Source organism: Cimex lectularius, unplaced genomic scaffold, assembly GCF_000648675.2.
Source record: "Cimex lectularius strain Harlan isolate CLEC.00 unplaced genomic scaffold, Clec_2.1 scaffold155, whole genome shotgun sequence".
NCBI lineage: Eukaryota > Metazoa > Arthropoda > Insecta > Hemiptera > Cimicidae > Cimex > Cimex lectularius.
This window is the reverse complement of record NW_019392710.1, coordinates 262282-406460: the sequence shown is the minus strand read 5'-3', so window position 1 is coordinate 406460 and position 144179 is coordinate 262282. Positions and strand designations below refer to the sequence as shown.

Genomic DNA, 144179 nt, shown 5'->3' with positions numbered 1-144179 from the left:
AATAAACCCATATGTAAGTATATACCAGTATCCAAAAATAACCAAAGTAGAACCAGACCAATTTGTTCTTTGTGCATCGCCTGGCGTCGGAGTGCCCTAGATTTTTTCAAATTTTAATCAGGTATTTTTGGAGGATGAGGATAAAACCATTTTAAGAAAATAAATTTTGATCAAATTGGGAAATTTTGTAAAGAAACAAAAGACATTAGCAGGCTCTAGTTATAGAAATAACAGATAAAAACCAAATGTTGCCCTTTTTATTATAACACTTTTTATTAAATGTTCATATAGATTAATATTGGATTGTGTGCAGAATTCCATGTTTTCTATGTCATATTTCACCGATTAACATATCTTAGATCTGTCCTTCCTATTTTTCCTCTGTTGGGGGGGGAGGGAGTGGCCCCGGGGCCAGGATTTACATGGCAAAGGGTTCGTTCTTGCCGGGATCTCCCTAAATTATGCCCTACTAAATCAATACCGCTGTGTTTTTCTATTAAAATAAGCTTTTCTCGAATAAACAAATGGTCGGGGCCTTTTTTTCATCCAGCTCAAGCCGAGATGAAAAGAGCTCTTTGAACACCTGCAAGCTTGTTAGCGAGGAATCACTCGTTAAACTTGTAAAACCTTCGACAAGAATTTAAAACTATCAATAAAAAAGAATCAGTCGAACAATAAATATTTTTCAATGATGATAGACGAAATCCATTTAGAGAACTCCAACCATTATCGAACATTTTAACTAGGGGGCGAATTTGTATTACAGCCCTGTTCGCACTAGGAAACATACAGATTAGCCCAATAACTTCAATCAGTGATATACTTGCATGTACATTGACAAATTAGCTTGGAGTTCCGAAAAAGCAAGAGAAGAGTCGTTTCGGATTAACTTTACCTATCCTGGCCGTTTTGGCTTGTGGGATCAGTTTTGACCTAAACCCATCACTGAAGATGAGGAGAAACTGAAACCCGACTGACAGACCAAAACAACGATGATAAGCAGATCAAAATACAGGTCCATCATCATGTAGACCTCACAATTTTATGACGCGAAAAATCGGTAGTAGAGTTGGGACCAGACAAAGTCAAAACAAGTAACTCTTATTACCATATATATTTACTCTCAAAAAACCACGTTGTTATTAGTCTTACCGATGCGTTTCGGCTTCTAGCCATCTTCAGTTAATACCCACCGCTGAAGATAGTGAGAAGCCTAAATGCGGTTTACAGATCAAAATGGCACACGAAAAATGATTGAAAACGACCAAACCACCATGACCCTATGAGAAAATCTCATAATACTGTACTACGATTTGCTGGATAATAATTAAGTCATGTTTGTGTTATATATTTTGTGTCGCACAGTACTACTAAATTTTTATCACAAATACCGTAAGATTTCAAAGTAAATCATTCATCAGCATTACTTAAAATCAGGCGAGATTTTGTCGTATCCGCTCTGATCATCATTTAATACTTAGCCAAACAATTAGACAATTCTTCAACGGTTATGGCCATTAGAATGAAAATCGATTATTCATTAAAATTGACGAAATAGAAGTTAAAATCATTTGGCTATCATCACGGAGGCGAAATTTAAACGGACAGAAGCCCAATTCAAAACAATTAAGGGGATGAGAGCCGTTGATGGCCACAGTTCAATCCAAGTAAATCTAATGTTGTCCACAGGAGGCCAAGAGGGGATTTGAAATAATTACAAGCATAAGAAGAGACCCCCTTTGAATTGTTATTACTCCAGCCATCTGTTCGACTCCTCATTTCTTCCCCACTTTAATATCGCTGTGGCCGTTTTGATAGTATATTGTAATGTTCTGAATATTTTTTTTTTTAATTCTAGGATATTGATGGTTATTGCGTTAATTTTTGTTGGCGTGTTGAAATCCACAATCATCATTGACAGATTTAGTTAACTGGTGTGTACTGAAATGCTGAAATCAAATTTATTAACTATTTTTTAAAACCTTGGAAGTCAGAAGCTGAGAATTTACATTAAATTAAGGTTAAGTATGATATGATTTATGTAGATGATATCGCTGTAGAAATTTGACTAAGATATAAACTTTAATATTATTAGATCAGGGGACCTTGGTCGCCTAGGAGTTAAAACGTGGGTACTAGTAACTTGTTGTAGATTAGTAAACAGCAAAGTTAGCAGTCCTGGATTCGAGTTTAAACTGAGGGCGTTTCGAATTTATAATAATTATAATAATAAAGATAATGTAATAATGTAACAGACAGGTCCTCCTTCAACCCTCTCGTTTTTTCTTGTTGGATAAATATCACGAACTGGAGCCTCTCGCCAAAACGGAGGCTGCTGTCTGGATACCCGGACACAAAGGTCTGGAGGGTAACACCCAACCTCCCGACTTAACAACCACAATGCCCTCGTAAAAGATGGATCATCCTCACCCGATTAAGAATAGGCGAGGTTAACACATGGACACTTACTTTTTGGCCAAAGCCTGCGTACTTGAGTGTGAGAGAGTCGATGGCGGAATATTGACTACCCTAACTATCCTCAATGAAGTTATTGTATAATACGTGTAGCGGGCGGAGTAATATCGTGTACTGCACCACCCTAACTGATTGAAGTGTATAATAAGAAAGAATATATTTAAGAGTAAGTGAAAGTATAAATGGGTTTGGATTTAGAAACTGATTAAAAACATCAGGTAGCACATAAATTTATGAAATTTTTCCACGTGGTCCATGATTTTGTTTGATTTGGTCATTACCGATTTTTTATGCGCCTATTTTTTGTTTGCCTATGTTTGGTCTTTAATGGTCGCCAGTGGTGTTTCTTGACTTGGTTCAAGCTTATATTTCAGGGCAAGCACTGAAAAAAGCCAAATTGCGAAACGTGTCTGACAAACCAAACCAGCAACCAATAGGCAGACCAAACGATCCGTCTGACCCAATCACTAGATTTTATCTTATACAGTGTCTCGTCCACCTGGTGTGCCCGAGAGCTGGAAAAGTTTCAGCCGTTTTGTAGCTTAAGTATGATGGCGAGCAACCTGCGGCACATCTAGTAAAAGGTTGTTCTCTTTATCCATAACAAATCTTGAAACCATCTATCTTCGTACATCCTGGCAACATGACCTACCAATTTTATGCCATTCAGTGCTATGTTTGGCATGTCTGATAATTCAATTTTGTTTATAAGAACCGTAGCGATTAATCTTTTCAACCTTATTATGTGAAACATACTATATGGCGGGTATATTTATTCGAAGTTTATTTCTAGTCATTTTAAACAAGCTCTTCACCTCTGTCCGCACAGCGCCTTTGGAGATAAATTTTGAAGCTGTAGTATTTATCTGAAGCTTCAGCTGAAAGACAAATATTGTCCAAGGTACACAGGTCTCAAACCACTTTAGTCATTCCCTTTCAATAGCATAACCCTCTCGTTTTCTCTATTAGGCATCAACCCAGTTTGTTCGTATTTATCTGGAAGTTTGCAGGCATTGTCGAAATTAAACTGATCCATTCTGATGATATTTCTAAGTAGTCCATTGTCACTGTTTTACGTTGAACTCATACGAGTGCACTCATACTAATTATACGGACGCAGAAAAGGATTTAAAATAGCAGGTTGATACTGCATAAATGTAAATAGAAAAAATAATAGTGAAGAAATGAGGTGGGGCGATGACTTATATGTTGGATTTTTACAGCCACGTTTTTGAAAACAGACTAGACAATTCATTGTCGTTTAATCCCCTTGGCGTTGGTAATGATGAATACCATCAATTGAAGCTAATTAGTCTTCCCGATGGTTTTTTCCTCCCTTCCAGGTTGCCAGTTTCCCAGAGGCATAAATCATACGGAACACCCCGCGCCCTTATTTGAGCTGAGCGCGGTGACCCCGCTCCGCACTTGAATTTATGACGGATCACCGACGCGAGACCCTATGGATGGACGGAAAATAGGTCGGAGGCCTTTGTTACGGTGCCAAGTTTCAATTTTCCTTTTGTGTCGGCTTGTGAAAAATGGTGGAAGGCTGTTGCACGCCCTCCACGTTTTCCATTGTTCTGAGAGATTTTTAATCTTTGCATTTTTTTAATGATAAAGAAGACCCTCCGTTTAATATAACAGGATTAGGAAGAGGGATGTAGACTTTTAATCCGGGCAAATTTTGCATAACAGATTAAAGTGATTAAAATTTTGTTCGTTTTTGATTGTATATGCTGTAGTGCAATTTAATCACTTACTTTAGAAGCCCCACTAATTACAAAACAAATTCACGTATGTAAGTAGAAAATTTAGAATGAAGCTTATTTTAGAATGAGGCTCGAACAACTTTATCAACATGGGCAAACCATCGCGATTGCTGATCGAATATCTCAGGGCTGTACACATTTTTAATTGAATATAGATCTTGGTACCTTCAAGCGTGTTATTTGTTGGAACGAATGTATTAATTTCCATTAAACGAGGAATCCACCAATTATCCGGAGAAATGTCGAGGACAGTGCGGTAATGAGAATGAAGGTATGGATGCCATTTATTAGTGTGAAAGAAGGAGCTTATTCCCAATTTTCCTGAGGAATATCGTGTACTCTGTGGCAGTGCAAAGGAGATCTGTGAATGTAATTTATTAGCGTGAATGGAGAGCTTATTTCTATTTATCCCGGGGAATATCGAATAATTCGGGCTAGTGAGAATACTAACCGGGCAACCATGTTTTTATATTGAGTTTCTGTATATTTGTATTATTTTATCCACAATTTACAACGCCCTGAGGTGTAGAGAGGCTAACAGTAGCATAAAGAAAAGAGATAGTTGATTACCGTTATATCATAAAAATCATAACTTGGCTTGAGAACAATTAAAAGAAATTAGTTGGTTTAGAACGCTAGAAAGATAAGAAAAAAGCAAAGAAGCTAAGAAAGGAAGGGCTGTCGATGATCATTGTTTGCCGCCCCCAAAATTTAATAAAAAAATTATCTATTTTCCCAATTTAGCTCAAAATTACACATAGTTTGGACATTTACTATCAATCGGATCTACTATTTGAGCTGCTTCGGTCAATTATGTTCTCCTCCTGGGGTATATTAGTTTGTTAACGGAATTTTTACTTCACTCAAAACTAGAAATGCCGTCATGCGTTTGATAGATACACCGAAATAGCGAGAATATGCGGATCAGGTTGACAGAAAACGACCAAACCTCGGGTTCATCACAACGGCAGATTTGAAGAAGAAATTTCATAACGTCCAAACAATTCTTGTTTAAAGGATTGAAGCGATGAACCTAACAAAAATGAAATAGAACGTGGACATTATTAATGTATTTTTCAATATTTGTTATGTATTGAAAGCTCAACGACCTCCCTATTTGTACGATGAGCCCATGGAATATACAGCATAGTTCTCTAGAAGAGAAGAGTAAGTAAAGTCAGATTATAAACTAACGTTAAAAACCATAAATAATTTGTTTTTTTAAAAGGCGGAGCGTGCAACAGAGGGTTTGGCGGTGATCATATAATGAATATTAGCCGCGATTAGACCCTTCGTGTCGCTCATCTTTTTTAATCAAAGGTTAAAACCACACGTCACCCTAATAACAACATTGATTGTATAATGGGATCACGCGATGATGAATAATATATTTGTGAAGCTTTAGGGCAGGGCTGCCGCCTTTTGTCGGCCTCGCGACAATTCTAGTTGTCGTGGCCGAAGCTGTGAGAAATTCATGTTTTCCCCCTTTTTAACGGTTTTTTTAATTTTATCTTTTCTGTGTACCACCGGCGGTTTTATATGAGAAACCCTAATATTTTATTTATTGGATTTCACTTAGGGGGGGAGAGGAGACATTTGCATGGCAATTCCAATAAAGTGGTCGTATTTAAATCTATATTACAGATGGGAAGCCAAATGACGTTTAGGGTTGGTTTATAGGAAGTTAATTCCTGAGGGAGGAGGAATCTTCAAACTTAATGGTCTTCCTCTTCCCTTATTTGGTTATAAAAAGTCTCAGTTAAAGACGGTGGGGTATGCAAATTTAAAAATGCCATCTCTGTTGAATCGTTTTTTTATTTGAATTTCCGTATAAACTCTTCTCCCCGTTCACACTTTAATTGTAACCGATCAGGTGAAATTATTATCTATAGTTGCAATACGGATAAAAAATGAAAAAAAAAATTATTTCAAAAGGTGAAGTTCAAATTTAAGTCGGAAAATTAAAATAATACTATAATCCCTATACAACGCAAGAGAGTCATCGATGGCTTCAACGGTCTAGGCGAGATCCGAATGATACTCAGCTCATCACTGTAAGGTAAAGGTCCTGGGTTCGAATTCAGCGGCCCTGCACTCGACCCCAGCATACTTTTTCTCTTCTTTTTTTTAAACACCGACATCCAGGGGGTATATGACCTCTGCTGATGGGAAAAAAACTGCTGATGTAAAATAATTAATTAATTTAAAAAACAAAACAAAATAAACAAGAAAATATAATTGTCTCTGCTATTGTGCTATCACTACTGATGAAGGAGGCAATGGGGTTGCTAACCGGATGGTGTGGTGACAAAGGTCTTTCGATAAATCCTGCTAAACTGGAACTGATAATGTTCAGCAGGAGAAGATCAGTAGGCAATTTTAAAAACCCAAAATGTCAGGGTATTGCATTAAAATTAAAGGATTCAATCAAATTCCTTGGGATAACGCTAGATAGGAAACTTGATTGGAAAGGCCACATTAAAAATATACATAGGAAAGGCACTATATCCATGGTGCAGTGTAGGAGAATCGTTGGTAGAACAAGTATTAAACCATGGGTGGCCAAATGGATATACACCGCGATCATACTACCAAGATTTCTATTTGCAGCCCTCGTTTGGTGGAAAGGGCTAGAAAACAAAGGGGCTATTAACAAGGTAAGGTCATTGCAAAGACTAGGTTGTATGATGATGACGGGAGCATTTCCCACTACACCAACCCTAGCTTTGGAAGTGATAACTAACACTACACCTCTACACATTGAGGTCAAGGTTAAAGCACTAACCTGCTGCTATAGATTAATTAGTGAAGGCAGCTGGAACCATAAGGGAAATAATATAGGACACTCGAAAATTCTACATTTATTGAGTAAGGTCAACAACCAACTACTGGGTGTGAGCGATAAAAAGGTGAAAACATCTTTAGGGAAAAAGTACTTTCAGGTAGTTACTCCCTGTGACTATAACTATAGGTCTGATGATGACCATCGTAGCCTAGACTGCTTCACCGATGGCTCACTCATTAAGGATAAGGGAAGCGGTGCTGGAATACACATACCTAAATTAGGGATCAGCATCTCCTCCCCTCTTGGTAATAACACCTCGGTCTTTTAGGCAGAGGTCTGGGCCATCAATGTGTGCTGCAGTACACTTATGGATAACAAGATTAAGGGAAAAGATATTAAAAATTTTTCCGACAGTCAGGCCAGTCTGAAATCATTACAAAAAGAACTATCAACATCTAGACTGGTAGAGGAAACTGTTGACTCATTAATAGGATTATTACCAGGTATGAGAATAGGGTAACCCTCATATGGATACCTGCTCATAAGGGGCACTATGGCAATGAGGAGGCGGACAGCCTGGCCAAGAAAGGATCACATACTGCGTTTGTCGGGCCACAACCGGTATTACCCCACTCTTTAAGCACAGCGAAAGATAGTATAAGTTGCTGGGGCATGAAACAATTCCTTAAGGAATGGAATATGTCCCCCGGATGCAGGCAATCGAAGGAGTTTCTGAAGGAAATCAAACCTAAAGAAACGAAATGGTTACTCTCTAACTCTAGGAGGGGAATAAGGAGGCTGATAGGTATCCTAACGGGCCATTGCCCCTTGAGAAGACACCTCTTCATAATGGGTACTCTACCAGACCCCTTCTGCCGCTTCTGCGAAACAAAAGAAGAAACGGCTCGACACTACCTCGCAGAATGCGATAGGTATGCTAGGGAAAGATTTAATACTTTCGAAGGAGAGGACATAACCAAAACACTCCCCAGGATAAAATGGTCCACAATCCTGGGGTTTGTGAATAGGTCCAAAAGGTTTATGCAGGACTCGTGAGACGACCAGGTCCCGGACCTTTTAGGGATGGGGTACGGGCCTACCCAGGCTTTTAACCCCTGGGTCCTGGTCGCCCGCCCTGCGTAATATATATTGTGAGCAACTGTTAAAAAAGAAAAATCAAGGCAGTTGATTTCCACTTCAGGTCTCTTCGTTGAAGAACCTTTTGTCTCGTTGTTTATGAACATTTTGGTCTGCTTGTACTAGTTGTTTTGGTATTTTTGATACTGGTATCTACCCACATAAAAATAGGATTTTTTTCCAAAACAGCCTCAACTCGGGGGTTGATTTAACTTCTGCTGTTGCGAACATCCGTCAAAAAATTAATTTATTTATTTAAAACAATCTAATCTTTCTCGAGTGTTTATGGTCAAGGAAGTTAGCCCAGTTTAATAATAATAATAATAATAATTAATTATAGGTAAACACTTTCCTCGACCGTTAATGTAAATTAGAAATTACTTTCAAAAAAAGAGTACTCTTATCAAAGAATCTTATCTTGAATTTCATAAGACAGTGGTACACTGATATAAAATGAAATATATTTGCAATCTCTAATATATGCAAAGGAACGTTAATTACATTACGTTGTTAACATACTGCAACTTAGGTACAGCAGCTCGCACCTCGCTTTGAATATTCAACTCGTACAATTAATATTGGCATTTATGTAATTTGTAGGTCATCTCATCCCCTAGGGACAGCGTTTTTTTGTTTTTTAAAAGACCATTTGGATGTATGTACCAGTACCAAAACAACCAAAATCGAAAGTAGAAGTAGACCATTATCACCCAGGATACCTGAATTTTGAGGTTTATTAACCCCCAGGGTGTCGATGGAAAAAGAAACATTTGAAAGTATGTGCCAGCATCAAAAAAAGGAGAGGCACACTAAAATATCCAAAACGACGACAAAGAGACAGATAGAAATGATAGAAAACGATGAAACTACAAGTTCATCACCCAGAAGGGCTGAACGGGCGGTTGAGAATGGCAAAAGCCATATCAACCGCCCAGTGTCCCGTGTTGTTGAAAAAATGTACATTTGTAAAAGTTGTTACTATTCAGCAGGACTGAATTCGAACCCGGGACTTTACGGTAATAAATCACCGTGTCAACGCCTTATAGCAGCTTCTCCCACGGCAGCCCCCAAAATTTTTATTATTAATAAACTTATCCTATAGTGATTCGACATTTTTTCCCGGAAATAGTTCGTTGATGTAAGGTTCTTTAACACTACTACACCTATTCCCTGTTTCAATCCTTTGGCCAATTTTATGTTTTACTAGCTCAGCTTCTTCTTCTTTTTTTTTTTTTAAGAGTTATTAAGATTTATGTTTAAATTGTAAGAGTCGTAATATTCAAAATCTCATTTTGCGAGCAGAACCAAACCATCTGAGATTGCAAAAAAATAAATCAATAAAATAGAACGTCCTGAGTAAAGAAGAATAAATTGAGTTTTCCAAACATTCGTTTAAGCTTTTTCCGTTTGATTCGAAATTCTTCAGGGCGGGTAATGGCCAAGGTAGTAGGCAAAGGGTCCTTGCACGGACGGGATTAATTCATTAAGTGGAGGGTCCTATCGTTTCCTGTTCCGGCCGACGGGCCGGTCCCTTTGCTCCATCGCAGCCCTTTTCTCGCTCCCAACGCTCGGGTGCCCTCTCTCGACCTCACAGAAAGATTAATTATAGGCGAGTGGTCAGTGGCCGCCGCGGTACCAGTTGTACTAATTGTTAGCAACTCTCTCAACACCAAAGTGGCCCATCAAACGGAAAGAGGAATTGTAAGAGCGATAGAGGGAATTGTGTCTCCGCCAATTGCCAATTACACGCCCCTTTCGACCCCAATCATAATCTTTGAATTAGATCTAATACAAACAGCAAATCGTAAACTTTTTTCATTTTATTTTTTAATATATGCGGTGATGAGGAAGTAAAGAGAGAGTGAGAGTGAGAGTGAGAGAGAGAGAGAGAGTGTGTGTGTGTGTGTCTGTCTCCCCCGCTCTCAAACACTTTCTTTCTTTCTCCCTCTCTTTCTTCGAAGGGATTTATTGTGACATTGCAACATACATTTACTATTCCTGCACGTCCCAACAAATCCCTCCCTTACACACACACACACACACACACACACACACACACACACAAGCGCGCGCGCGCACAACTTGGTCTCTCTCTCTTTAGAGTGATATAAAGATATGTGTGTGTGTATGGGAAGGTGGGATTTGTTAGGGCATTGCAACATAAATTTACTATTTTTATTTTATAGATTTTTATAAATTTACTTTTTTTTAATTTTTTTTTTTTAACGAGGGTTCCCAACAGCAAAGGTTATATAAACCCTCAGGATGCCGGTGTTTTTGAAAAAAAGCTCATTTGAAAGTATGACGGGTTCGAATGCAGGGCCGCTGGATTCGAACCCGGGACCTTTACCTTACAGTTAACGCCTAAACCGTTGCGGCCACCGACGCCCCCATAAATTTACTAATATATATANTATATATACCTTTTCTCAAGTCGGATCAACAAATATTTATTTTGACCATTATGCTGATAAATAGGAAATGATTCATTTTTATTTTTAATTTAATTTTTTTGCTTCTTGAAGCAAACATAGAAACATCAGCCACATTATATTTAATTTAATTATTTTAAAATAAAATAGAAATAATATGTTTTCCATACAAATTAATCCCTTAAATTTCCAAATAAGACATATTAATGACATATTTAAAAAAAAATATATGAAACATATATACATAAAAGTAAGCATAACATTTTAGAGACCGAAGTGCTACCGTATTTATATAAGTTGGTGTCGGGAATAATAGCAATAATCTGGTATAATTAATACTTTTCGTTATTGCACATAATATTTACAATTAATTATTAACAAATTATTAAATTATTTTTTATTATTTTAATTATTATTAGGTGTTATTACAATGTTAAGCGTAAAAGAAAAGAGTCCCTAGTTTTACCTTCTTTTTTAATTGTAAACCTGTAATTATGTTATTTTTATTATGTTTAATTCATGTAATGTCGAATATAATGGGGCATAATGTAAAAGAAGAAATTAAACAAGAAAAAAATACACAAGTAAGGAATGATACACTGTTTAATTTTTCCGCTTGTTCAAATGTTATGTATTTTATTTCTTATAGAATCCGAATCGATTTTTGCAGAATCTTATCAATATTTCTAACATTTTCCCTCTTGTGTGAAAATATTATTAAATTTTGTTGTTTTTTGCTTCAATGAAATAAACATTTTTTTTAAATGTCTTCCAATCAAACTTATGAAGTAAACGATTTGTATTCTCTTGTATTTTAATAGTATTAATTAGCTTAATCGTTAAGTTAATTCTAAGCTGGAAAATCTGATGGGCGAGCCCAAATGTCAAGCGAGTTAAAAAGAAAAGCTCCGTTTTCGAGTTGTACATGTTGTAGGATATTGGGTTGTTTACGAGACGGTTTCGGAGACAAGGGGAAAAAATTAGGGCAACCCGCCTGGCGCCTGGAAGTGTTAAATTGACATTAAAAGAAGGGGCGGCGGGTGTGTCAAATCTAGACCGGAAGAAGGCCCATAGTTAAATCTTGTCGGGCGAAAGGTCAAGACTCTGGAGTGCTAAACGAAAATACATTCCGGCCGTCATGTCCGACACCAAAAGGTCAATAATCACTCAGTACGTGCAAACAGACCGAACCGACTCGACGGAGCCCCGATTTCCGCCTGGAGAGCCAACGGGGTTCACCGGAAACGACTCAAAAACATAATTTTATTTGCATTTAAATTAGAAGGGTAACCCAATAAAGTAGGGGTAAAAATTAAATTGATAACTTATAGCAAACGCTTGAAAATCTATTAAAAAACCACCTTTTCCATTCTCATCTTTTTCTTCTTATTTTATGGAATAATAAGATTTAATTTAATAACACTAACAAATGAAATTTGGATTTTAAAAAACACAATGCACCACTTTCATTACTTAAATAAGGCGGAACTTAATTGGGTGACAAAAGGTTACAAATGTAACGTTCGAACGCGGTTGACACATGGGCACCTGTTCTTAGGCGACAGCCCGCGCAGGTTCCCCTTATGAAGAGGGTAGGTAGCTCGATGTGTCCCACATATTAGAAGCTTGTCATGCGTTGGCTCTATATAGAAAGCGTGTAGCATGCCGCCCGCCGGAAAGGGGGTTCTATATTAAAGGGTTTTTGGTTCCCCTGTTTTTGTTTTTAGAGAAAAAGGTTTTTATTATGAATATATTCATTAGATTTCGTGGTCCGATTGAGTAAATAACATCTTTCAATTAATTAATCTTAATTGCTTCTCTCCCTAGTCCCAATAATATGTTCTGTTTACAAAAATCCGATACTACCAATCTTCTCGCTGGAAGATCGACCAATAATAAGCGAAATAAATTGTCAAGAACTGAAATATACAGGACTCCCAGACAATTTCGCAGAAATGCATTTCAGGGCAGACAGCTGCGAAAAGTTCCCAGATCACCTCCTTTTCTTCACAGACGGATCAAAACTTAATGGCTCCTCGGGTTGTGCATTTTATGACAGCCTGAACAGGTATCACGAGGATCACCTACTTCCGAATCTGGTGAGCTCTTACACAGCAGAAGGTATAGCCATACTGAAAGCGCTGGAATACTCCGCGAACATACCAAATAAAAAAATTGGAATTATGACGGACAGTCTCAGACTCTCTGATTGCCAGCTACGCATTTTCAATTTTGATAATGAGTATGAATATAATTAATTAAGGTTTTTAGTTGAGATGAAAAAATGTAATGTTTAATTGGTCAAGCGGACCACGAAATTAGTAAATTTAAGGAAGTAGTATGAATATATTTTAATCGAAATTGTCAGGTACAAAATTAAGGAATCAAGGCAAAAACATTGTAATATGCTGGATAAAAGAGCATGCGGGTATAAAACATAATGAAAGAGTCCAGTCAAAATGAAAAATAATTGGTACGATACCCCTGGGCACAGCAGGGAAGTTCTACCGTTCATTATTCCCGACATTACAAAAGAAGACGTGATTTCAAGAAATAGAGAGAGGAAAAGCTTTCTTCTCAACAATTACACGACTTCGAACTGGTCATGGCATCTGCGGTTCATGTTTATACAGGATGAACTGTAGAACATCGCCAAACTGCGCAACGTGCGATGTAGAAGAGAGCCTTGACCATATACTACTAAAATGCACCGAATATGAGGTCCAGCGAGAACAATTTCTGAAAGAATTGGACGCTCTGGGGCAAGTGAAAAGGCCACTGAACTTAAGCTCGCTGCTGGCAGAGGGTGACACGGAAGTCTATGACGCCTTGTCCAAATACTTTAAGAATTCCATTCTGACTATACGATTCTCAAATTTTATGATGAAAACTCGATCCTGTGATGCCTCACCGAAACCTACAGACCCTGTTTACAAAATACAGCATTAAACTAAACACGTTTCGATATAATAAAGGAAATATAGTAAACTTCTTGACTGCAATATATCTTACCTGCCAGTCTATTTTAGCGTTAACTTTCTGTTAAAAAAGGCATACAAATTATGTGAAAATGTAATGCAATGCTAAATACACCTTCGAAATCGGTTTCAAAAGTTCACCTTTAGTCAGTATAGTTAGCCACCCAAAAAGAGTTATATCAGCTAGAATAAAATGTTCATCTAATCTTGTAATGTTACAAAAATGACAGATTCCTAAAGATTATAAATTATATAATGATTGTTTCATTAATCACTTTTTCAGTACATCACTAAATAAATGAAGGCCCTAACTGCTTTTGCTTGATTTTCCTTGATTAGAACCTGATGTTACATTAAGTAAATTTCTTTGATGCTATTATCTCTCATCTAAATATTATCGTTATTCACTTCTTGAATCATGACATGAGGGTTGTATTACGAAGAATACTTCAGCAAAAACTGACTTCGGCCAAAATACTTAGAGTCTTTTGGGATGTGCTATATCTATTATCAAATGAAAAATAATTAACGGTGGAAGCAATGAATAATAACTAATGAGAATTATTGTTGACCACAATTGGAAATTTCGATAAGTTCTTCGTCGCAGTTATTTTGTAGAAAATAAATAATTCAAATACAAGTTTATTTTATAGAAAAAACAAAACATTCAGAATGGAATTGTTTTTCTGTTATTTTTACCAGGTTGTTTGAATTAAGGTAATTTTCCGCCCTAACTCATCTCAATATATTCTTTCGTGTCGACAGTTTTAACATATGCTTTTTTTACGTTTATTTTTTATTCCGTCTGTTTATTTTTTCGTGTTTGTGTGGATGTGAGACAGAATATGTATATCCAGGTGGACCGGTCCATGATAGGAGGAGCTCACCCGACCAAATCAGCACCTAATTGAATTTAAAAGCATTGAACTGACTAAGTGATGACGACGTATTTAGTCAGTCTATTTAAAATACGGCAAGATTTAGGACTATTTGAACTACACGAGAAAATACGAGTGTCTTCAATTGAAGAAAAACGATAAGAGGGCAAAAATCTGGTGTTAACAAAAACATTTATTCATAATATTAAAAAAAAAGATAAATCTTGGGAAGATGAAATTTACAGAGCCAGGTTACTAAACACTTATTAATATACTACTACGTACGGCTGAAGGAGTGTACAATGACAGCATGAACGACTTGTTATTGATATTTTTTGCTGCATACTCGTGGCATGATTCTCAATTTAAATTAAAACTGCTTATGAAGTAGTGAAAATCGAGGAACCTCGAGGTAAATACACTGAAAACGACATTTGTCCCATTTCCCAGTTCCACTCCCTGTGACCAACTCAATGATTTTTTCAGGCGAGTTGTTGTTTCTCATTGTTCCTTTTCTGGGAAATTTTTTGAGGTTGGTTGTTATTTTGTTGCGAAAGGCTGGTCAAATTAGGGAGCCCGGCTTGCCAATATGGTGATTCACCAAAGAATTTCATTTATATATTCCAATGTTGCAGATGGCTCAAGAAGAAATACGAGGTGTCCTGAAAATGAAAAAAAGCTCGCGTTGAGGAGAAACAGCGGAACCCATCAGGGGACGACCAGCTGGGTCGGCCACGGATTTTTATTATATTTGTTTGCTGATTCTACACTTCAAACTATCATGAATAGGCCCTGGTTTCCCCCCCAAAAATCGAAAGTTTAAATTTTCCGTTTTTTTTAATTTTTATTTCACCTATTGATTTGAATCAATGATATGAATAAAACATTTTACATCAATTTTTATGTACATTGCAATTAAAATATAGTCAACGCTTTAAAATTTATCAATAACCAAAAAATTTTTAAAAACCGAATATTTTTCCAGTAAACTAGGACACAATTTTTTTCTTCTTGAAACCAATATGAATTTCTAACTCTATTAATTATTTTTATCACTTTATGCTTAACTATATAATTACTCAATTAATTATACACAATTTTTTTTGAAATTAAAAATTTGTGTTATAGGCGGGATTCGAACCCACGACTTTCGGCTAAATACACCGCTGCTCTGCCACTTGATCTACCGTGATTTCGATCGCCCATGTCACAAACTTTTCATTTCGACTCCCCGTTTTATTCCAATTGTAAGGAAATCACACTTTTATTAACAATTGTAGTACATAGCGGGACTGTGTACGATTCACAAGTGTGATTCTAGATTAATGCAAACTTTTTTAATTATTTTTATTAGCTTATGCTTAATCATATAATTACTCAATTAATTATACACAAGTTTTTCGAAATGAAAAATTTGTGTCACAGGCGGGAAGTCACGGTAGCACAAGTGGTAGAGCAGCGGCGTATTTAGCCGAAAGTCGTGGGTTCGAATCCCGCCTGGGACACAAATTTTTAATTCGAAAAAATTGTGCGTAATTAATTGAGTAATAATATGAATTTCATTTTAGCACCTCTAGACACCCTTAAATATAAATTGTTATTTGAATTTAAATTGATCGATTTTTGACACTTAAAATTTTTCGATGTTCAAGTAGTCGTTGTCGGAGTATCTGATTGAAACAGCTATATCTCAAAAACAGCAGCAAGATTGTAACATCAAACAGACCATGTAAAAGAAGAGAAACGTAGCTTTTTAACGACGTACATATCATTAATATATTAATAATATATGTAAAATATTTTTATGAGAAAATATACAAAGTACATAATTCTTTGTCAGAAATTAACCACGTTTTTTAATCTGATATGAAATATAGCCCGATTTTAATGTATCATACAATTACAAAATGCACTTGCCAATTTTTCTAAAACGAATTAATTATTAACCGTGAAAATCAGTCCACTGGCTTTTGAAAAAAATTATGTTGGAGCGTGCACGCTGAAGGTCGTCGAAATTATCAGTCCAAATATTAATTTACACTGATTTCCACGAAAGTCGGTATTTAAGGGTTTTATAACGGTAGAATCACGAATCTGACAATGACGTCATGTTTTTAACCATTTTCTGATCTACTTTGCTTATAGAATGTTTGTTAAAATATGCAGGAAAGGAATATTTGATTGATTTATCTTTTTAAATCATACACAATTTGAATATTCTGAGTCGTTTTTTGTTTTTCTGTTAACCAACAATGTCATTAATCCACCAAAAGTATTATTTTTTAAATTTCTAACAACGATTTTAGCTCATTTAATCGCGACTAAAATTAGATTTTGAAGAAAGCTTCATTAATCTAATGTATTAAAAATGCCCGTAAAATCGTTTCCTATATTTTGGAGTATAGAACCACCAAAAAAAGTTTGTCTCAAATCTGTAACCCACCAACCTTGTCGTACCCTCGTAAGTAGAGGCGATTAGTACGCAATGACGTTAGCGGATCCAGGATGGTTTCCCATTTGATAAATGAAGTTTTTTTTAAATTTAGGTAATTATTTTATATAATAATAAATTTTCTTATAGTATAAAAACTGGATTACTTTGAATCTGTCTAATGTCTGCTACTGAAAATCGAGAATTTGTAACTATTTTGGCTAAGATATTTGTTGAAATTTTTACTCACATAAATTTTATCTTCTTAAGCAACGGTGTAATTGGACAACAATATATTACGTTTACAATAATTCACATGTCAGCGGGAGTTGAACAAAGACTAATCAACATTTAACTTTCTTACAATCGGGCTATCTGCGTTGTCGCCGTGTCTAGCAGCACTGTCCTCCGTTTTTATGAATAAATGACTCACAATGTCATCTGCAAAGTTTCGTAACATCACCGGGTGAAATCCAATGGCAGGAGCCAACAGACTTGAGACTGAGATTGCAGTACAACTAACTGATGGGCATAGTTAGCTATGATTAATATATTGAAATAATTTCATTATACAATTAATATTTTCAGTATGTTGTGACACATTTATTGATGTCAGCAGGGTGATAAACCTGTAGCTGGCCGGCCTAGTGGACCTCCTGAGATGCTGATCTTAGGGACGATAACTCACGGGAATTCACCTACACCTTTATGAGGATAAGGCACTAAGACTCCCCTTGAGTCAAGTTGCTAGGGGGTCTTCGCTACCCGACCAACGGAGACAGGCTCGAAAGGCTTTCGACAGCTAGGCCATTTTAGCCCCGAACGCATGAAAAATATAATCTACAATCGCACAAATAAATACATTCACTCCAAAGTATAATGTACTCATTTTGGTTTTCGGTCTGGACGCGATATTCTTCAACCGAACTACAAACACTAGTTATAAGGTAACCTAAATAACGTTAATGGAGTGCTTTCAAAAAATATTCCTACATCGACCTTAAGAATACGTACTACTGGAGGGCAATGCTGACTACATTTCACCATCTGACCCCCACCATTCACATTAATAAATACACGCACTCAAACAAAATAAAAATCCACAAAGCAGGAAGAACAACCTCTTTCTCTAAAAACAAGAACAGGGGAACCAAAAACCCTCTAGTATAGAGCCTCTGGCGGCATGCTAAACGCTTTCTATATAGAGCCAAGGCATAACAAGCTTATGTTATGTGGGACACATCGAGCTACCTTTCTCTGCCTAAAGGACACGTGCGCGGATTTTGGCCCAAAAGCCGTGTGCGGTCTGCCTATTGTTGGTTCGGCTTTTCGTTGTCTTTAGTGCTGGTTAATGTGTCAAAGACATAAGTAGGGTGAAGCAAGACAACAAACTAACAACTGTGACGTTCGGACTGCTATAAAAGGGTGATACGTCACGAACATTTTTTGTTTTTGGTATCAAGAGTGATGGGGGCAACGCAGCTGGTCAATTTTTGTAAGAGAGCTCGATAAGAAGCACAGGTTCTTTGTTTTTCACTTCAGTAGTCCGCCCGGTTGGCTTTAAGTCACGACCGAGAAATTCCCGGCTTAAATACGCAAGTTGGAAGTCTTCAGAACGGGCCGTAACTTTTCGTTTTTACTTTCCAATTTCCTCTTTTTTACAGAGAAATATAATATTTTTTCAATTAAAAAATAACATTAAGTATTGGATTTTTTTTCTTTATTTTCCCTTATTTTCTCCTTTTATATTTACTTTAAATCTCGACCAAAAAAGTAAAAGGTATTTTTTATATTTACCTTTCCCTTTTTTTATGCGAGGTCGTTAAAAAAATTAATGATAAATAAAAAGGAAAAATTAGTTCTTGCACAACTATAAAAAAAATATATATACTCTTTATTTTTGGATACGTAATTTTTATTCTTTGGTTATGTTGTTATATTAAGCAGTCGATAGAAACTTAAATTATGTAAGAAAGTGACAATTGAGTCATAATATACCGATTATTGTATTAAACACTGTTTTAACTTGCTAAAAAATATATAAACTGTAGTTTTTTCAATTTAGCGTTCATACACTTTCCTGAAATAATACATTTCTCCAAATCTCTTCGATTCTATTGACAGAGGTCTTCTACATTTGCAATTTAATTTTTACTATCAAAACTCGTGTTAACGGAAACCTAATCTTTGTATCGCCATCGGGCTTGACCGAATTGTCGGAAAGTACCACAGGGCGACCCGAGGAAAGACAATAAAGCCCAATGAGCCCCCATCAGCGGGGAGAAGCATTAGCAGCTATAATCTCCAATCGTCCCTCCGACTCAATTGCTCCAATCAACCCTTGTAAGTTGGAAAAAAACACGGTTGTCACATAAATATCGTGTGCCCGTGGGGCGGCGTCGACGGCGGCCGCTTCGGTGCAGACGGCAAATTGGCGGAGAATTGGAAGGTTATTGGTTGTGGAGAACATCAGAACAGTGGGGAGCAATTCCGAGCAATTGAGGGATGGCAGATGTCCTCTGCCATCGACGATTTCTGGCTCCATGACAACTGCTTTCGTGTTTACTCTTAATTAGGAACCCTTTTATCTTCATTTACCAATAATTGAAACATATCGTGGACTGTAAACTTGTTTAATCTTTGAATTAACTCCACAATCTTTCGGTCCGGTGTTCCCTTACAACCAAAAACGTCTGCCCTCCATAGCTTAGACTATCTGCCATAATTAAATTAGCAACAATTATCAGTCTTACAATATAAGACAAAACATTGTTTTTTGTCTAATTCACATAATTTAGTAGCTTGATGGTAGCATAAAGCAGTTGTTTAAACTTTGAAAGTTTGTAACCCATTTGTATGTCGGGTTCGAATGCAGGGCCGCTGGATTCGAACCCGGGACCTTTACCTTACAGTGATGAGCGCCGGGTCAACGCCTAAACCGTTACGGCCACCGACGCCCCCGTTTAAACTTGAAACCATAATAGAAAAGATAATCATTCACTCAACATCGTATTAATGATTCTTTTAAACTATTTTACATAGCAGCAAATTCTATATTTAATTTAATTAAATTTACGATACCTATGCATTTTATCAAAAGCTTAGAAAGTTCGAAAAAATTGGCGCAACCTTGAAAGAGTTCAAAGGAGAATTAATTTAATTATAAATTCCTACAAAAAGGAGTCCTATCAGGATTGTTGTGTTCTGTCTGGAATAATAGCAATTGCTTTACATGTAAAGGAACCTTGCCAGAAGTATCATTTGGCCAAAAGAAATTGACAGTCGCGTTTGAAATATACTGAACACCTCTTTCTTCTTGGTGTTGAAAGACGTATGATGTTATAGACAAAAAGAGCCTGACTATTCCTTCAAAATAACACTGACGAAAGTACGCTTCATGGTGATGAAAGTTCGGTTTACGGTTTAATTAAGCGTACTGCTGAATTTTGTACGTATGACAAATTTAAACTAGGTCTGTATTGCTCAGTTTAACAAGATGACTGTACTGAACAGCAGTACTGACAGGTACTGGAACCTTACCTTATGTATAAAGACAAAGGCTAAACAACACTTACTGCTAACCGGACGACTCACTGGTATATGCAATATGCAAAAAAGTACAGAAAAAATATTAGAAGGATCGACAGTCAATTATATTATGTTAAAATTTGCATACGTTTAGCGAGGAATGAAATACCTGATCTGAAAGCTTAGAAAACTGCTCTTGACCACATTAACTGATATTCGACAAATACACAAAGTTTTTCGATCCAAAAATATAGTTTTTCGAATTTTTTTCAATTAAATTTAAAAGTATTAATAATCAGTATTTGAGCCTCTGTCCGCTCGAAACTACTGCAGGTTTCGCTTCACGTTAACATCTTCCTGTCTTGCGACACTTACATTCAGCTGGTTAAGTTACTATCAAATTATAATATAACACATTATTTGTCTTTTGGGGAAAGACATTCCTATGTATATTGGCCAAATTATAAGAAGGCGTTTTTTAATACGAAACACAAATGTACAGAAACATTATAGTGTGCTTAGCATATACACTATTCCAGAGTACTCGATATTCTTCGGTAATTGGGGCTATACCGCTCCAATCACGCTAATAAATTATTTTCAGTTAATTAATCTTTAAGTAAGATATTGGTTGAGATAAAAAATATACCTAAATTGGTTGAGATAATACCTAGCTTAAAGATTAATTAATTGAAAGTAATTTATTTGGTCAATCGTACCACGAAACCTAATGGATTTAATAAACAAAATGAAGTATACTTCACTAAGGCCATTTTATTTGTCGCCGAGAATCAAATAGATTACACGACGTTTGAAAAATGGCAAAAAGGAAGGAAAATTCAAAAGGTGGGGTTGAGATGGGAAGTTAGTGCCGTAGTGGATCGAGGTCACGATAGCTCAAGTGGTCGAGCAGCGGCGTATTGAACCGAAGGTCGTGGGTTCGAATCCAGCTCGTGACACTGACTTTTTTATCTCAACCGTTACCTTACTTAAAGATTAATTAATTGAAAATAATTTATTTGGTCAATCGGACCACGAAACCTAACAGATCTAATAAATTATGTTCACACACCAGACATTTTTTCACTGCCAGAAGGTACTCAAAATTACTCAGTGTAATTGGGGATAACCCCCTTCAATTACAACAAATTACATTCACATTTCTACAGAGTACTTGAGTACTACAGTAATTCTCGGGTAATTAAGGATAAGCTGACCATTCATGCTAATAAATTACATTCACACATTGATTCACACTATCTCTGAGTATTCGCTATTCTTCAAGATATTTACGGATTAACCTGGCCTTCATGCTAATACGTACATTCTCACACCTCACATCATTCATACCTACGCAGAGTATTCGATAATCTTCGGAGTAATTAAGAAAAAGCCATCTATTCACGCTAATAAATTATATTCACACATTGATTCACACTATTTTGAGTATTCGATATTCTTCGGGGTAATTGGGAGCCTCTCCGTTTTCGCAATAACAACCTTTTTTCAAATACATGACACATATCATATATACAAAGGTATAAATATCTGTATACAATTTAAAATATTTATGGCCCTGAGATATTAGATCAGTGGTCTGTGCCAGCTACCTCAATGCCGCGGTCTTTTTTTCTCTGCAAATTTATGTTAATTGTTAGAGATCTATTACGTGCTCTACTGTGTGTTCTATGTTTGAAATGTTTTCCACACAACGGACACCTACGTGGTCTCTCTCTCTCTCTCTCTCTCTCTCTCTCTCTCTCTCTCTCTCTCTCTCTCTCTCTCTCTCCCTCGTGTGTGACCCTGGTATGACCTATGCTTGTCAAATGCTTTGTTTGTGTTAAAATGTTAAAAACTTGACCAGTTTTACTGCTTGCTTCTGAAGAAAAGATTAGACATCCGAACAGGATTCGTTCACAATCAGTTTAGACTAGCGGGATTGCATTATGTTTATTAAAAACATATGAGTTACTAATTAGCTAAATGTCATTTAATTACATACATATTTTTTACTTTACTTTAAATTAAATGAACTTAAGCTATGTTAATTAACTTAAACGAAGCTCGTCAGATGGCTTAAGCCATTGAATATGTCGTAGTAATGAATTCTTCTTAAGTTTTAGTAGAAATTGTTATAGAGAAGAAAATCTGAAGCCTTTCTAAATTTGGAGGTTTAACTCCTCGTTAAATTGATTGTATCGCTATCAAATGTTTGAAATTTTGAAATGGAATCATATCACTGATTTATTGTGGACGATGACAAGTAAGGCAACAATGAAACACCAATAGAAATACTGATAAGAAAATGTCCACCTTCAATTATATCATTCTATACGTCTATCAAAAGATCAAAACATATTTTGAAGTAATCATTAAAGATCGCAGAATGTTCTCAGATATGAATTATACACGCAACGAGCTATGTAAATTTGGTGGAAAGGGAAAATAATTATAAAAAGTTATAAGAAAAAAAAAATTGACTTGAAGTATATTTTCGTCCTATAGCCGGCCGTAAAGTGACATCATTTTAAGACAGTCGCTAAAAGTAGAACGCTGATGTTTGAAAAAGAAGGTCTTATTGTTTCTCCAAGTTTTAAAGTTGATTAGTCGACCAGTTTGAACGCTAAAGGCTACAATGTACTTTGGCGAGTAATAAAAGTCTGATATACCCAGTGTTTGCACATAAACCTGTGTACCCAGCAGTAAATGCACATAGAAGAGGTGGCACTAAAACCCTCGGTCGAGCTCGCCGCCGAGGGAAGTTTATTGAGTCATAATAACGACCTTTTTTATTCCCGAGGTTTCTGAATAAACTCGACTTTTTATCTTGGACTTTGAATAATTGATTTCGACCCAGTTCTGAACACAATTTCAGAACCGAGTTTTTATTATGCCCTTGCTTTCGAGATCCATAACAGTCGCAATATCCCGTCATCCGTCTTGGAGCAGACCTAGTTTAAAAAACCGGTTAAAAACGAATCCTAGGTCAGGGATTACGTCAAGATTTCTATGTGCCATATGTGCCCGATAAAAAATTACGGATGTCGAATATCTCGTTTTCTTATGCACCAAGACGTCATGTTGAGAGATTTTTCTGCTTTTTTCACAAGTGTTTACAAATTAAATACAACCACATATGCCACAATCGTAAAAGTTGGAATATTTTGCAAAATAATGTTATAAACTCCAGCTTTTTTTTACAATAAGGGACTATTTCCGACTATTTTAGTCTGCATATCCTTGTTGTTTTTACCTGCCAAAGGCGTTTAGACTTCTCTCTATCGTGAAGTGGTTTTTCAATTAATCCACTAACGCTAATCGGGTGAGCAAAAGAGACAACATATTACGTTATAATATTTTCTGTTAAGGTTATAATATTCTTTAAATCTTACTTTAATTCCTGCGGCATGGTAACAATAAATATATGAAATTTTCTTCCTTTTTTCCATATTTGGATAGTTTGTACCATTTTCGTTACTGATACAACTACTGGGTGGCCATCCACTTACGCTTGTGCATATGACCATCGTTGTCATCCCCGGCCACGCGGAAACGAAGGATCGGACCACCGAAGCGTATAGCGTCGAGAACGCTGAGACTACGCCTACGGAGTCCCCCGAATGCGTACAGAAGGTGGATGAGGAACGGTGAAATGTAGCTTATAACCTATCCCGTTCCAGCGGCCTTTTGCCTACTCGTGGCGCCACTGTTAGGGGCTCTTAGGAGGCAGAGCAAAAAGAGGACAGCAACCTGCTCGTTTCGATGAAGGTGGTATGGCAAATACTGTTGGGGCGGTCGTGTCTGGGTGTCGCGGTGACTTCGGGAGATGGTTGCCTCTTGGAGGATTTCTTTGGAGATGCCGCAGAAGAGGGGTTGATCTTTCTCTCGTGGTTGTTGGACTGGAGGAAAGAGTGGTAGCAATACAATCGGGTCGGTCGTTCCTGGGTGAATCAGGTGAATCCTGAAAAGGTGCATTTGTGCGGTTCGCCCACAGCTATGAGGGGTGGTTGCCTCTTGGAGGGTCTCGCCCGGAGAAACCGCAGAAGAGGGGTGGATTGTTCTCTTGGAGTTGACTCAGAATATATGATAGGGACGATAGGTTTCTGAGGGGGAGCGAGTGTGACCCGAAAGGGGAGCTCGTGAAGCCTCGGGAATGGCCGGGCCAGAAGGCGGCACAATTTGGGGGCTCACTGGAGGACTGATGCTACTAGGTACGTCCGCCCGCAGAAGGTGAGCTTGCCTAGTGTTTGTCTGAGAACTACGAGGTGCCCTTAGTAGGATTCTTGTTCGAAGAAACAGCAAGAGGCTTAGAGGGCGGAGAGTGAACCGAGTCAGAGCAGTTGGTCTCTGGTGCTGAGCGGGCGTATCCTGAAAAGGTGAGCTTGCGATGCTTTGGGGACTGACTCGAATCTAGCTCGGCGGGGGGTTGCTTTTTGGAGGATTTCAATGAGATACCGCAGAAGAAGGGTAATCTTTTCCGTCGAGCTTCTAATGTATCCGAGCGAGCAGGTGGGATGCGTTTGAGGGCAAAATCTTACCTTTTTCTCAATCCAAATCCTGGGACTAGGTAGTGCGTGCTCCTAGGAGACTCCAGTAGACCCTTCCCAACTCTTGGTTGCAAAGGGGGTTTCCAGGCACAACATAAAGGTGTAGCCTTGAGAGCGTGACGATCCGGATATACTTTGGTATAGAAAAATATTCGAAGTGGTGCGCTCCAACAGACCCCTGCCGCTTGGGAAAATTGGGCCGAGACTGAACCTCGGGCAGCAGAGGAAATGTACTAGTACGTGGGTCTGTCTGGCGCAAGCAGTTAGATTAAACACTCCTAACAAAATTTGTCAGCGGGTTGAAGTTGATTGCAGCACTGGAATGGAGGTAGGGAATTGGATACGTGCCGTTAACTGCTTCTTCTGCTCATTAGGTGTATTGATATTGTCAGCTACCGTCGTTGATTCTTTGCAGCTTGTCTTGAAAACTCTTATGATACACAGGAAGCGTCATCTATGAACGGCAGAGCAGTACTTCCGCGAGATAGAAGAAATAGAGGAATGCTTGATATGAGAGGTTTGCACAATTCTCTTTAACAGTATGGTGAACTATTTCTATGGTGCAGTCGTCTATTGTAATAGCAATAGTCATCGCAGGTGTACAAGACATAGAATGAAGTCTGCCTGCTGAGTTATGTAGTGTAAACTTTCTTTACATTAAACAAAAATCGCCAAATAAAAATTCGACAATGTGCAAACAAAATGAAACGGAAACAAACAATTTTATGACAAGATACTTCATAATAATTATGGGAAATTATGAAAAATATAGAATCTCTAACTTTTTATCAAATAAAATAAACAGGAAAATAAAGACAAAAGTAACTGAATTTAGTCGCTATAGTACAGTAACAAATACAAAATGAAACTATTTAACACTAAAAGTTTGTATTATACTGTTTAAATCATAAAAGGAAGCAATATAAAAGGCATTATTGTAGGTTTTACACTTAATTAAACAATAATTTTTAGTCCAAGTAAGGTTTTTGATTGAGATGAATAACCTTAGATAAAAAGAATAATTGAATGGGATAATTAATATGGTCAATTATGATCACTAAGCAAATATGAATTAATTTAATACCTTTTAGAACGGACTATTTTCTTTTTGGGCGCTGGCCCAATTTATTTGTAAAAAAAAAAAAGCCGCATTTTATTTTTTTTATACAAAAAATCTTTTAATAAACTAAAAAATACCTAGTTTATATGTTTTATACACACAATATTATTTCTAGTGACAAATTTATTTACAAACTCTTATTCTTCTTCGTTTTCTTTCCCTCCTCATTCTCCTTTTTCTTTAACTTTTCTTCTTTCATGAAACGTTTTTCTGATGGTCCTGTTGTCCAAAGATAAAAGACATTTTCCTTTATGGACGAGATGCCTCTTTCTTAATTTTATTGGTTTTCTTTTCCTTAAAGATGAAGAAGCCAACTCTCACACTACAATTTTTTGCACCTTCATTATTTTTCCCCAGCAATTTGTTTCTTTTCTGCCTGTCGAAATAGGTAAACTTCTACCATTAATCCACATTCGTGAGCCTTTTAACGCCTTTTTTTAAAAATATTACATAACATCTAAGCTTAACAAACTCTGCTATTAGAGAGTGGTTCAGCCCAATTTTTAAGCTCTATCGATTATCGGATTGTTAGCACAGATATTTCATCACTTCAGGGTATCCTCCCTACATATCTTGGATGATTTTGGACCCAATTCTTCATTAGTTAGTCTACACTGTCCCTCACTTTTTGTCTTCACCTGCTTACCACTAGCTTTCTCATTTCTTAACCTCTAATTTTCTGCCATGAGATTATCCAGTTTTCCCTCAAAAATTTCACATATGTCCTGCAGGACAAAATGATACTAAGCTTAACTTCCTTCTGTAATCTCGTACTCTCTAATTTCTTCCGGCGAAATCCGTCTTTCTTTAATGAAAACAAACTTGTTTAATTTCTAGGTTGCCATTTTTTGTACCAATTACACTGTAATTAAATCATTAAATATTTGAAAAATAATTTCGTATTCCATATTTGGGCAGTTTTATTGTATTAATATTTTATTGGTGGGAAGGTTTTTACAAAACTGTGTTTACTTAAGAAGGCTGAATTTCGGTACTTATGCGATAAGTTCATTTATTACACCTTAATAAAACAGATGAAATAGAAATTTTTATATTTTAATAGTTAAGCTTAGTCTAAAAAATGCATATCACATCTTCTCTTATAAGGGAAAAGTTTATTCCGAAGGAAAGCAAGCGGCCGAGGAAGGTTGTAGGGAGTTAAATCCTTATAAGAGCCCAGCCCCTTTCTTCTCCTCCTTTCATCAAGTCCGTAATAACTCAAAATAACGACAATTTAACCGATGGATCTTCCCGTAGCAAGAAAGTTACAGTAACTTAACACTCAATCAAAAGTTGCATGAGGCAATTCTCAGGCAATCAGTATTTACCATAATTGGTTGGAAGTTAAGGCCGGCGGCGTAATGGAGGCGGAATTGCTCGCAGAGCCGATTTCTCTTCTGGGGATGAAGTTGGGAATCATTTGCATGATTTAAATATCCGCGTAGATCAAAGGGATCCCGGAGAGACAACACGCTTCAAATGCTAATAGACCCGGCCTCATCGTTGACATCTCTACGACGGGGCGGCGAAAGAAAGCCCTTTACGTAAACAATCAACCCAACCGAGGTGCCTTTTGGGATTTCAAACCCCATCAAATAGGTATAGTCAATACACATCCTGACTGTCGAATGTGACAAAAACAATTTTTTTTCATCTTACAACTATAGCAACTACTTTAGAAGAGGAAAGCGTTTTGCCGAAATGTCGAATCTTACCACTGGGACCCCGGATGGTTGACATGACCCCTGCTCTATTGGAAAAAAATTGATTCCATGTTTACTTTTTTTATTACATTTATTTGATTTTGACAACTACTGTGTTAAGTATACATGTTCATATATGCTGAATTTGCCTTTTGAGTCTCTTATACGATCTTTACTCAATGAGAAAGTCTCGGGGCCACTTTTTCTTCTTGTAGGATTTTCGGGTCGGGATGGAAGTGATAACTGTTATAATAGTAGATTATCATGGATGTTCAGTGATTGATGAAATTTTTTATACGGGGTTTGGATGACAATGTAACAACTACGTTTAATTGCTAAAAAAGAATTTTTTCGGTTACAAACGGTTCAAAAGAATTATTCATAACAATTTTGAAACATCTATTTAAAAATAATAAAAGTAATAAAAATTAGACAAAAAAGACTGTTGTGCAAGATTGAACATAAGAAAAAAAATAGTGAGATGCGGTCTGGTGTGATGTAGGTTTCAGAAAAAGATTTTCTTTATCGTGCCAACGTTTCGATCTTTATTGAGATCATCTTCAGGCTTCTTTGATTGAATATATATAGAACATAAAAATAAATAAATAAATAAAAAAATATTTATTTGCATTGTATAAATTCACTTTTTAACACATCCTACAGGTCCCTGAAGATGATCTCAATAAAGATCGAAACGTTGGCACGATAAAGAAAATCTTTTTCTGAATAATCATCCACAAACGGTCACTAATCACCACACATAAGAAAAAAAGTTTCTAAAATGCCCAATATGTTCAAAATGTCCACCCTCCTGAATCGTCAAGTTTGACATTGTTTCTTTCCATACTTTACTGAAGTATTTTATATTTTGTTTGATTAATTTGCAATGGTATGAATTGATTGGTTGGACTGTCTTATATATACAAGTTTGGTTTTTAATTATTGTTACTCTAAGTTGGCTATACTTTAAAGGTAAAATTGCCTTCTTAAAAATTTATATATTTCAAAAGTCAAAATAATACAATGGCATGTGTGGTACGAACCATTAAAATTAATTGATTGCCTACGGACGATGTTACGGTATCATCAGGAGAACATATGGTACATGTTATATGTTATCTGAAATTCCATACCAGCAGGTTTGAAGAAGAATACATCAAAAAAACACTAAACTAATTAAAAAGTAAAAGGGCCAATAATCACAATGACCGATTGGAACCAACCGTAAAATGCCAGGTTTTATCCATTAAATACGACGACTAAGACAACGAAACACTTATTTCACGTTTCAAGGCGGAAGAATAAAAGGGACCTGGTTAAATAAAATAATTCACAGAGTAGATAATAGTGGTATTTAAGATCTTTGGGTTAACCCTGTTAACTTTGTTAAGTCTTGTTAGATCAAGAAAAATGATCAGGTAACTTGTAAGAATCGGCTAGTTAACATTACTCGATCTAACAGGCCAGGGCCAATGTTAGATGTGAGGTCGAAAATGTAGTCACATTGCTATCCTTTAGGGCGTAGGTAACCAACATGGCAGCTATGAATTTAACAGCTCTTTTTTGTTTATACATATTTTTATTCTTAAATACACATTAATTACATCAAACCAATATATTTCTTTTGTTAATTTCTGGCTGTCCTTATACTCTCATTCATAAAAGATGCATCCCCTAGTCTATAAAGTTGTAAGCTGTTAGACGTTAGCATACAAGTTCGGTATGTCGGCATGGATTGAAGCGTGTCATTTGTTAGTACTTTTGGAGTGCCTAGATTCATTTTGAATGAAAGAGTTCATTAATTTTCGTTTTTTATTAATTTCTGGCATCTTACAAGTTAACACAAAAGAAAATCAAAACAAACAAGCCTTCAAGGACTGTTACAGCTTTATTTTTGGTTCTGCTAATTGCCACGCGTAGCATTGTGGAAAAATTAACGTTTAACATGTTAAGAAAAGAAGAGGGCGTTCACGATCTTACTGGACATTTCTCTATTCGAGTTAACATCTTACAAACATCGTGAATACCCCTAATAAATATGTCGAGAAGAGGTCTGATAGACCAAAACTGCTGACGTAGGCAGACTAAATGCTATCGGAAAGGCCCAAAATACACATAACACAGAAATGATGAGGAAATCTCTTCATTTTTAAATTGTTTATACAATCAAATGAGATGAAGGGTAAATGGAAGTGACGTTTTTGTTCACATTTACGTTGTATTTTGTACGAGCTTATATTGCGATTCATTGGCGAAAAACGAGGCTGTATCAAGTTGAGAAAGTCAATTCAATTACCCGCCAAGAGGAGGGCGAATGAGTCAGAATTGCGAGTATCTCGCTCACGCGATGTCGCAGTTATTCCGAGTACAGTTTGATTAGGGCAGGCGGTCGGAATGATTGGAGTACGGCAAGCCCGCAATTACACGTCCGCCTTGGTTCCTACTCAAATAAATGGACACGGAACGATATTTTCCGTTTTGGAACGGGCTTGCCACAGGATCTGTTTGTCATTCAATGAAGAGGGACCCCGCCGAATTATCCAATCACTGGCAGTCCTGGCGCCAGGAAAGCGTGCGAGCAACTCGCCCACGCCAGTCATCTATCTACGTTTGTTATGGAACCAACGAGGGCTACGCGTAGGACAACAGGTTCAAGGACGATTTACTCTCAAATCCCTTGTCAACAAACAGAAAGGCATTTGAACTGACAAAGACAACGCAGTCTAGCGTAGATAATCGGCAAGAATGTGGAAATCGACAAGCAAACTCTAAAAATCTCGATGTTGTTCAGAGATGTAGCAAGAATGCTCTTTATCGTCCGGTATTACTATTAAACCATTTATAAACGAATATTAGGAAACCATCTTCTATCTATCCTAGAAGGAAAGGGATATTTCTCAATCTCACTAATAATTAGCAACAAAGTGAATGCAGTTAAATTGTTTAGCTGTTGGAAATTGTAAATTGTAGTTAATCTTATTATTGTATATATAAGAAATTTGGTGATTATATATGGTATTCAATTTATATATTCTGTGTTAACTATTTTGTGAAAATGTATTTATAAGCGTAAATGTTTACCAGTTGCCCATCGAACCTTAATTATACTAGTTACAGTATGTGCAATTGTATATATGTAAAGGGTGAAGTAAGGATATCGAGTACTCTACTTAAGTTCACCACCGTACTTAAGCGAAAGGTATGTAAATAGGAAGGAATTTAAGAATGGGTGAGAAGTTGGAAAAATAGCAGACGTAGGAGGTTGGAATGACCTAGGACCTAGCTGTTGACAGCCCCCTCGAGCCTCTAACTTCAGCAGAGGACGTATAAGACCGAGGTCTGAGCCCAAAACCCAAAGTGGATGATAGATAGAAGTAGTAAGTTCAATTCTGTACGTATGTGTATATATGTGCGAAATTGAGGTCATATAAATCAATACATTCATGGTGTTAAAAAAAAGTACTAGCAGTGTTAAATACGGGACGTTTTGTGACGGAAATGTACTGGTGATTGAACTTGGGGCACACCAGATAAGTGTATTCAAGTATACACTTTTAAATACATATTTACAAGAGTAGTATAAGTGTACACAATCACGGTCTGAGTCTGCTGAACGTTGCAATTTTTAAACTGTGTTAATTTTAAATATTAGTACTCCACAGCTGTAATTGTGAGTGAGTGAGAATGTAAGTGGGTTTATATTTAGAAACTTATGCGCTGGGGCTGAAACGTCCTAGCTAGGTCCCCAGTCTCCCCCTAGAGCCTAACATCGAAGTGGTCTGACCCCGCACCCCTAAAACACCGGAGTGGACGCACATATGTGCATGCAAGTGAAGATCTGTACTGAGCTTATTTAAATCATTCAATCAATTTGGTCTAATTTACTAGGAATATTTAATCACATTTAATACGATACCGCACATTTTTTTTGTTATACTACGTACAAAAATCGAACGATATGTAATAATCTTGAAATAATGCACAACAAAGACAAAAAACCATATTAAAAAAATACTTAAATTATATTTTAATTTGTTGAAGTCGTGACGAGCGGTCAGGAATAAAGTATTTTAGAAAAACGCCTTTTACATTTTTTTCCCGATGTTTCGAACTTTATTCGGGTCATCTTGAGGGCATATAATGTGTTGCTATTCTTGTGATGTCATTATGTTTTATGCAAAATTGCACAATTTTATCGCAAATCACAACAATTTTACACAAAACCGTTATGACACCACAAGAATAGCATCACACTTTATGGCCTGATGATGACCCGAATAAAGGTCGAAACGTGCCAAAAAATGAAAAAGGGTTTTTTGTAAGATCCATTATTGCTAACCGCTTCTCTTAGGATGTTCAACAAATTATAACAACCAGTCACTAAAAACAGACATATTTAAAAAAAATTATTTTCTTCTTGGACCCACAGGCAAGACACAAGTTTAAGATTTTTCGATCTAAAAATGGGTGAATTTACGTCCGTAGATTCCCTTTGTTAGTAAAATTATTTCCTTGCTCCCAATATTTAAAAGAAGAAAAACCAGTTTGGGGAAGAAGGGAGTGATAGGCGTGCAATAAAACGGTGAATTGCACAAATCTTCAAAGGTTTGGCTTTGAATTGCGCACATTCGTCAACTCTGGCTGGTTTAATCTTTATTGCTAGAAGATATACAGTGCTAAGCGTTTTGTCGGTTTATTGGGGCAATGGTAAATCCGCCATTTTGGACGATTTGTCAACAGACCGATAACAGTCTGATACTTTTATTGCCATCGGAGTTAATTTCAACCTTTGAAGTGTCAGAGCGTCGGCCCTTTTGATCCCAGGACGAGATACTGCCTTCTTTAATTCGGTGATTTTCCAGTGAGACTGGGTTTATCTCGACTTCATTCTGATATTTTCTCAGTTCAAATTTAAACTCTGACGTTGATAAATCAATTACTGGGCAATTTTCGAAAGTAAATGTATTTGGGCAAACAGCAATGCCGTGATAAGGCAGATAACAATTCATAGACCTGAAAAAGATTAACACTTTTATCACAGAATCCGTGTTTTTAAAAGTTCTTATGTAACGTCGTTGCAATGATTATGGACACGTTTATTCTTTTATAAAATAAAAAGAATCATAAAAGGAAAACGAAAATACCAATAACTCAATGCCTATGGTTATCTAATTATTAGATAGATGATGACGTCACGCTTTATTTAGATCAGTTACATTTTTAAAGTTTATACGGCAAGGATTGTTATCCGACTGTCTGCAGTTGGCTATAAATATAAGTATTTTAAATAATTTAACTACATTTGGCGCTAAATTATATAAAAACAGAATGCAAATAAAACAATTAATTAAACATTACTGAACTCGAACCTATATCGCCAGGCATGACGTGCAAGGCCTTGAGATTTTTCAACATATTTGACGCTTAGGAGATCAAGTAGGTGAGACCTTGAAAGATATAACTTACGTCCTAGATACAGGATTCGAAACTACTTAAGAAATAATAAAAATAATAAGAATAAAAGAACTAGCTTCTTGAATATTTAAGTTAAAAGCTGCTTAGAATCATCTATGTGCTAAAAAGGAAATACTTGTTTGAGGACTGCGTAAAATGTTCATAACTCTCACGATATTGATCAAGTAATTTACTCAAAGGTTTCGCGGTACATTTGAACCAACGCGAGAGCTTTTCTAAAGAAAAGGAACAATTACATCCAGAATTATAAGCCAGTAAATTCCAACGGCAAAGCCAAGAGCAATTAGATTTGACAATCTCGAAAGCAGTAATTTTAGTAATTCGAGAAGCTTTTAAGTAATCCTATCTACTGCTAACTGCTCGCTACTCAAACATATAGTTTGGTGTGGAATCAGGCTTAATATTAGAAAAGCTTTCTAATAAAAAAAAATCCCTTTCGATCTCATTCAATCACGATTTCAAAATTCGTTGAAGATCGATTCGATCTTAATATTGTCAAGGACTGTAACAGTCTTTCAATATTCAATACAGCCCATGGCAATTTTGGGTCTGAATCGATCTTCAAAGAATTTTGAAATTGCATACTAAAAACTTAATTATGTCAACTTGTAGACATATTTAAGAATTTTGTAAGATTTGTATAGTTATAGTGATTGCTTAATTAAATTTAATATGTATTCATAATTCATAATTAATAGGCCCTGATGAAGGCCTTAAAATAGGTCGAAAGCGGGCAGGAACAATCAAATTTGCTTGAATAGATAAGTTCGCACCTAAGTTTGAAGAATCGACTAAATTGATAGAGGACAACTTTAGCTTAATATTGGTTAATAAATGCATTTGAATGATCCTTTATACAGGAGAATTCTGTTGGATCTAACAGTATGAGCCAAATCGGTCCACTGTTCAAAATGCCTAGAACAAATGAATGATTCAGAAGCCGATAATTTAGAGAACCATAGCGTTAAGTAATTTTGGGTCTGAAGTCAGGCATTCCGTTCCCGAGAACTCATCGTCAACAAGACAACAGGATCTTTAGCGTCCGCACCTAGCCTATTCGGTTTTATCGGACGTTTTGATTCTCAAGATGAGAGCTGACTCACCTCCGCATACGACGGAATGGTGTTACCGTCGCAGCATTGGTGAAGAGGCGCTCCAGCCCCTAAGGGCCAAGACAACCTCGCTCCCCGCTTGTTCACTCCGAATGGTCGGGCCCGCATTGTGCAGCGGGTCGTATGCCGCACGCAAAGGGCTAACAGGCCGAAATACATCAGCCTGTTCTCCCGCGTACTCCCTAGATAGAGAAGGTCACTCTATCTCCCTGAGTATAGGGTCTCCCCTAGCGTATAAACTTCCGGGAACGCCCCGGCAGCGGTTTAGTTTAAAGTGGAAATGCTAACCACACCCTAGGTGAGCACCGCCTATGGTAAAGTCTCTTATCGAGCTCAGCCTACACCTGCCATGCGCATTCGAGAGACGGCATAAGCTCAGTCTAGGTGGTCCGATCCTTCGCTTCCCCAAGGGTACCACGCCGGTCATACCCACAACAATGCAAAGCATACTCGAGTCAAAGACATCGATTCACTACCCGTTTCCGTTCGCTTACCCACACATTCGAGGGACTATTCAGCATTATCATCACGTCCTCAACGCTTACACGTTGTCGTCCGGTCGCAACGTCTCCCGTGAGGGCGGAGGTAATTACGCTGGCCATACGCAAGCTTCACGAAGGTCACAGATAGAAGACAGCCTGGGTCTAAGTTCCCGCCAGGGGCGTCACCACGAATCCATTCCCAGAGTAACTAGGGCTGAATTTGGACTGGTTAGATACCCCATGGTACGGACGGCCATACACCCTCCCCCGTCTATGCAGATAGGATACTGTTTGTGACTCTGCTAAGGCACACGCCGCCCATGCCGACCCTAGGCCGACACGAGTACAGCTTGTGCTTTAGAGAGGTTACCACGCCATCTGGGCTGCACCTTTATTTTATGCCCGGATATCCCCATTGCAACCAAGGGTTGGGAGGGGTCACAGGATAGAATGAAGGAACTCGGATTGAGAAAAAGGGCCGTGGATGAGAACACGAGGTGAGCCGTTTCGGGGTCTCGAGTCTCAAACCACACTATACCACCCGTCGTCGTTGTAGTTCCACAGTTCTGAAGTAAGGCAATGTGCTTAAAATTAAAAAGTGCAGTGTAATAGCGTAAAAAAATCTAATCTTGAAATGTTTCGACTAGATGGACCCGCCGATACCCCAAAACTGGGAAGAATACTATTGAGCTCTACATATGGTTCCTAGCCATCAGAAGGACAATGAGATTCTTTAACGTGCGCACCTGGCACATGGACACGTTTAGATTCTCAAGACAGGAGCGACACACCTCTGCGCACAAGTGGTTAGTGTTAATCCCGTGAGGTTTGGTGAGAAGCTTCTCATCCACAGACTAACACGAATTCTCCCGCTTGCCCCTTCCGAGGCGATAGGTCGACACTTATGCACTCGACAAAAGCACTCACTTGGCACTGAAGTGCATCAGTTGACTTCCTGCTACCATAAGTTGATTTATAATTTCTAATCAAATGTGTTATCAGGACCTCTACTTAATCTGATATTTCTTTCTGAACCCTTGGATGCAAGGGAGCTTTCCAGGCTATAATAATCGTGTAGCCTAGATTGCGCGGCAAACACTCTGAAGCAATCGAGCGCTAACATTTATGGGATAACCTCAAAAGATAATAAGAGCACGTCAACCACTTCCTGATACGCTCCACGATCTTGAAAGGACTCTTCGTGAAGAATGGGCTAACCTCCACAGAGACATTTCCAGGTTGGTAGAAAGTATGCCGAGGGGTCTTCGACATGTAATTAAAGCAAGAGAAGGAAATACGCGATATTGAAATGTTAATTAAAAATCTACAACAAAATTAAAACAAATTTTATCTGTACACCTTTTTTTTATTTTTTTTTCCATTTTCCTTAGCAATTTTTGTTTTGTTTAGCTTTGTTAGACAAATATTCAATAATTAAACTTTAAAAAACTTGAAACTTTGATTAATACATAAAAATATATACAAATCAAGTTATATTACAAATGGGTGTTATTTTTGCCTGTCAGTGTACATCGTATGTATTTGTTTAGTATACCCACCAGTGTATAGTATTTTTCTGTTTACAGGGTATTCGGCTACTCTAGCCTACGTTAGCCAGTAGATTCTGCATTTAAAATATAACCAAAAAGATATCCTAATTAACTGTGGTTCGAAGCTCAACAGATTCTGAGTTAGTCACCTATTTCTGATTTTTTAAGATTTCCTTACCTTACATCAAATAGAAGATTATAACTCCAAAACAGAAAGGTTTTGGACAATCCGTTGATATCATTGAAAACTAAGATTATTCGGAGATCGTGAGATGCGGTCTGGTGTGATGTAGGGTTAAGAAAAACATTTTCTTTATCGTGCTTTACGTTTCGATCTTTATTGAGATCATCTTCAGGGTCTTGTGTTGGTTGTCTGCATTTCAACAAAAAGGTTCTCTGATTGATAGCCGATGCGAGTTTCTTCTCATTGTTAGCGATGTCCTTCAGAATACTTTTTGCTTCGTGTCCATATGTAGTTGAAATTTGTTCATAGAATCCCATGTTCTTCGTTTTTCTCATGTAGTAAATGTTTTTCTGAAACCTACATCACACCCGACAGCATCTCACGATTTCCGAATAATCATCGACTAACCGTCACTGATTACCACACATTGAAAACTATGTTAAATTTCCAATAAGATGTGATTAATACTATAAACTTGTAAACGTTGGTGAAATGTGCGTTTTGGTAGTCAGAACTTTGAAAAATAATTTTTTTTTTCAATGTTGAAAAACTTACTATGGTGATTCTAAACTACTATTTACAAACCTAGAAACTAGCAAATTTGAGAATACGTACTCCATGTAATATCTTTTTTAAGGGTGTAATTGCTTTTTTATTGACTTTTTTCAAAGATGAAGAAATTGATGAAAGAAAGGTAACAACTGTGGTTGACAGATTGGTATGGTGGAAAAAAAATGAAAAACATAAGGTAATTTTGATTGAATTTATTAAACTTTTTTAATTTGAGTTCAAAACCGAAATAGTGCAATTGTTTACTTATTTACCAACAAGACTGTATCTTTGATTAAAGGATTTTGTATTATTATTCCCCGGGAAAGAAAGAGTTTTAAGATTCAAAACATTTTTAGTTCATTTATTCAAAATTTCCTTGTTTTTTATTTTTTAATTTTCCACCTTACCAATTTGTCAACCACGGTTTTTTCCTTTCCTTCATCAATTTCCTCATCTCTGAAAAAAGTAATTAAAAAGCAATTACAACACTAAAAAGGATATTAAATGGAGTAGGTTTTCTCAAATTTTCACGTGTGTAGGTTGGGAAATAGTAGTTTAGAATCACCATAGAAAGTTTTTCAACATTGAAAAAAAAAATTTTTTTTTCAAAGGTCTGGCTACCAAAACGCATATTTCACCAACGTTTACAAGTTTAGTATTGATCATTTCTTATTGGAAATTTAACGTAGTTTTCAATGCTATCAACGGATTTGTCCAAAACCTTTTAGCTTTGGAGTTATAATTGTTAATTTCATGCGAGGTCGTGAAATCTTAAAAATCAGAAAAAGGGGATTAACTCCGAAAAGGTTGAGATAACCATAGTTAATTACGACTTTTAGTTCCATTTTGATCGAATCTACTGACAAAGTTTGTAAGACGAGTAGCCGAACACTCTGTATATACTACAATTGTTGTGGGTATCTGCCTATTGATAAATAAATAATTTTGATAACAGGAATTCCAGGAGTCGTGAGGTTAGTATCTGATGCGTTCCTAACTGAAATCCAGTTTAAAATCGCTGTTAAAAGTAGATGAAAGTTGAGTGAAAGTGTCTGAATTGGGTTCGGAGTTGATTGACAGGTGAGCGGGCGAAATCCAGGAGAGGCGGCGCGGCGCGTCGGGCGGCTCGTCGGATAATTCATAAAAGCCAGGGAGTATAATGAATTGCAAGGTGGGGGAGAAATGAAAATAGGTCGCGCAAGCGCAGCCGGATGGAGGCGTGGACAAATCCTCCAATCACTGCAGTTCACTCGGACGTGTTTAATGACGAAAAACCCACCCCCAGCCCGGGGTTCGGTGGAGCGGGGGTTGGATACTGAGATCGAACCCTTAGCCCGATGACGGCAACCGGCTACGGTGGATCGTTTGTCTTTATCATAAAAAAGACCCTTAAAAAAAAGTCTAAATGGGCCCAGTGACAATGGACGATATGTAATAATTATAAATCGACCTGAACACTGAAGAAAGGTCTATTCACTTATATCGAAAGTATCGACCCTTTCCTACCCATGTATCCCTAACCATCCCTACGGTAGGTGTTTTGTAAATAGAAGGGGTTCGAAAAAGTAAAAAGGTGTAAAAAAATTTTGATTGTATAATCTATGTTTCTGGCATACGGGCGTAATAGAGAAAGCTACCCATTGGCAGCCTTGTATTAATAAAATTATATTAATATTCTCTTATCCATATTCTTTTCAGACGTTTACGTGGTAATTGTGGTGGAGTAATCGTATTTGTGTGTTAGTGTGATTTTGTAATTTACTATGAAAACGTCTGTACTATGTTTTGATGGATGGAGAAACTGTTGGCATGTGAAGATCTCTGTGAAGTGTTATTTTTACATAAAAAAGGGCAGAAACAATTATTCTTAAAATTTTTATAAATTTTGTTTAAAACTTTGTAATTTTTGAATATTGAAATATTTGGCCGATCCATAACCTGACACCCGTATATCCAAATTGGTTTGAGTAGGTTTATGTTTTTTTAATAGTGTGTGTGGATTCTAAGTGAGTCTTCTATCAAATGTAAGTCCTAAATAGTAAACTTTGTCGGATTGAGGAACAGGTTCATTTTATAAGTATCTGCTAGGTCAAGTCTCACGACGGAGTGTAAAGGTGGTATGTTGAGACTTTGAGTGGTTAAACTTTGTTTTCCAAAGATTGCTCCATTTTTCAATTGTTGATATGTGGTTTTGTGTAGAAGAGGAATGACTTGTTGATATGGCAGTGTCATCTGCCTATGCGGCGGAAAGTATATTCTCATTTGTGGGCAGATCAGAAGTAAAAATTGTGTAAAACAGTGTAGCGAGTATTGATCCTTGTGGCACACCTGCATGCACTTCTTCCATCCCAGAAGTCTCCGTACCCTGGTTCACTGCGAAAAATCTCTCCTTAAGTCCGTAAGGTATGGTTGTTCAATTAGATAGCAGGCCTGGGGTAAAAATAATTTTCATTTATACAATAATCCCACATGCCATACTTTGTCGAAGGCCTGAGAACACTCCAGCCGCGTACAGCTTCTGTTCGAGACACGAAGTAATGAAATCTGTAACTGAAGTTGACGAGTAGTGGGATGATGGGTTCAAAATCCAAATTGATGGTCTGGAAAGATCTTCTTTGAAGTAGCAATAGAGGTAATTAATTTTTCAAATAATTTAGAAGTTACGGGTAACAAACTAATATGATGATAAGATGATGGGGAGCTTCAATTTTTATGAGGCTTTGGGATCATTTTAATGCAAGAAAGTTTCCATTGTATGGGAAAGTAGTAAAAATAAAGTAAAAACCGTGGAAGCCAGTGCTGTGGGTTTTTGCTTGGGTTTTTTTGCAATCATAGGTATGTGGTTTTACCCTCTTATCCAGATATTAATGTAATTCCCATGTAAGTTGCCGGGCAATTTATAGAATTGATTTTGTAAATTACATCAGACTTATTTGTTTGCGCGATCCCACACTTTGATTTTGGTCAGCACACCTTTAACAAATAAGTCTGATGTAATTTACAAAATCAATTCTATAAATTGTCCGGCAACTTACATCGGAATTTCATCTCAATATCTGGATAAGAGGGTAAAACAACATATCTATGTTTACAAAAAACCCCAAAAAAATCCCATAGCACTGGCAACCCACAATTTTGAACGTCAACACAATTTCGATTTCAACAATCCAAAAATATTAAATGCAGAATAAAACAAACATAAACGTAACTTTTTAGAAGTGGTTTACAACAGAGATAGATACAGCATCAATTACAGAAGAGACACGTGTAAACCCAGCCGTAGCTAAGCTAATATCATAAATCAAATTCGATATCAATAACACAAAAACATATAATACAACATATAAAACAATCATCACACATCAAATAATTCAACATAGTCTAAATCCCCAACAATTTATCTCTCCTTTCCCTAATAATCCCATCTAAAATAATCCTGAAAGATTAACTAAGCACGAACGACAACCTTTTTTTCCATTGCCGGTCCATTTCACCTCAAAGAAGCCGACTCCTCATAAAAAAATTAATTACTTTACCTACTTCCTTCCCCACTCTTCAAAATCAAACATATACAAACAAAAAACATTAATATATCATTAACACTCTCAACACGACACACAACCGTGTCACATCTACATAGAAACCACACCCTTCCATGGAGCACAGATTCTTTAATTAAACCTGAAATTTCAATATTGTTATTCAGAAATCGTGAGATGCGGTCACGATTTCTGAATAATTATCGATTAACGGTCACTAATCACCACACATTTCTATATTGTGTACATCATTGTAAAAATTCATTCTCACATCTTACGTGTATTTGTTTAATTTGAACAATGTTTATAAATCCCAGGCCCTTATGATGATCTCAATAAAGATCCAAAGAATAACGTTGGCATAAGGAAAATATTTTTCTAAACCTACATCTACCAGACCGCATCTCACGATCTCTAAATAGTAATTAATTAACGGTCACTAAATACTAGTGCATACTACAATGCATATATTGTCGTTTACTTTGACTAATCCTTTATTTCATTATGTATACCAATTGACTCTGCCTTTCGTTCCATTTTATAAATCTCACCGAAAACGTCGGAAGAAGAATTGTCATTCTTGTCTACTGAGGCATTACTGGAAAAAAGGACTAAGGCAGCAGCCGAAGAAATTTTTGCGGGGGAAGGTGAAAATGTCGTGCATTGAAACACTGCAGCCTTTTGTTCTGGCGGGTCAATTCTGGGAACAACAGCCTTCGAGATGAGCCTAGATCTGGTCGCCCTTTATACACTTTACTGGAGTCAGTCAATAAGCGTCCGTGTGCGACCACTAGAGGATTATTGTACGAAACGGGATTTTCAAACGCAACGGTAAGCCGCTATTTAAAAAAGCTTTACGTCCGAAATTTACGACCCAGATCAGACTCGTCAGCCGCCCAACAACAACATGTTGATATCTGTAAAAGTTTGCTTCAAAATCCAAAAGTTTGTAGATTTTGGAAGGGCGATGAAAACGGATATTTTTGAAAAATGATCTGCCGAAAACAGCGGGCACCGCAACGTTCAAGCAGAGATTCGCCAAGATCGATTTGGAAAAAAAGATTATGTTATGTGTTTGGTGGAATTATGAGGGTGTTTTGCATTTTGAGCTGGTTCTAGATGGCAAGGCTATTGAGGCAGAGCTTTACTGTGAACAACTCGAAAGAGTATATGGGATTTTAAAAGAGAAGTACCCTGCTTTGCTCAGTCGGGATGAAGCAATATTTCCGCAAGACAACCCTTCTGCAAATCGTTCACGTTTAGCCAAAGAAAAATTTTCAGAATTGAAGGATGTTAGCATCTTGCCCCACCCTTCTTACAGTTCTTCTGAGGAGTTCATCGCCTCGAAGACTGGTACACAACCAAATTCAACATCTATCAGAAAGATGGGTTAAAACAGTAGATAATGATGGCCTATATTTTGAGGAATATTTTTCATGTTTACATTTCATACTGAAATTTAAATAAAACCTTATTCTTAAAAAAGTTTGTAACGAACGGTATACCGGACAGCATGTTCAATATAGAACGATTTCACCCAAAATCTAAGACGAGTATTGTGAGAACGTATGAATTCTGTTTACGAGCTTATTTTTGCTTAAAAGGGTGTAATTGTGCTAGAGTCGGACGATGTGGCATCCGCGAATACCAAAAGGCGCGGCAAAGCTCGGAGGCTATCATAAAATAAAATTGCCCAAAAATGATACAAAACGCTTACTAAATAAACAATGGCTGGAACAATGTCGTATATGGGTCAATCAAGAGGCGGTATAATCAGCATACATATTCGCTAAAATATGCCTAAACTCATGGTTTTATGAGGGCCTAGATCTTCCCCGAACTGAGAAAGACATGTAATATGCTGAAAAGTTTTAACCGTGTAATCCTCAAGTGTCCGGCTCGTGAAGAACAAAGAAGGATTTTCTTAGACGAGATGTTTCTGATGGAGGAATTAAGCCATTTAGTTGGGCGAGTGAACTGGTGTCTGAGAATGAAATGGTATACAACAGGGCTTCCCAAACTGTGGTCGGTCCCTAATTAGGGCGTCCGCGGAACTTCGAGAAAAATCAGTAATTTCAAAAATAGACGTAGAATGAATAAAACTAATAACAATGAGTACTGAAAAGGCAAGTTTTGTTATTTTGCAGCAGCAGTTTATTGTGTTCTCCACAGATATGCTTTAGCTATGAAACAAATGACAGCCTCTTTCAAGAAAGTTTTAGATGAGTCTGTGTAAATTATTAATTATATGAAGTCGCGACTTTTCACAATGCTACATATGTGTAGATATGGAAAGCCTTCTTCGTTCCCGGTTTAAAAAAAAAAAAAAAAAAAAAAAAAAAAAAAAAAAAAAAAAAAAAAAAAAAAAAAAANCGGGCACTCTCAACACGACACGCAAGGATGGCACAATTAAACAGAAGACAAACACTTTGAGCCCTGAAGATGATCTCAATAAAAGATCGAAACGTTGGCACGAAAAGAAAATGTTTTTCTGAAACCTACATCACACCCGACCGCATCTCACGATATCTGAATAACTGTATTAATAATGGTATCTCTCCATTTTTATAAAGATTGCCGGGATAAGCAGACGTGAAAGATCGGCAACAAGCACGTAATCAACTACAGGTCAATCACCACACAGGTCACATGGAGAAATCGAACGATTGAACAGCAATAACAGCAAAGAGAAGTGGTACAACTGAAGGAAAAAATATATAAACCGGACAGTCAGTTTTTCTTTCGATCTGATAAAAAAATTTAATGTTTTTCCCCCGAGCCGCCAAATTTCTATCTATGCTTTTGTGATTCTCCCATACAAAAGATTCCTATTTGTCATTTGTCGGAGTCATCGCCGAATATGGATAAGTGGCTACAAGTTATGGTAGGTGAGCAGATAGATGAATTGTTTTTATCATTTGATGATTCTCCTCACAAATGCTGGGCGAATAAGAAATATATGAAAATTGAAAATGAATACCTACCCCAAAATATATGAAAAAGCTAGTCAATACTTTTTTCTTGGTGATTACGGTGTGATTGGCCTGTTTTGTCGTTTCCGAACATTTTAGTCTGCATTTCTTAGCATGGTCAATGACTGAGAGGAAGCTTGTTTATCTATAAACGTTTATCTCGTTTGGTGTCGCGGTTTTTCTCTTTCTTTAAACCCTTTCGACAATAGACTGTGTTCCAAATGTGTTTTCATATTTTATTTCTCTTTAATACTTGCTAGAACAGCATCGTATTCTTTTTCTTTTGATAAAAAATCACCTATACACAAATACGTACATTCTTCTGCAACCTTCTCCGTTTGAACCGTACTTCATCCTTCTCTAAACCAAGAAAAAATAAAATCGGACAAGATAGATTCAGAAAACACTACTTGGAATTTACGACATTATAAAGCTCCTGTTAAAATTTACCGGCGAATTACCGCTCAAAGCAGATTATTACGACTGAAAAGCGGATTATAAGTTACTTTATTGTTTTATTGATTCGATATATTGCGGCACTCTTTTAATTTAATTGCAGTTTGGAATTTCAGCTATTTTAACCACATAATTTATATTTGATCCAGTTTAAATTTTATTATTTTTATGTTATAAATGTTAAACTTAATGTCTGTGTTAAAACATCTCAAAACTGATTGTATTGATAAAGATTGAACTTTAGTCTTTCATTAGATCCATTTTTTCAACTGGCTCCAATTCACATATCAAAAAAATTCTTTCCATCTAGATATATAGTTTTAAGAACATTAGACAAACATATAAATGGTCCCAAGTTTGATCTAATTGTAGAAGTATACATGTTGGATCAAAAGAGAAAATAAATTTGTACAGATAAGATTTTATCGTTCTTTGTACGCTGAGAATCTGGGTCATTTTGGATTCTGAAAGTCTTTTGGTTATGCGAAATTCGAATGTTCGTAAAATAGGCCTTCATTACTGGTCTTACAGTAGTTTCCCACTCAAGCTCACAAACTTGGCGGCTTTTTTCCTCGCTGCTTTTTATTAAAAAGTAGTAGATATCTGTTCACTTGGGGAGCCAATCTATCCGCTTTCTCATTTCCTTGGTTCCTCTGCTGTTCAACCCATTCCATCGACCTCAGCAAAGTTGATTATTAGAGCACCGATCCGCGGTACTTCATCGAATGATCCTTCTTAACCACGATTAACCACGATCCAATTACATTTTGTGGATTATGCCTAGTAGCCATCAACGACTTACTTGAATTTTAAATTGATGGAAGTTTCTGCTGCCAATGCACATGCTGTAAATTTTATGTAATATTCTTCCTTGCACGGTTCTTAAAAACGACGCTTTCTTCTAGTGCTTTATAACATACTGGTCAGCTCACTAGAGACAATATGGCCCCGGTAGTTGAGTTAAGTATGTTATGCTGTACCACGCTTTGACTGAACAGAATAGAGCGTTTTTGTTAATTGAGAAGTCTTTTGAGGAACGTATTCGATAAATATAATAAGTATCGATAGTTTAAGTCAGAACCACTTCAGAACACATTTTTCAAATGATTTTCGAATAAAATTCCAAAGGGTTTGCTTGGATTCGAACCCAGAGCCGCTAGCGGGGCTAATACGAATCTGAAGCCCTAACCACTAAATCCCCAAAGGGCACTCAATTCTCCATACTTCTCCGACACCAACAGTTTGTCTTCCGTCCCAACACTCGACTACCCAGGAAGTATTTCACGTTTTGTGCCGCATATCCTAAATTCTCCAGCGCAAATAATACTGTATTACAAAGGGAACTTTTATTGACGTCACAAGCGTTTGACCGCGTTTCGAATGAAGGCCTCCTAAAGTACATTACTATTATATACATTATTAATTTATATACACGTTCCTTACATATTTTATGCTCTTAATATCGTAAAACAAGGAATCCACATTTGCTACAAGGAGAATCTCATACTTAAAATATCTGGTTATGGTTTTCAAACAACTTCAACTAGTACCCATAATTTGAGCATCAAAAATCTTCCTAATTAATAATTGATTTATCGCACTTAGCGTGTACTTGGGCATTCGTAAAAGGAAAAATATGAACATATAACAAAAATGAAAAGAATGAAATTATAATATGTCTGATACTAGATAACGCGTTTTTCAGGTTTTGCAGCTTTAATAAAGTCAAAGACAAAAAACTGGATACTCGTATTTTATTATTTCAAACTAGATCATTTTTTACAGTTATATCAATTATAATATATTTATTAATGTAAACCAAATTAAACGATATCAAAAATTCATGAGTTTTAATTCAAATAATTTAATTATGATGGTTTGAAAGAAAATTCACCAAAAAAGGAAAATTGTTTAGTTATAGATTACTATTAAATTAACCATTTATTACGTTGCTTTGTTCTTAGTAATGCGTATTATCTTCTCTGGCCTTGCGGAGGGCCTTATCTCTAGGCATCGATTAAATAAGCAATCGGATTTCCTCTTGTGAAACAGAATCCCATTCTTCAAGGGCGGTTTTAACCTGCTCAACACTTGGAACCTGCGAATGATGTCTAAACTGTTTCTCATGTCCATAAATGTTTTAAAGGATTCATATTAGGAGAAAATGTTTGCCAATCCATTGTGATAATCCATATATCCTCCAAATAAAGGGTGACAACTCAAGCTACACGCATTCGAGCATTGCTTTGCATTAACACTATGTTGCCCCAAATAAATGCAGCGAATGGGGCCACAGCAGATGAACTTCCTTAATGTACCTTAGTGTAATCCATCTGTATGACATCAGTTCGGTACGGGCTTGGACGTTGATTCCAGCCCATACCATAATTGACTATCTCTGAAAAGTCAGTGAGTTAAGCATGGCACATGAAGCAAAGTGTTCTCCACGTCTTCTCCACACACACGGTCTCAGTCGTTTGATTGCTATAAACCAAACTGGCACTCATCTGTGAAGAGAACAGCCCTAATTGTTCAAGTGTCCAAGTCTGATGCTGAGTTGCGCTTAGTCGTGCCTCTCCAATAGTAGAACCTGGTGCTGGACGTCTAGAGCCTAGGCTTCTCTCACGAATCCTTCTGAACACTGATTTAGAGCTCCCTCTCACATTAAGACCGTTTGGAGTTGACTACCTATCAAGGAACCCGTTAAATTATGGTTCCTTAGTGCGGTAAGAGTAATAATGATCGCTTCTAGTCGGCGCAGATAGCAGACGACCACTACCTTCTCTTCGAGCGAAACTTCCGGTAGCCTAAACCGCTGTACACCATCGTGGATGGTAGAGTACGGAATGCCCAGGACTTTGGCTATTTTACTGACGGTAGTTGACAGGGGATGATTTAAAACCATACTTTTAGAAAAAATTAATAATTAATTTTTTGTAAAAAATTATAGTTTTATCAAACAATTAATTCACTCGATAAGTTGGCTATCGAAAAGAAATTTAAGGAAAGGAAAAGCTTGGTTTTAACATTATTCGCTTTATGCTAGCACACACAAAACAAGTATGTTAAAATTATTGTAAAAATACTTATAATAAAAACAAACAAAGGGGAAAAGTCTTGATGTAAAGTAACAACAAATTGGATATAATGAAATCATATAATATATAAAGGAAATTCGAATGAACTGGAGGGGTCAAAAATTTAATTTCATTACTAGGTCTAACCTATATTTCCAGGCGTGGCGGACGTACTGAGTGAGTGCCCGTGTCTCTGAGCCATTCATCAGATTTAACAGTGTTTCTAGAGAGGGTAAAAGATCCCAACTGCAACAACTTGATCTCGCTCAATATTGAACATTTAGCCATATAATGCAATGTTATTTCCACGGATAGAGAATGGCAAAGGGCACACAACCCCTCCCTGCCCATCGACCCAACTGCAGAATTCCAGTTAAGGGCCTCGCAACGGGTTTTTAATAGGGATCTTAAGTTTAATAAACTAAGGGATAGTAGATTCTCTCTCTCTGCAGATTAAGTAAGGTGTGAGGGTGAGTCAAGCCTTTAAATGAGGAAAAGTTAATCGAGGACTGAATCCGGAGTAAGCCGTCCCGATGCCGTTCCTTGATTCTAGATAGCAGAACGGAAAAAAAGAGCTGGCCAATCAGCAAGGTTTTCGTAAGTGGGACAGGTTACTCCAAATCTTTGATAGAGCTTAAGCCATTGGGCATACCAGGAGATCTTACTCCTGTTAACTTCGACCGCTGTTATTATTGACAATTTTGTATACGGGGAATTCAAAATTTTGAAAATAAATGAGAAGTGAAGTCTTAGGGTATATACGCGTAAATCAGGTCAGTGGACGTATCTAAATAAATCATGTAGTTTGGGGCAGGATTAGGAAGAGCAAATAATTTTTTTAATATTGTTAATCGAGACAGTGCAAAAGGATTAGTAACAACCTCTAAATGTTTTACAATAAGTTAAAGGGTGCGTCGGTGGCCTCAACGGTTTAGGCGTTGACACGGCGCTCATCACTGTAAGGTAAAGGTCCAGGGTTCGAATCCAGCGGCCCTGCATTCGAACCAGGCATACATCATACAAATAGTTTTTTTGTTTTTCAAAAACACCGGCACCCCGAGGATTGGTATAACCTCTGCTGTGGTTCCTCTGATAGAAGACTAACTTGGAATCCACACACACGATTAAAAAAACAGACACTGAACAAACGATTTAAAATTCTTTATTACCTACTCAACAGACAATCAAAATTACCATTAAAATCAAAACTTTCGACATACACATACCTACTCAAACCAATTTGGATGTATGGGTGCCAAGTATATGGATCGGCCAAGTATTCCAATATTCAAAGATTACAAAGTTTTCAATCCAAAATTTTAAGACTAATTATTTCTGCCCCATTTTATGTAAACAATAATACACTTCACAGAGATCTTCAAATCCCAACAGTTTTTTCATCCATCAAAACATATTACAGACGTTTTCATAGTAAATTACAAAATCACACCAACACACAAATACAATTACTCCATTCCCCACAATTACCACGTAAACGTCTGAAAAGAATATGGATAAGAAACCTCTTAAATGATTAATATAATTTCATTAATCCAGAGCGGCTGCCAATGGGTAGCTTTCTCTATAACGCCCATAATGCCAAACACACAGTCTGAAATCCAATCTGCTGGTTGTATATCATGCATGTACAGTTGTAGATATAAATAAATGAAGTCAAAAAAAAAAAAAAAAAAATTGTTAAACAGTCAGGATTTTACTAAGGTGAATGTAACTAAATTTTGGAAATTGCCCAATTTATACGTTTGCTTAGCTTAACGTCTTTAATTGGCGAGTTGCATAAAGTAGAGTACTACCTCAAAATTTCCTTATTAAATTTAAGTTTTATTGTTGTGATTCAGGACAAACGATACACAATAAGTTTTTTTATTTATTTGTAGCGAGGCCATTGGTATAAATGTGCGAAGGGGTTGCATTATCATACAAGAAAGGTCAGTAAAAAAAGCAACAAAAACCCAAAAAAACCACCGGCTTAAAGTTGGTGGGGGTGGGTTTGGAAAAAAATGTATCTCAAGGGTGGCGTTTAAAGAGAGGAGGGCCGGTTTGCGGTGTGGGTGTCCTGGCCGGGAGGGGAGCAGGCATGCGCCAGGCGGTGGAGGAGGGCCTCGGCACCGCTGTTTGGCAATCCGCCGTCTAGTCTTCTGGGATACATGGAGCTCGCACCTCTCGACTACAGGCTGAGGGCCTTACAGGCGACCCCTGCTTCGTCTGACAGTGCCTTCACCCTCATCCACCCCAAACACTCAAGTAAGCCGTTTGCAATACTCGCCCTTCAGTGATAAAAGCCCGGGAGAATCCATGGGCCGGTCGGCGCGGCTCTCTACTCTCAATCAGACCTCTGGCATTAGTGTATTAGAAAAACAATTAAAAGTGATTAAATCAAATATATTATTAATTCTTTTTAAATAAAATTTCCCTTGTTCAATATACTCCTTAAATACACTCATTTTTATTATAGTAGATTAGTTTTAAAGCCATTTTTAACACAAAAAATTTTCACTATAAAAAACATGTATTGGGCATTTCAATACATATTGTATATATATATAAATATATACAATAATATGCCTACAAAAAATCATAAAATTACATTTATGTAGTATATAAAATTTATAAACTTGAATTTACTTATAAGTTCCAAGTACTTATAGTTTGGTCGTTTCCGATCATTTAGGTCTGGCAATCATTGCCTTGTCAGATGTCTTTGCTCTGTAATGATTTTTTTTTACTTCAACTGGACGTGCTTCATCTTCATCCTACTGCCCCTTGAAGTTAAAGATTTTCCTATTATTTTTCTTTTATCTCTGTTGATGATAGTACCTTTACGAAAACATACTTCATTTCAATCCCACATTTTCAGCTATCTCTTAAGTTCTTCTCGTTATCAAGTCTTTGTTCATAGAATGATCACTGAAGAGGGTGAGAAACCGAAACAACTCTTAGAAATAAAAAACAGCGAAGATATGCACACCAAAATGATCAGGAACGACCAATTTACACAATATATAGGCTGTTTAAATATTTGCCATGAATATATTTGTTTTCTTGAACTTGTCATCCAGAATCAACATAAAGAAACCTGATAATCTGACGTTTCCTTTGCAAAAGACAGAAAAATGTTTATACATTCTACTACCCGATTGTTATATCTTTGTTTAGAATTTATTTAGCTTATATCATGAATACGATCATCACTGTTTTATTTTATTGACAAATATTAATCTCAATATAATGTGAAGGATCGTTTCCTTTTTCTTGAAGTGAACAATAAACAAATATAGGGAAGAAGATTTTAATGTTTATAATGTAACATTAAAAGTTATGCGAAACAACAAAAGCTCCCTTAATAAATATAAGAAGAAAACATATAAAAGAATGCGTTAATGTTATGTATGTCACACAATTTTGATTCAGATTTACAACTTCATGCTTTAAATTTACATTTTCAGGTTTCTACCTTCTCGATCTTGATTACCGTGTAGAAATTAATGCAGTTGATAGTTATTTTTCACTATCAGTAGTTCGTAATTGGGGAACCTGTTGCACTTGGCAGTTTGGTTTTTAACGATGAAATTTCCACACGAACTCTTTAGAATTGTTTTCTTCTTTATACCACATCAGAATGCAGTTTAACTCCAAAATGTTTTTTAAAAATAGAAAGAAGATAAAAAGATCACAAGTTAACAATGATTGCCGATAAATTCGTACAGATATATATTTTCAAAATATACCAGAATACGTTGAAACTTAAAGCTGAATTTTTTAAACATTTATTTCTCAAAGTAGATTGTCACTTTTCTCAAAAATTTCTGATAATGGGATAATACATATAAACAAAAATTACTAAATTTATTTTCGTTGGTATTAGAAACATGATTTTTTTAAAATTAATTCCGCTCCATCGACTGCTGGATTATATTAAGCAACTGGAAACAATCATAATTTGTTATCATATTTTGACATGGACCAGTGTCACTCGTATAAATATGCGGCCGTTATGTGATTTCAATTTGAACAAACATGCTAATTATTACATTACACTCTACTATATAACGCTAATTATAAATAAGGCTTTTTTGCGTTGGGAAGCCTTTTGTTGTACAACATGTCATACCTCTGAAATTATTAACAGTGTCAAACTTATAAATATTGGCCGGAATTTGAAATGTTCGATCGAATTTAATTACGACAACGAAGTTCGATGTCAGATTTTTGGTTGTCAAATAACTTTTTTTTTAAATTCGACCTACATAGACGGGCGCGCGGGGGGCGATAGCTAATGCAAAAAAACAGACTTAAATGCACTAAAATTTAATTTTTCATCGACGTCTAAGACGAATATTAAATATTTTCATCGAGAAATTAACTCTGACCGCTTATCCCAGTTATATAAGCAATTATATATTAAAATGCATGATCATTTATTACCTAGTAATATATTTTGCAGTTAGGTCGTTTCTATTTTACATGTTTACATACACAATGTCAAGTACTATTAGGTATGCTTGCTTTCAGGACCAAATTTAAGAGAAACGCTCTCGAGTAATAAAATTAGGGAAAGTTTCTTTTTAAATTCATTTCCGTTCAGTTCGGTTGCAATTACGTCGAACAAACGTAGTCTGATGGGGACTGGTCAGGAAATATCGGTGGAATGGGAAAAACTATGTATGCCGAGGGTTGGGGCTGCAATCTGGTGGTTAGTGATCATTCAAATCTTCCTATCCTCGCTCGGTTGGTCTGTCAGGCGCTATTTTCAGTGTATCTGTCCACCTGCAAAAGTTTGATAGTCTGAAGTGGACAGGTCGCAAAGTATTGGGTGAATGCAAAATGAGTGATATTTCGACGTGTTATATGCGGTGTGGTGAACCTATTATTTGGTCGTTACAGATCATTTCGGCTCCCTATCCTGCGTTGTACCCAACACTGAAGGTGGCAAAAACCGCAACCAACCCTGCGTGGATAGCTGAACCAAATTTCACATCTGTATCCCTTGTGTACAGTTCTAAATAGGAATATCATTCAATCAAACTAAAATAAATTACTATATAGAAAGTTCATAGCATATATTTTTATTTTCTATCCAAATATGCATTTAAGTCCAAAAATAAGTTTGAGCAAAAGAGTATATAATTTCAGCTATTCAACCTTTCAAAAATTTCTTAATTCTTGTACTAAACTAACTTATGGTAAATTTTCCTTTCGGAATTATAAGTTCAGCGTGAAATAGACGTTGTATGTGAAATAATTTTGGCTGTTGTTGATTCTGTGGCCAAGGATGCACTCGAGAAGATAACAGTAATCTATACATCTTTTATTTTTACAAAGATTTTCCTCTTTTTACACCGCTGTTTAAAAACGTCGACTCAAACAATAACTTGTTTTTGTATTTTTTTAACTTTTCACTTATCAATCTATCACCGAACTAATCATACTTGTTATTATTTTATGTATGGTTTTATAGTTCTAGTCAAAAGTATGTGACTTGTAGAAAATAATTTTTGAGTTTTCGTAAAAACAAGTTTTGTATACGAAGGTAGTTTTGTATATACAATAGAAGCTCTTCTGAACGATTTTTTCGAGATTCATTGTACTTTTGTGGTTGAACTCCAATATCAAAGGGTTTATTGATATTCAATCTTGTGAATGAAATAAAATACATAAAATTAATCATATTTGTTTTCTATTCGTTAACGAACAGCACCTCTCGTACTATTTATTATTTGTTGTTTGATAACCGTGAAATTATTTCTTTCAATCAAAAAGTTGCTAGGCATTTGATTATTGTATCTTGAAACTGTTGAAATTTCAAAATGATAGGTGAAAAATATAGAACACGGAAAATGCTGGAGCATTTCTAATAACAGGACGAATTCATTTTCTGAAAATCTCAGGCAGTTGAGGCCATAGTTTTTTTTAAAATGTATTTTTTATTTAAGAAAAAATACAATTGTATGCACAGTGACCCCAGGACAATAACTTTATTCACCACATAATTAACTGGCAACGACTAATATAGTAGGCTGACCCTCATATTTAAAATTCACATAACTCTTTTCTGTGCGTTGTTCCTTGAGCAATGTAAAAAATAGAAGTAAAATAAGACAGAAAAAGAATTCCACGCCAAATCTTGATTTGGTAGACCTGGAGCCCGGCATACAGTGGTATAAAGTAGAAACAACTCAACTGAACGAAGCTCGTCCAGTGAGGACGGGGTCTTAAGGGTCTAGGTACAACCGCTTAAATTGTAGGGTTTCTCCCTTTTTTAACTGGAATTGTGATTGGTTTGTTTGGCTTACTAGGGCGGGAACCTCAACGGTTAAGGAGGCCTAGGCGCTCATCTCTGTAAGGTAAAGTTCTGGGTTCGAATCCAGCGGCCCAGTATTCGCACCCGGCATACTAACAAATGTGCTTTTTTCAAAAACAACACCACCCGAGGGTTGGTATGAACTCTGTTGTAGCTAACCTTCGTGTAAAAAATGTACTTAGCGAGATACGGATAAAATTCATGAGGTTACCAAATAGAAACTTCTATTATTTTAATTGTAATGCTAATATCGAAGATTAATTATTTAATGAAAATGTATAATAAATTTATATAGAACCTATTTATTAGATAAACACAAATAATAAAAAATAATAACAAAACAACATTAAAAACAAAATTAAATGACATTGTGAACCTCGTTATGAATCACATTCATCAAATATAAATTATTGTGATAGTGTCCCCTGTTTATCATGTCCGGGAAAAAAATGAATGAATCACTGTCAGTTATGTAAATCGGTTGTGATTTGCAGATTCGTCATCATGAGACGCAGTCAGTTGTGAATTTAATTATTTCTATCCTCATTTGGCGTTCAGTTTAAAAGCAATCGGACAAAAATAAGGATCAATTAAAGTATATCAGATTACGCGCAGAATAATGTGTCAACCAGAGCAAAATTAACAGAGAGGAAAAAACCAACAGACTGCTTGTCGAATTCATTCCTGACGAGAATAAATGCAGTTGTGAAAATATTTAAATAAAATAGGCATGCTTAATATTTTTACTTTAAAGCTGACAAAGATTTTGGAAAAAAGCTCATTTGTTAGTATGTCGAGTTCAAATACATGGCCGATGGATTCGAACCCGGGACCTTTCCCTTAAACAGCGATTTGCTCCATGTCAACGTCTTAACCGTTGCGACCACCGACTCCCCCTTTATTGCTGTTCTTCTTTTTTAGATGTAGAATGGTTTTATATATTTTAATTGTTTTGTATGCTATGGAGCACATTCTATGTAAATTTTTTATTTAAAAAGGACTGCAATGCATTCTAGTGCTCCGTACGCATGTTTTTTCTTGGTGCAGATTGAAAAGTCAAAATTGGGTCGATTAACATGAAGGCGTTTTTATTGTTTCCGTTCTCTATGCAATCATATTAAAAATTAATCGATAATTGATTAATATTGCAGAGTAAAATCCTTTCGTGTTTTAGGCACTTTTTAAAGGTACAAAACTCTTGTTTTGATTTTTTCTTTTAATGAATGTGCCACTCAAATGTAAGATTACTCCAAGTTCCAGCAGAAGTAGGACTTGCATGGAACCAACTAACTTTTAAATGGTGTTCTTTATTTGATAAGCTACTCTGATACTGGTTAGGTCTAAGCAAAGTTCTACATCGCACCTCTAGATATCCAGTATTTCACCGTTGAGGGCACCTCCCAGTCATACCTGATAATGTTTTCTTTAGCAACAATTTTGTATATGTAGTATGATTGTGGTGATGACGATGAAGATTTCCGAGGCAATTTATTACCACATTTTATAAGACGTAATGTATCACCTGTTCTGTACTAATAGTACACCGTTGAGTCCTAAAATACACGGTTGTATTTTTTCCAAGTTTGTGCTTAGATCTTAAAACGCTTTCTACTGAGAAAATACACCGCAGTCACGTGTGCAGGGGTTGCCTTCGTTTTGTTTATCCCGATCTTTCTGAGATGCTTATTAAGCCTCCCGTGACCCGCCACGACTTCTGAGCGTCTTCATGCTATTTAAGATGGACCGGTAATATTATACTATATTCTAAAACTTTCTCTGATTGTATGATTTCCTTTTCTGCGGAAAGAAAGGTCATGTCAGCCGTGGGCTATCTTGTTATCCTAGCAAGGGCATCTGTTTCTTCATTTTCTTCAACTTCTGCGTGTCATGAGATACCAATAAGGGATTAGTGTTTTGCTATTCAAAATTATTTAACCTAGTATTGCCATTCCATTTGACGATTATTGAGTTGGTTTCTCTGATAGCAGTTGGCGATCTGCCATGTCAACTATGTCTTTATTTGTGTACACTTTCATCCGATTGAATTGAGTACATCTCTCAATTGCATGGGCGTATATTTGAAAAGTATCAGTGTACTGCCCGAACACCCATCGGCCAGAGTTATTATTTTTAGTGCACCACACCTTTACACCATGTACTTTCTTGCGTCCAAGATCCATATACTGGCTGATTATTCCCACATTGACGCTTTATTGTTTTGTCCGACATAGCTGTGTTTTGTGAAGCAGTCGCTTTTTATTATTTATTCACATTAATTTAAAACATCCCGAAATCGTTCTATTGAAAAATAAACGCCACTCGAGAAATCCTTAAAGCCTTCATTTAATATCCGGGAACGATTCATGACGTAAATCATTACAGACTGGGGATCACGCTACTTCTAATTACTCGGTCAGAACGTAGCGTTTCACCAATGTAGTACCGATCACGGAATCGTACACTTTATGATGTATATTTCTTCGCCTGAACGACAAAGATCGGATGCGAAGCTGTCCCACGAGTCCGATACAGTATCGAAATGTGCATATAGGAGATAAGAAGACTGGGCCGATTCATTCATTGCAATTGCTCTTTTACCAATGTTTGTACATTTCACCACCAATTCTTTTTTTTTTAATTTAACAATTTGACAATTTATTAGAATAAAGTTGGTTGGCAAAATCCAAATTTTTGAAAAAAAAAGAATTATATCCATAAAAAAACTAAATATAGTTTGGTAATTTTCGAGCATCCGGATTCGTATCCTTCGGACGCTGTCAGCCGTTTTTCGCCATCTTCAGTGATGGGTAACCGTGACTTACGTTTATTTGCGTCACTTTTACACAGATGTTTAATAAAGGGACACGACTATCGGTTCTAGAATTATTTAAAAAATTTTATTATATAAAAAAGTAAATTTTATTACCATTTATTCATGGGAAAACATCAAGAAATTGTTAGTAAGGAGAGAAGAGAAGGCAACGTTTGTGTTTGTTTATTGCAAATTGTATCTCTAAGATCGCTCATATTTATTTCTTTAAAATTAATAACTACATATCAATTACACGCTTGAGAAATTTTGCAACCCATGAAATGAAGGTGGTTTTTGATTATAATAGTTATTTTTAGATTATTATTATTATATATATAGTGGAAGGTTTATGGGCCGACAAACAGCTGAGGTCATCGGCGGCCCTCCGCGTGTATTCCTTCTCTTTCCTGTCTTTCTCGTGTATTTTGTATTGAACTGCAGCCATTTGAGCATCTCGATCTGGTTACTGACTCTCTGCTTTTACTTGTATATTACGTCGTTATTTTAAAATGCTAGCCTCTTGTTAGTACCCCAGGTTGTCAATTTAAGAATAGATACACAACATACAATACATAACATATATATCGCCACAAACATAGAAGTCTGGTCACATTCACTCCCCCATAGTACTCGATGTTCCTCGGGGCGTGGTTGAACCCACTCCATTCGCGCTAATAACTTACTTTTACTTTCCAGACGTCACACACTCACCCCAGAGTACTCGATATTCTTCGGGCGGGATAAATAACCCCTTCCTTTCATGCTTAAATTACATTCATTCCAATAGAGTAAAATATAAACGACATACAATACTAACATAAAAGTCTGGTCATATTCACTCCCCCAGAGTACTCGATATTCCTCGAGGCGGGGTAAATAACCCCTTCCTTTCACGCTAATAAATTACATTCATCCTAATATATTAACACAAACACCACAAAAAACACAACACAAACACTTCAGACACAACTCAAGCACAGCACAAACACACATAAACTATATACATTCGAAAATCCCTATAGCCCAAGACTACGCACAGGTCCGATGATATTCCAAAATATTGCCTATAAACGTCGAGCCTTCTACAATTGAAATGGTGCTCGACTGTTACTCTATCCTTGCATAATGGGCACCTATGCGGTCGCTTTCCTGCTATTTTAGATAATAATTTACGTTATTAGGATTTATGACTAGTTTAACACTAGTTTTCATTCAGTGACATTAAAAACAATCTAAAGGTAAAACTAACTGTGTTATATATTTAAAAAAATTATTACAGTGATTTTCCTTTGTTAGCAGTTTGTTTGCTGTACAAATGGTGTATTGAACGTCGAGGTTTGGCTTGTGTATTATGATTATTAGTGAAAGAGTTATCGTAAAATAGCCAGAATGCTGGATGGATGCAATAATATTCTGTCGTAATAATTCCTTTAAATGAACTAGCTATATATTTATATTATTGGTATTTTAGCCAATTAACTCGCAGGCTCCATTGAAATTTGAAGAGTGCTTAGAAGTGGGAGAGTTTAACAACTTAAATAAACTTACCAACCTCGTAATACCAATAACTCTCGTACTCCCTTTGTCCTCCTCTTCATTCGACGGTGCAGGACCACACAAATATCCGTCGGATTTAGACTCGTCGTACAGTTGAGAACATTTTTTTTGTAGCATATTTTGATTTGAACAATCACGAGGCAAACTGGACAACACTTTTCTTCGGTTAAGGAGTGACAGTGGAATCAACTCCAAAAGTATCCAATTACCAAAAATTAGTTTATTATTATGTATGATTATTATATTGTTTACAAATCATGTCAAAAATGTGATTAACCTGATAAAATTGTATTTGCCCATTACACGATTTTGTGGAAAACCTTGTCGTCTATGCTGCAAAAGGGGTTGCTTATCATTGATACATTAATATAGCCAGACGGAAGGGTTGGGTGTAAATTGCCCCTTGGCGTAAACTGTTATAATAACTCGAGGATCGTGTTTATGGTGGTCCTAACTCATATCGGACACATTTTCCCCTTCTTATTTGAATTTATCGCTTCACTTTCACCCTCGATCGAGTGGTTTTAGTGCGGCAAACCGTTTCCTTCCTACTGTTAATATTTGAACTGAAAGTATTGGGTGTAATTAAGGTATTTCAAAAGCAAAATCGCTTTTAACGTGTATTTTATGTATTTTTATCTAAAAATTATTGTAATATTTTGTTTGACATAATAATCTTGGAAGACGTATACAAATAGATGTATTATGAGACAAACCATTGCTAAATAATACTACATATTCATGAATTGTAGATAATAGTTAAGAAATAAATATATCCATTTATCAGACCCAAAGTAAAAAAAAAAGTTAGTAAAAGTAAAGTCGATATAGCGAAACTATAGAAAGGAATATCAATAAAATCGAGCAATTGTCAATTTTTGTAAGGTTTCCTCCTGCGATCAGAAGAGGGTGAATCAGTAACTTCAGATTCAGTCCAACCATCAACACTGGTGGGTTTATTGACTTGCCTCATTCAGTACATTGTGGTCGTCAGGAATAAACTTGTAATGATTTGACGCGGGTCTGTTTTTTTTTAATTCTATAACCATTGTGGGTGTTATCTCTCAAATCATGTCAACTCTACAACTCTGTCGCCTCGGAAGGACCTACAGTTTGGTCGTTACTTGTCATTTTGGTGAGCCAATCCTATCTGGTTCGTCTGTAACACGCGTTTCAGCATTTAGTCACCTTTGGCAGGATTTTAGACTGGCCAGCGAGAAGCCCGATTTAAGACAGTCATAAAACTTACGGGGCTACGTGGCAAGAAAGGTAACAAGTACACATATTTTTTGACCTGCTGAGTTGAAGGCTAGTGTTCAAGATGATTGACTTTTTCAAAGACTGTCCGACTAAATTTCATTTTTTTTTCATTGAATAACCGAGTAATTTAAGCAATTAAAAAACTTGTGAGATTTTTCACAATCCTGCGAGATGGTCTGCGGGGTGACAAACCTGTATTTTGGTAGTTTCTGATCATTTTGGTCTGCTTAGCCTTGTTTGGTCTAGCAGACGCATTTCGGCTTTTCGCAATATTGAGGGACAAATCACGGGTATAAGCGGGGTGAGGCAAGACTCCAAACCCGGCACTGGAGGCCAAATACCGAACTCACCTGGCAGGCCAACCGAACGAGGATAGGCCGACGAAAATAATATCTTTGGTTAATTGATCCTTTTACCTTTTAGTATTTATTACTAAAAAACATTGAACTAATCTAACTTGTCAAATATAATTTTATAAAGATTTTATTTGATTCTCTTTGATGGAGCAACGTATAATCAGACTTTTTGTACTAAAAATAAGAGGGAAGAGTTTTTGGGAGGAAGTTTGGTAGAATATTTGATCTCTGTGTCTCAGAAGGGATGAAGGCAAGAGTGGTTGGAGAAGAGAGAAGAACACGCGGGAGAGATCGAATTTCCCGGATTGAATTCAAAATTAGCCTTGGAGTTAGTTGAACGAGCTGAAATTCGGTGTCGGAATGGAAATCGTGCCGGCTCCTTCAATTCGTCGGAGGAAACGATGGCTATCAAAGAGGCGGCGGCACGGAGTGTGGTTCGACCAATTACCTACTTACCGTCCGGCTAAACCTAAGTGGACGGCCCCTCAAAGCCTCGGTCACGCGCCCCCTTAAATCTCAATAAAACCTGTTAATTTTTTTAAAAGCGACTTCCCGTTTTTTTCCAGATTGGGCTAACTAACCATTTAAGGGCTGGAAGGGGGTGTCGAGAAGCGAAGCTTCGACCGTCTTGAGAGTGGCGAACCCCCATTTTTCAGTTGGTACAAAGGCTTACAGAGAAAATTTTATCGTTAAACTCTTTAGGTTGTATTTTTTTTAAATCAATGTTACAATTGGCTTTTATTTTACTGAAAACAGTGGGAATATTACGGTGATATGTGAAAATAGGCTGCACTTGTTGAAAAATATGAGCATTAGAATCAAAGAGATATAAGATTTGTATCAAGCCATGAAATATATAGTTTATATTTCTCGAAGGTGTGTCAAACTCAATCCAATATAGTTTCATTTAGATTTGCCATTCGAATTATGGACGCACTTAGGTCATGCTGAAAATGTCGCAGAGGAAGATAATAGAACCAATTGCAATGCTCTGGTTCTGCCTTTGTGCATAATTTTCAACAAATCTGGGATAGGTGGAATCTGTCCATCAGTTTGGAAACATGGTACAATTGAAACAATTCGTGAGAAGGGAGATAAATTGAATATAGAAAATTATCGCCCGATTTCGTAGCTCCTTCTTATCGTTAAGATTTTTGATTTGTTGGTGGCTGACTTCCTCACTCTATCCGTCAGTAATTATTTTATTAGGATGTTTAAAGGATTTATTAAAGGCCGGTCCACAACTATATATAAAGATATGAATGTATAAGGACTTTATTTTGGATACTTTAGAGAATGGATTGCAAGTTTACTTGAACGCTCACACATCTAAAGCTTTTGTCTAAATCGATGATGCCATTTTATTGAGAAACGTCGAGGCTTTTGGGGTTGAAAAGCCTCTTGTCAACTGGTTTGACGTCTTATCTCAATGGTAGATCTCTATATTTTTCAATGGAGCTACCTCAGAAAGAATCGAAATTGCCTCTGGTACGATATCAGACGTCAGGAAAGGATTTAGAACCGAGTTCTTAAATGTATTTCCTCCAGGATTACTGGTCATGAATCTGACGATGACTATTCATCCATTAGCAACTTAAAGTTGGACTCATTCGAGCTTTGAAGGAAATTTAGCTTCCTATCCTTCGATTGGAAGGTGCTCAACAACTCGATGGACACAACGGATATCTTCACCACGTCCCTCAGCATACCCTAAGGAATGTCTCACTTTTCCATATGGATTTTCACCGGACCAAATAAATTAAAAATTTTGACATAACAATTATGCAAAGGACAGATATTAGATAGATACAAGGATGTTAACAAATTCACGAAGGCATCTCTGCTTGAACTCAGGGAAGAAAAAATGTTGGTAGCTGAGGAATATGTGTAATTTATACTGCAGGTAAAAGCATCAAAATATGAAAAACATCATAGAAATGAAAAATCAAATGAGATTGCAAAGTAAGGCGAGGGATGATAATGTTTCAATTATATTCTGCAAAGTACGTATCAAAACCCAGGCAAAATTTCAAGTTTTAAAAAGATGGGGCGACATATTGGACACAAAGTGGAAGAAAGTACCACTCACAAATCGTGCTCATTTAAAACTTTTTCAATTTATCGACTCAGTGTGTTCATGTGAATGCTGAGAACAGAATTGGAGACCCAACATTCAAGAGTTTGCAAAGAAATTGTTTAGTACCATCTTTACAAAATGGTAGTTGGTCAACATGAAAAGAAATAATGTTCAGGTCTTTGGTAGAGTTTTTGACATTTAATTAATTCATTGTATGTCATACCTATAACTAAAATAATGACGAAATCTAGCAAATCTAGAATTGTATTAAGATTAACGGAAAAACTTCCACTAAGTTAGGTGAACAATAGAAACGCTTCCTACGGAACAAATTAGCGATGGTAATTGAACATTGTTTCTACAAATAATAAAAACACAAGTCAGCGCACTTGCGGTTCACGCCATGTAACCATATATTTGATTTTTAAAATGTAAAAATTGTTTAAAAAAAAATACCATCAGCAATAATTTTGGGAAGATGTAGACGTCAAGAGAGAAATATTCTATCAACTAGCAGCGGCGTATCTAGCCGAAGATCGTGGGTTCGAATCCCGCTCGTGCCATTGACTTTTTTTATCTCAACTAAAAACCTTAATTATTTGTAATATATTAATTGGTCAAGCGGACCACGAAATTAATGAATTTAATTATTTAAAATGAAGTATACTCCACTAAAGCTCTCCGTGGCAATTTCATTTCTCGTCGAGAATCCAATCCGAATACACGACATTTGAAAAATGGCAAAAAGGAGTGAAAATTCAAAAGGTGGGATTGAGATGGGAAGTTAGTGTCCGAGTGGATCGAGGTTACGATAGCTCAAGTGGTAGAGCAGCGGCGTATCTAGCCGAAGAACGTGGTTCGAATCCCGCTCGTGCCATTGACTTTTTTATTTCAACTAAAAATCTTAATTAATTGTAATATATTAATTGGCCAAGCGGACCACGAAATTAGTGAACTTACAAATTATTTTTCAACGTGCATTTGTGATTCAGCCAGTCCTCTTTTACTGCTTACGTTTGTATTATGTCAGTTATTCAGCTAATAGTGGAATACTAAATTTGAAATAATTTTATCTTAAGTCATAGTACGAACATAAAAATTGATGGTGAACGGTGATCATTCATAGAAAGCATGTATTATCTGTTCAGTATTTTAAAACGCGTTATGAAGGTAGAATTGGATGTCCCTTCTTGTGAAGATGAGATTCCAATTTAGTAATTTAGCCGTGTATAGGGATGGGACACATGTGACCCGCACCCCTTGTCAACCATCGATAATTCACCTCCTATCGATCACGAAAAGCGCTGAATTATTCAGTTCGATCTTTAAGCTCATTCTTGTCCAACCCCGATCCATTATTCACCCTGATCACTTACCTCTTAATAAACTTTGCTCTCCCACCGCAAACTCCAGGGTGTATTTAGTCGGACGTAACAGGTGATTCGGTAAATATTTGTTGCTTCCGTCGGGTCGGTCGGCCATTTAAATTTTTAATCTTGTTTCTGTTATTTATGCTGTTTAAATATTTTCAACTTTATCTAATTTGTTGTAGCAAATGGAGACGATGGATTCAGGAGTTGGAACAGTCCGACGATTCCCCGAAGTCCGGAGTATATTACCTCTTCCAAACCAGAATCCAGCCCTACAGGTAAGACTTATATATTGGTACCGAAAATGTCAAATAAATCGTTTTGCTGGGCAGAAAAAAATCGGGGATCATTTTACCCCTTTAAAAAAAATAGAACATTGTAAATGTTAAAGACATTTGTCACACTTCGTGCTCCACTTTTGTCCCGTTGACGGGCGAAGCGAGCAAATGACCCTTCTCGAATCTTTGGGTCCTGATAGAGACACTTGTCTCCCCTCCTCACAATATGCTATACAATATCAATGAATTCGTTTAATCAGCGGATTTCACGGGCTCCGAGGTGTTTGTGTTGTGGGCCGGGACAAAAGGGCGAGGGCTGACGAAGGAGGCACATCTGTTCAAATGGGCGCAATATGCTCCCTGGGTGGTTTTTATACGCTCTATAACCCCGCACCGCCTCTGGACATTAGTCACATCATTTTACGTTCATTTGGCCAATTCTGGCGACTGGGCGATTATATTTAAATGTACGCATGGATGCATGTCGATAATATTCACCACCTCGGGGGTCATTTCGATATAAGACCCAACAAACAATTATACTACAATGATAACCCAACGTTAGTTCGTTCGTTTTGGCACCAAATGAAAAACGGTATGATTAACATCTAAAAGTAACTTATTAAGGATTCCAAATAATTATTAACCTTTAGTAAGTTTGTGTATGATATTTTTTATTTATATAAACTCAATTCTGCCCATAAATCCACTGTGCACATACATGTTCCCAACCGCGTCTATGACTTCACGTAACAAGCCGCCAGAATCACCCACTTTGGTGTTCTGGTTGGTCATACCCGTATAGTACGAGATATTTCTCCATTACCCTTTCACGCATATAGACAAATATAAATATAACTAGTCTGCTTAAGGATCATAGGTACTTGCCATTCCGCCATCGACAATATTGCACTAAACATACACTCACGCAAATAAATACATTCTCACGAAACTGTTAAACCATTTATCCCAACTTTAGCACATACAACAGGATTACCTGCAATACAAAATAACTATATACACAAAATTACTCGTTTACTCCAGAAATCGGAATAGGGACCCAATAATTTAGCTGCTTGCTTGAGCAAAATTCTTATATCGGGGAGGGGGAGGTTATTCCTACTCGCTCACTACATAAAACCAAGGAGTAACACACACCCTTCATGTCGAGTAACTCTTCATTGTAAGATAGGCATATACGCGGGCGTTGGACCAAAAGTAAGTGACCGTGTGTAAACAGCATATGACCAAGTTGGGTTAGGATGATCCTTCTGCGGCTTAGGTTATCCATCGGCCACTTGTGCGCTTTGCGCGCAAGAGCTTCTCGGATGACAGTCCACTGATGCAGCCATATTTTGTTTACTATATTCTTTATTGGTCGCTTTGCTTAAGCGGGTCGGATGGCGATAGTAAGGTCTGGAGTTTGAGCAGGCTTTCTCCGCTTCGTCTGGACGTTCATTGCCTTCCGATTTTCCGAGGCTTATTAATTTATATATTTATCTAAACTAGTCAAGGTCGTTGAGTTTCCTTCTATTCCTTACTTTATTTGCTGAGTTTTATAAGGATACCTTATGTCATATCTCGATATTGGGCTGGGTTAACTGTTATTAATAAAAGGCAAGGATGCAGAAAAGCCATCGATTAACGGTTTCTGTTTTGATACTTTAAGCGAGGTATCGGAATGAGGTATAGAAAAAACAAACAAAGATAGTAATGTCTATGTAAATAATGAAAGCAATGTCTGCAAAGTTTCCTTTCTTAACAGAAATAATTATAATTATTTTGGCCTCAACTTCAACCGATTCTGAAAAATAGAAAGTAAAGTTTCAAGAAAAATATTGGAAAACAGTATTGTCCATAGACACCTAGATAAATTTTAGATTTGCAAACTAGATGGGATTTTGCCTTTTGCGAGTTCGCCTGACTAATTTGATTAAAAATCGGCGATAAAGAAAGTTTTGATTTAAAATTTAAAAACAGGGGCGTGGCACTCTATATTCCAAATAATATCCCCTCTAGGAAAATTGATTTAAGTAGCAGTCTCCAGCCAGTAGCCGTTGAAGTGCTTGCTCCGTTAAAATATTCCTTATGTTCAGTATATCTTCCTAATAACTTTTTTCAGAAGAAGAAGTAAGAAATTTATTTTCGCAACTTCCGTCCCCTGCAATGATTATGGGCGATTTTAATGCTCATTCCATTACCTGGGGATGTTCATCAAATAATCGAGGAGGGATTGCGTTGGAAAATATTATTAATGAGGGAAACTGGATAATACTGAATGATGGAACATACACTCATCTGGATACTTATACCGGGTCAGTTAGTGCAATAGATCTGACGATTGTTTCTCCGTCCCTAGCGAATGGAATGTCCTAGAAACGGATGTCCAAAGTGATCACCTCCCCATTAGAATAGAGTCCCATATTCGTAAAATGGATTTTGAATTTTGTCCTAAATGGAATACCCGCATGGCAGATTGTAATAAGTATGCACAAATTGCCCACCTTACTAATCTATGTAACAACGTGAACATAGACGTTGCCACGTTTACAGAAAAAATTAAAGCTGCCGCCAGGAAAGTTCGTAACTGGGTTCCGTGGTGGAATAGGGAATGCCAACTTGTCTGTAGAGCAAAAAAAAGGCCCTAAGACGGCTGCGGAGGTTTCCGACTGATGAAAATTTGTCAAACTTTCGTTAATCCAGAGCCAAAGAAAGAAGAGTAATAAAGGAAGCCAAACAAAACTCTCTAAAATATTTAATTTCCAATTTAACACCACGTATGGAATCTTCGGATATATGGAGGAAGATCAGGGCAATTTCGGGCAAAAGAAAACCCCCAATTATGCCGATACTTCGTGCAGAATACATGGTCATAACAGAACCGTTTCAAATTGCTGAGCGTATAGCTTGTCATTTTGAATCTGTTTCTAATTCCAGCTGGTATTCGGAGCGTTTCAGGCAGATAAAGGAGAAGGAAGAAAGAAACGATTTAAATTTTGCAACTGATGAAGAAGAAGTTTGGAACACTCTCCTCACTCTGGAATAAAATTTTGGGAAATTAAGTCGTGCCATATACAGTTCAGAGCCCGTTTCGCTGTAGATACTTTATTGTTGATATGATAATTGAAAGACAGACGAGGGGATAGCGTTACACCGAGATATTTATATTCCTTAACAATTTCAATTTTTTTGTTATCGAAAAAAATCGATCTTTAGCAGCCAGCCTTCCACCCCTCCTAAATACCATGATCTTCGATTTACTTAGATTAACCGATAAATTCCATTGAAAACAGTACGATCCCAAAAGTTTTATATTCCTTCGGAGACTGGACGACCCCTAACCATCCCTAACCACCCCGAAAAAAGAAGTATCGGTAGTATAAAACAATTTATTCCAAATTGACCGGAACATATTTATGATTTTTGACGGCACCATAATTATTTGTTAAAAAGAATAAGATAAGGATCACGCTGGATTGTCCCTCTACCTTCAAGATTTATTTTGTCCTCAACAAATCTCAGGAACATAATAAAAATCTCACGAAATGTATGAAATGTCAAGGTCCACTGACCCGTGAGGTTTTCTCCTCCTTCTACAATATTTAAGACATCGAATTATATTTCTGTCAGATCCTTTCTCGAGATTATCGATACTCTCAACATGCCGTCCTTTTGATACTAGTAATGAATATCGATATTTTTCTTTCGGTACCTAATCCCCACCTCGGTTGTGTTATTATAACTGTTAGCACAAACATCGGCAACCGACTTCAATAAAGGATTCGTAAACATTTGTGCAAACACGTTGTACAAAGTGATGATTCATTCGACACACGACGTTACAAGTTGTCAGAGAACGTAGCGACACAAATCTCCTGTCGGTGCTTTCTAATTAGGAACCAACTCCTGGAATTAAGCTCGACGAACAGTTTAGGACAAAATCAAGAAATCTTTCTAAAGTAAGTTGAATTTGGGATATATTATAAATTTTACTGATGAATTGAAACTAAAAATAAACTATTATGATAATCGACGGTATTGCGATTGAATAATAATTACTTTAATACAATGCTTGATAGCTAAATTATAACATTTTTTTTCTGGCTTTACGTTTCCGCATTAGCCACCGGACTTTAAAACTCGTGTGCAACAACATGTAGAGGGTTGCTATTTAGGGGGTACCAAGAGGGCCACCAACCCGGACGCAGCCAACAAGCCGGGCGGATCAACGGGCCTGCCATTTGGGTATTCTTCTTTAGGAATATTCTTTCTCTATAACGAGGGTCTTAGCGGAAATGTGGATAAAAACCACTAACATCGAAATAATGTGGAAAAGTCTGGAGGCCCCCTTCTCCACCCACCAAGAAAACAGCAGCCGGACCGACGGCCCCCCCGACACCAGCCCGGAAACAAATTTTAACAATAACTTCATTAATTTCGTGGTCCGCTTACCAATTAATATATTACAATTAATTAAGGTTTTTAGTTGAGATAAAAAGTCAATGGCACGAGCGGGATTCGAACCCACGATCTTCGGCTTGATACACCGCTACTCTACCACTTTACCACTGAAAAATGGCAAAAAGGAGGGAAAATTCAAATGGTGCGGTTGAGATGGGAAGTTGGTGTCCGACTGGATCGAGGTCACGATAGCTCAGTATCCCACGATCCCGCTCGTGCCATTGACTTTTTTATCTCAACTAAAAACCTTAATTAATTGTAATATAACAATAACTTTGACGACAATCACTTAATGATGTTAATCGTTAAAAATATTTTTGATAGTAGACGCCGACCAAAATGATCGATAATAATCAAACTACAAGTTCATCACTCCACTTTCTCCATCTAGGTTTATGTTTTGTTTTAGGCCGAAAATCTTTCTCTTAAAAAAATAAACAAGGAGATTATTACGATAGGATGAATTTTTCCTTAAGACAATAAAAAACACAGTTTTTGTACATAACGTCCCGAAAAACCTTTTCTGCTCAAAGGTTGTGACGGTACGGCGTGTAAACAAAGTGACAAGTGAAGCTATGCTTTATCACTTTTATCGGGAAAAGGGTGTAAGGGTCGCTCGGGGGCTTTGCGCTGATTTACGAGGAGTCCAGGTGTGTGCGATAACGGAATCCAGGATTTGTACGTAGATAGGGTGGAATCGGTTTTCAAACTGAACCCCCCCCCACCGGTAGAGGAAAATGTGTTTTGAAAATGTAAATTTGCCCCTTAACTTGCTAGACAATCGGTAATATAGATATTTTTTTTTTAACTGACCACGAAGAACTAAAACCTTGAAAACTGTTATATTGAATGAAGCGACTAGTAGTGCAAGGTAAAATAGGTAAAAATTAGAGCAAATTGATTATTCTTTATAGCAAATTTGGCGAAATATCAGAAAAAGGGCTGCAAACAGTTTCTTTACAAATATTGTTCTTATGCTAAAAATCTCTTGATTTTCCAGTAACATGGTTGAAATTCGTTATCAGTACCTACTGTTTATTTTTTAAATGTCCCAAGGTGTCTCGTCCTTTTTGCGCTAAAGATAAAAGTAAAACGTCACTTTTCAAGGGACAAATCAACTGTAATGCTAGTGTGTAATATTTAGTGATCGTTAAGTAATGATTATTTAGAGATCAGATGCGGTCTGGTGTATGTAGGTTTAGAAAAACCTTTTTTTTTATACCAACGTACCAACGTTTCGATGTTTATTGACACAATCTTCACGGGGGGGATTTATAATTGATTAACATTAAACAAATACATATAAGAAGCAAACATTAATATCTCACTAACACTCTCAATACGACACTCAACAGTGACACATCAACATGGAAAACACACATTTTGAGTTAATACAAATACTTTGATTAAATCTAAAATAATAAATAAATTCATAGTAATAAGATTTGTATAATTTAAACAATGTTTATAGATCCCAGGCACTGTCTATTGTCTATTTCTAAGCGCAAATTGTTCGTATTAAATTGTATTGAAATTTATTAATCATTCACTTCTATTAAAATTTAAGTGTTATTTTTTTTTTTAATGGCTTTGATCTATGCATATTAGCCAATGACAAAACAATGTTATGCGTATTCGTTTTGGGGGGAAGGGTATCGTGAAAAAAAGGCCAGTGGCGACGGCGGGAATTGAACCCACGACCGCGGGGTCCGCGAGCCGAGAATCTCTCACGCTAACCAATCGGCTACCGCGGCCCCCAGAGTTAATTTAAGTGTGAATTTAAATTTTAGTGCATTTAATACACTTTACGCAATTTCATGAAACGCTAAGCTGTATTTGAAGGTCCTGTTCATCCTGGTCCGTCTAATATCGCTGTGTGTTTCGGTAAAACCGAATTTCCCTTTCACATTTGTGTGACTAAATTAGTAAAATTCGTGAAAAGGCTTGTCTAGCTAAACAAGGAAAATTAAACTGCGAGCGAATATTAATTTCCTGATGAAGCACAATGAAAACAATTTCACACCGTAAAGCACAAAATAAAACAAATTCTTCGGGTTCGTACCGTTTTGTTTTGGTTTCTTATTATTATAGTATATTGCTTTTCCGATATATTATTAGGATGCAATATGAAAATATAGATGGATGTAATAGGATCGGGGTTGTGGACTATCGATCTTAGTGGTTACCTTAAATATCCAACTCAATTTTAATTCTAGAATTTAATACTTCATGTAAGTACTTCATCACGGTTATTGGCACAAACATCGTAAATTAATTAAATTAAATTGATAAACATACCGCTCAAAATATACTCGATTTAATTTTACTAGAGGTATAAAAACACAGAAAGCTCAATAATAGTGTAAACATCCAAAATTAAACTAAACAAATTTGGTGGGCAAAACAACTCTACTGAGTTCCAGTACACGCGTGAGTTGAGAGAAACGAAGAAGCAGATGCCCTTAGTCGGAAATGGACAGCTACACCGCTGACAAATCCTGGATCTTTTCGTGGTATCTGGATCATCAATATCAACGAATATATTAGGAAAGAAGAAATTTTGAGAGTGAGGAAAAGATAGAGTGGACACAAACTTAACAAAAATACCCTGACCAGATTTGGAACGATAAAACAATACAAAAGATGCGGTAAGAGACTGCTGACAGGATGGGACCCTGCGGATTAAATGGACATTTGAGGTAGATTGGTTTTGATGATGGTGATGAAGATGATGGATACTATCAAGTGGGGGGTTCCCCAACACTGCAGCCTTACGATTGATATTAACTAATACGGTACATGCTAACTCTCCTAATTGCGAAGAAGAAAATACCCCAATGTACTTGCTAAAAGACGTTGGTGTTTACCCGCAAGAGAAAATGCTTTGGAGTATAAAGTAGGAGTAAAAACAAAAATAATATTAATAATATGAATAATGAAGCCTAATAATCAAACTCCTTGATGAATTGGGATCGACTAATGTGCTAAGGATATTAAATCTCTATCTATCCTAAATGCAAGTGAAGAGAATTTAATTTAACGTAAACGGCCCAACTACCTGTTCATCCTTGGAAATCCCATGAAAAAATAGCACGCATAAACAAAAATAAATTAAATAATATATAGCATGACAACCTGGATGAAATGGTAGACTGGATCGAACATTCAGTTTAGTACTTTGGGATGTTGGTGCCATTTTTCGATAAAATAAGAACGCCCATTCTTTCTTTCTTCTTATTTCTTAAACTTCTTAAATTTATTATCATTTTTTGTATTGATCCTTAATGAAACTGTAGAATAATTAATGAGATATCGGATCAACTTAATCATTCCATAGGTTATGTCCATCCATAGTGTGAGGTTAATTTTAAAAATTTGGGCTATCGTAAAACTTTGAATTGTTTTAAATTGAACTTCGATTCCTTTACAGGACGATTGTACTAGAATTAAAAAATGAACTATGCCCGTTTTTAAAGTGAGATGTAGTTACCTTTTTTCATACTACCCGCATCCTTTACAAAAAGCCGCCCGACTTGTTACATTTTTGAAATCAGTTAGCCATTTAGGCCGAGCACTTAGAAAGTTCGGGTTAGCCGGTGGTGTGGGGAACCCTGTAAAGGCGAGCAAATGCAATATATATAGAGTGAACGCAGGTGCTAGTGGCCGGCTGGGGACAGAGCATAAAACATCCTAGGCGGAGGAAAACGCCTCCGAAGAAGCACTTTAACCGGAACAAGTTAATTTTCAGATTGCTTCAACTTCATAAGTCCCACTGTACTTCATGACAGTTTTATCATTACCGAGATAATGTATGTGTCAATAATTAAGTTAATGAGGATTCTATGAGGATCAACGTATTTTTTGATATCAGAATTCTCAATGTAAAACAGTAATATTTTAATATTCACGTACTTATCTCCAAGTTTTGTTTAACACCCTTTAGAACTCTAAGAGATTGATTAAATAAGTTTAAAAATATGTGTTAATTACACCATTGATAAATAAAGTGAAACTATATGTGAGTAACATACGTCCTTTCTAATTTACTGTACTGGATTATTACTTTAAAATTATCTGGTTTTTAACTAAAGTCAGTGTTTTTTATTTTATTTTCGCACACACAAAAAAATATCAAGGTTATCCCTACGTTACATAACACAGATAAGGAGAAGTAAAGGCAATTTTAGCTTGTGAGGTTTATCAGAGCAAAAGCCGGGCATGAAAGGGATTTTTTCCTCCATCCTGTTTATACTCCAATCTTGCAACTCATTTCCCTCCTTATCCTATTGAGCTAATGCACTCACTCTTTGCTTTGCGACCATCAGTTAATGAAACAACCACTGGATCAAAGAGTCTCTTCCACGCTACAAGATGACTGACGATCCAACAAAATTATATCAGGCTTAAAACTAAAAACAAACAAAACTAAATAAATTGGCTTTGGTGTTTTTCAAACGAAAACCATTCACAGTGTTTTGGTGGAGTTAAATGTTAGTGATGTAGTATATAAATTAACTGAATTTCTCAGTAATGCCGATTTGTTTAAAAATGACTGAAAATTTTGCATTTTCAGAAACCAAATAGCAATCATATGATAGCCACTAACAAAACTATGAAGTAGTTTAAGATTTCCGATTAGTTTGTTCTGTCTATCCTCAATGTTTTGGTCTGCAATCCATAATTATCGTCAGACAAGAAATGGTTCTACTTTTTTAACAGGAAATAAATGAAAAAAATTAGTTGACAAATCATTTTGGTTTCCCTAGGATCGCTATTTTGGTCTGCTAGTCGGAAATGAAAAAAGTACTTGCCAAATACGATAAAATTTGTAGTTTATCGTTTGCGGACATTTTGGTATTCCTATCCTCACTGTTTTTGTCTCGTAGTTCCAGTAGATCGACATAAGCTTTCGGAATCTGATTTGAAATAAACGATGTCTCGAGTTGAAATAAAATCCTCCAATTTTGCAAAGGTTTTCCACAAGAAAAAATCTTTCAAACTTCATAGAAATTTGTAGTCTGAAGGTGGATTAGGAAAAATTGTGAGATTTGAACCTGCATGCGGTCTTTTTGGAAAACTTTGGATTTCAAGTGAATAAAAGTGTCAGCATTTTTTGCCAAGAGGCCGCCAAAACACGAAAATTGAGCACAAAAGCCAAAAAGAAGTTAGAGGATATGCACTATAAATCTGTGGCGGGACATAATTTAGCGCTGCAGGATTCGCAACAATATTACGAATAAATAATTTATTGTCTTTTGTACTTATATTTGTAATTTTCGTATATTATTTTATTTGCATTTACATCAATTTGCCTGTATTTTGGTAAATATTTACGGTTTTTGCATAAATGTTAATTCTAAATTTGTTTAAACTAGATTTATATTTTAATATAAATAAGAAATTAAAAAAGAGTTTAAAGAAAAGATATTTTAAAGATGAACGATGTAGAAATATTATGAATGAACGGGTTTATCCTCAATGACCCGAGGAATATCGAGTACTCTGGTCTAGTGTGAAAGATGTTTCGTGTGTGAATCTAATTTATTAGCGCGAATGAAGGATGTATCCCCAATTCCCCGGAGGAATATAGAATAATCTGGAGTAAAGAGAATGCTAACAAGACTATCACTTATTATTTATTATGTTTTGTGTATTTGTTTGTGTATTTGTTTTATCTTATCCACAATTGACAAGCCCATTAGGTGTAGAGATGCCAAACAAAAGAGAGAGATGGTTACTGATATATCATGACTCGCATAACACGGCAGAAGAAACAATAGAAAATAAATTAGTAGGTTTAAATGCGAGAAGATAAGAAAAGAAAATCAAAACTAATGAAGAAAGGGCTGGCAATGGCCATTGTATTGTAGTTTGCCGGGCCTACAACTTAAAAAATTATGAAAATTGCAGAACGGTTGATATTTCTTATACATACTCGTTTTCTTCCCAAGATATGAAAGTTAATTTCAATCATTTCAAAATATACCCTAGTTCTCGGAATCTGTTATTGACATTGCTATTATATGCATAAAAGCCTTAATAAAGTTTTAGTTTTGCCTTACCAAAACTTTATGTCATATCAATGTGTGATGTACAACAAAATTTATGTAAATTTAAAGAAACAGAATTTGATATGTGGTTCATATTTTTCTTCAAAGCATTAAAAATTAGTGTAAAACAGAGAAAACCTTCGCCAATGTAATACGTATAGGTAAAAAATATACGATATAGTGATAAGTAGGTAGAGAAGAAAGGAATGGAGAGATAAAGGGTAAAAGAGACATAACCAATGAATTTTACTTTCAATTTACAACGATTCGGAAAAACATCCCTCTCCCTATTATAAAAATATTAAACATTTATCAAAACATGTCGAAAATCGTGGTACAAATGAACAGCTAACAGAAAGTAGAAACGATGTTTTTTCCGGTCCCGTTACAATCTCCGGATGTTATTGTTGGACACACGGGACAGATTGATGTTGGGATTGAATCAGGGATTGCACAAGCGTCAAAATGTTTATTGTCTCCTCAATGATTGTTTACCCTAATCTGCAGTTGTCGGTTTTCAGAGGGAATCCCATTTGGCCGCTTTTTCAATATTCAATCACCGAGGATTTTAAATATAATCGTCATATTTTGTCGATAACAAACAGACATGATATTATTTCCTTTTAATAACGTTCAATGTCGTTTTATGTTGGCGTGTACTGAACACTATCAACTGGCACAACGCATTATTTATTTATTTCACTTTTTTCATTCTATTTTTAAGTGAGGACGTTTTTAATTGACTTTCTACCATTTTTTAAAGAATTTCAGTTAAAACACTGATCCTAAACATTATTAAGTACTATGAACTTTTTCATTAATTTATTAAAAAGTAAATGTTAAACAAGTTACGTAAATGTTTGTTTGTACTCGAAATAATACAGAAAATTTCCCGCCTGTTGATATATTATTTTTTTTGGAAAGTGTTTTAATCAAACCACCTTCATTTAAACTTACGTCTATTCATACTGTTCATCGAATAGTTTCTTTGTTACAGACAAGTAATTGGCCGTGAATTAAATTACAATTGGCTAGTATAGCGGGGGCAAACAGTTCCTCCTTGGCTACGAGCCTAATAACAAAATTAAGACAGAGCCGCTATAAATTAGGCCCCGCAAACAGTAACATAAACCGATGTAGACGTTTCCAGTGTAGACACAGCGCCGTTTTAAACGCAAATCAATGACGTGCAGGGTGAAGGGTAGAAAGTCGGAGGCAAACAGACCGGTCATAAACTATCCTCTTGTGTACACTAGTACCTTGTAAATACATCAAAAATAGATTTATCATGGAGCCTTATCATTGTTATGCTCGACCCGGCCCGAGCTTCGAACTTTTAATCATATTAATGCGCTCTTTTCGTGCTCCGATTTCCATCGTTGTGTCAACAGCGACTTAGAATTATTGATTTTTGTTTTATATTAAAATAAACAAGGATTAATTTCGTGTCTGGCTCGACAGTAGGTCTTATCGGCGTTTGATTCTTCATCATAAAATCTACTTTTTGAGTAAATAACTCTCAGTCAAGAATTATTACAATCCACATGCATGGTTACAGAGTTCATATTCAGAGATTAGTTCTCATTATAGTGGGAGAATTCACATACCACTCAGTGCATCTCCCTTTATATTCTCTACTACATACTTCAAACATATACACCAATGTTTTACATTTCGCTCTTCTGCTCAGGTCCAACAAGTCTATTTTCTGAAAAAAAGTTTTTTCTTTTCGACTTTTAAATGACAAAAATCAATAAGAGATTTTGTACTAGTTATAATATACACCAGATATCAGAACATTTACACACAAAGGAACAAGAACATCAAGGACATAAGGAAGGAAAACCTACAAAATAGCAGAGGCTAGATCTCCAAGAATGTCACATTGAAAGAAACAATATAATCATTTAAGGATCAAATGAAATAAATACATCTCAAGATGTGGAAAACTCGTGGAAAACTTCTGTGAAATTGTGGTAGGCGTTAATGTATAAAGAAAAATTTAACTGATAAGTCAAAGTTGTCCATCCCTATAAAGCATTGTTAAGAAGAGAGAATTTTACGTCGTTTCTGCCGCTAAACCTGCTACTTGCGAAAACAAATTTCTGGTCTGTCGCCTACTTAGATGCTTTCTGTATGTTACAGGCTATAAGACACACACGACACGACAGAATAGTATTTCCTAATTAATCAAAGTAGAAAAATATAAACTTTTATTTCTTTCGACTAAACGTAAAACTTTTAGTGTCATTTCAAATGTGACGATCAAGTTGTGCGATTTACGAATGTTTTTTTCGTGAATTTAAATTCAACCAGTCTGCTACCCAAAAGGATAAAAGATCAGATTATTGGTAAAGGATTAGTGGAACTGTTCGCCACTGGTTGGAAAGTTTTCCTTCATTAGATACAACATATGTTAAAATAGTCAACTAAAGACATTCAGCAACTTCTTAAGGACTTCAAACCGCACAACACTTCTTGCCATTAGAACAACTTCCAGACATTCAAAATTGGTTGATTCATCAGACCACCAGAATAACGGTACAAAAATCAGTCATTCCTGAGATGTACAATAATTACGATGTAAAATAAATCATGTCTGACAATTGACTTCCATCAGGTTAGCAGTTAGATGACTATCAGCTACTTGGTTAACGCCAAAACCGTCTCTTATTCAGGATTTATCTAATGAAAGGTGAATATGGGGGGAAGGGAGGCACATCTTCCAAGCCCAGCTCCAATAATTTGCTAGTGCGTCAGCAAAAACACATGGAGGCGAGAGTTATCCTGGTAGGAAAATAATCTCTTCGCGATGGGCTAATTGTGGATGTTTTTACATTATACTCTAAAAATGACGGTTTGGTTGCCGAAAGAAACTATTAACCATTCTCGTCTAATCCACCAAATTCACATCACCTTCTTGGTATGTGAAACGGTTTCTGGAGTAGTGAACGGTCGGTCGCTGGTTATGCCCAAAAATTTTCTTGTCGGATCATTGTAAAGAATCCACTTTTGGACCCTAGTTATCAATCTGTTCAACATTGGGTCTTTTACATTATGTTTAAAATGGAATCGCAGAAAGAGATGATGCCCAATAAATTCTTGTTAATCAACACGTGAGGAACTCTTCATCGCTCCGACAATTATTTCCAGCTGCTCTCAGATGATTTAAAACACTATGAGATATGTTATTGCCTGTACGATGTCTCGAGTCAGTGACGGTCGGATTAGTGTGATAAAAGTTTAAATTGTGTCATGTTCATGGGGCTAATTCAAAACTTCATCACCACGCATACCAAAATTTTTTTTAGCAGTTTAAGCGGTGGTTTTTTTCAGTAATAAAAATATATTAAATGACGGAAAACAATATTTTTCCTTTTTTTTTTAATTCAGACAAACCTCCTGTAAAAATAGGAACGAATTGAACAATAAAACCTTTTCAGAGAGTGTAAATAATATAAATAAACATTACTTGAAAAAACAGAGCTACAAACTTACTTTACAACCAAATGTTTAAAAAAAATCGTTAGCCTACATACGTCACACGCCCACAAAATGTGTATAAAATTTTATTCAAATTGTTCAATGGGTTTTTCCATATAGATAATGTTAGTCTTGACTGGGCTATTAGATGTAAAAAAATCAAAGGATAGAATCTTAAATAAAACCCATAGTCGTAGATTTATTCTTATAAAATTTTAAGGAAAAATATTATTTATTGGCGAAAGGCAACATTGCACGTATATCGACGACAAATACAAATCTTGAATCCTTATATAAAAACATAACATTCACATACCAGCAATAACTAAACCATGGTAATTTCACTGAAATTTTCAGTTCCACAATTACAGAAAACTACCGCAACTGGTACCAAACAATGAAAAATATTACAAACAACAATGGCCACAGCCCAATCACTCTGTAAATAAAGGAAAGAGAAGATGAAAACAAAACGAAACTCCAAAAATAAGACATAAAATGAACCAAATTAAGAAAAGGACCAATTATTGAACAATTCAGTCATAAAAACCGTACTAAAGCGACTGATAAATTTGGAAAACTAAGAACGTATAATCATCACGTACCGAAAAAAATGATACTGCGGAAAAATAATATAAACCGCAGATAACATAAAATAAAATTTAAGAGTTGAGTTTTTGTAGTCCAGTTTTTCCAACATTTAAGTTGTAAGACATTATATATTCTTCATTTAGTTAAGTCGAGTTACATGTATATGGATAGTAAATAAATATTTTTGAAATTGAAAAATTTAAGGACTCATTTCACACAATACAAACACCCTACGAACTATCCCAAATACTCTTGTAAGTACTATAGAAACCGTATGTATAAAACGGAAGACAAAGGTGACGTATTTTGAAACAAACGAGCACACTTTCAATACAAAAATGACCCACCCATAAATTTGTGAATAAGTATTCACAAATTTATAACACTTGACAAATTAAGAAGGAAAGTATCAGAAGATTATAAAGACCGAACAAACTAAAACGAAGGCTTAATCCGTCAAAGACGCCGACCGATACCACCAAGATAGCACTCCTTTCACATATCAGGAACATTTAGTATGGATCCAAGGAAACAAAAATCACACTAACTCAGAAACGCGTCTGACTGGCTAATGATAATAATCGAACAGTTCATCGCTATGAAGATCTCCAGAAGAATTCTCACAAAAACATGAAAAGGTGGATTCTGCGGTTGTTCTTGATTACGTTTATTCTATTCATCGCAAAATCTTTAATAGAATCGATGATTTCATTATAGACTCGTTTAAGACACTAGAGAAAAACGAAATTTTACAAAAGAACGAATGGTTTTTCCAGGATGATGATCAGTTGAAATGTTCGTAGGCCTGTAGGTACGAGATTTGCCTCTCCGGTCACGTGACTCTCGGTGATTAAGATCCGGGATTAACATGGAAATGAAGGAGGTTCCTAAAGTGATATAATTATCAAGGGCTAACGTCTGCTGAATATCAAACGGTCAGGCTCATCTACCCTTCTCTAAGTGATCTGTTTCTCGGCTAAGTGCCCAGTTTGTGTGCTCGCCCGGCTTAGCTGAGTTTTAACAACGGATTTACCTACTCGAATAAGTGAAGGGGAGGATTAAAGGTTCGGCCGAGCCCCACGTGATTTTCCTCTTTTAATTTGCGCTCTTAGAAGAATTTGCATAATCACACTTCATCTAGGACAGTGGTGATTCCTCGCACGAATTGCCTACTAAAGTACCTCCCTCACCGATCGCAATTAAACCTCGCCGAAAAAAAAGTTTCCAAACAGTTTTATTTACAACAGCTCAGAAATTAAAAGAACTAAATGAATAGAGCTAATTTGTTAAATACAACTAAATCACAGCTTAATAAAATATAAAATTCGAAAACGGTGGTTGTAGACACTGGCGGAAGGAAGTTTTGTATATATCTACGCTTCAAGTTCACTACCAGGGAATAATTCCGGTTGTTTAGTAAATCGTTTAAACTTTATTTTAAAAAAAAGAAAAAAAAGTTTATATGAACCATTGACCGATTCTCAACCCATTCGCAGATATTCAACAACATTTTATGTTCCCTCCCCCCAACTATTAACTAGGGCATAAATCTAATCGACGATCTTAAACTATTCATTTTTGAGGAAATAAATAATGAAAAACTGAAAAGTATTAAATTTTAATTTTAAGAAGGCACCCATATAGAACTTTGAATTTTTTGGTAAAAAGAAACACTAAATCTCTCAAAAATTTAATATTTGTAAAAAAACAAATTGCAACCTCATTGGAAAAATTACGGTACAGCTTGAAAATTTCATAACAACTTCTTCATTTAATAGGCTTTTTAGCGGTATACCATTTTCTTGAATTTCATCGAACCCAAATGCAGAAATTTTACGCTAACAAAATGATGATGGTGTGAAAAAGGGGGATGGGTTGAGGGACTATTTTAATTTAGTTCCCCAACTTAAATTTAAAAAAAAAGCACAACAAGAAAGGAAAATTAAACAACTCGTGTAAAAACAGACAAAATCATAGCGAACAACCAAAGCAGAAAAATAAAACAAAATATCTACACGAAACAAAGACAAAAGAGAAAAAGAACAGTACACAAGTTCTAAAACCCTACTTTAACCTAATAAAAAAGCACAAAAGAAAGAAAAATTTGACGAACAAATAAAAAAAATAATAATAAAAAAACACAAAAACAGTCATTTTGTTGTGCCTATTCTTGTCAGGATTGCCAGGCGCATTTCTGCGTTTCACCTTTTTCAATGTCGGGTTTAATTCCCATTAATTCATTTTAAATTAATAATTCTTGTAATTGATGATGAATAGCACTAGTAGACCCCAATTTTTTTCGTGGGTATTTCAACTACGAGATCATATTAATCCCCGCAGTTCCTGTGTTTTCGAAAAAAAGTACATTTGAACGTAATTCAGGGCCGCTGAGATTCGAACCATAAGGTTTTTTGTTTGTTTTATATTGACTGTCAATATTAATTTATTTCATTTTATCGTATTGATAAATTTCTGTCTGTACCAATAACCAATGCACTCTCTTGTTATAGAATATTATAATAATTATAATCAGTAATTAAAATGTGAGGTTAACACTCCCAACACGACACACAACCTGACCAATCTACACAGAAAACACGCACTTCGAGCCCTGGAGATGATTTAAATAAAGATCGAAACGTTGGCACAACAACGACAATGTTTTTCTAAACCTACTTCACACCAGACCGCATCTCATGAACTCCAAATAATCAGTAATTTTAATTTACTAAATGTAATCCTGTTGATATTTTGTTGTTCAGTTATTTTCTATTCTATCTATATAAAAATCTAAAATTTAAAATAAAAGCTAATCTTCTTCGTACGTACGTTTCTTTCCCCGGTAATGTTGACTCAAAGGTAGAAATGTAACGAGCAACCTGACCTCGCAAAAGCAATAAAGATTAGAACATCTGACAAACTGTTGAAAGAAAAAAACCAAGAAGCAGCGTATCAACAAATATGGTGAATCCCCGGAATGTACCGAGATAAAAAAATAAATATGGCTGACCCAGACGAATATAAACGTCTCAGTTTATTCACTCAGTCGTTAGAACGCAATCGTTGCAGGAAAACGTGTGAACCGTTGAGATAGAAGCAGATACAATTTGTTTTTCCGGCCTTACGAGGGAAATCGATGTATTTACGGGACCAGGCGCAAATCGAATAAAAACAATTTTTTTCCAGAAGAAATCAAATTCGGCGTGGACAGGCTGATGAAGTCGGAGACGGACGAGGACGAGGACCGGGGGCGGAAGGATTCGGCGGACGTGACGACGATGACGACCGATGGCGGCTGTTCGTCGCCGGAGCTGGAGGTGGACTCGCCGCCGCCCCCGCATACATCGCGTCCGCACAAAAATTCCGAACTGTTCAGTGTGAGTGCCCTGTTGCGGTCGGACGTGCCCCGGGCGAAACGTCCCTCACCGCCCCCGTTTCATCCCCTGCTCTCGAGGCACGGCCTTCCGCTCTACCCACCCGTCAAAGAGGACGCCAACAGGAACCTCCTCTCAGGATCTCTCTACCTCAGCCTAGGGGCCATGCATTATGCCATCGCCGCCGCAAACCCCGCAGGTAATGAACATTATTACCTTCTTACTTTAGAAGCTCTGACTGATGACTTAAAATAGTCAAAGTTCTTTTGCAACAGTTCATAAAATTAAATAAATGTTCAAACAAAACTATTTATTGCGTGTATTATTATAATAAATAGTTGTTTATTTAAAAAAATTTACAGTGATAAGGCACATTTCAAAGAATTAAAAACATTTAGTTTTTAGTTAGCAGAACAGAGTATTTTTCTTCCTTTCAAATTTTCCTTTACCCTTGGTTTTTTTAAAATAAATAACTAATGCTGATGTATTTGATATCAGCATTAATCAAGACTCAATAGTAGAAAAACCTATTTTAGCTCGAACAATGACTGAAGACTCAGTGAGTGTATGGTGTTTTTATTAGAAGTTGTTCGACTGCTTTTCTTATACCCCTTTTCAAAGACTCCATTGTCGGTGTTTTTTCTACATGCTATGCCTTCCAATCTGATCACATTTTATAGACCAAAAGAATTGAGATCAGAGCTGGCGGAAGGCCACTTTTCTCAGCTGGTTACCACCATTACCACGATTTTGAAAGTATTAGTAATGATTTAAACTTGTTACAAATCTTTAGTAATAGTTTCAAAGTCCTGATTAAGGGCATAAATTCCTCGACAGCTTGACGACAGAATAGAGTATTTTTTTTCTTTCAAATTTTCCTTAGACCTGATTTTCTATCAATAATTATTGCTGATATCAGATAAGATGTGATTGATATAAGAATTAACCAATGTAGACTAGTTACTTAATACTAGAAAAATCTCTTTTAACTCGAATACAGGACTGAAGTCAGTCCGCTGTATTTTTCTAGTAGAAATTGTACGACTGCTTTTATCAGATCCGTTTTCAATGTTTCCATTCGGGTTGTTTCTACGATTTATGCCATCCAATACAGCAAATTTATATTCCAAAAAAATTGAGAACTGGTCTCAGCTGATAAATTCAGGAATCATTCTTATCTTGGGCTCGGGACATTTCGTTTTGCCTTGGAGCTGATACCTGTTGGGATATGGTTTTAATAAAAGGATTACCACTTCAATAAGAGATCCAACGGCTGTGACAGAACTTATGGAAAACTGTAAAAATTAAAAAGTTCTCAGACAAGCCTTAACCGTGAATTTTTTTGAGTTTTGTTCTGGGTTCCGATCATTCTAACTTGTTCAGTTTCGGTCTGTCAGATGCGTTTCGGCTTTTCGCCATTTTTCAGTGGGGGTTTGTTGTCTGTCATGCTTCATTTAGCTTACATTCCGACAACGTGAAGATGGCGATGTTCTGAATGCATAGGCAGTTCATAATGATGTGAAACTACCTATCTATTAAATCGTTTTCTAGACCGAAAACCACTACATTTTATGTCTTTATGACCCTATCACCAATGTAGTAAAATCATACCCACAACAGCCTTATCATAGTTTTTCAACCCCAAAGATAAGTAAAGGGTACAAAAAAAAAAGAATATAGCTATCATGTCAGATAGCCAAGCAGCCATCGAAGCACTAAGTTCAAGTACCATTAACTCAAGGATAGTGCTGAACTGCAGAACCAAATTAAACATATTAGGTATGCAGAATAAAGTCAGCCTCTGCTGGGTCCCAGGACACATGGGAGTAGAAGGCAACGAGAAAGCGGACACCCTTGCAAGGAAAGGAGCTGCCAGACCGCTGATATGACCTGAACCCTTCTGTGGCATAGGAATCCACGCTATTAACGAATATCTCAGACAGAAGGACAAAAAGAAAATGAGGGAACTTTGGAATTCACTCACTGGACATAGACAATCCAAGAATCTTCTAACCAATTTTGGTAGGAAAGAAATTACGGAATGTGTCAAAGGAAGCAGGAACAGACTGAGAATCCTAATAGCACCCTACTACGAATCCTAGTAGGCATACGTCATGACCTATCATTCACATTCACCCCTCGAACAATATTAAAATAGTCGTAGAAATAAATCATAGAGGGTAAAGAAAGACCTTAACCAAATATTGGGGGTACGTAGTTTGTACAAAATTAAAAATCTGGTAGTAATTTTTTTGTGACGCAGGCTTGAAGTCCTTCCATGGCATATGTGTGGCCTTCTATTTACAGACTGTTTTTTCCCAATCGGTTACAGGCTCGTCGAGTAGTTTACACCCGATGGGTAGCAGCTCGGAAGACCTGTACAGGCTGCGGCAACAGCTGATGGCCGGCGGTCCGAGCCATCCCCACGACCATCATCACCACTTCCTCGCCCCCGACGTCTACTCCTGTATCAAATGCGAAAAAATGTTCCCGACGCCCCACGGCCTCGAAGTACACTCGCGGAGGTCGCACAACGGCAAACGGCCGTTCGCCTGCGAACTCTGTAACAAGACTTTCGGCGCCGAGGTCTCGCTATCGCAACACAGGTAATCAATCTCTGATAAGTTTACGTATATTTTTTATTTCTAAATTTGTCAATTTAGTGCAACACTACGTTCTTTACATATATTACTACTAAATACCAGAATTTCAAACGGACCTGAAATGGTGAGACAAAATTATATGAGGGCGAGCAGGTTTTGTAAGGATCTCTGTAGAAAAAAAAAACAAAAACAAGAACATACGGCGTTCGCTACCTCACAAATTAGCAACTGTAAAAGATTCAAAGATGTATTGGTAAAGAGAGGAAAGACTTTTATTTGTGTTGAGCTATCTGTGGGTTCAGCACAACAGTTTACTAATGAATACGTTAAAAACTGACGAAAATTCGTACTTCTATGGAGAACCTATGATTTTTAATTGCTCTCTAGACGCGCCATTCACACTTGAGGAACTATTCGGCTGATACGGTACAAATAAGTTAAAAGGCAGCGGACCGAGATAGAATGCCAAACGAGTTTTTTAAATATGCCCTACAACAATTTAATTCCAAGAACAACTCACTCCTTTGCGTTTATAACTATGTTTATGAATATGGTTCATATTCATATTCATTCATTTGGCGAATTGATTATTTTCCCTCTATTTAAGCATAGGGATAGAAATGATCCCACTAAATACAGAGGTATTTCATGTCTGAATGTAGTGGCCAAGTTTTTTTCTGGTTTACTAGAAATTCATGTTAATGCGAACGGTGAAAGTCAAATAGGGTTTAGAAAAGGGTTTTGATCTTGTATTGCCCAACGTAGTCAATTTAAGTCCGTCGAAGCCAAAAACAAAGCTTTTGATGTTGATGATGATGTTCTAAGATGGTCAACACTTTTTATTTTAGATAACAAACACGTATATTTTCAAAACGCTATAAGTTTTTTTAAGCATGGCGAAATGAAGGCTAAAGAGAATTAAAATACCTTTAACATACTTTCTTCTAGTAGTTTCTAGTCTCGTTAAATGTATAAAGATAATTCATAAGAACTCAATTGTCATACAAATATGGGTCTGACTCTTCTAATGTGTAAAATAAATATTTAGTCAACAAATTAAACAGAAACGTAAAATAAAAAATGAACATGTAATTTTTCATGTACACACATAATACTACTATAATATATATGACCACATTGAGGCGTTGATCAATGTTATTTCTTCTATTGCATTTCAATACTGGACTACATTTCTTTCTTTTAACGAGTGTTGTGTGTTAACCCGCCTCAATAAGTAACCAAATTGAATATGAATTTAATTTTTGTTCTTTTAATAAGAATCTTTTCAAATACATTAGATATGATGGAGTTATTTTTGTTTAAACTTTAAAAGACTAAGGATTCTTGCCGCGTTGCCCTCACTGGAATCCAAAAACCAGAGGTAAAAATCTTAAGGTCTTAATTTAATCGACGAATAGATTTTAAGGAAATGTAATTATATTTGCAAAAATAGGCACAAAAAATTGTTGTAATAAAAAGTAAACGAAACGTTAAAATAAAAAAAATCAGCTATTTTAAACTTCGGCAAAGGTATATTTATGTACACATCAACAATTAAATTATCAAGAAGAACAAATTCTTGTAAAGTAAAAAATAGTGTATATGCTTTAATTACTGTTGTGAAAAAATGCAAAAGAATAAATAAAAATTGTAGCTTTTACAAATACACATTTCAATTTAAGTACAAAACTCATCGGACCACATCGACATTGCAAAAATGGTTATAAAAAATCACACTCATACTAACCCGAACATATATTTAAATCATCCTACTGGCAGGAAGGTAACGAGTAAGTTATAAATTTATTGATTATTTATCTGTTGTGTGACAGGTGGCTCTGCTGTCGCAGGTCTGTACATAATGTGGAAAAAGTGTTCCAGTGCAAACAGTGCGGGAAGACGTTCAAAAGGAGTTCCACGCTCTCCACCCACCTCCTCATACATTCGGACACGAGGCCGTACCCGTGCCAGTTCTGCGGGAAACGATTCCACCAGAAGTCCGATATGAAGAAGCACACCTACATTCACACAGGTGAGCGATCGAAAATAATTAAATTGACACAATTCGCTAAAAAATACGTTAAGCGATTAAAGATTCTCAGATTCAACAACCAACTGTTAAATTAAACTAAATCAAAACTAATGCCGTTTAAATACCCATAATTCTTGGGCATGCAATTATCGCGTTTTGTCTGTTTATAAAAATGTGATTATCAAAATAGGTTGCCCTGACAGGAAAAAATGACTTGTGGATCTTCGTACTTTTTGACAAGTATAAACTAAGTCAAAACAATTTAAAAAATATAACAAAACGAGAGAGAGAGAGAGAGAGAGAGAGAGAGAGAGAAAGAGAAAGAGAGAGAGAAAGAAAGAAAGAAAGAGAGAGAGAGAGAGAGAGAGAGAGAAGAAATAAAGAAAACACTAAAAAATAGAGAAAGATATATATGTATTCAAGTTCAAGTTTGATTATTAAACTCTCGTGGGTTTCCAGTTCTCTCAAACGCGTTTCAGCCTCAGTGAGGAACACCCGCTAGTATAAACAGACCCCAATAAACTGAAGTCGATTTGAACAACTATCACCAAAGGTAATGGAGCCCCAATCTATTATCTATCCTACCATAAGTACTTCATAAAATTAGGTACCAATGTTTTCAGTGTACCTTGAACCCAAAAGTAAGTCTCCGCGTGTCAACAACCACCTATATACAACAGGGTGGTTTGTTTGCGTTTTAATTTTAATTGGTTAGTGGTAGGACTACTAACCGGTCACTGGTATCTGAGAAAACATCTACACAAATGGGTATATACAACGGTGATCCTATTTGCAGATTATGTAATGAGGAGGAGGAAACAGCCACTCATATCATCTTCGAATGCGAAGCAACAGCTCAATGGAGGATTAACCTAACGTATGGAAAAGACTTAAAGAATCAAATTGCAGCAGCAACAGTCAATGACCTGATACTTCTAAGAAGAAGGATTGAGGCTATTGACTGAACTAAGGAACTAGAAAGGTACAATAAGCCAGAAGGCTGCAGTGCCTGGGGAATACAAACCCCGCTTCGTAGTATCCTTTTCCACCATACCACACTATACCGGCCGGAACGTGTGGGGCCACCATGTATATAAAAACTGTATATATAATCAAAGAATATATATACTATATAACTACTTCAATCTCATTCAGAAAACTACAACTGTTGAATATGAAGTTTCTCGGCAAAACATTGGTCCGTTTTATTTGCCAGTATTTTTGTAGAGGTATACGCTGTTTTATCTCCCCTGGTTGTGGGAGAATGACTCTGTAGTAAGAACTTCAACAAGACGATGACTTATTTTTAAATACCAGACGTGAAATAAAAATGAGCTTTATGGATAAGACAAATTGTTTTTATGGGATTTTTCCTATCAATCATTTAAAATGGAAGAATTATATTTTTTATCTGACAAGCAGAAATCTATGAGTAGAGTTTTAAGAGCCTATTGTCCGCTAAGGGCCTTGTCGTCGGCCACCTATAAAACAAATCGATCCGCCGGTGATAATGAATTAATGAAAATGCCTCTGAGCATTTTCAGTTTCTGCCGTCGGCCGGTCACGTAAGCTAGCGTGCAGGGAGTGTGTTTACACAGGAGGACCCTGTTCTAATGTCCACTCGACTCCCTTTCCCTCGATTTGCTTCGATTTCGGTGGAAACAAAGGTGAAAATATTGAGGCTAATTGGGGGGCGAGAGGGTGGCGGTACGAAAGGTAAGGAGAATCAATTCGGCCCGTTTCCACGAATCGTGGGCGTTGCCGCCCAGTGTAAATATCGTGCAGTGAGATACTTTCAACGATTTGTTTTGCATTATTTCTCGTCAAAATAGGGGGGCTTTCTTCTTTTGAACTTTCCCGAGTTGAACTTCTGTGATTTGCTTATTCTTTCTGAAACCGTTGAACTGAGTAGAACAAGTTCTATAAACAATATTCCATTTTTATAATTGTGCTTCTACAAAACGCTTGGGAAGTTTTTCAAATGAAGGGTTTCTTGTTTCTAATAGTATTGTATATACTATATGTATTGTTCAAAGTGGGCGTTGTATGCATCTTTTTGATGTGTGATTAATAATATAATAAGGATTTTTTAAAATAATTTCTTCCTGTTTTTTTTTGTTTTTTGAACTTTTAACCAATGATGAAACAAATCTGAAGATGGGATTTTGAATGCGATTGCATGTCGTTGGAATCCAAAAAAAGTCGTTATCATTATTATTATTATTCAACACGTTCGGGGGCGGACGGGACACGGAAGTGTAAAATCTGCCCCGGCACGCGACGCCCGCGCCAACCCCCTTTAATCACCGGTCACCAAATTTCAACTCGACGCTCCACTCTCATTATAAAATCGGTTATTAGCAAATTAAAGTGATGTAATAATACTTAGAGGGTGTCCGTGTGATGTGTAATTTGAGTGGAAAATTAAAACTGCACCCTTGATTATTTCCTAGATTATTTTGTTTAATTGCACTTTTCAACTGAACTGTATGACAATCAATAAAACTGATGTTTTTTGGAAGTTTCCGGAATGATTAACGATTGGTCGTTTTTGGTTCTGTCTGTCTGTTTCGGGCTGTGAGACGCCTTGCGGCATTTCACCGTGAGTTTAGGAGTTACTTCCTCAATCGTATCGTTTTATAACTTAAGCTAAACTTCTGCCTAAAAGTATTCGATAACAAAGTTTTTCTTATCCAAAGTCTCTAGATATGTAATATGAAGAAGTACACTGAATATAGCAAAGAGCTGAAACGCGTCTGGCATACCAAAACAGCGAGGATAAATGAACCACTATAAACGGAGACAACTTAACGTAAGGTTCATCATCAAATATACATCAATAAAAGTGATCAAAATAGAACAGAGAATGAATAGTTGTGATTTTTGTAAACAAATATCGACCAGTTGTGGTTGTCGGCTGCTCGAATATATGTTTTAAAATGAGAATCAGCGCCGATTTTTCACCCATCCCACCAATTAATGATGTGTTCTACAAGGAAGTTTTCTAGGTCCAATCCTTTACAACATCTACACTGCTGACATAGTTACAGTTTCATACACACAACTCACAACCTATGCCTACGACACCGCAATCCTACATACACACTCCAATCCTAGCCAGAGAATTACCATGCTCACCATGCTGACTGGTGGCAGATCAGGTTGAACGCGCAAAAAGCCAACAATTAACGGTTGCTTTCAAACGTTAGACCTGTCCACCACAACATAATACTTGCATCTAGGCGAGTTCACTACCTTGGGCTTTACTTGGACTTACATCGAACCCACATATAAGACTAAAAAGTTACAAAGATAAGAAATTAACAAAATATATGGACTACTTAGATACCTAATGCGATCAAAATCAATACTAAGTGTATATAACAAACTAAGTAAGCTTACAAAATCAGACCTATTTGGACTTACGGGGTCGAACTGTAGGACTCGGCCAAATCCTCCAACATCGAACGAATCCAATCGTATCCTCAATGCTCCCTTCTACGTCACCAATCAAATGATCCATAAAGAATTTAAATTCCCATTCGTGATGGATCTAATCTCATCCCGGAAAGTATGATATATTTCAGTGTTTTTTACAATGTGTAAATTGTTTATTTATTTATTTAGAAATCATGAGATGCGGTCTGTTTATTTATTGTTGATTTAATTTATAGTTTTTTAAATGTATTAAGAAAAGTAGCTCCAAATACAATATAATAAAAGGAATATATAAAATAAGACTGATTATTCGAAACAATTAAATTTATATTGTTTCTGCACGATTCCTTTACAAATAAAATCACTGCATGATTGAAGTCATTGAAGTCAAAATTATGAAAACTACACGTTTTTGACAATTTAGAAAGACATCATCGGGAATATGTATGCAATTTGGATCCAGAGTAAGAAGGCAAGAATGATCAGAACTATGTAAAACACACACACACACACACACACACATATATATATATATATATATATATATATATATATATATGTGTGTGTGTGTGTGTGTGTGTGTGTGTTTTACATAGTTCTGATCATTCTTGCCTTCTTACTCTGGATCCAAATTGCATACATATTCCCGATGATGTCTTTCTAAATTGTCAAAAACGTGTAGTTTTCATAATTTTGACTTCAATGACTTCAATCATGCAGTGATTTTATTTGTAAAGGAATCGTGCAGAAACAATATAAATTTAATTGTTTCGAATAATCAGTCTTATTTTATATATTCCTTTTATTATATTGTATTTGGAGCTACTTTTCTTAATACATTTAAAAAACTATAAATTAAATCAACAATAAATAAACAGACCGCATCTCATGATTTCTAAATAAATAAATAAACAATTTACACATTGTAAAAAACACTGAAATATATCATACTTTCCGGGATGAGATTAGATCCATCACGAATGGGAATTTAAATTCTTTATGGATCATTTGATTGGTGACGTAGAAGGGAGCATTGAGGATACGATTGGATTCGTTCGATGTTGGAGGATTTGGCCGAGTCCTACAGTTCGACCCCGTAAGTCCAAATAGGTCTGATTTTGTAAGCTTACTTAGTTTGTTATATACACTTAGTATTGATTTTGATCGCATTAGGTATCTAAGTAGTCCATATATTTTGTTAATTTCTTATCTTTGTAACTTTTTAGTCTTATATGTGGGTTCGATGTAAGTCCAAGTAAAGCCCAAGGTAGTGAACTCGCCTAGATGCAAGTATTATGTTGTGGTGGACAGGTCTAACGTTTGAAAGCAACCGTTAATTGTTGGCTTTTTGCGCGTTCAACCTGATCTGCCACCAGTCAGCATGGTGAGCATGGTAATTCTCTGGCTAGGATTGGAGTGTGTATGTAGGATTGCGGTGTCGTAGGCATAGGTTGTGAGTTGTGTGTATGAAACTGTAACTATGTCAGCAGTGTAGATGTTGTAAAGGATTGGACCTAGAAAACTTCCTTGTAGAACACATCATTAATTGGTGGGATGGGTGAAAAATCGGCGCTGATTCTCATTTTAAAACATATATTCGAGCAGCCGACAACCACAACTGGTCGATATTTGTTTACAAAAATCACAACTATTCATTCTCTGTTCTATTTTGATCACTTTTATTGATGTATATTTGATGATGAACCTTACGTTAAGTTGTCTCCGTTTATAGTGGTTCATTTATCCTCGCTGTTTTGGTATGCCAGACGCGTTTCAGCTCTTTGCTATATTCAGTGTACTTCTTCATATTACATATCTAGAGACTTTGGATAAGAAAAACTTTGTTATCGAATACTTTTAGGCAGAAGTTTAGCTTAAGTTATAAAACGATACGATTGAGGAAGTAACTCCTAAACTCACGGTGAAATGCCGCAAGGCGTCTCACAGCCCGAAACAGACAGACAGAACCAAAAACGACCAATCGTTAATCATTCCGGAAACTTCCAAAAAACATCAGTTTTATTGATTGTCATACAGTTCAGTTGAAAAGTGCAATTAAACAAAATAATCTAGGAAATAATCAAGGGTGCAGTTTTAATTTTCCACTCAAATTACACATCACACGGACACCCTCTAAGTATTATTACATCACTTTAATTTGCTAATAACCGATTTTATAATGAGAGTGGAGCGTCGAGTTGAAATTTGGTGACCGGTGATTAAAGGGGGTTGGCGCGGGCGTCGCGTGCCGGGGCAGATTTTACACTTTCGTGTCCCGTCCGCCCCCGAACGTGTTGAATAATAATAATAATGATAACGACTTTTTTTGGATTCCAACGACATGCACTCGCATTCAAAATCCCATCTTCAGATTTGTTTCATCATTGGTTAAAAGTTCAAAAAACAAAAAAAAACAGGAAGAAATTATTTTAAAAAATCCTTATTATATTATTAATCACACATCAAAAAGATGCATACAACGCCCACTTTGAACAAATCAAAAATAAACACATCAAAAAATTCTCCCGACCGCATCTCACGATATCTGAATAACTATAGATTAACGGTCACTAATCTCTACACATTATTAATTGTATTTATTGCGATTTATTATATGTTGTTATACAGCAAAGTCTTATAAAAATTTTCTGTTAATAATGTGAGTTCTAAGGTAATGAATTTCTAATAATAAACCTTCCTATAATCCAGCTTAATATATTATTTACAATTCACATCGAAAAGACCAAATATTGACGAAAATGTGATCAACAAGACCGCAACTTAGTCGTTTCCAATCACGGTCCGCATATCCTCGCGGTGTTGGTCAGTCAGACGCGTTTCAGCATTTCGAATTTTTCAGTAGTTGGTCAGGATTATAGGTAGTGTGAGGCAAGACAACAAACTAACCACGGAAAATTAAAAAAAGCGTATACGTTTCTGTCAGACCAACTCAGCGAGGACTGGCAGACAAAAATGATCAGAAACCGTACGTTCGTCATCCACATGTCCATGGACACAACTCATGTGATGCATATGAGAAAAGAAAGGCTTGCCATCGAGGTTTGTAAATTAAATTTAGATAAGATTTGGCCTCAAGGACTTTGATCGAAAGCTAAAAAAATATAGCTTCATGTATTTTTTATAAAATAATTTTTATTTTCTTTTTCAATTTCGATTATTAAACTAGAATATTCAATTAATAAAAATGGGATTTTGATAATTGTAAATTAGTTTAATAATAGTGATACCTACTCACTTTTGAAGGGTTACGATAAATTATGCGTAACGATCAAATTTTTTAAATAATAAAACATCAATACATTTTTAGACTCAACACTATTTACAGTTTTATTGTTAAACAATTATTAATGAACTATAAATAAGTATAAAAACCTAATTGATAATTGTGATACTAATTATAAAATCATATTTATATTTAAAAAAATCAAATCCCGACCCTCTCATAGTAATTTGTTGCACATTTTTGGAATTGAATTCTCTTCCAATCTTCACTAATTTCGTGGTCCGCTTGACCAATTAATATATTACAATTAATTAAGGTTTTTAGTTGAGATAAAAAAGGCAATGGCACGAGCGGTTGAGATGGGAGGTTCGTGTCCGAGTGGATCGAGGTCACGATAGCTCAAGTGGTAGAGCAGCGGCGTATCTAACCGAAGATCGTGGGTTCGAATCCCGCTCGTACCATTGACTTTTTTATCTCAACTAAAAACCGTAATTCTCTTCCAAACTTTTACTTGCCTATAATAATATATATGCCTATAATATATATGTAATAAAAGTAAAAGTGGTGTTACATACAAAAAAAATCCATCTTTTCTAATTACCAAAATAGCTACAGGGTAGATCAATTGTAGTTGGCATTGTGTGTTTTGGGTTGAAAACAGTTTTGCACTTTTAAACATTTTCTTAGTTTGTAGCCAGTTGAACAATCTTATTGTATACTTATAAGAAAAAAATCTTTGAAAAGGTATGCATAAAAGTATAAATTGAAGAAATTAAAACAAGAATTAACAAGCAGCAACTTGCGTAAACTAATGAATAAAAAGAAATATAAACTATAATACAAAGACAAAGGTAACAAAAATTCTACGATCAAAAGAACTAAAAACCAAAAAAAGCTTTGTGCGAGAGGACAACAGCAAACAATAATATGATTTTTGGAAGCAAACGAATATTTTTAAAGATAATATCAGTTTTACAAAGACCTGTGAGCGATATACGAAACTAAACTGGAATAAACATTTGTTACAATAACATCACTAATTTGGATGAGCACTACTGAGTTGCAAAATTTAACTTTATGCTCCTTTTTCTCACTGCTTTCAAAAGCTAAGGTGTTTTTACTTTTATTTTTCTCTCGGTTTAGTAAACTGTAGTTGGATCTTCGGTTTAATATTCTGAGTTTTATAAAAGATATGAATATACAAATAATGAAATATGAATAAATATGAATATACAAATAGTGAAAAAAAAACTTTATGTATTGACATCTAAGTCTAAAGCATGTCCCAGGAAGGATTTTGAGTTCTTTCCTGTATTTAAGCTACGCCCACGATCAAAAACATTGTTGATACCTAATTATAATTTTAATAAAATATTCATTAGGCGAAAATCGCTAATTAAGACGATATCTAAATACCTTTTACATATTTCTCAAGCTTGGGGACAAATTATATGTCTCAATTTAGGAAAGCCGAGACGATTATCAGATAATAAAAATAAAATAAAAACCATAAGGCCAAATGCCCTCGAAAATTTCCCCCAAGGGGTGTGGAGCAATTACGGAAAAATTAACGAGGGAGTGATTCGCTATGAAATGAAGCGGAGAGAGGGTTTCTCGCCGCGGCGGCCGGAGAATTGATATTTATTTTTATTGCCCCCCGATCCCCGGGGGCGGCAGAAATCATTTTTATGGGCGGTCTGGGGGCGGGAACTCCCTATGTAAAGTTTCTTTTCATTGGTTTGAGAATTCCTTCCGCTTTTTAAGCCTGAGCCGAATATGATTATGGGGCCGTTATGTAGAAGTCCTTGAGTGGAAACGTAGAGCCGAATCTCGATTCCCTTTCTCGACTTATTGGGATTAACACTCCTTTGCTTTGACCATAACATTTTGGACAAATTGGTGAACTTTATTCTAGGCACGTTTCTTTCATTTCGAAATGTTCCTTTACTTAATAGAACATGTTATCCACACGTTTTAAATTACACTGGGAAATAAATTCATTAAAAATACATGTTTTAAGTCTGACCAGCCAGAAACTTTTAATAATGAAATAATTTTAAAAATAGTGTTGGATTCAGCCTGAGGGATATAAATAAATGTTGATAACAGAGGTTGTGCTAGGAGGGAAAGTGGTACCATTAGGTAGCCGGGGTCGGACGTTGATTAATAACTCCCGTTAAATCCCTTTATTAATTGTCTCCTCCGAGTGAATTATGCACTAATTACTCTGGGGCGGCAAGGTGGAAATCTAGCTAAGACTTGGGGCGCCGCTCGGCGGTGGGAGTTAACGAGATCTCAGGAATTTCACCAACTAATCACCCGACGCACCTGGAGCGGCACCTCTTCCTTCGTGTTTGTTCCCGTGGGTGGTTGGATAGGGACGTAGGCGGGAAAATTTGGAAGATCCAATGAGAAATTGATGGATAGCTCTTTTGTGCAACCTGACCAAACAGTGCATAAATATCTAACGTTTACCAGATAAAGTTTATCATTAACGGTATGGAATTGAACACAATTTCTCTTTGGTTGAACAACGACGTTTTTGTGACTTAATATTACTGAAGTCTTTACTGAAAGTAGAGTAATTCCAGAAATACAGGACTTTACAATACTTTTTGTGATATTCCAAATTAAAATTTCATCATTTTCACTCAGAACCGCTAGCTTAGCATATACGAGCAAAAATTCCTACATATTTTATTTATCCAATTAATTCTTTTAATATAGTTTCGATTGATATACCAAATGTGTATTTTTTTCTTGGAAGTAGAAGATTTGGCTTTATTCTTCTTCACAGGCAATTTAGTAAATTTATAGTTCGAATTGATATTTTCACGTATTTCACGTTGTCTGTAATTTTTAACGAATTTTCTACTAAAATATACTCATTAAAATTAATTTTTCATAAATAGTTTTATATTCCAAAAATTCTTGACATGCAGTAGGGCTTTCATCCGACTACCCGTTTGGTTTCACGGACTTTAAAATAATGTGAATTAAAATTCCATGGACTATACCGAAATTCGAACCTAGAACAGATAGGTTGGCAAATATGGATCGACCGATTTAATCACTCCGACTTCATTGGGTGTACGGACAAAATGGTATGTGACTGGATACAATTCAACAGAGTCTGTGTTTAATGTTTTACGACGACAAATGCTAACTAGTATAAATCTACAAAAAATAAAAAACCTCTAAGTAATAAATTTTGCTATCAGAAAATTCAGAGCAGATTTGCTGGTAATTATTATCCGAGCTTAACAACGAATACTGCCCAAAAAATTTACTTGGAATAATAATACTTGGGAAATGCGAGAAGATGAGATCTTTGCATTAGATTCATCGTGTTCAATCATAATCTGCTTAACCTCGCTGTTGTGTCCTTTCAGACGTGTTCATCAGTTCCATTGTTCAGTGGTTGATCAGAGTTATAAGTAACGTGAGGGAAAGTTACAAACCAACCTCCGAAGATAACGAACACGTATGGCAAAATGAATGGGAAAGTGAAATTATCATAACTTACCAAGCAATAATAGGTTCATCATCAAGAAAGCTACTAGAAGAACTAGAGAAAGTAGAAGAGCACACCAAAATTATCTGGGATGGCAATGCATCAAAACGTAATACGTCCCGTATTCGACTTTTCTTAAAAACAAATTAGTAAACACAAAATTTTTATGTTTAATGGCATTTCATAAATACTAACATCAACTATTATTAAGGGCGTCGGTGGCCGCAATGGTTTAGGCATTGACACGGCGCTCATCACTGTAAAGTAAAGGTCCCGGGTTCGAATCCAGCGGCCCTGCATTCGAACCCGACGTACTTACAAATGGGCTTATTCCAAAACCATCGGCACCCTGAGGGGAATATGACCTCTGCTTTGCGAACCCTCGTAAAAAAAAGAAAAAGAAAAAACTATTATTGACTTATAAAATGGGAAACCATTATTATTTTGTAGTCTATTTTAAGCCAAAAATTGAAGATGCTGATGATTAGATTTTTGCAAATTATTATATAATAATTAAGCCATAGTGTACACGAAAAAAGAACAATAATAAAACTAAAATTTAACTTCACATATTATTTGAAAGAAAAAGTAAAACTAAAAGCTTGTTTTATTATTATTTGCATAAATATATTGAATATTATTGTGCCTGTGGATGTAATTAAATTTGAACATCTAGATTGTAAAACGACTCCAAATTCACGGAACATGTTTTTTAAAAATAAATATACATAAATTTATCTATTTAACTATCCAATTAGACAAAATGTTATGTTAAACTGTTTCTTGTTTTTAAATTCTATTCTTCATGTTTGACATGTTACGCACTCTAAATCAATCGTTGCAGTCATATATTTTTTTTTGTTACTCCCTTCAAAGATTTTCTCTTGAGAAGATTGTTAGATAGACTGCAGGTGTGAAATCTGAAAGGAGGTGGGAAGCCGGGGGTGGCTGATTGGAGGCGGTGTAACAACGTTAGCGAAGCCCGGGGCATTGATCCCGGCTCCAGGTCACGTTCAGGACAGATTCAAGGATTTCACGGGTGTCCAATTACTTTAGGGCCCGGAGGCCCTGTGATACACTCTGCTTTAACACCGGCTCCCAATCAGGTACGGTAGAGCCCACGGCAGCAAACTTTGCCCTTAGCATCCCCAAGGCACGAGGGCCACTTGATTTTCACCGGCCGCCTGCGGTTATCTCCTTCCGCCGCCATAAATCCAGCCCAGCGATTCTGATATTTCACGGTTTTATATACGTGTTATTTTCAAAAATTGTCTCTTACTCGTGCCTTGTCGAAAGCGATTGATTTCTTTATAATAACACAGGTTTAAATGGAATGGTTTATGCTTTTCGTACAATAACAAATATTTTATTAATATTTAGTTAAGCCATTCGACTATCTTGATAAACCAAAATATAGCTTAAATTCGGTATGGCCAGCACTACTACAATTCACATGAGAGGTTGTCGGTAAATTTAGATAGCTATAGTTTGGAAGTTTCTGATCATTTTACTTTGTTTCGGTGTGTCAGACGTTCGGCCTCTTGCCGTCTTCAGTGAGTTATTTAGTTCTTAGATTAACAATCGTATCGTATAACTAGTTGGACTATACCTCTGCCACTAAGTATTGGGGTAAAACGGATATTATCATATATTAGGCCAATAAAATATTTGAAAATTTCCAATTATCTCTTAAGTGTTTCCTCTTATAAAATCTTTTAGTATTTCATATTATCAGGTACAAAATTCATAGATAGATTTTTTCCCTAATTTGAATTTTAGTTTTCGGTTCTCATTATCCAGCTATTATAATATGTGTTTTCCTGTGATTTCTTCTTGAGGTCTTCGTGATCATGATCTTCGTGGTTTTCGGTCGTTTTGTTCTTTCTATTCTAGCTGTTTTGTTATGTCAGACGTATTTCGGCTTGCTTTAGTCAGTGGTAGGTTTATTGTATGGCCTCACAGTGCTTACATTCCTGATATACTAGCCTGAAATAGGTCTGATAGACCAAAATAGCTACGATAGCCAGGCCAAAATAAACGTAAACGACCAAACTACAGGTGCATTACCACGCAGACTCCAAGAGGAAATGTTAAAAAGTCAATAATGTAAGGGAGAATATATATACTCAGGTGGATTGGCCTTGATATATATAAAAAAGAAGTTTTTTTTTACTTCATGGATCAAGTACTAGATCTTCCCACTCTAAGAAACCCAAGTAAAACTGCGTTTAAGCATACTCTACAACTCCATTGTAAATATTTCATTATCTACGCTGCTGTTCTTCAGTATAGTGTTTTGTCCTTACACTTTGCCAGGCGTAACATCTTGTCATCTTGACATGATTACGACATCTTGTCCCATCATCAAGCAATCATCGTGATCTTCCTAGCGATACGGCGATCCTCTCAAATAACTTTGATTTTGCCCTATCATAGGGGCTCCTCCAGTTTACTTCAATAATATCTCCATCAATTGGGGGCACGTTGCGGTACCTACGACTGAGTATTTGGAAGGCCCACACAAGCTAACGTCAGTAAGTTATGGCATGATACAGGGCTCTTGGTCGACTTCTTGAATAATGCTTTTTATATCGCTTGCGTAAGCCGGTACGTCCGTAATTACCATAACACCAACTGGCTGTGCGGGGTTCAGCCAAACATGTTAATATCCGGGGTATCCTATCTGATCAATCCGTTAGATAAATCCTTGATGCTCCATGTTATGTTGCCAAGGAAACTACCCTTACAGACCTAAATATTTCTTTTTGTCCAAGGTATAATACGTTTCCGTTACCGAAGTGTCATAAAACCTCCCAATCAGTAGAAATGGTCAAATCTAGAAACTCTCATCCTGACCAATTCCCTCCATGTCGACTACTACTAACTACTACTAAGTAGTTTCTTCTCTCCTGTATTTAATTTTGTTCATATCTTTTCTTAGTCTTAGTCTTTCGTAAGGTAGTTGTAATATACTTCAAATAAAAAAAACAAATTCTTGTCGAAAGATTTTTGTGAAGAAATATGGTACTATTAAAATTAGGAGCGGACAGAGTGACCACAAACTAAACCACAAAATAAAAAATCGTATCAGAAGTTCCATTATTATCTCTTTTTGGTCAAAAATTGTTCGACCTCACTTCCTCATTAATGGACAGTTGCTAGTTTAAATTTAAAATTATTTATTACACGTATCATTTAATCTCTGTATCATCAGATATGTTGATCATGACCCCTACGGTCGATAGCAACTAGCGTGCATTGAAATATTACTATACCTTTCGAATAGTTAGTTTAAAGAAATTAAACAAAGCGTAGCAATTTAACCTCGGGAAGGGATGAAAATTTTTAATTATTGCCTACTATCCCAGTTAAACGCCGTCACGTCCATGGGACGTGATTCAGTCTCTTCGGCAATTTTGGGCCCCGTTGTAAATTCCAAGTTTTTTCCCCTCCAATTGTCTGGCCCGGTGTTGGGCGTTAAAGGGTTGACGTCTCGTGATTTTTCAGGGGCCGTAGACACGTCTCTAATAAAATGGGTCTAATGAAAAACCCCTTGAAAGATGAGAAGGAAAAAAACGAGAAATAAAAGCTCGGCTGAATAAAACACTCGGATTTGGGAAAAATCAGATTTTTCAAGTTTCGTGAAATATTTTTCTTCTAAAAACACGAAAGCAGTTTTTAACTTTTTCTATTCTTTTGCAAAAAAGCAGAAAAATCGGTGATCTTCAACAGTTCATAACAAAATATTGGGATATATCACAAAATGATAGTGAAAAGGTCTATATTTTTTGGCCAAAAATAAAAACCCACTATTTCATCAAAATAAACCACATTCTCGTCTTAACATTCTCACACTTCCCAAAAAATACCCAGCTGACAAAGGTAATACATATAATATTTATATAAATGTTATATATATTTTTTAATCTCTACCGTTGTTGTAGATGTACTTCGTGGTTATTATACCAGTTAATTTACAGTTAATTTATTGTTAGGTTAAGTATATAATATAACATGTCACAAAAATTAAAGATGGTTGCAGTACAGGAGGATAAAAAATTCTCTACCCCTCTTAATCTTGCCCAAATTCATCGTTATTACTACTTTTAAGGATTAAGCAATTGCTTAGAATTTCAGCCTATCCAAACCTCGTTTAAATTTTATGTATGATCGTTGCATTGTAAAGCGCGGCAATGAATTATGAGAGACAAGCAGATTTCCACAAGGGAGGATTCCTGGTCCCAACCTATTAACGTTGTTCTAATATGAAAAGTCGTCAATTGGAGAGAGGTCCGGTGTGGCAGGATTCTTATTTCCACATTCTTACAGTTTGGACAGTCAAACCTGAAGAAAAAGGGAACGAATTAGTTTGAGTTTAGATGAAATTTGTAACACTTTCTAGATCTTTGTCGTTTGTCAAATAATTGTCAAGAAAACTTATTTTTGTTGCGCAAAGGGAGCAAAAATTATGCGTTTCATCTAGTTAGCAACTGACCTCGGTTAATTTCTCTGAATGTATTTTTTTCCGTTCAATAAAATGTCTAAAAATGGACACATTCTTCGAAGTAGTGTTAGTGTTCTTAATTTTCGTGTAGTTTGATGAGAGAAAGGCTCAACCAAATTATCAACCTTTTCTCCTACTTCTTGGGCTACAACCTTCATTGTCGATAAGATCGAAAGCGTCAGAAAGACAGTTATCAAATCAACTTGGGATGGTCCTTACGTTTTCTATACTTACACTTATCTTCGCTGAAAATAAAATTAATTTAAATAAATAAAAAATTAATGCCTAGGTGGTGGGTGCTATGGCCGAGTTTATTGAAAGTAAGTTTTATGTTGTATATGTGATATAAAAAACAATTAATTTTTCAACTTACTGTTATCAAGTAAAAATATTTTCGTAAAAGAGTTATGCATTACGTTGACTTTTCAAAAAATTAAGTTCATTTCTAGGTGAAAAGATATGTGTTGGAAAAGAGTACTAAAGATGACTTGAATTTTCTCGGTCAAAAAATTTTCTGTTTACCGGTGCTTACTTCTCCTAGTTTGTTTTTCCTGAACAATGCCAGAAACAGCAGTTAGTTTTGCCAGGAATGAGTCAATAGTGACATAGGCCGATAACTTGATGGTACTCAGTGCAAACTCTACGTTAACAACGTTACCGTTTAAACCAATAAGGCTTCCGCATTTACCACAGTGGTAAGGATTAGTTGGATTAGGACTGTCCTGGAGGGGATTTGAATTGGCATTGTTTATGCTCTAGGGTCAAAGCTAGTAAACATCTCCTACCGAGTTTACACGGCTAAGTGTTTGTTAATTGATCAATGTCCCAGGCACCATCGTCGATCCCGGTAACATCGACAAACGGTTACTCAAGGAAACACCAGTTGGGAAACTCATCTTTAATTAATTTTGAACCTATTATTGATCCTTTTACCAAATACAGATAAATATATCAATAAATATGTCTATTTTTAGCGTTTAGTGTGTTTTAAGTTAGATTTGCATAAAATAGAACAGTTTTGAAATATGTAGTTTGGTCATTTTTGGTCATCACATGGTTCAGATCTGCCTGATACGTTTAGGAGTTTGTCGAACTTCATTAAAATATTTTTCCAATAAAAGGCATACTTCTTGATGCCTGCATAGTTATGCACCTGTCGTTCTTCTCAATAGATCTTTCTAGTCAGTTTTCCGCTTTTCTCTATATTGTGATTAGCCTGAGCGTTTTCATTTCGAAAAATTTTTCAAGCTTCGAATTAAAAATTGTAACAATACATGTATTTGGTAGTCATAATTGACAAATTAATTATTTTAATTAATTATACTTTGGATTCTAAAAGTATAGGTTTAGATCAAAACCAAGACCTTATATTAAAAGTATAATTAATCAAAATTGTAACACTGTTGATTAAATAAAACAGCTTAGTTAGATATAAAAAGTTAGTGCAATTAACAAAATCAAATTTAAAAATGATAATAAAATTAATAATAAATGTAATATAATAAATAAATAATACAATAAAAACTAAATTAAACCTGTACAAAATAATGGTAAATCAAAAGTTTCAATAAGTCACTAAAGGTGGGTTATCCTCATTGATTTAGGATTTTGTCGTATGACTGGTTATATAAAAGATTTCAAATATATGTTCATCTGCACAATCCTGGATACGAGAAATGTTGTGAGATTTCTTGTTAAGTTGTTCTGATAATGAGCCTGTTTTGTTCATTTCCGATCATTTTCAGTGCAGGTTTGTTGTCTTGCCTCATCCTGCTCATACCCAGGGAAACCGCTACAGCCCTTTTCAACAAGGCGTAACGGCTAATCCGTACGTCGAGGGTAGAAACTCCCTTGTGACGCTAATTTTTCAACTCAACCACACTTTGCATAATAATTAAAGTACTTCGTAAGAAAATTCAACAGTTTATCAAAAAAAGTTGAAATATTCCAAGAAAATAAAGTTCATTGATTGAATACGGTGCTTGAACATAAAAGAAAAATTAAAGCTGATCAAATTACTTTTCCTATATTTAATATTAACCTACTTTTTCAACTTCTAAAAGAAATGTATTAAAATTATAATAAAGTCCAATAAAGGAAACAATAGTGTACACTGTTTTTTAGTGTAATTATGTGCATTTTTCTAATCATTGTAATGCATTGTGGAAATGTATTAACCTGTATCTTTATGTTTATATCATTTGATCAAATTCATTTGAATTTTACTGTTAGTTAATCTAAAAATAAGTATGTATGAATTTTATTTCATATAATTTTTACTTTACAATATTTGCTTACACAGTTGTATTCAGTTGGCTCTAGACCATTAGCGGACCTTTTTCACCTAGTCTTTATTAAATATGAGAAGCGTATTATTTTAAAATATGCATTAAACATAAAATAGTTTAGGAGAACAAATATATTTTGGAAAAACCAATAAGACAATATAAACATTCAAGCATATACTATACTACAAAATCAACTAGCAGACACCTACTTAATATCTATTTACACATAATTTATCACGGCACTTGGTTAAATCAGTAACATTTGCAGATACACATTTCCTTTTATCACTTGTTGATTATTTTTAAACAAAATGAACTTAAGTTTTTTATCTCGTATTTACTTGTTCGAATACTACATGAGTAATAAAAATTTACTTTTTCTCTATAGATATTGGTTGTTATCGTTTCCTATCATCCTATCATCTGCCTATCCTTTTGTTTTTTTCTTTTTGTTCGGACGCATTTCGGCGTTTCGTCATCTTCAGTGTTTGGGTGATATTTTTTTCTAAAAGACTTTTTTTAATATAAATATCACCTAATCACTGAAGATGGAGAAATGCCGAAACGTACCAGAACCAACAAACCAACAACCAGTACAGGCAGAACTATCAAACAATAGGTTTATCCCGCAGACCATGGGAGAAAATCTAGAAAATAGGAGGACAACCGGGAAACACTCCAATAAGTATTGTAGCACCATTTTGGACTACCTGGACTACATAGCCCTCGTGTTACTTTACACGTCCACCTTTTGAAAACAAAAATCAAAATTCAAAAATTAAAGTCCGGTTTGCTCTGTAATTTCACTCGACAAAACCTTTTATATCACACACGTAAAAAAACATAAAATTCAATCGTCCGGGCGGGGGGAAGCGGAAACGCTCCAGTTTGGGGAAAAAATAACCGTCAGGATGAAGGGAGAGTTCAATGAATAAATTCTAAAGGGCTTCAATTTGTATGATTGTTTTTTTCCCTCTCTCGCGGAGAGTAAAGTTCGTCGGAATAATTGGAGATGGGATTTTTGGGGCGAAATTAGTCAGTGGACAGGTAGAGGGTATGCGCCCCACGGGAACACATTGTTTAATATTGCAGAGGATCAATCAAGCCGGCAACATAAAATGATAGAAGGGGAGGATCGCGACATGACTCTACTGATTGTTACGGGACACTCACGGAGAAGAGGCCTCTGGGATTTTTCGTCCTGAGCCGCCCAGGGAAGAGGCTATTACGGAATAGTCGAAAAGGTTTCACATCTATCAATCTTACCTATATATGTTTACACATATTAAAAATCGCTAAGATAAACATAAATCGAAATTGTAAGATTGCTTCTTGAGGAATCCAAGGTGATATACTGATAATGTGGTTCTGCTGACCCAGACAAAAATGAATTTATTGCCCATACATATTTCTAGAAATAAAAAATAAATGATAATGTAGAATAAAATAATGCTTTAGTATATGTTAGTTTTTTTTAGTAGTTTTAATTTTTAGTTTTAAGTATATTTAAAAAATACGAAATTATACCATCTAACCATTTTTGCACTATTATGATTTCATCAGAAGTATTTTTTAGTATAACATCATAATTCGAGCCAAAAAAGTATAGCCAATCCCAATATTTTACCTGAAAGTGTTAGTTTAAGAAAATCGTTAATGAATTATTAAAAATAGGGTATGCGCTAAAACACTGCCTTGTGAAACACCACAATTTATATAAGTGGGATAGCGAAAAGTTAGGCTTATTTGTCGTTTTTCGAGTCCTATTTAACAAACATGATTTAATTAAATCATAAACTGATTCTTTGATACCAATATTAAAAGGTTTTACTGCATGGTTTAAAAAATCAAATATCTTTTGAGATATTCAAGAAGAACCCTACTTTATTTTTGTTATAAAACCAGAAACCTTAAAACTTGCTTTATCTTATCCAGATTTACATGATTGAAATCCAAATTGGTTTGCGGCAATTATTTTGTTATTAGAAAGAAATTTCTAAAAGAAAGAATTCTTTTTTTTTCAAACACTTTCCCTAAATTTTACTCAGTACTAGTGTAAGGAATTAGAAATGCAATTATTAACATCGTGTTTTGGGCCCCATTTATGAATAGGATAACTGTAGATTTTTTAAATTCATTCGGGCAATAACCAAACTTACAAGATAAATTATAAGTATGAAGACATCTAGAAAGAAATTTTATAACAATTTCCTTATTTCCTAGTTTGTATAGGTTGATCCTCGTTGTTTTAGTATGTTGTTGTCATTGTTTAGTCATGAAAATGAAATAAAAATAAAACGAAGAATACATGTACCGAATGTGTGATTAATTGTGGGCAAATTGCTGATTTCAACAACCTGATATGATTTTTAGAAAACCAGTAATAACCTGACAGTAATCAACATTGTTTTCTTGAAGTTATAAAATCGGTTGAATAATTTGATATGACAATTGTACGTTGTTATTAGTAATACTCGCGTGATCGATAATCCATCGTGGAAAAACAACAATTCGGCCAGATTCAACACGACTGTCATAAGTGGTGCTTGCGTCGGTAGATGGGCCGGAGGAGGGTGCAACTGATAGAGAGAAGTGTTGATCTTTCGGTCCTTAAGAGCCTATTTACTCCGCAAAGCCAAATGTCACTTGTTTTCTCAGGGCATCTGTGCCCGGAAAGGGCTCGTCGATTCTCGCTCTGAAAACACGACGGCCCGATTGGCATTGAGAAAACGATTTAAACTATGCAACATAACGGTTAGAAAACTTAAATTGTAATTAATTTTAGGATAAACCATATATGAAAGCAACAGAAGTGAATGGTTTGCCGTTATTAAAAGTGGATCGAAAATTTTGCATGACGTCCGCCGGTTGTCATGCGACACTAGTAATAATGCCACTTTGCCTTTCAAATGTTAGATGTATTATAAAATTGTTTTCTCTAAAGTCTCGGCTGACCTTATGAAACTTATACTTAACATAATCAATAATGAATTAACCTACATTGTTTCATAATCATATGTTTTTTAGGTTTGGTCAACTAAACTACTTCAACACTTTTACTGTTTTACTTTATTTTAATTTGTCTAGTATTAATTTCGGGGTCCGCCCGAATTAATAAATGATTAAGAAACTACCCCTAAAAATATAATAATTTTCTAAACTATTACTTAAAAAAATTCAGACAGTACTAGAGAATCAGAGATATTGTATTTTGTACTTGCTAGTGTTATAATTAAACTTTTCATTTTTATTTTTGATTAAAACGTTGAAATGCATTGAGACCAGATCATGAATGACTTTAATGCATAACAACATCCAAAATTATTATTTAGTTTACTAGCTTATAAGCTTTCTCTATATTTATGTCCTATGTGTGTAACCATTTTGTTTTCTAGTATAGATTAAGTAGACGGGATTGAAGCGTCATTTATTAATTTTCTATCCTTTATTTTGTATCTTTTATATATGCATGGATTTTTCGTTACACATTTTTTCCTTCATGAAAACCAAATGTATGATTAAAGTTATGATTTAAAAAAAATTAATTTCACATAAAAGTAAAAAGTGTAGTAATTGAAGTCATACCGGAGAGCCTACATTAGTACTTCACAGTAAATGTTTCATACCATTCTAATTTAAATTTCCTTGAGCTGTGCCCGGATTCGAACCCAAAAGAGCCAGAGTGACAAATAAAAGTCGGACGCCCTAACCACTCGGCCATTGCGGTTTTATTATTCAATTATACCGATTTTTCTTTGCAGAGGAATGTGTTTTACTAAGGATTGCAGTACTCCATTTTCCATAAATATTGAATAAACAATTTGTTTCGTGATGAGATAGCGATATGCGAGAATATGAACCTGAATTTTGGTCATTACCTAACATTTTGTTTTGTCCATCGTCGTTGGATCAGATATCAGACTAATTATTCATTGAGTCTACTCGATCCTAACATAATTTATTAGTTTCAATTAATTAATCTTTTTATATAAGGTTTTTGGTTGAAATGAAAAAGTTAGTGCTACGAGAGGGATTCGAACCCACGACCTTCGGCTCAATACGCCACTGCTCTACCACTTGAGCTATCGTGATGCCGAAGGTCGTGGGTTCGAATCCCGCTCGTAGCACTAACTTTTTCATTTCAACCAAAACCTTACATAAAAAGACTAATTAATTGAAAGAAGTAATTAGACCACTAAATATAATGGATTGAATAATTTATTAGGTTTATATTTTTATTAAATGTTTTATTTATTCATTTTATTATTTTTTAGTTTTAAGGCCGGCAAAGTACATTGGCCATCGCTTTCTTGGCTTTTCTCTTCTTTTCTTACCTTTCTCGCATTTTATTTTTAATTAAATTTATTTTACTATTTCTCCAACCAAGTTATGAGTTTTATTATATACCAGTAACTAACTCTGTGTTTTCTTTATCTTAATGCTAGCCTCTCTGTACCTTAGCGTCTAGTCAATTGTGCATAAAATAACACAAAAATCAAACACTAGTAGTATTCACACTGTGCCAGAGTGCTCGATATTCCTCGGGGTAATTGGGCATATGTCCTTTCATTCACACTAATAAATTACATTCCATACCAGACTTCGTTCACACTACCCCAGAATACCGTATTCCTCGGGATAATGTGGGATACAAACCCTGCCATTCACTATTTCGTTGGTTTTCTATTATTGCTTATTGTCTACACTAATTTGTGTTAAGGTATCCTACATTTTGTTAGTCAATTGTTACTATCATTTATTTTTCCAACGTTCGACTGGATATGTCATGAAAAAACATGTGTTATTCCGTCGAAAATTAAAATCAAACCAGAGGATGAGGTGCGTTCGCAAGGAATTCCGCCAGTTCGATATTTCATAGGAGGATGGAAGAAGTTCGTTTTATTTAGTTCTCGAACCGTTTGGAGTTGAGAAATCAATTGACGGGGGCAGGTTTGTGTTAAGAGACGTACGGGGCTGTTGAGCGAAGGGACGTCCAAGGAAAATATTGTGCCAACGGGGGCCCCAATCTAAATTTCATTCTGTTCTGTTTAGCCAGGGGACTCTTCGAGTGTTGACGCTGTGAAAACGGATTGGGAAATTGTTTCATTTGGGAGATGCCGGTCCGTCGCGGCTCCTGGGGTAATTAGTTTGCCCCATCATCCTCGCTTCCCTTCTAATCAAGGCGGAATTTCCCGGGACTCGTTTTTCTCCGTTTTCCCAGGAAAAAAAACGATGAAAAACACGTTGGGGACGGAAAGAAAAACATCTCTTGGAAAATAAACCGTAGGCGTTTTCACTTTTATTTTTCTATTTGTATATTTACTCTGGAAATTACTTACTATCGACTTAATTTCGGCATGAAAAACATTCCTACGTTTTTCTTTAGGTCTTCCAGGTTCTAAGTTAACGAGAGCATCGTAATTTAATAATTAATTTCAACTTTAATTATATTAGTTTGTGAATAAAGGGTTAACGACTGGAATCCGTACGGTGAAGTTGTCAGAAAATATATTTATCAGCCTTACAAATACGCTTGGTGCTAAGGTGGAATGCAAATGGTAAAAATGAAATAAAACACAGAGAATGACATCGAATGTCATTTCTAAATTTGTATTAAAACTTGCTGTAAAATCTAACATACGAAGTTAATTTCGTTGGCAGTGCAAACAGGGCATTGCTTTTGTGAATCATCTTGTTTTCTTTTTATGGTAAAATCAATCTGCCAGGAGACAAATAACGATGGAGGAAATAGTTTCTGGCATTCAGACTACGCGGTGTCATTCTTTAATGAATGACTCATTCCGAAAACAAGCATGGACGACTGATTAATTCCGGTGGCCAAAAATAGACTACACTGTCAGACATGTGGGAATCTCACTGTTTTACCTTGTAATAGGCGAAGTACGACAATCTCCTTCGGTCATTGGGGTTTTGGATTGTCATGCATGGCAACGAAGAAACCTGAGTAATAAAAAAATCTTGTCTAGTAATTTACCTTCAATTTGCCAACGGTTTTACAAACTTTCAATTTATTATCGTTTTATCTAAAGTCTTGTGTTGAGATGAACAAGTCAGTGTGAGCGGGATTCGAAACCACGACCTTCGACTCAATACGCCGCTGCTTTAACCACTTGAGCCAAAATATCGTGACTTTTAGTCGAAGGTCGTGGGTTCGAATCCCGCTCACACTGACTTGTTCATCTCAACCAAGAACTTATATAAAAATAATAATGAATTGAAATAATATGGTCAATTATCACCGCTAAACATATATGGGCTTTACTAACTTTTTTTCTAACTTTTTGTATACCAGATTTTAACAAAACATGATTGAACACGAAATAAAATGATAAATTTTCCATGAGCCTAAGTACATGACCCCGAAAACTCTCTGTATATCTTATAAAGTCTCAACAAACTTCAAATGAAAAGAAGAATTCAGGAGAAAATCAAATACAATGATATTAGACAGATGGCTCCAAAGCAAATGAAGGAACCGGATTTGGTGTTTTTGTACAAGATGAAAATAATTCAATAATAAATTTCAATCAGGTGGCATTAATGCGTGCTCACTGACCCTATATAGAGCAAAGGAATCGCATCCTTCAATTATGTGGGACGCATTGAGCAACATTTCTCTGTTTGCCGGGTACGGCTTTGTGACTCAATTCTGTCGTGTTAGGGTAATTTTTCTTCTTGGGGTATGTGTTATACGTGGGGCACCTACCACCATTCGCGTTCTTGACGCGCATAGCTTGTCGGACAATCCAGTCAACTGTCACTACCAGTTTTTCTTTACCATACACTTTATTGCTCTTTTAGCGACAGCGGGATAGTAAGACCTGGAGAGTGAGCCACCCCGGCGGTCGCTGCACTGATTGCGCGTTCGTTGATTTCCAGGTACCCGGACAACCTCTACGGTTTTTCCGAGAAGTTATAACTAAGCGTGTCTTTTGATCAAAAGCACAACGAGAGGATGTACAGTAATCTGTTCATACGGGCCCATCGCACTTTGAGAATTGTTGGTAGGATTCCCGGCTTGCAAGAATCCATGAGCGTGCCAGATCTCATACATCTCCGCAGTGTACATATTCCATTTCGGGGCTAGGATCCACGAAGTGAGTTAGAGGGAACTTAGCGACATATACATATATATGCCGGTGTAGTCGCTTGTGGCAGGGACGTCAGATAGACGATTAGCAGGAAGGACCTAGGCGAGTCGGCTGGTTTCCCAGCTCGAGTACCGTCCCTAATCAATCCGAGATATTCCAAGAGGTCTATCAAACTATTCTTGGCCTAGACTTTGATTATTCGTTTTGATCATATTTAATGACCTCATTTTCGAAATAAAACCTGAAGTTTAATTCCTAATCAAGCGCTTAAAACATCTTTATTTCACTCGCTTTCTATCATCAACACACGTTTATTATCCAGATATTTTATGACTATGCTATTCCAAATCGTTTGATTAATTAACAATTGACATGTTTTTACAAAAAAATTCATCTACGTTTTTACTTTAACAGAATTACTCTTCGATTCGGGACATTGTTCATTCTATGCTTTACTGACATGTGTTCGTCTACATTTTCAAAATCGCGGTTTTCTTTTAGCCATTTTTTCATTTAAATAAAGATTCACAGAAAAGGGACATTTCAGCGCTGACAAAAGAAAAATTAATGATTAACGGTAATTTAAAGCTTTAAAAATAATTAATTGGTAATCATCAGCTAAGAGATACCATTTGGGTAACGATTCAGGCCAAAAAACGTTTTATGAAGCTTGTAAATAAAATTATAGTTTTAAACAATTATACTGAAAAATCTGTTACTTTAAAACTCGATTGTTCAATTTTTTTTTAATACAACTTTTTGTAGGTTTTAATTTTTTAATTAGCAACATATGAAAAAAGTTAATTTACTAGGAAATGTTCAACTTTGTTTTGTTTTATAAGAATCGTCAAAGCAGATTTGTTTGTCCACAGGAAATTTTCACTTCAAAGGGCTTTCCAAGGGATTGTATCGTTAGTAAGTGAACCGACACGGTCTGAATATATAATAGTATTTGTTTTTCCAAGGGACAAAGGTAACGCGGTATTCTATTATGATTATTCCATGTTTGAACAAGACTATGTTTATGTTTTACCGGCCGCATCATTCGATTTGGGGGGAGGCATATCGTCCAATCACTTTTATTGCGTTTGATTATTTATAGTGAATCAATTCAACAATTTATTAATACATATGACTTTTGTTTTTGAGAAAAACCCTTTAATAATTATTCAGATATCGATTAACGGTCACTAATCTCTACACACCCCTTTAATAATATTGCCATAGTCAGAGCTTTAAAATATAGATATTGAATGAGATTTTTCATGATTTTTTTAAATTTATATATTACTTTAGCGGGAGGGAAGAAAATGTTGAATTTTTTGTAATCTTGATGATTTGTAATTTAAATCGTTCTTTTACATAAAATGACGTTTCAAAAAAAGCCTAACAAACCATAATTTCACAAGTAAAGATAACTTTATTTCTCTTTCGATTGTTTGTTTTATTGTCCCTAAAAGGAAAGATTATTCAGTTAGAATTGTCTGTTATTAAAAATAACCCGGTTATAAAAAGAAGAAAGAAAACAATGACAATAAAGTTTTGTTTTCTGCGTTGGTGCGAGGCACCTTGCAATCCTACTCGTTCAGAGCCAGGATAAAAGCCGGTGAGCTTGTCTCAGATAAGGTCTCACGCCCTCAAACAAGATTTATAAACAGGAGATGAAAGCCGCCGACAAGGCGATTCCCAGTGTCGACTCATTCACGATAATCCTCCGAGTTAATCTTGGACAAATAGCGGTATCTCATTAGAGCCGATTGGTAATCCTTCGGCACCTCAAATCTGTGTTATCTTACCAACGGCAAACTGATAAAAGTTTATCAGGTATCTAATAAAATTATAAAACAATTATAATCTTTTCGTGATAAAGGGATACTTCCTACGTGTAAGCGAATGTCAATTGAACTCTACACAAAATGACATAGCCGACATCCGGCCTATCGAGTGTTGATTCATTGACTCAAAGAGCTAATTTATGGTAGGTGACATAGGTGTTACATTCACATGGCATCATTAATATTGAAAATAACTTTTTGATTTCTTATTTGAAGAATTCCCGTTTTACATTACAGAACGCAAAATAGACCTATCATTTCTTCTTTTTTAACTATTATTTTTCTTGCACCTTACATCGTTCATTTGGTAACAAACATAGGAAACATTGAGTCTTACTCAACATTTTTAATATTAAACTGTAGTAGAATTTGCAACAAGGTTATATCGGACTTTTCAAGAAAATGTATTAATTTATTTAGTCCTGTATATTATTTTTTTACTGAGTGCCGATACAACATGATATTGACAATGATGAAATAATAATTAAATATAAAAAAGGTCTATTTTACAATAGATTATAATAAATACATACATATTCAAGGTAATTGTTACTCGTACAACAAGTTCATCATGGGCTTCTACACCTTAAATACAAGAAAAAAAGGTCGTTTGAACGTTGGTCGGCTTCTCAACCCTTTCCCAAATATTCAACATTTTATATCTACACGTGTCTCTTGAACTAATAATTTTTGCAGAAATGCAAAAAAAACATATTGAAAAGAACGTTAACTATTCTTTAAGAAGGCACCTTTTCATAACGTTCAATTTAATTTTTCGTAAACACACTAAATCTTTCAAAAACTGATAAATTTAAAATTTGTAAAAAAAATACTAAATTTGAACCTTATTGGAAAAATTCCTAACTGCAAATTTCCTCTCGCTTTTCGTTTAATAATGTTTCTAGCGGTTTGCCATTTTCTTTAATTACGTTAAACCAAAATGCAGAAATTTCTTGCTAAATAGAAAAAAAGTAGGGATGGAGTTAATTACTAAAAACTAAGAACTTCTTTGTTCTGGGCAAAATTTATTTCCCACCCTTCAATTAATAAAAAAACACAACATGAGAGAAAAAAGAAGCTAAACATATAATAAAGAAACACTAAACCTAGCGAACAACCAAAACAAAAAATTGAACAAAATATCTTCACTCAAAAAAAACGGAAGTTGTAAACCCAACGCTAAATTAACAAAAAAGCACAAAAAAAACTTCAACGTAAAAATCAAATAAAATACCTTAAAAATGGGAAAATAAATATATTGGACAACCAAATTACGTTGAATTTTTTGTGTGCTTTTTATTAAGTTAAAGTTGGGTTTTACACTTTTTTTTTGTCTATTTGGTGTAGATATTTTGTCCAATTTTTCTAGTTTGGTTCTTATCTATGTTTATTGTCTCTTTTTATGTGTGTACCTTAATTTTTCTTTCTTTTTGTGCTTTTTTAAAAGTTAAACTTAAAAAATAAATTTTGCCCAGGACAAAAACTTGAATTGTTACAATCCCTCCTCCTTTTCACACCGTCACCACTTTTTTCCATTAGTATAAAATTTCTGCATTTTGGTTTGATGTAATTAAAGTATACCGCTAGAAATTTTGTTTAACGGAGTTGTTAGGAATTTGAAGCTCTAGAATTTATTATTCAAATTAATTTCTAAATGCTTAAAAGTCCAAGTTGGGATTTCGGTCCTTTTTCCAATACTCTTTAAAGCACCTCTAAATCCGTCCGCTCTTTTTACAAGCGCATCAAGCATGAGGGAGGATTGAAAAATAAATCAAAAAGCAATTTTCCCTCTGCCGATTAAATAAAATTAGCCCTTGTGTAGGACGAGTGTCTCTTATGATCCTTTTATGATGAGGACGTCCATGAGGACGGGGCTTTGCCTGAGGCGGCCTAATGCTGATAATTGCTCGGGACAAGTGTAATCCTCCGGTCTCGTGTTGCAATCACATTCGGCGTCGGGGGCCGGGCAATCAAGGGATTAGGGCTGCATCTGAGCCTCGATTCACCCCATCCGACTACTTATTTCCGAAGCCGGCCTTTTATTTTTCATGAGAGGAAAGAGTTTTTTTTATCGGGGAGCCGTCCTCCCTCGAGGAACTAATCGATAAAGACGTACGATTTTGTTTCTACGGTCCTAAAGAAAAATCGGTGCAATCGGTTCGGGGTGTAATACTTTTTTTACTTTTCATTTAGTTCAAAACAGCTTCAATTATTCACTACTCCAGAAAGCTCACGATAATGCTAAAACATTTTTTTAGAATTTTTCTTGCATTTGTACTTATTGGTCATTCCATAATACGCTGAATACATCAGGGGCTTCACGTTATTGTCTAAAATGTTCCCAGCTAAGCACTAAAGCAAGAGATATTCTGTATTCATCAACATTGCCAAGGCCCTTGATACAGTACTTCATCCTGGCTTTTTGCAATATCAAGCTTATTTCCCCTCCTTCCTTCACTATTCAGTACTCAAGTCCTATCTGTCCGGCTGTAACATCAGAGTAAAGCAAGATGCTAAATAAAGCTTCAATTTGTAAATTTAAATGTGGCCTTACTTGTGTTGAAATATACTGGTTTTAACAAACAAAATGGTTTTAACAAAACAAATTCTGCACGTCTTGCTTCGTTGTCGTATATACACGAATTCCTTCGAAGTGAAATGTCACGAAGTGGAAGAAGAAACTCTTTTCTATGCCCACATAAATAATAAGTTTACAGCCGAAAATCTTTCCCAGACAGTGTCACCACTGGCCACCGATAACACGGTTATCTTCACTAATTGTTTAAAAAAATTAAAACATCCCATTCGATGCATTCCTATCTGCACGTAATCAAACTCATGTGTAAAACATCGTTATTCATAAGAAATAATGAAATTCAGCCTGGAAGCTTTTACCTTAAAAAGTGCCATAGACCCCCTTGTTACTCTCAATACTAGCATTTTTTCCATTAGCGAACTCGGTTTATACCTCGACTAATCTAATCGTTTCACTTGAATGAAAAGATTAGACCTTTGGTAGTGGCAGGGATTACAATGTAATAAACAAACTTAGAAAATGAACTTAACATTGGCAAGGTACCGTAATCAGATCCCATCTGAAATTCCGGACTTTTTGTTGTGCAAGCAATCTAGCGTAAACCGAATCCAAACATTTTAGTCCAAAGTCCACCATACCTCTCCTTTCTGAGACGCTATTCAAACTGCAAAATTTACGTTGAAAAACGAACATGTAGATAACGATTCAGTTTAACAATGCTCGCAATACGGGTAACTGCCAAATACTATCTTATTCAACTATTTATTAGGTACGATGTTAATTAAACCTATTGCCTGTTTGCAATTTTGCAAATGGTATTTAAGTTTAGGCCTCGGTTTATTTATTACGTGCTTATAATGTTTTCAGAAAATAATCAGAAAGGAAGAAGAAAAAATTAATCGGAAAGAGGAAGGATGAAAAGGGGTAAAAGCAGGATAAAATTTAATTAAGCAGATAAATCTTCCAAAACTGGTTTTCACTTATTTTTGGCACGTAAACTCCTGGCGGGTTGGTCTGACAGACGGTTCGGCCATCATCAGTGTTGGATCTGCCGAAAAAAGGACCCAGGGAAAATAGGCAGTCTAAAATGAACGGTAACGAGGGAATTACTGTCTTATCACTCCTTCTCACTTAACGTGTAAATAATTAACAAAACGTACAAACGCCAAGATTAATCAGTTGCATCTGTATCATTAAGTTGGCCAGTCTGGTGGATTTTGGTGGTGATTTTATCTGTTATTTCGTGTCGAGACACTTTTAAGCAAAGTTGGAGCAGTCGTGATAATAATTAATTAATGCCTGTGAGGTGTAATGCGTTGTCGTGGTTTTTCTATTCCTAATTTTTTCCCTATCTTACACAATAATACGAGGCTAAAATTCACCCGCTAATTATACTTTAAAGCAAATGAAGCTATTTGAGATTAAATTCAGGGGGAAAATTGGACTTTGTGGGGCTCGGCTTGGTAATAAAACATTTCCCAATCTTATAATGTATAAGGGGCCCGCTCCTGTGATTACCTAGGAACAAACGAATACCCGTGTCGCCACTTGGAAATCCAAGTAATAACAAAATTAGAGGGACGATAATCCCGCGTGAATAAGTTATGCAGTAAGCGAGTGCTTATCCCGGTTAAGTCTGGAAAGCTCATGTGTTTCTAATCCCATTATGTGAGACCGTGTGTTGTCTCTGGTAGCTACTGTGACCCTTTTATAATTCATTTAGGGCCCACGCCTCGGTAATGATTCAAGGGAGCATGTGGATGGATTTTTTTGCCAGCCGGGACGGTAGTTAATGGTGGTTTATTGAGGGGATGATCCAGGGACGCGTGCGTGGTCCACGAGGGTTGCCAACATATATAGCTTTAAAACGCCTTCAACCAACAAAACCCACATGACTTAATAATTTATTATACCTTTTATCAGCTGAAACTTTAATTAAATTGTTATAATTTCATTTCAAACTTTCTCTAAAAATGGTGCATTCACTCATTTTCACTAAACTATTTTGTACATATATGTTGGCTCTACGTAAACGGTTTTGTTGTAATAATTAAATAGTCTATATAAAATTTGTAATCATTACTAAATCAAAATAAACAATGATGATCTATATGCTTAAGATACAATGGCACAATTACACATTTACTTTTTGTTATTTTAATATTATTATTATTACCAAGACCTTTCATAGAAAGAATAATTAATTGAAATTATTATTATTAACTATTTTTCTTTTTGAAAATTTGTTTATGAAAATGATGTCAAATTTACAAAATTGCTCTAAAGTCAAAATTGAAACAACACTCCAGACTCTAAAAGCATCTGTGTGTGAATTTACACTGGTAGAAATAGTTTATGGTGTCTAAAGTGGCAGGGTTTAATTTGTGTGATAGGAAATCATAGTCGACGGCTGGGAGCAACAGTTGTGTCTGCCTTTGGCCGTCAAATCTTAATTCCCCGATATGGTAACCCATCTCGCTAATGTGCCGTTGATTGTATGAGGGTGTGTCCCCATCCTTTTAAACGGCATATTTACCGTTTCCCAGTAATAGAGATCTCGCGCATATGACACTACCCGTATGAGGCTAATGTATGATTTACTGGCATTAATTAGGCGTAACAGGAAATGACGTCATTTCTATTGACCTAGGCGGGAGACAATTTACGAGCGTGGAAGTGCCAAAATGTCCACCCCCTCCGATGATTTTTCACTTTTGTTAAATTATTTTGTTTTATCATTTCCTTACACATAAGTAACAAAAAAAGAAATTAATTCAAATCTTTATCCGACCAAGGAAACAAGTTAAACGTTAATATTTTTTCAAAACTTTAGAAAAAACATATTTTATGTGGAGATAAAGATTCTCGATTAACATGCAGTGCCTCACTTATTGGTAGATAAGAGAGTACACAACAAAACAAAATAATAATAAAATGTAAACAGAAAACCAAACAGTAAAAAGACGTATATATATCAATGATCGAAGCAAGTAGTATAAATAAATATAAAATATCAAAATAAATATAAGTAGGGCTGGCACAATGTAACAATAACATTAGTAGTATAATTGAGACGATTCTCTAACTTAGTGTTGTTTATCAAAAATTAGTTAATTTACCTCAGTTTTTAATATTTGTATAATGCCTTCTAAGAAATTTTATACTGAAAGCATTTCACCTATTATCGTACATAATACATTGTAGGACGAATAAATATGAAACTAATTAAATATGTTCTCATAAATTAATAAGGAGAACTCTTTACATCGTTCTGATCCTTGATTTAAAACAAGCTTTCTCTTTTAGACTTAAAATAATACGATAAATAAAAATCTATTTACTCGGACGGGCCAGGCAGCACTTAAGGCTACTGATCACAGTACTGAACCAAAACTACAAAACAAATCACCTTTGTTCGTGTAATATGAGTTAAAAGCAGAGGAGAAACGCCAAGGACTCCAAATTGCCCGAGGAATGTTCAGTAAGACATCTATCGACCCTGAACCATGGAGCATACCAAATTGCTCATACCGTAGATCCATCAGAAAATGGTTTTGAGATCAAATGTCTGGATATTATGGTCTGGAGTTATTACCCATACCCTTGATCAGCCAGGCAACTACTTCATCAGGGAGTAAAGTGCATAAATAATTTTTCAGACATTGTGGGTGGGGGGACGAAAAACGAATCTCTCTTGTTTGTGTGATATGATTTACAGGGCAGAGGGGCAACGTGGAGGCCGATAAATTGTCCAAGGAAAATTCATTCAGACAATCTATGGGTCATGAAGCATTCCAAATTTCATAAATCGTCAATGGATTGGAGATCAAATGAATGGGCATTACATGCCAACAAAAGAATAGCCTTATGTCATGGAAAACTTCATTGGCTACGGAACCCTTTTGTGTTATGCTAACTTCATCAAATGTCCAATTAAAAGAAAAGACAATTGGTATTGAATTAAACCAAAAATATCAACAATTTCTCAATATGAATGTTTCTATCAGTGGTATAATAACTCAAGTACATTAAGTAAATCTGTCGAAAGGCTCTGCTCATTATTATGTTTAAAGCGAATTAAAGAAATGTTAAAAGAATGTTTTATTTAACAAAAAACTTGGTACGTTTGTAGAGCTAAACATGTTAATATCCTTTGTTTCCGACCTCCGTTACCTGGCAAACCTAATTCCTCACATACTGAATTAATATAAGGGCTCTCCTTTCGGTAAACCCATAAAAACGATCTAAATAATTAATTCGGGCGAGGTGGCTGATGAAAGCGGTGAAACGGGTGGGGGCGTGATTAGGGTGGGTCATTATACTTTGAGGCTCAACAACCCCTTTAATATCTGTTGGGATGAGGTTGTGCGGGGGCGGGGGCGATTCCTCTGGGGAACCAACGGTCCGTCAAAACAGCCCCTTGTTAGTGCTCTTTTTATGTCCTTTCCTGAGGGATTTCATCCGAGCGGGACAGCGTGCGAACCGGCCCACACCAATGAATAAACTTGTCTCTCTCGCCCTCAGTTCCCCTTTCTTCCCAGCCATTATAAGTTTTATCGCGGGCCCAGGCCAAATGAGAAAGTACACAAATGAAAACGTACCCTCCTCCATCGCTTCGGCTGGCCACCCTCAGGGATTGAGAAAGATTGGGAGAGAACTCGAACAAAATAAATAAATAAATAAAAAATGCTCGCTTCAAACAATGACTAAATCATGGGAATTCAATGGAAACTCTAAGATCATTTCGGTTTAGACCAAACTCCCAAATTACATAGGCCTTACAAGGAATCAAGAAAGTTATGTTACTCCTTAGTTATAATTAATTTCCACTTAACTATGGCAATACAATATTAAAGTTCAAATTCAATAAATTCATTATTTTTTCTAGTAAAAATAAATATTAAAATAAATTGCACTAAAGCTATCGCTATTATATATAATATTAGTTAACGGAACAAAAGTGAGGCGCAAGATAGGCTAAGACCGCAATTCCTAGCTGCGTTTCCCGAAGGAATGAATCATCGGCCTGAGAAATAAAATGATCCCAACGCTGAACAGTGGAAGGGGCCCGCCTCGTCTCGAGAAAACCGGCGGAATAATCTCCTAAGTACACCCTCTTATAAAAAATTGCGGTAACAATCTTGAAGGGGATTAAAGCTTCATTTCCGGCGGATTAGGACCCACCCCTGTTTTTATTTCAAGCCGTTTGCATCATTTGAAAAATAAAACGCAATTGTTTTTACCTGGCGGTGTCTCACAGAGTTGTGAACCTTCCAAAATCTACTGTTTTACTTTAGGCGGTTATACAGAAGCAAATTATTAACGGAAAGACTAAAGCATGTGTATCGTTGATTATATCCAGGTTATTTTAGTCTTTTGTAAAGAATTAATTTTAATAAACAAGCATGATTTCACAATTTAGTTCATCCAACAGTACAGGAAAAAAGTTAAGCTAGTTTGATGCAGACATAAACAATATTATTTTATGAATCCCAGACCTCTGTACAGTCAAGAAACATTAAAATAAATCCCTACCTAAAACAATAGAATTGAATAATATTACAATTTAAAAATTTAGAGAATCTGTTCTCGTATATTCACACCAAACTTCAATTCATTAATTTACGAGGCCATGTAAGCCTTACAAATTTTATATATATATATGTGTAGAGAGAGAGAGAGAGAGAGAGAGAGAGAGAGAGAGAGAGAGAGAGTGAGAGAATGAGAGTAAAAACTCAGTACACATTAAAGTGAATCAAATTTTTTTGTAAATTTTGCAAATTATGTTTTTATTTTCAAATTCAACACTTTTTCTAGTAGTTCTGTAGTTCTAGTAATATCTGTTGCTTTTATAGTTTACAAAGTATACTCAAACATTTATATTTTTTTGTCTAGGATCTAACGTTGTTTCATGAACTTTAAAGTTTAATAAATGGTTATTTATTTAAAATTTAACAGTTTAACCAATAGATGTGAGGGAAAAGATAGGGAAATAAATAGAGATCGATAGGTATCAACTGATAAATGGAGAAAGGGCGAGATAAGGGAGGAGGCGACAAATAGATAACTCGGGAGAGATTAATCAAAAACAATACACCTAGCAGTAAAATCAATACTAAAATAGTATAAAACAATAAATACGTAATTTTGGCCTTGGATTTAACGTTGTTTAACCAACTACCGGTCCTGATTTTTAAAGTTTGTGTGGTTACTGTTGTTTATTCATTTTAATTTTATAACCAATTATACTGATGTTTAAATTTAATAATATTATTTGATATAATAACCGTATTTTTGATCGGTTTGTTAGACATCGATTAGAAAGTAGTGTCTCGTTCAGCTTTTGTAGTTGATCATACGACAAATCCAAATCCGAGGACGTGATTCGTAAATCCAGTTGTACAAAAAAGTGTTAGACTTAATTTGGGCGTGTTTTTTTTCTGTATACGTGGTTTGGACGAGCGTGGAAGAAAATGAGGTCGGAAAGGTGAAAAATCCACCGGAGAGTTCTCTGAGGGTAAATTGGAGAGGAGAGAAAGTTGGCAGCCGTCTGTTTTTACTGCCTGGGGTAACTGATGCGGTGCCAAGTGGCAGGAAATGAAACCGGGGTATAAACTTAGCACCGGCACGGGTCAGCCGGACCTATAAAAATGAAAGGGTCCAGGATTGGAGTGGCCGTTGATTCATCTCTTGGGCTCCATCTCAGGCTATAGTGCACAATCTCCTTTCGCCCGCCCGAGATTTTTCCACTCTCGGACCTTTCTTATTCCAGCTGCCCGCCTGGAGGAAAATGGCATAGCTTTTTTACTGCCAAACTTTTTATTGCATTACCCAGTTATTCGGGCGATCGCTGTATTTTCCCCGTTTGCCCTTCGGATGATTCCGGATGAAAAGAACATTGGTTTTTACAAATATAGGCAAGTACTGTAAAATTAGTTAATTTATAGGAAGAAGCGATTTTAAATTTATGTAAAGAAGTTCATAAATGTATTTTTACTAAATATGTAAGTTTGAGATTTTAATAATAATAAATTTCCTCATGTTTAACCTATTACGTATAAAAACTGTTTAATAATTTATACATTAAACTGAGTAAAAAAGAAACATTGCACTTACGGAAACACAGATTGTAGAAAAAATATAAATTACATAAATTTAAATACATTTGTTTGTGTTTGCATTATTATTCGATAATATTAATCGATCTAGATCATTAAAATTATACAAATTCTAATATGTTGTAAAAATAATCTTGATAAAATATCAATTGTTTTGTGATTGTATAGGAGTTCAATGATTTCACTTTCTTCTCAAAGAGATCTTTTATCGTCTTTTTACCCTTTTCAGTGCTGGGTTTGATGTGTTAATAGTTTCAAATTATTTTCAATCTCAACAACAAAACAAATTTAAGTTCGTTCTGATTTCTTCGTCAGCCTGTTGTTGCAGATTAGACTGTTAGACTCGTTTCGGCATTTCGCTATCTTCAGTATGAGTTTGGTATATTGTCATATCCTAGTTACAATCCTGACCAAACCTATAAAACACGCCTGATAGACAAAAACATCGAGGACAGACAAACAAAACGACCGTTCATTTTTTCTTGAATCTCTTTTCATATCAAATGACAGCGTTTAAGATTGCGCGCAAAGGCAAATTCGAAGTGACACCGGTTTTAAAACATCTCAAGGGCAATATAACTATTTTGTCTGACTTGTAAGTAAAGTTCAAGTACCTATTGGGTGTCGCGGACGAGGGCCCATAATACGTTACAATCAATTTCTTTCATACTGATCATAATTAAAATGCAATGGGATGAGCCGGGATTCGAACCCAGGATGGCTAACGTGGCAAATACGGGCTGGATGCCCTGTGCATTCATTCTTGTACAGTAGTGCGGACACGATGAGTGAATTGTTCACTCGCCACAATTCAAACGTCTCAGAAAAATGTTTTTGAATGACAAATCTTCTAACCATGTATGGTGGTATGATACCTCGGACTGAACTTCGAAAAACGACTTGCATGGAATCCTGACGAAAACGTAAAAATTTAAATACAAGATTCAGACTTCTTAAAAGACTAATAAACGATCTACACTTACATTTACAAACAAAACGGGACACCCCCTAGCCCTCCTTGGGTTATACAGACTTGACATGTACAGAACCCTTAAGCGTTCCAATGTTAATAGACTCCAAACCCTACAATCTGAAATTCTTGGAACAATAGTCAAGGCTCCCTTCTATGCCACTAACTATAAAATTCAAACGATTTAAAAATCCAATTCGTATCCGACCTTGCCAAATTCCGTTACAAAAACTTTCATTCTAAACTCAAACCCTTTAATCTGCGAATTATCACCAACAACATTACCCACCACTCCTCATCGGAGTCTGAAGTTAAAAACACAAATATTATATTTCAGGAAATTTTTAAACATTTAATGTAGTTCGAAAAATCCTTACCATTTTGACGACCAGTAGAGTTTGGTAAACCAGTTCCGAAAAATTAATAATTAAGTTTTTTTTATCAATGCGGTTGTAGAAAAGGATATAATAACAATTATAATTTTCACGTAAGAATAGAGAATATACTACATTTATTCCAGACTATTGTACGGAAAGTGATTCTATTATGTCTTTTTTCCACGACGATTGAAATATTTCCCGTACACGCATACATATAGTGAGAATTCAACGAAAAGTCTCTACTTTTATTAGAACCAACACATAAAATATATTATGTGCATAATTAAGTTAGTTAATGTACTGCAATAATAAACTAGTTCTTGTAAATTATTGATTAAAGTTTTAAAGTCGCGATGAAAATGATACATGTTTAAAGATGGACGAAGGAATGAATGTTTTCTTCCGAATTGAGCTCAACCTTCATCGTTTTGTAATATATAATTATAATTAAAAACTAATTACATCAGGGCAAATTTACTTACACAACTTATATATTATTATATATTACTTATATATTATTATTTACTTACATAACTATTTTTAATAATTATATAACCTGTAGAAAAATCAAAATTTTTGTTTTTTTAAGCAATTTTAAAGGCTAGGTAAAAACTTAATCTTATTTAACCTAAAATCCCTGGGATACACTTTTTAAATTAGATAATAAACAAACGAAAAAATCAATATTTTTAGGCTTCCTTATTAGAAGAAATTCAGAAGTTCTTAAAATAAATTCGTCGGCACTAGTGTGACTAATAGTTTTAAAATAGAAGATAAACTATATGCAAATTTCATATAAAGCAATAAGTGTAAAGTCGATTTATACGGCTTTCTATAAGTTCGACTTTGTAAGTGCGCACGCGGACGCGCTCTTCTGTTACTTGGAAGAGGCGGTCTATAAGACGATTCCTTGTGGCTTTGTAATGAAGTTAGGATGAGCCTTGGAACCGCATCTTTATCTCCGGCCCCAACCCTCAAACAAGGGTGGCTCATATCAGGGTTGCCATAGCGATAATAGTCTCCTTCAACCTCGCATTCCGCGCAGACAATCTGAGGTTCGCTCCCTTGTCACCTTGCCCGTTTTTCTCGTTTCATATCACAAAGTTTCGTCAAGACCAACCAAAAAACATAACATTGATTGTAAACAATTGTTAAGAGTTAATTAAATATACGGTTTTATTGAATTTAAGTTAAAAAAAAACAGGTATTAAATTATAAATAATGTTAATTCAATAATTGTCTATTTTCAAATTGCAATATTTACTTTTGGTATATTGCTTTAAAATCATTACGATATTACATTTTTAGGGGAAAATTTAAATATTCATTATTTTTTATTTATTACAAGAAAAACCAGTGGTAAGGTATGCCACAAGTACAATTGTCTAATAAAAATTAAATAATAAGTTATTTAATCTTAATAAAAGAATTTTCGTAATGCCTTGATTTAAAGTTAAAATTTTAATTAACAATTATTACTTACAATTATTATGTGAATTCGAATTAAAATAAATTACCATTCCTTGGCTCCATATAGAGAGCGAGTAGGAATGACAACCAATAATAAGCGGCATTATTGATGTTGCTATTTGTTGGCTCTATAAAGAGGGCGAGTAGGAATCGTAACAAACACAAAGGGACATTATTGACGGTTGCTATTCTTTGGTTCCATAGAGAGAGCAAATAGGAATAGTAAAAAACAATAAGCGGCATTATTGAAAGTTGATATTCTTTGACTCGATATAGAGAGCTACGAATAATGCCATCCGAAACTATAGTTGTGCTTGAGAATGACAGCAAGTCCCCCAGATCTTTGTGTTCTAGTTATCTTTTTCTTTTAGCTAACGGCTGATTTATGTTGATAGCCAAAAAAAAAAAAAAAAGTTGATAGGTATCTCGTATTTGTTCCCTAACGTGTCATGAGAGTAAACGTACTTATTAGAGTGAATTGGTGTGGGAGGAACCATGGTGGAATATTTACTACCCCACCCAATTAGATTAGGTATAGTATGTGCAAAAGGCTAGGTATATCGAATATTCCACCACCCTCCTTGAGTAAAAGTTATGTAAATAGGGAATAATTTAAGAATGAATCAGAGTGTGCAAAAACAGCACGCGTTGTAGGCTAGAATGACCTAGCTGTAGACAGTCCCTTGAGCCTAACTTCAGCAGGAGGGTCGGATAGACCGAGATCTGACCCCTAACTGCCAAACCCGAAGCCATAACTCATATCTGTAAATGTACGCATATACTTTAAGTACAGAATTGTGCTTTTACAAATCACTAAAATTCCCTTGCCATTGGATGACCTTTGGTGGCTCTACAATTCCCTAACATTAATGCGAATAGTACAGTCTCTCTCTCTCTCTCTCTCTCTCACTCTCTCTCTCTCTCTCTCTCTCTCTCTCTCTCTCTCTCTCTCTCTCTCTCTCTCTCTCTCCCCCCATTTCTCATCTCTCTCCTGTTTTTTGCGTGATCGATAAAGAACATTTTATCAGTTTTTTTCACGAAATCCTATAAAAATTTAATCGTTTTCGCAGGTTGGCAAATGCCTTTTCCGGGCATTAAGAATTTTAAAAAAATTAAAAGGAAGAATTTTTTAGGAAAATAACACTTCATTTATAGTTTTTGTTCTATTTGTTTCTATACTAAGGGAAGGTGAGTGGTAGAAAGGAAAAAGGGGTTAGGATTTAAATAAAAAGAATGAACGTCTCGGATTGTAAGTGACCGGTGGTCCGTGGCCGGGGGCGGGTTTCGCCGTCGGGTGGGCGAATATATGCAGGTCCCGGGCCCGGGGGTGAGAAATAGTTGTCGGATTCCTCGGGGGTTGTTTTGTCGGGGTGTTATTGAGTGATAGACGCCGGCGGGCGGGTGGGGGCGATAAGATGGTGGTTGTTGAGCAGTGATTGGTTGAGGACGCCGTCGCCATGGCAACATGCAGATCCCACCCCCTTCTTCACCGGGAGCTTTACGTCTACCGACGGAGGAAAGCTCAGTCCCACAACAGGTACTATTCTACAATTAACCTCCAACAAATCTGTGCTATTTAACAATATTGATCAAATAAGTATAAATATGCCAAACATAAAGTATTGACGTATGCCATGTTTCACTTGAACTCAGATTTAATTAGTCATCAGGCATAATTATGATAAAACATGTGAGTCAAATTTGAAAGAAAACAGTCAGTTTTAAGGAGGTTCTTGAGCCATGAAAACATCCATTCCAATCAATTCAAATTGTTTAAGCAAAAACAGAGGATAATTTTTTTGCATTTCACAAATATATGGTAAAAATGTGGTTGTTTAATTAAGTTTTCCATAGGTTTATCCTTTGATATTGAAAAATCCTTAATAGAAACGTAGCATAAATATGCCACTGCTCGGTTTGAAAACCTTGACAGGAACTGTAATTTACATTCTTTCCATAAATTATGTAAAACCAAAAAATCGAACAGAGAAATCACAAGCCCCTGTTAGGTTTGGTCATTTATAAATAGTCCGAGGAAAGTAAGATTTAAAGTGCCATTGATTATTTAGGATTTGTCTCACCTTGAGACACGACCTGCTGGCTTAAAAGAACCTTGGTCAGATTCTGTAAAGCCGCATTAATTTTTTACTGCGAATTAAATGGACATTGGAATATCCTGTGTTTTGTTATAGCCGATATCTTGTTTGACTATTTGTAGGTATAACAGGAAATTAAATACAGGTTTTTCTCCGGCGCAACTTGGATAAACAATGCGCTTCTTGCTTTTATAGACTCTGGTGCAATTTCCTAATTAAATCAAACGTTTTGGTAAGCGTTGGCAAACACTCACAATAAGTTAAATGAATATATGAAAAATAAATTCCACTCAGGATAAAGTTACGTGGGTAAAGCGTAAGGGTTTAATTTGGATGTTGTCGAACTTTTTCGTCTGCCTATGCTCGCTGGGCTGGTCTGGTAAATGGCTTCGGCATTTACCATCGTGTATGTCAGTCTGATTTTTTTAATGAATTAGTTAGTCGAGTAATCACTACCAGCGCGGAATGAGAATGACTTTTTTCTCAGGGGTCATATAACTGATTACAAATTATGTATGATCAAATATGCCCATGCACAAGTACACATATCCCCACGCATAAAGAGTTGAGTCTATCACTTCTCGAAGTCCACGGGCAATTTCAACTTTTGTCATTTACAATAAATTACCGGCAAGCCTCGAGAATCACTCACCTCCAGTGTTGGCAGTTCGGAGTCACATTTCTAGGTCGTTTTAGCCCCAAACCTAATCGGTCTCCCAATTACATTGTCATTCACTCTTGTAAACATTCTCACCTATTTACGTACCATTCACTGAGTTAGGATAATAGAGTACTATCCCAGTACATTCCTTCACACCTATTATAACTAACCTAATTAAGGGTCGATGGGGCATATGATATTCTACTTTTGGCACAACACATTCACTACAAATTCACGTCAATAAATACATTCACTCTCTGCACACGCTGGCTAGGGACAAAATACTGTCAGTAACTTATGCAAAAAACAACCCTTTCTCCCTGCTCAAGTACAATTGTCATGTCGGTTGGCATTCCTACCATTTTAGACGTTATCAGCAAACGAATTTCAGCATGCTACAGAAGTTTTCAAGCCAGTAGAACTGAGAAATTTGATTTACATGGTGGATGGAAAAAATAAAACTCAAGGGTTCCGTGGCATAAATATTTTTATATTGTGTACTTTTCGGGCTCATTGGCCCAGCCTCGCACCCCAATGTGTTATTCCACAATCTTAGTCTCAATTCAATTTGATATACACTATGAAAATGGCTAGAAGTACTCTCCTAGTAGCTTGACCATTTAAGCAAGTTGGACATTGTTTTTCCTACGGTACTTTCGAAAAATGCGCCACCCTGTAATTAGGAACAACGAAATTTTTTAAACTTTTATTTCTGGCTACTCTACTATTACTGAAGAGGAAGCCCATAAGACCTCGAAAATGCATTTAATTGAATATATGAGCCGGTTGAAATTATTGTAAAACCCTATTCACAGCATGACCGCACAATAAATATAGAAATGAAAATATATAAATGTTTAAATGTGTAAATATTTAATTGTTAGGGATTGATGATGTTTTCTACAGTGTCTTTACTAAGACGTCCCACGAATTAAACCTACCCCCATTACTAAAATTGAAGCTATGGGAATCCATCAATCCTTTTTTAGATGGATCGATCAACAGCTATCTGAGTAACCGAGCTGAGCTAGTAAAATTGTGTTTTTTTTTTGTTTTTTTTATTGAGTCCTTGTTAATGTTAATGGTTAGTTTTTGGAACGTCGAAGTGTTCTACAAATAAAAAATGATTCCAGCTTAGATGGGCTATAAAAAATAAATTTCTCATTGAGATGGTAATATGCTGATCCACTGCCGGCTCATTATAAATTCACCGACTCAGACCAACAACCAACATCAGAGATAATACAAGTTGTTATTATATAATCTTAACTTACTCGTATTATATCCAGCGATCCTCAGAGGGGCGTTTTTGTTGCCTGTGCTATTTAATCCATTTATAACTGATAAAGTAGATTATTTTGATCTATGCCAGTTATACCTACGATATAATATGTATATATTATATGCAAGTTACAGTAGTTGGTTCATATTTAGCTGAATTGACAAAAGAACGCATACATTAATGTTACCAAAGAAAGTTGACAATATTAAGACGACACGTTAACAATTCAGTTTGTAATCTAAATGCTCTTAAAAAAGAAGTAAACATACCTACTCAACTATTTGCTAGTGAGTTTACCAAATATACCTATTAAATTTATAATTTAACATCGTTCCTGCTTCTCAGTCAATGATGTAAATATTGAGTTTTTTAATTGTTTTGTCAAATCTTTATCTTTTTTCTGGATTGATTTATATTTTTGGAGATTATGAAAGAAAATTCAAGGGGTGACAAGGAGAATCGAACCCAAGGCCGCGAGGACTACAAGCCGAGTGTCGGACAGACTAACTGACTACTGAGGTCCTTTTAATTATTTAACTTGTTGTAATTATTGTATTTTAAATATTTTATATTAGCCATATGTATTAACAAAGTTTATTATTATGTTGTATATATTATTAAACTTTTTTTTCCTTTTTGTTGCAGGAGAGAAACCTCACAAATGTCAGGTCTGCGGGAAGGCGTTCTCTCAGTCGTCGAACCTCATAACGCACAGCAGGAAGCACACGGGCTACAAACCGTTCGCCTGCGATCTCTGTGGCAGGGCTTTTCAGCGGAAGGTGGACCTGCGGAGGCACAAGGAAACGCAGCACGCAGAACTGAGGCCCGTCACGCAAATGCCACCCCAACTGGGACCCACTTAAACGCATCTCGTCAATATGAAATTAGTTAATATTTTGTTAATTGTGATATTAATTTATAGTCAAGCATTCTTCTTTACGTTTATTAAATTAAAACTCTAAACTAAAAAACATCACTCTTTCTGGGCATACTTTTCAAAAGAAACTAGTCAAAAAGACCATAGACGTAAAGCGGATACCATGACGTGAAGACTGAATTTGATTTACGCCACGTTTGTTAATTGATTTGTGGAGAAGTTCGTCTTATGCCTGCTATTTCATCCGTGAAGTTGTTACCCGTTATGTTCGACAAGTCGTAAGTTTCGCTCGGCCTCGTCATCGGCGTCTGTTGTGTTCCCTCCTTCGGGCCCTAACTCGGCCCCTTCGTTAAAATATTCAGCAGAGGGAAAAAAACAGCCTTAAGTGGGAAGTTTCGCCTCGGCGGACGATGCGTCCGAAATGGTGGAATTACAAACAGTTACAAAAGCCAAAAAAAAAACACTTGTACATAGCTTTATGTGTATATGGATCTCTCGTTGTAAATATAATTATATAATTTTAATATTATGAAAAATCCCTTTTAAATAAGCTTAGGCTATACATGTTTAACGACAGAAGTTACCCTTCCTTGGAACAAAGCGCTATGAGTGTACAATTTTTTATCGTGTTAAACGTGATGTTTTTTAATTAAACACGAAAAGGTGTTTTTCTGGACTTCTTCAATTATTTCTAATGTGTTTTGGAATGGATCACGCCTTGCAAATTGCTCTATCCTTCATCCTTCATTTTCAACATAAAACATAGTGGCAAAATAAATATCTTCAATATTTAATTTAAACACCCGCGAATGGTTTGTAAGTAATTAAATTTTTTAAATTAATTAATTCCTTGATTTTTGCGGTTTCTTGATCAGTCTGTTTGAAATACAGAGAGATTTACCTCCGCTCAGATTTCAAGCAGAAATCTTACACTTAAAAAATTAAGTTGGCAGTTTAACTATAGATAGACTTAAAATTGTCAGTGAATTAAGTGGTATGATCCACGTTAACGTTTACAATTAAAATATTATAAATTGATCTTTTTTTAGTCTTGAGGCGTGCAAAAACTGTATTTATCAACTGTGTTTAATTTCTTTAAATTGGTTGTTTTTGTTTAAATGAGTTTGAACGTTTATAAATCGTATCAACCACCACTTAGAGGGGCTGTGGATAGACGTTGCCAATTTCCCAAACCACGTCCTCGACTCCTTGGTATTCAAGTCCTGGATGAAACCCAAGACGGCACTCCCTTGAATCCCATTACAGATTCCCTAATTATGTAACTGTAGACTCCCTTAGCAAATTGCCACGAGGTGTCCCGAGGCAAACAAGACATCGAGAAGAATGCCAAGTAACACACTGGTGCTTTGCAGAGAATGCAAAGTGACACGGGAATATTTAAAAAGAAACCTCGTTTCTCTGCGTGGGCGGACCGTTCCAAAAACAACGAAATAAAAGGAAATGTTGTTGTAACCGAGAGGAGAGATCACTTTGTTGTTTATCGAAAATTGTTCAACCTTGTTACGTGGCTAGTCATATGCACGTTGTACAAAATTACCGTTAACAGTAAAATTAATTGTTCGAGAAATTTCTAGGATAAGGCTATGTCCGCAATTCTGAATGGTTGTACATTTGTTTATGCATTGAATATTATAATGTATAGAATAAACCACAACTTTATTTCTTAATAAAATTAATTAAAAAGTAGCACCGTATTTCTTTAATGTTTTCACAATTTCCTAAATAACACATAAAAATAATTTATTTTTATATGTTATTAATGGAATATTATTCCGTGATGGAATTCTTATTCCTATGCCATATATTATGTGTTTTGCATAATTTATTTACAGCCTGTACATATTAAAACACATGTAACATATAAGATTAAGAGAAACCACTCAATGTGTGGTATTAAGATGCTAGAAACTAGCGAGGCCACCATCATTTAAGGTTTATGGTTAGGTCTGGAAATAGAAAGTAGGATAAGTATGGATCGAGAAACATGTATGGAACGTTCATCAGGTCATCGATAAAAGAAATACAGTAAGGAACTTTGACAATCTTTTTTAGGACTTTAACCGTCTGAGTACGTAAGGATTGGATACACTGAGTATAGACAGATAGATAGAAGTCAGGTTGGAAGCCAGTTATGAAGTGCCATGCAGATTTGAATAACCGCAGTAGTAATAAAATGTAGAGATCGGGGTTTATACAATAGAAAAGTCATTATTCGTACCCAATTCAGTAATTGGCCCGCTTGACCAATTAATACATTACAATTACTTAAGGTTTTTAGTTGAGATAAAAAAGTCAATGGCACGAGCGGGATTCGTACCCACGATCTTCGGCTAGATACGCCGCTGCTCTTCCACTTGAGCTATCGTGACCTCGATCCACTAATTTCCCATCTCAACCCCACCTTTTGAATTTTCCCTCCTTTTTGCCATTTTTTATCTCAACTAAAAACCTTAATAAATTGGTCAAGCAGGCCACGAAATTAGTGAATTTAATGAATTGAAATGAAGTATAGTTCACTAAAGCTCTCCGTGGCCATTTCATTTGTCGCCGAGAATCCAATCCGATTACACGACATTTGAAAAATGGCAAAAAGGAGGGAAAATTCAAAAGGTGGGGTTGAGATGGGAAATTAGTGTCCGAGTGGATCGAGGTCACGATAGCTCAAGTGGTAGAGCAGCGGCGTATCTAGCCGAAGGTCTTGGGTTCGAATCCCGCTCGTGCCATTGACTTTTTTATCTCAACTAAAAACCTTAATTAATTTGTACACAAGGTAGGTCCAAAAATGCTCCCTATTGGGACGCCAGTTCTATTAGTCTAATATCTGAGTAGAACAATTGAACATCTCACTCTAAAGCAGCAGGCATTTAAATAAGATTCAAAGATAAGTCAATAAGATAATATAATATATAATTATCAATTCCTCGATTTGGTTTAATTACTCTTATCTGTGAAAGTGATACATATTTGTATGGATGCTTCAATTGTCATCAACTGATGAAGAAAAGAACGAATCTACGAAATCAATGGAAGTATTAGTACTTAAAGCGTGCTTACGTCCCTATTTTATTCCACGTAGGTATGGAGAAGTCTCCGTTAGCCACAAACACAAATTTATCCTACAAATGTCAAAAAAGAAATTTGTTTTGAAATAATTTTGGCAATAAGATACGTTTAGAAATAAGAAATGAAACGAAAACATTAATAACATAAAAAAATGTTTTCTTATAATTAATTTCAAAAGTTATATAATGCTTCATATAATTTATCTTGCATACACATATTCCTCAAAATTTTTGAATATCTTTTATGCGTAAAAAATTAAATACGAAGACAGTGCAAAACCTTTAAATCTCCATCGTAGAAGAACGCATGAGTTCACTTTGGTAACACCAACTTTGGTCTATAAATTACTTAAAACCGACCAAACATATGGCTGCACATGTACACAGATTGTAGTTGGCACTGTAGTTGATGCCACGGTGCTGGAGTAATAGTTTGCAATTGGAGCTAGCCGTTCCTGACGGGTTACACTCAACCAACTATGAAGGGGAGGTGAAGGGTTTCCTTGGCCTTGTAAGGGTAGCAGACTGATAGGAAAGCCGCCCAGGATTATCAGAAAGGACGAAACTATAGGTTCATTATTCCGCAGAACTCAAGACAAATATCATAATGTATCTTTATTTTTTGAGATTAGCACATTTGTGTGGTTTTGTGGTGAATATGGAGAATTGGGAGGTTAGGAAGGTTTTTAGGCCGGAGGCCGTCAAGCTCCCAGCGCCAACAGCCAACTAAACTCTAGGAGCTCACCTGCAAACCTATTTGTTTATACATTTTTACTTAATATTCAGAGCCCTTTTCCAGGATGTGGATAAATAATTTTGTCAACAAACATTACAATATATATGGAAAAGACCAAATTCTATCGTGGTCCACGATCGGCCCAGCTAGGCCTATAGTCTACCAGACGCGTTTTCTTTTTTCACCTTTCTCAGTGATGTATTTGTTTTCCTGCCTCACCCTACCCTAATTGACCGACAGCTGAATATCGAACTAACCGAAACGTTTATGACAGATCAAAGCAACGAGCATATGCATATTTTATTGGGTTGTCCGGAAAATAATGCAGGATTTTAAGTTTTCATTAAAAAAAATCTATATAAAATATTCTGTTTACGTTTACAGGATTACTCATTTGTATGAATGTCAACACTTATTAATCCTCTTCCAAATGATATTGTTTGTTTACCTCTGTAGCATTCCGCTACTTGGAAATAATTCAGTCATCCTTATAATGTCAAAGCGAGAATTTCGTACGATTTTCTTTTACGAGTTTAAACTCGGCCGAAGCGGAGCCCAAACGGCTAGAAACATTAACCAAGTCTGGGGCGAGGGTTGTGTTAATGAGTGCACTGTGCAAAGGTGGTTTAAAAAATTTCGGGAGGGAGATTTCAGCCTTGAAGATGAAGAAGGTCGTGGAAGGCCTTCCTCTCTTAATGATGATGTTCTGCGATCAGTGGTGGAAGAAAACCCCAAAACAACTGTTCGAGAACTTGCAGAGCAACTCAAAGTCAGTAAAACGACCGTCGCTGACCACCTCAAGGCGATTGGAAAAGTGAAAAAACTCGAAAATTGGGTTCCACACTCATTAAACGATCGCCAAAAAATCAGCGCTTTGATGTTTGTGCATCACTTCTTTGTCGAAACAAAAATGACCCATTTCTGGCCAGAATTGTTACATGTGACGAAAAGTGGATTCTCTACGATAACACTAGACGTTCTGGACAGTGGCTCGACAAAGGAGAAGCTCCAAAGCCCCCAACTCATCAAAAAAAGGTAATGGTTACGGTATGGTGGGCTTCATTTGGTTTAATACACTACAGCTTCTTAAATCCTGGCGAAACCATCAATGCTGAATCATACTGTAACCAAATTAATACCATGCATCAGAAATTGGCAGTAATGAAGCCCTCTTTGGTCAATCGGAAAGGGCCCATTTTGTTGCATGACAACGCTCGACCACATGTGTCACGTGTAACGTCACAAAAATTATTGGAGCTTGGCTATGAAACTTTGCCTCACCCACCCTACTCTCCGGACCTCTCGCCTACTGACTACCATTTTTTTAGACACCTGGACCACTACTTACAACACATAATATTCAAAAATCAAACGGAACTGGAAAATGCATTTATTGACTTTATCAATTCTAAAAATTCTGAATTCTACTCAGACGGAATTAATAAGTTACCAACACGTTGGGAGAAATGTATTGAGAGTATATTTTGATTAAAGAACATTGCTTTAAAGTAACTAGTTTCTTTTTTTTTGTTTAATACCAAAATCCTGCATTATTTTCCGGACAACCCAATACCAATCATACTGGATATTTCTCGCCTCGACTTAACACGAGTTTCCATCTAACAAACATCATGAATACCCCTAATTTATATTTGTTTATATAACCGCAACCTTGCACACCTGTGCACCGTACACAGAATTGAACTTATGACATGACTGCTACGAATCACTGCAGGTATGGCTGTCGGGGTCATACCTCGGTCTTATCCATTCCGACACCCTTCACTAAATTCAATTGACACAACCTGTACACGGCGAACACATGCGCATTTGGTCCAAAAGTAAGCGTCTGTGTCAATCCCGCATATTCTATTCTGCTATGTGCCTATATAGATGCATGATGTGTGTAGATTGTGCCTAGTAGAGATATATAATAAATATAATATGTTATGTATAAAATAAATTAAGTCGATAATGTGTTGGATAAGAAGGATGACGGCCATATTAAAATTATAACGAATTCAAGCATTTACTACAAAAAAGAGGGTGGATGTTCGCGCCAAATAACGCGAATTATAGTTGTTTATTTTTGTTTCCCAAATGCCGTTGATGTAAAACTCTATCCTAGCTCTTCTCCCACCTGTTAGACCTGTCCACTAATTAATTAGCCTCCAAGATTTATTTTACATGTGTTTCTCTTATTTTCAAGAAGTATTTATTGTTTTGAGAATTATTGCTTTCAAAATAACGCGAGTGCCGCATCCCGCATCCTTAATGCGACACATCATCCAGGTATCAGACAGAGTCCCGAAGGTAATTAATAGACTAGGATTCTGTTTTACCTTGGCCAGAGTCACTACAGGTTTTAGCTATTAAACTGCTCTCCACTTTGGTTGTTGAGAAAATCAAGAAAACCGCTGACAAGTTAATACTTTATTTTACTTTTATTGCGACCGACCAGAACATACAGTGGCCTTTTGTTGAAAAACCTATGGAGGGAGGAAGTTACCTTCGTAATGACGTTAACAAATTGAGGTTATGCACGGTATTGACCATATCACATATTTCTAATATAGTAATAGATTTATAAAATATTTGTAATAGATTTATATAAAACATTTAACCGGATGCAATTGCTCCATTTATAAATGTTGTATGTCATGTTTCGTGTACATTATTAATTTTTTTCTGTTGGTGCTTTATAAACCAAATTAAAGTACATTAAGCCGATAAAGGCTACTTATTACGAAGGGAACAGTAGGTTTTCACTCAATAAATAAATAACACTGATTTGATTCTATTTAATTTAGTATTCGGGTCGAGTGCGTATGCAATTTATCCCTCAACTCCTTCCGCAACTACTGAATTAGAATAGAAAAAGGGGCCGGGGGCGCGTTACTCCCTCGCAAATTTATAGCTTTAGAGAAATTTCCTCGGCGGAACAACCCGTTATCAAGTCGGCTTATATTGAGACGTAACCGTTTTTCGAGGAAGGAGGTTTAAAGCTCGCCCAAGTGCATTAGATGGCCCCCTTTCAAGCCGTGGGGCGGCCCTTCACAAAATTGGAATATGCATCTCAAGATGGCGCCGCTAAGTGACTGATTTGTATTCGTAGTCTCTTCTTCCTCGTTAGAGTCTTCCTCGGGGGCGGGGGTCGACGCCGCCCGGGAATGAAGGGGTGGAATGGGAAATTCAACGGAAAATGCAAATTTCCGCTTCTCACCCAGCGCCGTGGCACGGGTGGAGGAAAGTTTTTTATCCGTTTAAAACTGAAGTGAGCCGGATGGTGGCTAATACATGCAAATTGGCAAGAGAAGCCGGAGAGGATGGTAATCGGTATGAGATGAGAGACAAGATCTGTGTCCTGATTAAACCAGTCTTGTCGTAACACACCACTGTCTTAATCCAAAGCAAATGAAGCCGTATTTCTATCGCCAATTATCGCCATATTTTACGAAATTCACAATATCACCTGGGATGAATTCTACTTGTCAAAAATTATGATTTCAAACTACAAATATTTTATAAACAACTTTTTCCCTCCTAAATCTGCAATTTTGTAGATTCGACGATTTGCAGGGTCATTGTCATGGGTAAAAAGTTTATTGGCTTGAGAAGGAGGATATATACGTTTCTGTAAAACACTCATGCTTATTTGAAAATGAATGAAAATTAAATGGTAATTCAGTCGTTACCGATCATTTTAATTGTGACATTAAGTGTGGGCGAATCAGGATGATAAGAGATTGCAGAGAATCAGTAACCAGATCGAGAGGCTCAAATGAATGTATATAATGATTATTTGGAGATTGTGAGGTGCGGTCCGGTGTGACGTAGTTTTAGAAAAACATTTTCTTTATCATGCCAACGTTTCAATCTTTATTGAGATCATCTTCAGGGCTCAAAGTGTTTGTTTTCCGTGTAAATGTGTCCTTCTTATGTGTCGTGTTGAGAGGGCACGGAAAACAAACACTTTGAGCCCTGAAGATGATCTCATAAAAATTACATCACACCAGACCCCACCTCTCGATTTCTAAATAATCATTGGCTAACGGTCACTAAACACCACACAAATGCATTTAATATTTAATTTAACAATACTCTTGAAAGACCAGAAAAAGCCGGCGATGATCTCAACTTTTGTCGGTCCACCATTTATTCGGCCCATTTATGTATATAAAAATGAAGCAATATGGGCAGAAATAACACCAATGTAAGTTACAGTTAATAGATTGAACTGTAATATTTTCTTTAATACTTTTATCAAGAATTCGATTACAACAATATGTTTGCAAATTTCCGCAGGCCATCCTCGATAAAACCCTGAAGGAAAATCTTGAAGGCAACAAAACCGGCAAAATTGCAATCGTCTGTAGAAAATAAAACCCAATTCCACCCCACCCCCTAGCTCTTTTAGACGGTGTACGCATCTCAAAGACAAGACTGTAGGCAATCCACTGACCCACGTCATACAAAATCCAATTGTGCACCGCCAGATTGCCCTTGTCCGCTTTTGATTACCGGTCAAAGGGCCCCCGTTCGGCCCCGAGGCCAATATTCAAAGGCGGCTGCTGAATTGGATATTTACGGGGAGGCTGGTGGAATAAGTCCTTTGCCTGAAAATATCAAAAGTAAAGGCAAAACTGTAGTCGTACAAAATGATAAGTATGTTTAACGGGCTATCTGCCGAATCCATTTTACATTCGAAAAGGCGAAATCTTATGCACACTTTTTTTATGAACTTTCCATTTTATGCTGTGTTTACACAATCAACATCGAGTTATTGAGCAACTGAAAGAATTTTGTTTTGGTCGTACCCGTATTTTACGTAATAACAATTAAAACAACTTTTATTTAAAATATTGGGAACCCTGAGTTGCTACATGCAATGTTAAAACTTAGTGATGAAGAAGTGTTACTGTAGAGCAGCACTTTATTCTTCTTAGTATTAGCATTAGCGGGTTAGATTGCCGTTAACCGGTTATCGATTCTCTTTTATAGTCGACTGGTGAATCAGTTCACCCTTTGAGTGAAAACGTTTAACCTCAATAATCTCAAATCACAGATCAAAGCTGTGGCCTCGTCAAATTGCAAATTGGCCCTTTCATCCCTCCGTTTCGAGCGGTTATAATATCGGGGGGAAGGCGATTTGAGGATTAAAGAGGAGGACGAAAAGCTCCTTCCGCCGGACAGGGCAGCTCCCAAACTTAGGAACCCCACGGGAAGCCATATTGATTCCGAGTCCTCTGAGACCTGTTAAAATTATTCAGTTGATCAATCCAATACGTCGAATCTCCCTCGGGACCTTAAGAGGGTTAGTGCGGGGGTGCGAAAATTAGGGAAGACTAGAACTAGAAACATGATTGCTCACCTAATTCATCCCTCCTATCCAATAACCTCTACTGCCCTAATTCAACCAATTCTCATTCATCCCTTTTAAAATTCCGCTGTACCCTTATAATTGAAGAATTGCATTTTTAAAAATAAATTACTATTTTCAAAACCAGGGACAAATTGTAGTTTTTCAATTTAAAAAAATTATTTTCTTTTTAAAAGAATAACTATTTTCAAAGAATTGAGTACAACTTGAGATATTTAATTCACCAATTGAAGATTACTTCAGTGAAACTAATTCTGCTTTACAATTATTAAATTAATTAAGGTTTTAAGTTGAGATAAAAAAGTCAGTGTCCGAACGGGATTCGAACTCACGACCTTCGGCCTGATGCGCCGTTACTCTACCACTTGATCTATCGTGACTTCGATCCCCCCGGGCACTAACTTCCCATCTCAAACCCACCTTTTGAATTTTCCCTCCTTTTTGCCATTTTTCAAATGTCGTGTAATCGGATTGTATTCTCGGCGACAAATGAAATGGCCACGGAGAGCTTTAGTGTAGTGTACTTCATTTTAATTCATAAAATTCACTATTTTTCGTGCTCCGCTTGACCAATTAATAACATTCAATTAATTAAGGTTTTAAGTTGAGATAAAAAATGGCAAAACGGAGGGAAAATTCAAAAGCTGGGGTTGAGATGGGAAGTTAGTGCCCGGGGGATGGAAGTCACGATAGCTCAAGTGGTAGAGCAGCGGTGTATCAAGCCGAAGGTCGTGGGTTCGAATCCCCTCGTGACACTGACTTTTTTACCTCAAGTTAAAACCTTAATTAATTAAATGTTATTACTTGGTCAAGCGGACCACGAAAAATAGTGAACTTATAATTATTACATTGCGCAAGTGCCCTAATTTTGCCTGTGCAGAAACAAAAGGAATTATGTTGACCAAACTTTAGATACGCCACACTAGTGATCGCGGTTGACAAAAACGATTCCCACAGTGTGAAGAGCCGATGATAGTACGTGTATTTGAAACAGCTTCTGTTTGTCTTTATCTTCTGTTATCTATCTTTTTAAAATTTTTGATACAATGGGGCGATTTAAGTTAAAAGACGAACTTAGCTTGTATGTAACGTATGTGTTTGAAAGACGTTAAGCTGCAAGAGTAACTTTGAACTTTAACTTTCTGGGTTGTTAACTTTATTTTTTACCAGGCCTCCTATTGACATTTCCAATCTCTTGGAATCGGGCTAAAGCCAGGGATATCACGCTCTGAGGAACGCCAACTGCCTCTGCGATATACACATTTCGGTGACCCAGATGACTCATTATCACAATAATATTGCGAATAATATGTCTTTTCATGATGAAAGAGAATACAACTGGAGAAAAGTTGAGAAAAAACAAGAACAGGTGTTTGTTTACAAAATGAGTAATCTTCGTTTACTATTCTTATGTAAATCCGTTATTAAAAATGAGTATCAACATTTTTTTTGTTTTTGGTTTGTATTTTCTATTTATTTTTGAGGAGTTTAGTCACTGGTTTACAAAAAGCGAGTAAGTACTTATGTGGAACGCAATCACGTTGATTTTATGAGTTTGACCGAAAATCCAGGAGAACTTTTGAAAGTTTTTTTTATAGGATACACTGCGAAAGGTTTTTCAACTTTCTTTCAGCTTCCAACACATTTTTCAGTGAGTTTCCTCGTGGATTTAGTGGTTTGACAATGCTCGTTTCGCGTTCTTATAAATCCCGGGGCGGTGGGAGTGTAATTTCACAAATGGAGCTTTATATATGCACGGGCCCGGTTGCTCCCTCTTCCTTTCTCGCCCATGCTCCCGGGATCACTCCCTCTCGCTCTCACTCTCTCTCACTCTCTCTCTCTCTCCTCTAAATTTCACCTATTGTTCCGCCCCGGCCTCCCGCTCGCCCTGCGACTTACCCTCCATATATCCCCATTACTCCCCGATGGATTTACGGCGGCGTAACAACCTATGCAAAGATTACATTTTCAAACGGTCGGCCCCCAAACCACCATCCGCATCTCTACGTTATCCAAATCCTGGGGGATGCTCGCCCGACCTTTAACGCAAGCGCTGGCCCTAGTTGAAACCCCCATTATACTAAAATTGAACTATAAATAAATTTTATACGAGAATCAGAAGTGTCGGCTTGGCGTACCGTTTGATGCTTTTGTTCCCATGCAGTGTCTAAACGGATGGGCAAATATAACAAATGTTTGTTATTGCATTGGACATTTGTTTTGACGCTTTGGAAGGGGGTTCGGAATTGTAGTTGTTTATCTTTAGGAAACAACCTATCAACAGATCAAAGGTAACGTGGAAAATCTGGTTTTGCTAACTGTTATGGAATTTGCGTTTGGTTTTCCTTAAAAATAACTGGTCGTGGTTTTACCTCATACAGTGCAGTACAATAATATATCGAATATTCAAATTCAAATATGTGGTGCAATAAATTGTTCATTCATTTTTTAAAGAGAAGTGTTTCTATTTTTTCGCTTCAAATACTCCAAATTTCTCACTTTCAATTAAAAACTAGCATACAAATTTTTGTAAATTAATTGTAAATTTATTGAAAATTTAATCAGAAATTCTATTTTACCCTCCAAGAAAGCAAATAAGTTCTTTTTGCATTTTCTCGTTTACACGTCCAGTTTGTCGATCGTTTATTTACTTTTTAAAATTTCTCTTGATAAATTTCTGTTAATTATTACGTATTTGCATTTATATATTTCTCATCTCGATACTACCTAATCATTATTTTGTTCAAATTATCCGGTGATTTAGCACTTTTTGTAACTATCCCGATTATAAATTATTCCAATCCTAAATATTATAATTTTGTAAAATAAATCCGGGATATTTTCGAAGCCGATACGACGGAGTGTATGTAGATCTCGACTATCAACTCGGAAATACACTATTTCACCGTAGATTTCAGCACTTTATTGTAGTATGGTCATATTTTTTAACCCTTTTAATTGTTCATAATAGTTTCGAAGGCCTGATGAAAGGGATATATTCCTCGAAAGATTGACAAAGGAACTGGATATTTTCATTTCTTTGAAATTGACCTTATTCCTGATTTTTTAATCCAAAAAAGTTAAGTTTCAATCATACCTTTAAACAATTAGTTTGACGTCGTAGATAGTATTTATATCTATACGTCGTAGATAGTATTTATATCTACGATATTTTAATACAAAGTTATTGTAATTAACAGTGCTACTCTCATCACTTGTACTATGTGATTCTTTGTTGGTACAAACGTTGTTGAATCAATTGTTTATATGAATTATGAAAGCTTAATTACATATTGGTAGGAAGGGGGTCAGGTTACAATAGATTGGAACTTCAGTGATTCGAGGAAGGTTGGAGGTTATGTTATAGGATCGTGTGGTGTTGAGCTTGATTTGCCATTTTTTATACATTGTTCACTGTTATATATGTCTGGAGAGTTCAGGAAACTCTAGACCAAGGTACCTAGAAAGGTTAGAATAGTTGTGCCAGCAGTGTATAACATGGCATTGGTGCCTGGATGGGAATGGATTAGCTGTAAGCTGTATATATATTAGCTACACGGAACGAGAAGGCTACCATGGGTGTGCGCCTTGTACAAAGTTAAGGGAGTAGATCTGACCCATACTCAAAGTACATGTCGGCCAGGTAGGACCTAAGGGAAAACAAAGTATACAGAGGGTAAGATGTCCCTGAGTTTCTACAGTAAACACAGTTGTCAGACTCGACGAAATCTGTTCTGTATTCAGGAAGACCCCCCCCCCACATTCTTTTTTCATAAGGAAGAATGCGATGATGCTCACTAAACGATGGCTCAATTACACAGTGGAATGGACACGCCAAGGATGACCTCCACTGATCGAGGAATCATTCGATTCTGTATCAGTGATATTGTAAATAACGAAGCTGAGACGATATCGGAGTAGACTATTGATGTGCTATCGGTAAATGTTAAAAAGAATTTATTATAAAAAATATATTATCTTATCGTGATAATATTGTTGTTGTAATTACATTCTATAGGTTGTTATTACAATTTATTTTTTTATCTTGACCCACTCTGTTCCACAGACGAAAGAAAATCCGCTGGTTTTTGGAAAATCCTGTGGTTATACTCATAATACAGTGGATTTAAAAAAAGTGAAAATAATAGAAAAAGAAAATAACACTGAAAAATTATTGTGGCTAGAGAATGTGTATATAAATTCAGAAAATAATGGAAGTATTAATATATAAAAAGATAAAAATAAGATATGTACTCAATACTGACACATTTTAGATATGTATATGAAAAAAAATCAATAATAAAAAATTAGTCAAAAATTTAATGTCAACGTATAAATAAGTTATTAAAAACTAAGATAATATATTGATTAACTTGTTGACGAAGCATAACATCATTAGAAAAATATTTGAAATATCATGGTCTATTAGGTAAATTGCAACCGTCAGTGTTTCATGAAACTTGGCATGTGACTAACGTTTATTAATTGATAACATGTTTTTTTTTAAATATTTTATAGTTTTTTTTAATTTTTAAGTCATAACAGCTGAAGAGGGAGAGCGGACAGCACCCCGAAATCGATATTTAAAAAAAAAATGAAGACTACTTTTTATGAAAATTATGTTTTTGGTTGTCTCCGTCTGTGGAATAGGGTGGGTCAAGATAAAAAATGAATATAGTTGGTAGTTCATCAGCAGTGTAAATTGTGTTGTTAAGGGGAGCGAATTTGCTACCCTGCGGGTCATCAGCGAAAATAGAGGAGAAAAAAGTGTTTTGGATAATTTGGACGATCCGTATGATATGCTTTTAGCGTAAGTCATGGAGGATGCGCTTGAGTCCCACAGAAGTTCCATGTGCTCGTGCGAGATATGTCCAGGATAACACAAGAGAATTCAATGACAAGCGATGAGCTTGATAGTTAGTGACAATTGCGAAAGCCTAAATGATTATGAATAATGAGGGGAGATATTTCATTATACAGGTTGAGCTAGTGTTCCTTTTTTTAAAGAATCTTACCGAGGCAAAATACAGATGGGTCTGTTATGTGATTGAATTTCAAAAATTACTACTATATTAAAAAGTAATAAATTATTTTTATAAGGATTCATTAATAAAAACGATAGTTGAAAAATTTACTTCCTTCGTGAGGAGTTATTTAAAAAGGGTTTCGAAAAATCTTAGAGTCGCTTTACGCAATACAAAAAAGCAAATTCATGGAGAAACAAGAATAAAATAAACACCACCGTTAGAATAAGGGGTGTAAGCTTTCACCAGCTACTTCGGTACTACTGATGGGTCCATTATGTAATCTTCATGCATCCGGCATGTCACTTGCAAATCCACTTGGGGTAAAGTTGACTCTGTAAGGCCGTGACGTTCAACCTAAACAGCACCTTATATAAATTCAACATACATAAAACGGGTAGATGTATGCGCTCAATTCTTCAACTCAATTCGTTTCGGACTACGGGGCCGGAATAATCTCAATTGTCGCAGAGTAGTCGGCCCTTCAGGTCCCTTTCAGGACGGATGGTTTCGATTCTGTTTTCCGGCATTGGGTTAAGGGAAAGGAAAGCGCGAAAGGAAGGGCGGAAGGGAGTAAGTGAATTGTTTGAGACCAGTCAGACGGACCCCTTTTCCCCTTTCACTCCCTTAAGAGATCTCCCCGAGTGACACTTCCAAACCACTCTTCTGAATATTCCCTTCCTTATGCATGATCCGTCAATCATTATGCTAGGATACCGTTATTCGACATAAGCATTTTTTTTTTGTTTCTGCTATCTACGTTTCCAAATAAATACTCTCCAATTTTAGGTTTTATACATTTCAAAAAATCATTCTTATGATT

At 35.9% G+C, this 144179-nt stretch overlaps 1 protein-coding gene across 3 annotated transcripts; it reads left to right on the top strand.

Annotated features, from left to right (window-relative positions):
• The first annotated feature begins 49270 nt into the window (after positions 1-49270).
• Positions 49271-129227, top strand: LOC106668848 (zinc finger protein Gfi-1b-like). 3 transcript variants are annotated; one of them, XM_014397990.2, is made up of 6 exons: positions 49271-49447; positions 63119-63214; positions 80989-81372; positions 83506-83779; positions 85609-85808; positions 128902-129227. In XM_014397990.2, exons 1-6 carry the CDS (start codon positions 49351-49353, stop codon positions 129117-129119), a joined length of 1269 nt encoding a protein of 422 aa, XP_014253476.1. In that variant the 5' UTR covers positions 49271-49350; the 3' UTR covers positions 129120-129227. The 3 variants fall into 3 exon arrangements, with proteins under 3 accessions (XP_014253476.1, XP_014253474.1, XP_014253477.1); XM_014397988.2 differs by having other exon boundaries at positions 80986-81372; XM_014397991.2 differs by lacking the exons at positions 49271-49447; positions 63119-63214 and adding an exon at positions 67029-67173 and having other exon boundaries at positions 80986-81372.
• Positions 129228-144179: the final 14952 nt, after the last annotated feature.

Excerpts from the sequence above, each read along its gene's own strand:
- LOC106668848 (XM_014397988.2), top strand. The coding sequence starts at position 49,351 with ATGGAGCTCGCACCTCTCGACTACAGGCTGAGGGCCTTACAGGCGACC. Across the intron at positions 49,448-63,118 it reads CATCCACCCCAAACACTCAA|CAAATGGAGACGATGGATTC; the intron begins GTAAGCCGTTTG and ends AATTTGTTGTAG. Across the intron at positions 81,373-83,505 it reads CGCCGCCGCAAACCCCGCAG|GCTCGTCGAGTAGTTTACAC; the intron begins GTAATGAACATT and ends AATCGGTTACAG.